At 49.1% G+C, this 136009-nt stretch overlaps 4 protein-coding genes and 1 long non-coding RNA gene across 6 annotated transcripts; all 5 read right to left on the bottom strand.

The window, feature by feature from the left end:
- Positions 1–314: 314 nt before the first annotated feature.
- On the bottom strand, positions 315–20910 carry BPIFB1 (BPI fold containing family B member 1). The gene is made up of 15 exons (XM_019950932.3): positions 20765–20910; positions 18042–18177; positions 17231–17338; positions 16162–16311; positions 15312–15393; positions 12204–12267; positions 10050–10135; positions 8869–9048; positions 7869–7922; positions 7220–7378; positions 5053–5120; positions 4112–4157; positions 2933–2996; positions 1904–1980; positions 315–347 (listed from the first exon to the last, which is right to left on the bottom strand). The coding sequence occupies exons 1-15, from the start codon at positions 20904–20906 to the stop codon at positions 315–317; spliced, it is 1449 nt and encodes a 482-aa protein (XP_019806491.3). The 5' UTR covers positions 20907–20910.
- Positions 20911–54906: 33996 nt separating this feature from the next.
- Positions 54907–59487, bottom strand: BPIFA1 (BPI fold containing family A member 1). The gene is made up of 7 exons (XM_004319419.3): positions 59328–59487; positions 58989–59148; positions 57426–57533; positions 56959–57108; positions 56015–56099; positions 55334–55397; positions 54907–54971 (listed from the first exon to the last, which is right to left on the bottom strand). The coding sequence occupies exons 1-7, from the start codon at positions 59485–59487 to the stop codon at positions 54907–54909; spliced, it is 792 nt and encodes a 263-aa protein (XP_004319467.1).
- A 7686-nt stretch (positions 59488–67173) lies between these two features.
- Positions 67174–79250, bottom strand: BPIFA3 (BPI fold containing family A member 3). 2 transcript variants are annotated; one of them, XM_033841040.2, is made up of 7 exons: positions 78946–79250; positions 72916–73066; positions 70715–70822; positions 69700–69849; positions 68406–68490; positions 67920–67983; positions 67174–67386 (listed from the first exon to the last, which is right to left on the bottom strand). In XM_033841040.2, the coding sequence occupies exons 1-7, from the start codon at positions 79067–79069 to the stop codon at positions 67352–67354; spliced, it is 717 nt and encodes a 238-aa protein (XP_033696931.1). In that variant the 5' UTR covers positions 79070–79250; the 3' UTR covers positions 67174–67351. The 2 variants fall into 2 exon arrangements, with proteins under 2 accessions (XP_033696931.1, XP_073649419.1); XM_073793318.1 differs by having other exon boundaries at positions 72916–73290; positions 79119–79200.
- On the bottom strand, positions 79104–94446 carry BPIFA2 (BPI fold containing family A member 2). The gene is given in 6 exon segments (XM_019950599.2): positions 79104–79253; positions 87238–87319; positions 89533–89673; positions 90224–90331; positions 91472–91616; positions 94268–94446. Coding segments are annotated over 6 exon segments (762 nt in total). The 5' UTR covers positions 94404–94446.
- A 12202-nt stretch (positions 94447–106648) lies between these two features.
- LOC141276610 (uncharacterized) lies at positions 106649–109516 on the bottom strand. The gene is made up of 3 exons (XR_012326506.1): positions 109403–109516; positions 107595–107656; positions 106649–107097 (listed from the first exon to the last, which is right to left on the bottom strand). It is a non-coding gene; the product is annotated as an uncharacterized lncRNA (long non-coding RNA).
- Positions 109517–136009: the final 26493 nt, after the last annotated feature.

Raw genomic sequence — 136009 nt, 5'->3', positions numbered from 1 at the left:
TTTTTATTCCTGTCGCTCAGGGAGGTGGCCAAAACCTTGGACCTTGTCCACGTGTGTTTTGATATCACCAAGACATGTCTTGGACATGGCTCAGATTGGCTCAGATGTGCCTGAACATGACCTAGATGTGGCTTGGATGTCCAGTCCCTAAGCCTGCCAGGGGCAAAATGACCTCTGAGTTGGGACAAAGACACACTCCAGACTGCAGGAGTCACAGACAAGTTTATTTACTGCAGAGAGGGCCAGTCTACAGAGCTGGCTTCCACACTTCCAGTGCAAGTCTTCACTGGGAGAGAGGAAAATGGTCTGAGGTTCTACGAGGAGGCCGGGGTGACCACAAGGGCATCCTGGAATTGAAGGAGAAAAGTCAAAAAAGTTTTTTTAACATTCTGCCCTTTTGTGGTTTATGCTAGTTTATCCTCCACAAGGTGACTGCTGGTATTGGGGGTCATGACCTTGAACTCACTCATAAAAAATTCTTGGGAGGGTCAGAGCAGGAGCGTCTGTGTGTGAACAGTGACACCATGCAGGGGCCTGGGGCACAGGTAAAGTATCTGAGTGCAAAGTCTGGGGTTATATAGGACTGTTGTCCCCAGGCCCAGCAGATTAACAAAACTCCCAAGAAGTTTTGGAAAATGTAGATTCCTGGCTGTATCCATTGGGTCCCAGGCAGCTAAATTTTTAACAACAGTCTGCCTTTTTTGAGGAAACTAAGTGTGATACAAGGAATGTAACCTATTAGATTTCCCCCAACATTCTATAATGATAATTTTCAAATATACAGCAAAGTTGAAAGAATTTTATAGTGAACACTTGTATACTCATCACCTAGATTCTACCATTAACTTTTTAAAAGCCATACTTGTTTAATCTCGGATCTGTCCTTTTTTTGGGGGGCCATGCTGCGCATCTTGTGGGATCTTAGTTCCCCACCAGGGATTGAACTTGGGCCCTTGGCAGTGAAAGCACGGAGTCTTAACCACTAGACCGCCAGGGAATTCCCTCAAATCTATCCATTTATTCATTCCTTTGACTAGATTTTAAAACATATTACATTGTGAGGCTATAAAAAGGATATCAGTGTGCTGCTAGTCCAAAACAAATTAATAGAGCAAAACAGGAAATTTGGAAAAAGCAGATCCAAAGTGTGAAATGATACCTTTCTAACCCGAACTGCAAATGATGCTTTGCAACTTGATTAAAAAAAAAAAAAAAGGACAGTTGCTAAATGCCCCCTAATAAGAGATACATGAGATCTACTAAGCTCCAGCCACCCAGCTGGATGGACACCTGTTGTGTCCATCCAACATGAATTAAATGCAGTATGTGTCTTAGATAAACTGCTTATATTATAATTGAATCATTGTATATAGTTCATTAGTGCATGGCTGGCCTGCATATTTAGACACCTGCTGGTTTTATGGGTAAGGAACCTGGGCTCAGAGAGGCCAAAGGATCTGCCTGAGGGCCCCTGGCTAGAGAGAGAGGCAGAGTTAGCATTTGAACTGGTCCTCTGGTCCCTGAGTCTAGACCCAGCCTAGGTATCATGCACAGTATGCTGTCATAATTCTCCATCAAAGCCAGCTGAAGCATGGACACAGTTTTTGAGGCTGGGCAGCTGAAAATGAGTCAAATGTCGCCTTGCCTTTGAAGCCAGTTAACAAAGCCTCCTACCCTTCCCTCTGCCAGGTGGGATGACAGGTAAGATAGAAAAGGCTGGAGGTTTATGACTCCAGGCTAGGACAGCCATCCTCTTCCGCTTACAGATGAGGACGTGAGGCCCTGAGAGAGAAGGGACTTGCCCAAGGTCCCCCATAAGTGACCGGAGGGACCAGGATTGGAGAGCAGCACCCACCTCCCATCCCTGGGCTCTCCCTGCGACTGTATGTTTAACCCCACTCACCTCTGTCAGAGACCACGAAACTGCCTCAAATCCCAAGGCCTTCACCATTGACACTGAGATCCCGGATCTTAATTTGCCTGAAATCACAAGTGTGGTCAGAGAATGGTGGGCCTGGGGTGGGATTGGGCAGCTGTGGGAGGCTCACAGTTCCTCGACGTGGCACTCCCGACTCAGACTGCCCCTTTTGCCTCTCCCTGTTCTCCAGCCCTAGCATCCACCCAGCCTCATCTCCCCATTTTTTGTCTCCAGCCCCAGCTTCTGGCTGCTCCTAAAGGTACCCTCACATCCTCTCCTGCTCCTGCTCAAGAAAGATCAGGGCCTCCTATCATCCACAACACGTGCCTATACTTTGAGATTTCTTACTCTGATAAAACAAAGACATGACAAAAGTCAGAGGTTACCAATTCTCCCCATCCCCAAGACCTGGGGCTGAACGGGAATAATTCCAACCTTTTCTCTTGGCTTCCTCCACTACTGACACGAATAACAGCCAACAACAGCAAAGGCTAAGAACTGTTGAACACTGACTGTGTCAGGCGCCCCCTCTCTGCCCCCATACACACATCTTCTCCTTTATGCCTCTGAGGAAGGTGCTCTTATTTTCACATTTTACAGAGGGAGAAACTGAGGCTCAGGATGATAAGGCAGCTTGTCCAAGGCCAGGCAGCCAGCAAGAAGGGGAATCAGCACTTGAGCCCGGGTCTATCGGAGGCACATTGGGTGTGCTCTAGTTGTCTGTTTCCACCTCTGTCTCTCTCCTGCTGTCAGCCCTGTGAGCCTGGGGCATTGCCATGCATGCCTAGGCTCTGGCATGAGTGAAGGAATTGGGCTGGGATGCTGGAGATGGGAAAGCTTATTTCCAGGTGGGTGACCTGGAAGACTTCCTGGAGGAGGCAGAATTAGAACTAGGCTCTGAGGATAGGTGGAAAATAAATGAAAGGGGCCCCAAGTGGAGACACAGGCAGGAGAAGTAAAGCACCTGCCCTCAATGCCCTGGGGACCAGGGGGATGGACAGCAAAGGGACGCACCGTTCTCGTTTGGCAGCAGGACGGAGGCAAGGATCTTGGTGGTGAAGTCTTTCAGAAGTTCAGGCTGTGAAAGAGAAGGGGCCCCATCACCCTGGCTGAGAATCTGAAGTCCTCCCAGCCATTGCTAGGATGGGCACAGTCCCGCCCTGTGGCGAGGGCAGCTGGTGGAGATGCTGAATCTCAGGTTCCTGACTGGTCAGAACTGCAAGGGTTCCATGGACAAGACAGGCTGTGGGGGGAGGGGTGGGGCACAAACCAGGTGACCCCAGATCCAGCAGGTAGGGGACTGGCGTACGTTTGTGGGATGCATCCCTCGCCCCCAATCTCAAGGGCTCCACCGCTCTGTTTCAGCAGAATTCTCCAAGGGAATTTCACCCTGTTTCCCGAGTTTTTGACTTCTCAAGGGAAGCCAGAAGTCCTGATTTTCATGTGGAAACCTCCCCATTAAAAAATATTTGTCGGGCTTCCCTGGTGGCGCAGTGGTTGGGAGTCCGCCTGCCAATGCAGGGGACACGGGTTTGCGCCCCGGTCCGGGAAGATCCCACATGCCGCGGAGCAGCTGGGCCCGTGAGCCATGGCCGCTGAGCCTGTGCATCCGGAGCCTGTGCTCCGCAACGGGAGAGGCCACAGCAGTGAGAGACCCGCGTACCGCAAAAAAAAAAAAAAAAAAAAAAAAAAATTTTTAAAAAAAAATTAAAAGAACAAAAGGGTGGAAAAATTTGCCCCTCTCCAAAACATAGAAACAAATACCCCACCACAGCAGAAGACAGGATTCAGCCAATTTGAGATCTCTGATTCAGTCTGACTCAGGGAAACTGAGGACTGGGGGGAAGGGGCTGCCCAGGGTCACCACTGAGGTGAGTCTATATGAGCAAAATGAGATGTGAATAAAGATTTGTTTCTGATTTAGGGTCAGAACTTTACAGAAGGGAAGTCTGTGTGTATCTGTGTGTTTGTGAATGTGTGTATTCTCAGCTGTGTCTGGCATACAGTAGGTGCTCAGTAAATACCTGAACCAGGAGGTTGGACTTTGAGGCTGAGATCGGGGAGGCTGGCCAGCTCACCATGGGGCTGCCCGTGGGGACCTTGTTCAAAGCAAATCCTGGTCAATGTCTGCTTCTGAGATGGACTGTCCTCGGCAATCCCCTGCATACCCAGGGAAAATGTGTACATACTCACATTGAACAGGCCAATGGCTGAGTTCATCAGGTGAATCTGATCAGAGCTGCAACAGAAGATGCCCATGAGGCTGGTCCCTCGGAGTCCCATTCATTCATTCACCAACTACTTACTGAGCACCTATTGTGTACCAGACATGGTGCAGGCTCTGGATGTACAGCAGTGACCCAAATAAAATCCTTGCTTCATGGAGCTTACATTGTAATGCATGGGGGAAGCAGGGGGAGATAGCAAACAAATAGTTGCCCAGAGAGCAGGCAGAAAGATCACCCCCAGGAGTGAGGACCATGGTGGACTGAGGAGCTCTTTCTCCTTCTAAAGGGGGTACCTAATTCCTAGCTCCACTGTTTGTTGCCATGTAGGAATGCAGGCCATGGCGGCCAGATACTCTGATTTGTATATGTTGGCGACTAATTTATATTAAAAAACCTAACCCTATGTGAGCTGATGAAAACACATCCATGGGCTTGATTTGTCCCAGGAGGCTCCAGTTTGCAACCCCTGAACTCCCTTTGGGGCAGCAGGAGGGTGGTGGGATGAGGGGAGGACAGGCAGGGTTGTAGGAGGCAGCAGGAGCCGTGTGCTGCTGGGCTGGGCTCCGTGGGGGCTCAGCATCTGGGCATGACTGTCACTGCCACTTTCTTGGTGTCCAAAATGGGCTGCCCCAGGCCGAGGGGATGGTGCTGGGCGGCCCCTTCCCGCGTGGCCAGGGTCAGCCTGCCCCGTGACTGCTGCAAGGCCATGTCCCTCTGCTTTCTCTCACACTCAGTCCTTGACAGTAGGACAGACCCGGCAAGACAGCCTCTCTGCCTGTCCTGAAGCAGCCTTCACTCACGCTGTCACCCCAGAGGCTCAAAACACTGGGTGTTTAAAGAAACCAGTGGTCACCAGACAGGACTCATTTTCATCAGCAGAATCTTCACAGTGATTTTCATGTTTACCTGATTTTGTTAAAGTAGAGCATAAGTAGGTCACCTCTCGTGTAAAACTGAGCTTCTGAGGTGGCTTCCTGCAACAAGAGAAACCCAGGCCCCATTTATTTAGAGGATGTGTCAGGTGTAGAGCGTGGGGTTCTGCGAGGAGGCTCTGGGACCAAGCTGACACCGTCTGAATCTCAGCTGTTGGCTGTGACCTTGGGAAAGGGTCTGACCTCTGTGGGCCTCAAATTCCTTCTTTATTGGGCTGGTACCTGTACCCACTCCCCATTGAAGAGACTGCACAGAGGATTACTGATCATGACAATGATGACAGTAGCCAATACACACAGAGCCCTCACTGTGTGTCAGGTGGTGTTTTAAGAGCTTTATCTGATCATCTCCTTTGATCCTCACGACTCTTGTGAAGTGAGTCCTATTATTACCCCATTGTAGAGGTGAGGAAACTGAGGGGCAGACAGGATGGTAAATCTTAACCGGTTATTATTATTGGAAAGGTCAGAAACAGCCAGGCCTGAAACGCAGGTGCCGAAGATATCCATCATCTTGACCCATGGGCTGGGGTGAGCCCAAGTGCCAGGCTCCAGCTCCAGGGCAGCTGCACCCAGAGAACAAACTTCTCCTGCAGGCCTGGGCTTGGTGACCTTTTGAAAAGTGCCTGCCATTGGCCATGGAGGGGAAGTCCCCAGGGAGTGAGGCTGGCCAGGGGCAGTCCACTTCCCCTGCTGGTTGGGGGCTCAGAGTATCCTCCCACACAGGAAACCAGGGCACTGTGCATCCTGGAGTTGTGTGAATGGTGCCCGCTGACGTGGCGTGTGGACAGCCTGCACAGGACATGCAGCGACCCTCCTGTGAGGAGAGTGTAACGTTAGCCTCCAACAACCAGGTGATGTCCAGATACCTCGGCCTCACTTATCCAGGGCCCAACCATGAACCTTGCCTCGTCTCTTTCTTCTCCCTGTCCTCTGTAGCATGCAGCTGGTGGCCCACTCAGATCCATTTTTGGGGTGGGGCATCATTCTTCAGCTGAATGCAGCTGCGAACAGTGCCCAGCCTTCCCCTTGTCTGGGGAACTGCCCTTGCTGGAGCGGAGCGGCCTTGCTGGGAGGTTATGTTGTGCCTACTCTGGGGACAGTTATGGCCAACAACTGAAAGACAAGGGGGAACAAAAGGCCAACCTTCTTGTTTCAGCCTGGGCTCGACTCTGTGGTGCCGCCATGCTCCAGAGCTCTCTGTGGGGTGAAGCAGAAGTGAGCCTCCAGCTGAGACCACATCCTTGCTCAGTCCTTCTCCTGGGAGCTCTCCCCCAATACATCACTTTTATAAGAGTCTTTGTCTCGGGCCTGTTTCTAAGGGCCCCATCTAAGATACCTTCCTACTGGGCTTGCCCTTTGATGACTCCCAGCCCCATACCTTTACGCACAGGGTCCCCCTATATAGAAGCTCTGAGATCTGACCTGCTGGGGTTACTGCAAAATCAGTTAAGAACTTACTTGGAGCTGATTTAGTTCTGTTCATATTTCAGAAGAGGAATTACCCCTTTCCCTCTCAGCCCTGTGGTTTGGATAGAGCCAAACCCAATCCCCCACTCCTGTGTGTTTGTGTGTGTGTGTCCCAGCTCAGAAAATTTACATACTTCGTTTTTCTGGCCACACTGGTTGGTTCATGAGTGGGCATTTGACCCTAACTCAGCCAATGAGAGTCAGGTTTGGAAGTTCTGCTGGAACTACTGGGAAAGAGAAGCTTTTCCATTGGGGTTGCCAAGCGGATAGGTTATAAGCCTGATGTAGCTTGGGGGCACTTCCATGAAGGGATAACCTGCCTGAGGATGAAGGTAGCACAAAGAAAAACAAGGGAAGAGAGAAGAATGAAGATGACATTGCTTGAACGCCTGGATCCAGCTATTCCTGAAGCTATCTTGACCTAGACTTTTCAGTTATATGAGCTAATAGAATTCATTTTGTGCATGTCAATTAAATTTCTGCCCAAAGATCCTGACTAATAAAGAGCTGGGCCCCCAAATCTCCTGATTCTTGGTTCAGAATTCCCTTCCCCTATCCCTCTGAGATAAAAAGAGTGGTGGAAAGGTTTAGCAAAGCAAAAGGGGTGAACAGGAACAGTGGACAGGGGTGTCCCCCAGGTTGCTGCCAACGTCTCAGACAACTGAACTCACAATGCCCAGGGTGAAGAAGGGGTGGTAGGCTTCATTGGTGGCAAATACTTCCAGCATGATCAGTTGGGCCACCTTGGCATGGCCCTGGTCCGCAAGGAGCTCTGGGGTCTTCTGAGTCAGGATCTTCACGATTTGTGTGCGCCCCAGCTGATTTGCTGCCTGAAAGGACATCAGACCCACATGTGACCTCCCAAGTGCCTCACCATGGCCTGCCGGCCCCATGCAGCCCCATGTGGTCTGGCCACTGTCAACCTTCCTGGACTCCCTGCTTCCTCAGATCTTGGAATAGATTGTTGCTCTCCCCATCTCACAGCCTTTGGTTTTGCTTCTCCCTATATCTGGAATACTTTTCCCTTCAGGGAAGCCCCTCCTAATCCCCCAGACTCTATCAGGTGCCCCAGTAGTGCTCTCATAACCCCTAGAATCTGTCCTTTGTCATCACACTTGTAACTGAATTACTATCTGTGTAATTATATGATTCAGGTCAAACTGTCCTGTTAGATTGAAATATCCGTGAGGACTGGGACCAGTCTGTTACAGTCACCAGTGCTCGAAGGACAGAGCAGTTCCACACATACTTTACTCCCCAGAGGCCAGTAGACAGACCAGAGCAAACACCCTTCAGGCTGCAGATGGCAAATGGACCAACCTTTTCACTGATCACCTTGATGCTTGACTTCAGCCTGCGGGCCGTCTCAGGAAGCTAAGGAAGAGAGGAAGCCAGAGCAGGTCCGCTGGCGGGGAGAGGGGAGACACACCCCCAGCAGCCCCACTGCTGGGATCCCCCAAACCCCAGAAAAGCTGGGAGGACCTGGTGGTCCAGTGCACATGTCTGTCCCTGGTGGGAAACATCCCCTATGTCAGTGGCTGTGGAGAATGAAGTCCCCGCCAGCCTGGACTTTTATTGTGGGTTGGTGGTGCTCGTGGGTCTGTGGGCGGCTGGCTCCCTGTTCTGAGGACATAGAGAAGCAACCGAATTCTTACTATAGTCATGAATGTGGTTGCTGGTGACCACTCCCCTTTTCTTGTCATCCCAGCCCCTCACCCTGACTTCTAATCCCCGAGATCTTGGTGATCTCTTGTCTGTCAGCTGACCTGAAGTCCTGTCCCACTCCCCTAACTTTGGGCCAACCCTATCCCCTTCTGGGCCTCGATTTCCCCATCGGTCACCCCGGTGAGGTGGCACACTCCAGTTGACTAGGGGTGGTTTTCTGTTGTGCTGGTTTGATCAGGATTCTGCGGCTGTGTCGGCATCCAGGGTCAACAGGAAGGAGGGCCCCGAGAGATTAGTGATGTCTGCCGTGGGTCCTGCAGTGGACGGCGGTGGTGCAATCACCATCCCAGGGCCAGTCAGAATCTAAAATGCCCTTTGGACAGGCCTGTTATTTGGTAGAGGAAGCAGGCATTTCAGGTTCCAGGAGGGCAGAACTAGGACTGGTGCTGGATGTTACAGGGAGGTTTTCAGCTTTGGAGTTATATATCAGAGGCAGGGTCTGTTCGAGAAGGGAGTGAGCTCTCCATCACTGGAGGTATGTAAGCTGAGCCTGACAGATGGTGCCTGCTTAGGGGTCCTTGTGTCCCCGTTGATTCAGGAAATCCCCATAATGCGGCAGAGGTGGCTTCACGCTCTGTCCCATGCTGAGGCTTACCACATAGTCCAACAGGACCATGAGTTCTTCTGGAGGGAGCAAGGCAGCTACTGCAGCATTCACTATATCCTTCCTCATGGTGAGGCTGAAAGGGCTGTGGTATAGGGAGGGCAGATTCAGGGAATCCACACTGTCATTGAACAGCTTAGTCACCTTTCCTTCCGAGTCCACCAACTTGGCCTAAGGAGACACAGAGCAGAAAGTTGTCTGGGAACTTTAACTCCACGACGTATCCAGTAATAACCTAGAAGGAAATGACACCATTCAGCTTGTTTCCCTTTTTGCATTTGCTGCCAGGAAACTCAGCCTGGCATTCAGTGCTTTGCTGTAGATGATGACTTATCTCAGGTGCCTAGCAACATCTACTGCACTTGCACCCCTCAGGTAATCTCTGATTTTTAAAAAATCTAGATGTCTTATGTGGCATTTAGGTTTCAACTTCTCAGATACCTCACAAACCCTTTAGATGAAGGGAAAATTCAAGACTGCAACAGAACGGATGGAAATGTTTGATGCTGCTGTTTTCCAAGGATCCATGAAAACTGGTCTGAGATTCACGCTCCGTTGCTTGAACTGGTCCCTGAGGGCATCCAGCCCCAGTGTGGGTGGGAGGCTCCACATTTTATAGAGAACTGATGGTTACTGGTTTCTTGCCAGGCCCCATGCAGCCTCATTTCTTCCTCTCCTTGGTGACCATTGTTATTACATTTTACAGATCAGGAAATTGCGGCTTAGAGGGGTGAAGAAACTTGCCCAAAGTCACACACCAGGGAGCTGTGGAGCTGGGAGAGAAACTTAGGTCTGTGTGATCCTCAATGATGTGTCTCCATCCTGGGCTCTTGTTCAAGGTCACCAGATATTTGAGGAATGGAAGGGGCTTGCCTGCAAGAAAGGCCAAGAACCCCACACACTCTGGACCCTGACTGGAAAAATCAGGGTTGGAGGAAATCAGGTCACTGGGGTCCATGTTCTGTGTGTGGCTTCCAGCTGCTGATTTTTCTCCATCAGAATGGTTTACATGGGACACATTCAGTCTGTTGAGATTCTTCTAAATCAGCCTGTGTGTCCTAACTGTGACTGGCATTTTTCTCCCCTGAAACACACCCATGGTGTCTGACCCTTGGGGGTCAGAGAAGGGCAGTGATGTCCCCACTTTCTCCTTGAGGTCCCATGACACTCACCCCCAGGATGAGATGAACAACATTATGGTCGATGGCAGGAGACATAAAGTCAAACTCCAGATGGTCAGAGTTGAGAGAAACAGGCACTGCTCAGGGAGAAGAAGAAAGTTCTGTGAGGGCGGAGGACAGTATTGGATGGGATGGTTTGGGGCTGCTTTGGGCTGGGACAGCATTATTGCATGAGGTGGAGTAAGGGGAGGGGCAGGCGTAATGATGATGTTGATAAGGACCATGATAAAAATGATGATGGGGCTTCCCTGGTGGCGCAGTGGTTGAGAATCTGCCGGCTAAGGCAGGGGACACGGGTTCGAGCCCTGGTCTGGGAGGATCCCACATGCCACGGAGCAACTAGGCCCGTGAGCCACAACTACTGAGCCTGCGCGTCTGGAGCCTGTGCTCTGCAACAAGAGAGGCCGCGATAGTGAGAGGCCCGCGCACTGTGATGAAGAGTGGCCCCCGCTTGCCACAACTAGAGAAAGCCCTCGCACAGAAATGAAGACCCAACATAGCAAAAATAAATAAATAAATTAATAAACTCCTATCCACAACATCAAAAAAAAAAAAAAAGATGATGATGATACTGACTGACATTTATTGAGCATATATCAAGCACCAGGTAATGTGTTAAACTTTTACATGTGTTAGCTCATGGAATCCTCACAATAACCTTAGGAAGTAGGTCCTACAATTACCCTCATTTTACAGATGGGGAAAGCAAGGCTCACGAGAGTGAAGTGACTTGCTCAAGGGCATACTGTGAAAGGATCTGAACCCAGTCGGTCCTATGCCAACGTTCTGGTTTGGAACAAAACTGACCTACTGCTTATACCTGTCTACCTCCCCCACCAGACTGATCTGCACGCCCCCCCAGGGTCTGGGTCTGTGCTAGGGATTGCGTGCGTTTGCCTTGGGATTCCCCACCTGGCCGCCAGATGGCGGTGGCGTCTCATGTGCCCGGGCGGAAAATGGAGAGGACAAGGGAGGGGCGCAGAGGCGGACGGGGAGCTGGTCGTTGGTCTGCCTACTCCTCGGGGAGGCCTCCTGCCCTGCCCCTGGGGAGCAGGGAAGCCGGACAGACTTGGGTTGGAGCCCCAGCAGCCTTGGCTAGCCTCTTCCTGCCTCTGAACCTCAGTTTCCTCATCTTAAAATGGGGATAGAGTAGTATACCGGCCTCATAGGTTGTACAGGACTGGTACCTAGTAAAGTTGGCTCAAATCTGAATTAAACCAGATTTGGAACTTGAAGAATTGGGTTAAAGCCTTCCCCTATCATTAATTTCCTCTGTGGACTTGGACAAATGATTTCATTTCTGAGCCTCAGTTTCCTTATCTGTGAAGTGGGGTAGTGATCCACTCCACTTCATGGAGTTGTCTGAGGAGTCAGTAAGACAGTGTATATAAAACACTCAGCCCAAGGGCTTGGCCCAAAGCAGGTGCTCTATGGGTGCTGAATGCCTATTGATTCCATTCTCTTCTTTCCACTCCTCTCTGGGGGCTTTGAATGAACCTCTTCAGATCCCAAAAGGGTAGATGGTAGAATTTTCTTCTTCCTACCAGTTCCCTCTCTGAGGGGTCCAAGAACTCAGAATTTCACTGTGAGTGATCTGAGGATACAATTTATTTCTTCCCTAGTAGCCCATAGTAGTCTCTGATCATCCATCCATCCATCCATCCAACCATCCATCCATCTATCCACCCATCCAGCACACATCTGTAAGCACCTCTCTGTGCCAGGCAGAGAACCTGCTATGTATCTGGAACTTTCCCATAAACTTTTAAGCCTCACTAACAATTCTGTGAGGTAGGGCTGCATAAACCCCATTTTATAGTTGAGGAAACAGAATAAGGAGGTGGAGTTGGCTTTTTCAAAGCCATGGAGCAAATCAGTGGCAGAACTGGGATTTGAACTTGCGTTTATCTGGGGCACCCACTGGCTCACATAGAACCTTGCACATACTGTGTGCTCATGAAGTCACAGTTGTGGTGATTTCCTGTCTGCTCATCCTGGCCAGGGATCAGATGATTCTTGTCTCACTTGCTCCTGGGCCAAGTTGCTGCTCAAGCCTGATGGGGGGAGGCCTGCCTTGGGCAGGGCCAGGGCCTGGAGGCCAGCTCAGCAGTCAAGGAGAAAGGTATGAGAGAGCGGCGCACCTACCGTTCGTCAGGTTCAGGAGGTCCTCACGCATGTCCTCAAAGGCTGCCTCGATCACAGGGCACAGCTGCAACAGCACAAATGCAGGGCCTCCATCAGCCAGGCGCCAGCACATAGCCCCACAGCGACCCATGCCCAGCTCTCCTGAGCTGAGTCCCATCCCTGTGCCCACGGCCAGCCAGATTTTCACCCATGGGCTTGAGGACTCAGTGGTGCGTCTACGTCCCCAGCCATCACCGCTGCTCGGAGCCCGTCACAGCCTCTGGTGTCACTTGGCATCTTTTGCAATGGTTTGTCCCTTGCCCTGTGTCCAGGGTGTGCCTGTCCTGTCAGCTGTCCTCCCCTCAGACTCATCGTGTTCACAAGAGCCCACGTTTCCATAGGAGGGAAATGGAGAATGCGTTCCTTCATTCACTTCTTGAGTCAACACTAGGTACTGACTTCCTTCCACGTGTCAGGTTAGAATACAGGCCAGCAAGACAGACCCAACCAGACTTGCGAACAATCTCTGTGGGTTTCTAGCTCCAACATATCTCTTTGCCCCCCAAACTCTTCTCCCCTCAAAATTGCAGCAGTTCTCAGCAGGGGAGGATTTTGTCTCCCAAGAGACATTTGGAAATTTCTGAAGGCATTTTCAGTTGTCACAGTTTAGGGGGAGTGTTACTGGCATCTAGTAGGTGGAGGCCAGGGATGCTACTAAACATCCCTCAATGCACAGGACGGCCGCCACAACAAAGAATTAGGGGGCCCAAATGTCCAGAGTGACAACCTCTGGCCTGAGCTGTTCTTCTTGGGCAGGAAGTTAAACAATTGGCTTACTTGACCATGGGGCCCAAACGCCTTGTTCTCTGCTCTAGGCAGCCTGTTTTCCAGGGCAGTGCTCTGAGATTTTGTCATTTTGTCTTAGGTACAATTTCCCCAGTGAAGAACCTTCTCATTGACCACCCATTGCTACTCTCGAGAAATGACAATGCACTTTGACGAATGTTAATTTTTCCTATGAAAATCCTGTTCCCTGCTCCAGCTGCTTTGCCAACCCTGAACCCAGGAAGGATGGAGGAGTTGAGCTCAGAGACTCCCAGCATTCACTGCCTGTTCCTCACGGGAAGGGTGTCGCTGGCACCCTCTGCATCTTCTCCCACAATTCCCCTTCCTTCAGTTCCACCCCTGGGTCTCAACTCTGGCTACGTATTAGAATCCTCCTCTGGGGCAGCTAGGATCCTCCGGGATACCAGGGCCCCACCAGGCCAATTAAATCTGAATCTTTCAGGTCGAGCCCTGATATCAGTATTTTAAAAAGCCTTCCCAAGAGGTTCTGATGTGCATTTGGGATTGGGACCCACATATTTACACTGAAAGGGGCATCAGCATTTTCTAGATGGGCTCCTGCCAGATTTAAACATGCTGCGCCTTTTTCCCTTCATGCCAAGTAAAATATTCATAGGACTGCAGTTTCAAATCCAGTGATTCATGGTGGGAAACCATGATGATTAATGGAATGCCAGTTTTCACTTTATTTGGCTTTTCACCCTTAAAAACAGATATCATGCAAGAACATTTTATAATCCCAAGTTCTTGCCATCTTTTCTAGTGGAAGACACATCTTTAGCTATTAAAGTATAATGCCAGTTAAAATATGATTTTGCTGGAGGCTGGGAAAAAATTTCCAGCTGGGCTCTACTTGAAGAAACTGCCACCTTTAAATAGAAAAAAAAATTTCTTAAGAGAAAAAGTACCTCACATAAGTAAAGCTAAGTTTTACAGAATTATTTACTTTCAGAGTCCTTTCAGAAGGCTCTCTGGAATGGTTTTAAGAAGTATTAAATACGGTGCAGCTATTAAAATAGTTATGATTATCATATCTATCATAGGAAATAGACACACTGTAGAGGATATCAAATAATATTGATGTCGAGTGCAGCCACATAAAAATCTGAGTGCATGTGGGTGGAGATTTGGAAAACAACAGGCAAAAGGAAAAATAACCGCCAAGTTAAGGTTGAAGGATTATGGGTATTTTTCCCCCAAAAGTTTTGGTTATAATAGTGTGTTTTCCATTCAAAAAAGTTTTTTTATTAAAAGTATATTAATTATTTGACAAGGTGTTTTTATTATTTATTTATTTCATTTTGGCCATGCAGCGCAGTGCGGCATGCAGGATCTTAGTCCCGTGACCAGGGATCGAACCTGCGCTCCCTGCAGTTGAAGCGTGGAGTCTTAACCACTGGGCTGCCAGAGAAGTCCCTGACAAGGTGTTTTTAACCCCAGGAGAATCACTGTTGTGAACACATCTTGGAATTTACAGTGAAAATCAATGGTCACGGTGGATGAATCCAACTTATAGAGTTTTAGTTTACCTGTGACATTGAAGGGACATATAAAATGAGATGGATTCGTGTTTATGAATAAGAAACATAAGAAAAATAAGTGCATCAAGACCTGGTGGGTGACAAACCCCTGATGACACAACCAGGATGGTGTGAGGCCCTGGTGTGCTCGAGCCAGCTTGGACCGATTTACGAGGGCCAACTGTTCAATTTTTAGGAATATCTGAGCTTGGTGCTAAAACTGACACTATTAAAAATTAAGTTGTATAAACTTACAATTAAATAAGTTATGCTAAGATCAAAGTCAATGAAAACTCAAAACTCATTACTTCCTAATTATTTTATTTTGCTGTTATCTATTGTTCTTAGCTTATTTACATCTATGGTATCTGCATGGTGGAAGTGCCATACAAGAGTGGGCTACCAGGCATCTCTTCCTGACTCTGCTCAGTGACGTCACACTAGTAGCTTGAAATTGGCAATGGAACGGGTGTTTACATCAAGGAAATCAGTAAATGTTACAAATCAGAGCTCCCTTCCTTCAACCAACCCCTCCTGAGTCAATTGTGAGCAGTTTATCAGCACATCACTGTTCAAGGTCCCCTGGCTGACTTTTGGGAGTTTCATTACCTTGATCTCAAGAATCCACTGCTGAAAGAGTGACCCAAGCCCAGAAGCTTCCCACTCAAGGAAACACAGGTCCCTTAGCACCAGCGTGCAGTTCCATCCCCAACCACAGGGGGAGCAAGCTTTCACAGGCCAGAGAGACCCTGATTCCACTTACCTCGCTTTTCACCAGTTTGGGCAGGGCTGGCACCAGGAGGCTTATGACCTTGTCAGCTAAGGAGTTGAGCAGGAAGGAGCGCCTTCCCAAGAGGAGAAGAGGAGAGAGATGAGGCAGGGTCAGAGATGATCACCCCTCCCCTGTTTCACAGGAGGGGAGACTGAGTCCAGGGGAGGAAGGAACTTGCCCAAGGCACAGGGCCTATTAGAAACAAGGCTGGGGTAGACCCTGAGCCTGGTGTAGACAGTGGCAGACAGTTCTCAGGGACAGGGCCTGGGGCTTGTCTTTAGGAATTCGTGCTGGACACTGGGATGAGGGCAGTTGGCATCCCCCCCATTCTCCTGCTAAGGAGAGATGGAGGGAAGCACCATGTCTTTGAGCATCTTTTGCGTGCCCTGCCCTCAGCTGAGTGCTTAGCGCTGCTGCCCTGTTAATCCTCTCACTGTGGCCTGGAAGGTGAGGCATGGGGAGGGGACTTGCCCAGCGTCACCTGGACAGTAAATGAAGGAGACACGTTTGCCTGACTCCACAGTTTATACCCATGGCTCCACCCTAGTCTACCTGTGTGGTTTGAGGGGCCTAGGAAAGAGCCTCCTCTCCACCTTCAAAAGTTTGCCCCAATTTCTGGCATGATGCCTGAAATCCCATCATTATCACTTCACCCTTGATATCTTGAGCTCTCTTTGACATCACAGATTTCCTGGAGGGAGCTCCAGATCAGGAGTCAGGAGAGATAAGTCCTTTTCCTTCTGTGGGCTTCAATGTTCTCCATCTGTAACATGGGGCCAGGACACCACCTGGCTTCCCTCCCAGGCATGCCAGGAGCCCAGTGGGAGGAGGTCACACTCACTTATGTAGCAGGCTGATGCGCGGCCTCCCGTGGCTGTTGGAGCAGTTGCTGAGGACCAGGCGGGAGTGGTCTCTCTCGCTAGTCTCCACGTGGATGATGGCTTGGGCCTCCACCTCCATGTGCAGCTCCACAATGGTCTTGACCAGGGGCCTGGGAGTGGAGGAGCCCCATGCTGTGAGCTCCATCCCAGCTTCGGGCTGGATCAAGCCAAGCCTGCTTTCCACCTCTGTCTCCTGGCTCTCACTCCTCCCTTCTCAGGCTCCTTGCTGGGTTCTCCTCGTCTCCTCAACTGTTGACTTCATTGTGTCCCAGGCTCAGTTTCTGGATTCCTCTCCTGGTTTAAATCCTCTGCCTATGTCAGTAGCTTCCAAACTTATACTCACTTCTCAAATGTCTCACAGGCATCTCAGGTTTAACATGTACAAACTGAACTATGGCTCCTTCCCCGAATCTTCTCCTCTCATGATCTTCCCTGTTTTGTTTGCTGGCCACTCCATGCTGCCTTGACCCCTCAATCTCCCCTCTCCTCCCGCCCCACCCTGAGCCCCCATTCAATCTGTCAGGAAATCCTGTTGTGTCCTCCGAGACGTATTTGGAATCTGTCTACTTCTCACCACCTTCCTGTTCCTAAACCCCGGTCCATGCTATTATTGTCTCCTCCTGAATTATTGCAGTAGCTTCTGGATAGCCTCCCTGTCTCCACTCTTGCCCCCATACACAGCAGCCAGAGGGCTTCTCGAAGAATGTGAAATCATGTCGTGTCCCTCCTCTGCTTAGAGCCCTGCACGGCTCCCATCTCGCTTGGTAAAACCAAGTCCTCACCTTGACCCACAAGGCCCTGTACGATCTGGCCCCAGATGCCTACTGGGGCACCACCTCACTGCCCCCTTTCCCCGCTCTCATTCCGTTCTGTGAACAAGGCAAGTGCACTCTTGCCTGAGGGCCTTTGCCCTTGCTCTTTCCTCTGCTTGGAACTCTCTTTTCCAGACACCTGCATGGAGGATGGGGGTGGCGAGAATGAGTGGAGGAAACTGTCAGGCCAGCTGTGCCTGACTGAGGGGACACTCACGTGTTGAATCCAGCTACCATGTCCAGGGGAACATTGATCATCAGCTCCCGGCCATCATGTAGGGGTTGCACCTGCAGCTGGTGGATGCTGGCTGAGATGACTTTCAGCCTGGATGGGACACGAGAGAGATGAGATTCATGCCTCATGTTCACTGAGCATCGTCCCCAGACCAGCTTCCCTCCATCTTTCCTGTCTCCAACCCCCCAGTGCCCAGCCAGCAGCTGGACCCAAGCCCTGTGTGCTGACTCCTGCTCAGCACGGTCTTGTCCCCATCCTTCTCCTCTCCCCTGCCCGCAACACTTCCATGGCTCCCCCATCACTTAGGAGATGAATCCAAGCTCCTGGGGCTGACTTGTAAGACCATCTGAGCCCTGGCCCTGCTGATCTCTCCCTCTTGGCCTTGGGGTCTGGGCACCGGCCACTCTGACCCTCACCTCCCCCTGCCCATGCCTTTCCTCAGGCCAGTCCCTCTGCCTGGAATGCCATTTCTTCTTGTCTCCTGGTGAGCATGGAGTCATTGGCTCACCTGTCCCCTCCACTGAGAAGCATCACCTTATCCCTTCACCCTCCCACACCAGGTGACCTTCCTCTGAGGTCACCCCCCTTAGGGTTCCTGGGTCACTCTCTTACGGTTATTGTTACTCCTCTGGGAGCCTCTGAGGGAGAGGCTTTGTTTGAGCCATCCTTCACGGTCAGGCACAGAGCTGATACCAACCAATGCTTGTTGACCGATCGATGGAGCATGCAAAGCGTGTCCCGGGCAGATGTGTGGGCAAAGAGTTAGCTCCCGACTTGGTTCTGCTCCACTTACTGGACGATATGCTTCAGGATGGACCTCACCAGGCTGCCGAATATGCCCCCAGCCGACTCCTTCTTCATGGCACTGAGCAGCGGCAGCTGCCGCAGGGTGTCGACAGCATCGTGATCCTTCAGTTTCTGTGTCAGCCCTGGAGACAGATCCCAGGGATTAGGGTCCAGCAGGGGGGGCGAGAAGGATGGCTTGGTGGGGGCTCCAGGCTGGAAGGGGACATCACTCAGGGCTACGTGGACTGGGATATAAGGTGAGGCTCTGGATGGCTCCATGCTGATCATCTCCACTGTGTAAATGTGGCCTGCAGGACGATGGTCCGGATGGGTTGCTTTCACATGAAGACTGTGGCTGGGCACGGGTGGGACCATTCACACCCTTGAACATTGCCAGCCTCTGCCAGGAGTGTTGGCCAGGACACCCGGCACATGGACCTGCAACTCTCTCCCTAGCCAGGGGCAAACACTCTGGAGCCAAGAGGCAGGGAACTCATAAGGCCTTGTTTGGGGCTGTTTTGCTGCTGAAACTCACTTGCTAATGATTCTCTGACGTCCATATCCTATGGGCCTGTTGTCCAAAGAGCCCCAGGTGCTGAGTAGAGAAAGGAAGAGCCAGGAGCCCTGGGTTCTGGTCACTGTTGGACTTTTTTTCCTGACAGCTGGAGCCCATTTGACTTGTGTGCAGAGCAGCTCAGAGTGCTGGAGAGCTGATGCTCCAGAAGAAAACCTCAGCCAGTGACTGACGGGAACTGGTGTATAAACACCCCAGCTCCCTCCACCCTCGGGCAGGAGGACTTAGGTGTGTCGCCGCCCCGTGGGGAAACTGTATCCCAGAGTCCCTGTGTGTTGGTGCCTCTCAGAGACAAAGTGGGCCTTTTTGCCTGCCCTGTGACAATGGAGCTGGTCCCTGTAAATATTCCTCCTCTGCCAGCTGGCGCACTGTTCAGCACTGTCAGTAGAGGCTCTGGAGGGACATGGGGGAGGAAGGAGCTTCCCCTCCTGGCCCTGGTGCTCCTCTTGCCAGACTCCAGTGGCATCACCTCCCAGAGCTTCAGGCTGTGAGTTGAGTGGACTCCCATGGGCAGCCCGTGCTGGGGGCACCCCAGCTCCCTTCCAGGCAGTTACCCAGGGACAACTTCCCAGTGAGTCAACAGCAATCCCTTTGTCCAGGGGCTGCCCCCCAAAGAAATCCATTTGCTCCTTGGCAGGCAGTTCTCTGCCAGGTGGCCTCAGCCTGCCAACCGTGGACCAGCTCTCACCCTGGACAGCTCAGGGACTTTCCCCACCATTCAAGAGGCTTCAGCACACTCCTCCCATGAGTTCTGGGGAGGATTCTCTCCTCCAAGTTTCTTCATTACTTGGATTTGAGCTCCCTACTGCATCCCAATCCCTAGGGTCTCATTTGGTGTTCTCACTTTTTTTCCTTTTAGCCAATTTTCCAGTATTCCAATTCCTGCTGATAATTCTTTATACAAACCCATCTGTTGGGCTTACTGTGTGGTTTCTGCTTCTGACTGGCCCTGACTAACACAGATGCCCAGTAGGACTGAGCTGCAGCTCCCGGTGGTAACTGGCTTCCCCTTACCTGACTTGCTTCCCGCTCTCTTGCAGGTATTTCCTGGGATCACCTCCAGGACAACCCACCTGCACACGGCTCCTGAACTCAGACTCTGCTGCTGGGGAACCTAAATGGCTGCTCTTCTCCAAGCTCCTTCTGGCTGAAATTCCGCATGCTTGCGTTTCAGCGTGGGCCCAAGGCACATATGCCTCCCCAAAGAGTGTCAAGAGCTCTCTGCTTCCCATCCCTCCTAGGGGTTCCCTCCTCTGGTCACAATGCCTGTCTGGCCCTGCAGGACCTGGCCCATCCCTGCCCATCCAGATGCAGCCCAGACCCACTGCATACAGAGGATTGGTCTCTACTTGCTCCAGGGGGACCTCCAGAGCCCACTGATTTCCTCCCTCTCAGAGGACAACACTGGAGCAGTGGTTCTCAACTGGGGCCATGTGCCCTGGGAGACACTTGGCAATGTCTGGAGACATTTTTGGTGTCACAGCTGGGCCGAGGACGCTGCTAAACAGCTAGAGTGCACAGGACAGCCACCCACAACAGAGGTATTCGGCCCCCAAGGTCAGCAGTGCTGAGATTGAGAAGCTGAGCTGTAGAGGCCATGAAGCTCTTGTTACTTCCTGTAACAAGAAGGTTGTTGTTACTTCCCAACAACCTAGGGAGGCGGACCCTCTTCCAGAGGAGGAAACCGAGGCTCGGGGAGTTACCAGGGCCACAGAGCTGGAGCGTGGTAAAGCTGTGCCCGTGGCCCAGGCGGCCAGACTCCCAGCTGAGGGTCTTTGCTCTGGAGACTAGCTGCGCCCTGGGTCTAACTCAGAAGAGGCGCTCTGGCAAAGGGGTTTAAGTGAGAGCAGCCGGAGAGGCGGTTGCGTCGTCGCACGCAGTGGCCGCACACCCCTTCTGCAGGCCGTGGAACCTCAGAGTAGTGCGTTTTGGAATCGTGGAATTTAAGAAGAAGGGGATCTTGGAATCATGGACTCTTGAAGATCGTAGACACTCCCAAATCTTGTAACTCACCCAATCAAGTCTCACCCAAGACCTGGGAGCCCAACAGTGCCCTGCATACCCCCAGTGATGGGGAACTCTCTCCCTCCTTTGGAGGGCTGCTTTACCTGCCCCCTTGCCTTATGGTGGTGAGGCCTTGGGCGGCCAAGACTTACTTTGTTCGATGACTTCTGGGCCGAGGCTGAGAACCGCAGGAGGGCTGAGAGTGGCTCCCACCAGATTGGCTGCCAGCAAACCACAGAGGAAGGTGAAGGTCCGTGGGCTGGCCATCTTCTTGGGGGTGGGCAGGTGGCCCATGGCACAACCTGGGGTGAGCATAGAGGGCCCTGTTAGCTGGGCAGAGAGACCTAGGCCAGTCCCACCATGCCTGGTGACTTGGGGCATGGAGTCCAGGAGAGGCTGTTTAGTGAGATGGTCAACAGAGTGGGCTCTGGAGCCCTACTGGGTCTCTGTGTCCTTAGACAATCAACTTAACCTCTCTGTGCCTCAGTTTTCTCCTCTGGAAAATGGGTATCATAACCACTACTTCATGGAGTCGGGATTAAATGAGTTAATATCTAGAAAGCATTTGGCACAGTGCCTTGCGCGTGGCAAGCACTTGGAAGATAGTAGCTATTTTCTTACAAGACAAAACAGTGCTCAGGACAAAACACTTCTGCTTCTTCAGTTCCTCAGCCAACTTCACTCCCTGGGGTTCCCCTCTTGCTTTACAAATTTCCAGTCTTTCCGAGCTGCTTGAAGTTCCCAGAACTTACCTTTTTCTCTCCTGTGTGTGCGTTTGCCCTGCTCTTCCTGCTTCCTTATCTGCCTGCTGAACTCCTGTTCATTCTTGAAAACCGCTTATGTGTCCCTTTCTCTGTAAAGCTTTCCCTCTCCTGCAACCAGGGAGCCTGGACCACACTTGGAGAAATGTCACCCTGGAGGCTGGTATGTGCCCAGGACAGGAAATTTGGGGGCTGGAGGGAGATGAGAATTCAGGTAAGATGCAAAGTGGTAGGAAAGCTCTTTGCTTAATTCATAAAACTCAGTGATTTGAGGAGGGAGTAGGTGGCTGTTTGGAGCCAGGAAGAGAAAGGCAGAAAGAGAGAGGAGAGGCCCATGGGTGCCTCCTGGGAGAGGAGCTTGGGGTGTCCTGGCTCCTGGGCTGCTCTGTCCCCTGCAGGGTGTGGAGCATCCGCAGCTATAACCTCATCCTGAGCTCGGCAGCCTGCATCCTGGCTCTGCCCCCAAGCACCCTTCTGCCTCCTATGGGCGATCCTGCTTGGAGGGACGGAGGATCCTGACCCAGAGACCTGGGCTCTTGCTTGGCTCAGCACCCGGGTTTCTTGTTGCCTCAGACAGACGTGGCCTCTGGATGACGAGTGTCTTCTGTGAGCTGGCGCAGTGTGAGCTCTCTGACGCACTTGCAGTAACGCTTCAATATCTGCCTTCCTGACCAGGCCAAGGGCTCCGGGAGGAAGGGTTGGGTCTACCTGCACCCCACTGTGTCCCCACCAGCCAGCCTAGTTCCTGGCACACAGTGGGTGTTTAGTAGGTAAATGGTTGCTGAATGAATGAATGGCCCCTGGGAGCCCTGGAATAGTGGGAGAATGTAAGCCTGCTAATCTGGGAAGGTCTGGGCCACGAGGACCCCTGTCAAGTCATAGGACCCTCATCCCTGAGTCTCAGGAGACCTGAGGGTGGAGGAGAAATATCGTGGGCCTGGGAGTCAGACAGACCTGAATTGGAGGCCTGCCTCTACCACTTGCTGTGTGATCTCAAGCAAGTGACTTACCCTCTCTGTCTTAGTTTTCTCATCTATAAAGTAAGGGGTAATAATAATAATACTTACATAACAGGGTTTTTGGGAGGATTAAGTAGGGCCATCCCTTTGTGGCCCGGCACGCCGCAAGCACTCAATGAGTGTTGGCTGTTACTCCGATGATGAGAGTTATTATTGCTAATACTAGGGTCAGAAGGAGCCACCTGCAGTCAGAGTCAGAAGACAGCGGTGACGCCCTGCCTGCACCCTGCTCTTTTACCCGGGAAGCCCCCCGGCCCCACCCCACTGTCTTTTTCTTTCAAATACCTTGATTCTCTTTTGCCTTCATTATCAATTCACACCCCTCTGTCCTCTTCTGATCAGAGGTGCTCAGGGAAGCAAGAGGATGGTAGCCTCCCCTCTTGTGGAAAATTGTCTCCTCTACAAATCCAAGCACGACACACACACCCACCACGTTGCACCTCACCTCTTGGCCTTTGCCTATGCTGTTCCTTTTGCATGAGATGCCTTTCTCTCTTCCTTTGCCCAGCCAACTTCTACTGAGCTTCTCCACCAACATATCACCTCTTTCAGGAAGCCTTCCCTGACTGTCCTCCACCACCATGTCCCTGGGCTTTCCTTGAGCACAGCATGTACCATGTTGGCCCATATTGGGAGTTTCTTGATGGCCAGGACTGTCTGATAGTTCTTATCCCCAGAATCACCCCAGCATAGGGCTGGCCACAGAGCAGCTGGTGCGTGCAGAGTGGATTAATGTCGTGGGGATGAGGTCGGGGAAAGACTGGGCCAGTCCAGTCCCTCATCACTGCTCTTTGGTCTTCTGGGTGAGGAAGCTGGGCACCTCTCTACCCCCTGGCCCTGACCCTCAGAGGTCCTAGTGGACTGAGGGATCTTACACCGGGGCCAGGCCTCCCTCCTGCTCTTGACCTGACCCCAACAGATGCCTCCAGCTCAGTCCCTTCCTGGTGACTTAGGCCCTTAGCCCCTTCCCTACCCTTTTACCTGGACACGTGGAGGCGTCGGCCTGCTGCTCTCCTCACCTGGGCAGTGGGTCTGGAAGTCCAGCCTTATATGCTGTACACCCTCTGCATCTGGGCTGAGGTCTCCAAAGGTAAATATTTGTGGCATCTGGTGAACCACAGCCCCACCTCGAACTCCAGCTTCCTGAGGTTTGGAGAAAGGAGGATCTGGCTGACGCGAGGGGTGGGTGGGGCACTGGCAGGGGAGCCGGACCGGGCACAGCTTGGCCTCTGCAAGGGGCTCCCTGCCTCCTGGGCGGCCACTCCCGTGGGGACAATGATGAAAACAGGAGCAGTGATGACATATTAAGCACCTATAACGTGGAGGTGCCACCCCAGGCTTTACATCAGTCATATCAACGGAGTCTCATTCCCACCAGGGTCAGCATTGTTGCCTTGACTTTGCCACAGAGGTACCGGCTTCACCAGCCAGCAAACGGCAGAGCCAGCTCTCAAACCGAAACTCTGACCTCGTAACCTGTCTAGGGATATCTTGGTGGACACAGGGCGTCCTGAGACCGATTGAGTTTCAGTCCTGGTGCCACTATTTCCATGCCTTGTGACTCAGGACATGTTCCCTAACCTCTCTGAGTCTCAGTTTCCCATCTGTGAAATGGGAATAATGGTAGCACCTGCCTCCTCAAGTGCTGAGAGGACAGGGACTGGAAGTCCTGGCACAGAGTAAGTGCTCAATAAATGTGAGTGCTTGTTGCTGTTATTATTGCTTAGAATAGGATGAGCCTTTGCAGACAGGTTATGATCATAGTGTAACCAAATAATTAACCTGGGGGATGGAAAGGATAGCCTTGCCCATCCCTTATTCCTAAATATGTCCTGGGATTTAGGAATACACATCTCCATGAATTAATTCACTCAAGAGAATAGGTTTGAATCCCACTTTTGCCCCTTCTTTGCTGTGTAACTGTTGGCAAGGCAGTTCACCTCTCTGGGCCTCAATGTCCTCATCTGTAAAATGGGGATTATGCTAGCCCCTCCCTCACAGGCTGCTGAGAGCATGAACTGAGGTGCGCGCTCACCCAGCCCTCAGCCTGTGTTCTTATTCGTTCATTCTGCAGCAGTTGCACCAACTTTGCCCTGCCCGTGCCTTCAGAAGTCTCAGTGAGTATTCACGGGGTGAATGAGTGAGTCATGGCTGTGAACCAAGGGGACCCCTCTCGCCCACTGCCTGGGTGCCTTGGCTCACTTCACCCAGAGGTGGGTGTCAGCAGCCCTGAGTTTACCCAGGGTATCTGAGGCCCTGATAGGTGAGTGCCTTGCTCCAGGTCCATGCCCAGGGCTTCCAGACCTGGGACTTGAGTGTATTGTATAGTCCAGACCACACACTCTTCACTACTACTCTGTCCTTCCCCAGTGACTCCAGCTTAGTGTCGGGGAGTTGGACCCAAACAGGGCCTTTTGGCATAATCTGGGGAATCATCCTTTGCTGCCTGGCTTCAGTCTAGAAGCTGGGATTGTGGTTCAGAGCTGGGACAGCCGGTACTGAATGCTGCCTCCGTGTGCAGGTGGACAAGAGAGGGGCAGCGAGGGCCGTGGTGTCACACAGTGCATGGCCAGGCCCTGGCTGGTCTCCCCTCCCTGGAGCTGTCAAGACGAAGAAGGCAGAGCATTTGCCATCCTGCCACGTCTGCAACGGCCCCAAACACCTAACGATGAGATGCTTCTGTAGCCAGAGCGGCCTCCTGGAGGGAGCCTGCCATTCCATTGGGCGCATTTCCAGAGGCAGATGCCTCCTCCCGGGCTCTCCAGCTGGCTATGCTGCCCCCATGGACAGCGCGCCTCTGTCCTTGGAACCCACAACCTTGCCCTCAGTGCCACTCAGCCCCCACCAATCCCCAGACTGCTCAGGGCCTCTTTGTCCTGGCCTCCCCTCTTTCCAGCTCCCAGACCTTTGCTTGTGCTGTGTCCCCTTCCTGGGATGCCTCATCCACCCCCCTGAAGACGCCGTCTTGCCCTGTCTGGGCAGCAGGCAGGGGAAGCAGCTGGAATCCACCAGACGTGGATACATCCCTACTCTGGGCCTTATCAGCTGTATGGCTGTGGGAAAATGGCTTCCTCTCTGGGATCTTCTGTTTCCTCAGTTGTAAAATGGGACTGTTTTGAGGGTCATATAAGATAATGTGAAATGCTTGGAACATCAGAGAATTTAGTAAATGGGAAACGCTATTATGATTATTGAAATATTCACATTACTGACCCTCAAGGCCTAATTCAGAGACAATATCTGCATCAAGCTACCTGACCACTGCCCATCAATAAGTGTCCTCACTAGTGCTTCTGCAAGTCCCAAAACACAAGTGTCCTCTGAGGCACCACACTTCCACGGATGCTGTAAACCAAGAGGAAGAGCCAGACCACAGTGCAAACCGGTGGCCAAGAGGCAGTGGCACAGCTCTTGGGTCCCTCACGTGGAGGCTCCTGACCCAGACTGAGGTGACAAAGGGGTCAAGAGGACAAAGGAGACAGATGGGTGAAGTTACTTCTTAGGAGGCAGCTGTGGTCCCTTCTCCCACTGTCTCAGCGTGGAGAGCAGGGGTGTCTACCCCTAGTGCGCACCTAGAGGGGTGTGACCCTGGACTTGGGATATGCGACGGGCTGGATTCTGTCTCTTCCTGAGAGAAACAGGCTGATGAGCTGATGTCATTGTGGGCAGAGTGGCTTCTGGGAGGGAAAAATTATTGCTCTCTGCTCCTTCTGGACAGGGTCAAAGCGTGTGTGTGTGTGTGTGTGTGTGTGTGTGTGTGTGTGTGTGTTTCCAAGGGCCTGGTGTGGACCCTGCAGGAGAGGGATCTGGAATGGGACTGGTTTCAGTCCTTCCCATTATCATCCCTGGGCAGTGGGGAAAGGCTGCCAGAGAACCAGGGGCTGGGGGTGGCATGTAGGGCTGTCAGCCATTGGAGAAGCTCTACCCTCGTCTAGAGCTGCAGCTTGGGAGGCCCAACACGGAGGTTTGAAACACTCCCATGAAGGTGCCCATGAGACTCAGCTGTAAACAGTTATTTTCTCCCCAGAGAGTAGGGGGCCATCTTGCAATAGTATCAGTCAAGGTAACCCTCTCCCCCTTTCCTCTCCTTCCAGCCTGTGCTCCCTTCCTGCATGGAGCCAGAGAGGGGGAAAGGTGTGTGTGTGTGTGTGTGTGTGTGTGTGTGTGTGTGTGTGTGTGTGTGTGAGAGAGAGAGAGAGAGAGAGAGAGAGAGATCTCCTCTCCCCTGCCAAACAGGTATGTAGAAACCTCAGTTAGGGGTGGGGAGAGAGTTTGCTGTTGAATCAAAGATATACACTCTGACACAGCAAAGTGGCAGAGTGGAAAAAGACCATCTCCAGTTTACAAATCAACAAAGTAAGACCCAGAAGGGAGAAAACAGAGGTGTTATCACCTCTATTTTCCAGATAAAGAAGGTTCTTGGGGGAGGACAGTGACTTGCCCAAGGTCTCACAGCTGTAAAATGTGGAGCCAGGATTTGGACCCATTTCTGTCTGACTTTGGAGCCCATGTTCTACCCCTCTGTCCCAGCCCACCCCGTCACCTCCAGCTGGGATGAGGGGCATCCTCTTCCTAGAAATCTGTCGTTCTGTGGAAAACCAGAAAGGGTCTCTGAGGACATGGCAGGGTTAGACAGACAGAAATCAGGAGGACTTGTGGACTCTTCCTATCTCAGAAGGCAAAAAGGAAGCCACCTTGAGAAACTCACTTGAATGGGCTCAAGTCCTCAATTTAAAAAGGCTCTTTGTTGGGCTTCCCTGGTGGCGCAGTGGTTGAGAGTCCGCCTGCCGATGCAGGGGGACATGGGTTCGTGCCCCGGTCCGGGAGGATCCCACATGCCGCGGAGCGGCTGGGCTTGTGAGCCATGGCCGCTGAGCCTGCGCGTCCGGAGCCTGTGCTCTGCAACAGGAGAGGCCACAACAGTGAGAGGCCCGTGTACCACAAAATAAATAAATAAATAAATAAAATAAAAAGGCTCTTTGTTGGCACCAAAGATGTCACCAGAATGGCAGAAACACTTCACTTGTTTTGTCAAGTCCTGTTGCATGGTAATGGCTGTTGGAGATGTTCTCAAGTGTCTGGACTAGCAGAAGAATTTGTGATGCTTGTTAGCAATGTTTGCCGTGAGAGATATAGATGCTATGTCCTTTCTCCATCCCACCTGCATCCTTGAAGGTTTTGCATTCCCTTGCAAAATGTCAGAGAGATTGCAGAGGGGAGAAAAATCTCTATACAACGTAGAGTTTGCTAATCCCTTATCTCTGGGCCTCAGTCTCCCCAACTGTTAGATAAGGATGCTGTGGGCCAGGCTGTCTCTGATAACCTCTGCTTATAGCAGAGGGAGCTTGGTAAATACACAGTGAGGAATGGCCTTTTCTCCAGGGCAAATTTGTTCTTAGGAAGCCTCATATCCATGACCCAGGGTGTGTGTAGGTTCTGTCAGAGGGAATTGCCCAGTGGTGTGAGCAAAATCAAGTATTAGTGTAACCTAGCAGCGTGTTATGGGTCCTTCCTGGGACAGATTCCCCCTTCTCCGCCCAACGTCCTCTGCCTGCCTCTTGTCTATGGAAAACTTTAGCCCTTTACCTGAGTTCCAAAGAATATAATTAATCAGAATAGTAAGAAAATGCAGAAGTAAAGGGAAACGGTGAAGCAAGACAAAATAATAATAGTTTAGCCATTACACAAAGTCAAGGACCTTTAGCAGTTCCTCCTCGAGAGCTATAGGTAATATTCTGAGCCATATCATTTGAGCTGTTTTGCAGAAACCCTTACCAGGTGGAAGAAGTTAACTGTATGCTGCCCACAAGCATGTAGACCCCAGACGGGTTGGAACTAGGAGGTTGATGATGTTGACAAATGAACTGTTAGGATGTGCACTGCAGCATTATGTATAAAGTGACACCAGCTTAAATGTCCATCGACAGGGGATTTATTAAATAAATTGTGGGCCACCAGGCAGCTGTCACAAAACAATACGGAGAAACTAATTTAAGGCTCTCAGCAAGTGAAAAAGGAAACAGTTTCTTCTATTTTGTATTAAAAAAAAATTATTTTTTACATCTAGAAAAAATACTGGAAAGAAAGGCACCAAAATGGTAACAATGCTTATTTCTTAGTTGTGTCATCATAGGTGACATTTACCATTGGCTTTGTGTTTTCAGAATTAAAAAAATGTTTACACTGAATGCATTTTTTTGGATCAACCAACAATCAGTCCCATGAAATGGCTTGAAAATGAGTAAACAGGTTGGGCTGAGAACAAGGGCGTGGAGGAAAGCTCTCATTCTTTTCCCAGAGCTGGCCCACAGCCCTCACCAGCTCAGGATTCTTGGGAAACACTGCCAGGGACGAGGTTGATGGATGAAACAAAAGCCCTGTCACGCTAGTCCCGGAACCACCAGGCAAGGGAAAAAAGAAATTCGTGTTGGAACCTTGTAGGCGTAATCCCTCTTTTATGGGACAGGAATAGATTTTAGATTCAATGCAAACGAACTTGGCTAAACCAGACTCCTAGCTCTAGGAGGGGAGTGGGGGCGACAAAGATCAGGTACGCCCTGCCCTTGTAGGGCTCATAGTCAAGGGGGGGATGGGTCCTACAGGGACAGAAAGGACAGGCATTGGGTCATATGAGGGTCAATGCAAGCAGAGGGCTAAGCACTGTGATTTCCTATCAATGAGGTGGCATGTGATTAGGTGGAGGTCAGCTTGGCCTTGGTAAGCAAGTGCTCTAAGGAAGGGAGACCCAGACAGAGCTATAGTGCTATAACCGCAGTAAGCCCAGGCTCTCCCGGAAGTGCTGTGATGGAGGTCGGCACAGGAGTGTTAGCAGGGCCAGGCAAGCAGTACAAAGGCCAGAGTGTGGGACTCAGGCAAAAGGTGTCAGATGATAGAGCAGGTAGCTTGGTCCACACCTGTCTTGAGCGTGACAGTTGCCAGCAGCCTGGAGGCGGTGCCCTGCCTGACTGGGGAGGGGGATAGTTCAGAGAAGGCTTCCTGGAAGAGGTGACTTTTCATCGGGGCTGATGATAAGAGGCTGACATGCAGGGTCAGAAAAGGAGGGCCTTCCAGGTGTAGGGACAAAGAAACAAGGTGGGTTTTGGAAAGAGTGAGTCAAGGGGCTTGTCTGTCTCTTTCTCTGGAGAAAGAGAACAAGGAAGGCTTTCTTGACATAAGAGAAGCCATTTTGGCCTAAGCCATTTTGTGGTCTAAGGCTGGCCGCAATGCTTGCCCTTGAACAAGTCTCAGTAATCACCGATTTCGAGGGAAGTCAGGGAATGCAGGAACAAAGGAAAAGCAGTCAGGAAACAATAGCTCAGTGATAAAACCGAGTCCTGGCTCCTCCTCTCGGGATGTACCTAACAATCTGACACAGTCTTTGCGCTCTGCAGGGACTAAGGCCCCCACCTGGGTGGAGGATGGAATGATGACGTTGACCCTCGTGACTTCAGTCAACTAAAGCTTGGACTCTGTCGACCTTGGCCCCCATCCTGTGCTGAGTTCTCCTCTGCTCAAGCCCCTTCACGCACGTACCCTGAGCTTAAAACTTCCCCGGTTGTGCTGCTCAGGGAGACACTGCTTTGGGAAAGATCCCCGGTGTTCTCCTTACTGGCTGCAAGTAATAAGTCCTTCCTTCTCCCGATCTCTGCCTTGGCTGTGTCTTTGGCCTGACAGCCACCAAGAGGCAAACCCCGTTTTTCAGGTAATATCTGAGCCTTGTGATGGAACAGAGTGGATGGCAGGGAAGTGGGCTGGATCCACTTCCACCAGAAACCAGACCCAGGGTCGGAGGTGAGGTGGAGGTGGGGGATGGGAACTGAACACTAGCCGGGCTGGGGTCCTGGTAGCCCCTTGGCTCGCCCCAGAAAGCCACAGGCTGCAGTGGAGGCTCCCTCAGGCAGAGGGAGAGTCCGGTCTGACCCCCTAAACCGGGCCTCCAGGACCCTACTTGTCTGAACACTCTGACACCAGTTCTCCTGGGGCCTCTGTCTCTGTCTCTCACACAGACTGGTTTCTCTACGTCTTTATCTCTTTCTGTCCCCTTCCCTCTGTCTCTCTCTCTCCCTGTCTCTGTCCATCTATTGGGGGCCACATTAGAGGCCCAAGAGGGAGCAGGGGAGCCCTGTGGAGACACCCTGCTGTCAGAAGGGGCTCCGGCCCTGCCCTCGTCACCGAGGTCACTGAGCAGCGGCTGACTTTGGTTCAGCTGTGGACATGGGAAGGGAACCTCACAGCCACACAAGCACTCACTCCCTTCCCAGGCCCTGTTCTAAACACTTATTAACTCATTTAACTCTCAAAATGTTAGGGGAACCACTGACCGAAACAGCCCGCCCTGGCCAGGCACCATAGTAACCACTTGCATGAGTTATCTTACAACAGGAGGTCCTGGTAAGGAAGGCGGAACTAACAAGCTACCACCAACCAGAAGAATTCGGGAAAGTTCAAAAGGAGAGGAGACTCCAGTCCATATGACCTACCAACCTCCCAGAATCCTCCTCGCTGGAATCCATCTTGGCTGAGCGATGCGTGCACCACCAGGAAGGACCCTGAATCAGAATGATTGGCCAGAGACAACCCGAAACTAATCCCATAAAACCCGAGACTGTGAGCCCCGTGGCAGAGCAGTCCTCCTGGGTTCCCTTACCCTCCTGCTCTCCTCCCGGGCGCCCCTACCCTATAAAGTCTCTTGCTTTGTCAGCACGTGTGTCTCCTCGGACAGTTCATTTCTGAGTGTTAGACAGGAGCTTACTCTCGGGCCCTGGAAGGGGCCCCCTTCCTGCAACAAATGGCAACTCTGGCGGGATTTCTTCTTTGCTAGGACTGACATCCTGACCACTTGGGGTGGTCAGGGACCAGCTCACCTGCTGACGAACCAGACCCAGTGGCCGCTCCCGGGACCCTTTTGTCCCTGGTCTCCTCCTGATGCGCACGACTGGCCAGAGTGCCCCGAATGGGTAAGGAACAAGAGACTTTGTTGACCTCTTTCCTCTTCCCTTTCCCTTTCCTGTTTCCAACCCCTCCTATCCTACACCTCTTTCTTCTGAACTGGTCCTGGATGCAGGAGTCTGGTTGAATGGCCTCAGCCTGTTCTGAGGGTCGGAGCCTGATCACCTCTGGTGGGCAGAGAGCTCAAATTCTGGTCTGGTATCTTGTATCTGGTTTCTGGTTTCTGGTGGGCTGAGTTCCTGTTCTCCCTTCTCGGAAGCCCAGGGGAAAGTCCCATAACACCTGGGCATCCACAGGTGGCAGGAGACGTCCATAAGGCCACCCATTTTGTCCCTCTCCCTTCCCCACTTCTTTCAACCTGGCCTCCTTTCCTCCCTTTGAAATCTTTGAAGACCTGAGATATTTCTATTTACTCTGTCAGTACTCAGATCTGAAGTTCTGTGTTTCTGTAGGAGGTTTTCTGAGAGACTGCAATCTTGTATTTAAGGAAGCGTCTGATTAGGACAGCCTTGCCTGTTTGTGTTTTATACTTTGTGTTCTGTGTTGTGATTTATGATGGCCATTCTGCCTTGTGAAATTCTGGTTCTGTTCCACTGCAGAGCCCTCTTGGGTGAATTCTGTCTGACTGCAAAGATTTTCGTTATGAGCCTATGACTAAGAAAGAGATGATATTTTATTATAACATTGTGTGGCCACCATATTGTTTAGACTCCAGAGAAAATTGGTTTAGGTAAAACTCTTGAAAATTCCCAAACTGGTTCTTTTTGCATACACAGAGGCAAGCTTGATAAAAACATCTTTGCAGGGCTTCCCTGGTGGCGCAGTGGTTGAGAGTCCGCTTGCCGATGCGGGAGACACGGGTTCGTGCCCCGGTCCGGGAAGATCCCACATGCCGCGGAGCGGCTAGGCCCGTGAGCCATGGCCACTGAACCTGTGCGTCCGGAGCTTGTGCTCTGCAACGGGAGAGGCCACAACAGTGAGAGGCCCGCGTACCACAAAAAAAAAAACAAAAAACAAACAAAAAAAACATCTTTTCAGAATTCTGACCCTGAGGAACAAGTCCTACTAGGATAACTTAATTTTCTCTCCCTGTACCTTGACACCAGGTCTCTCAGGAACACTTATCTTATCTAGACCATCTCTGAGATGAGGAAAAAAACAGGGACGAAGCCTTTTAACATTTTACTTATTCCAACAGTTATTTATAAACTAGTGAGTTTTATATTGTAATATCTGATTCATGACTAAGTTTAGAAAATGAAACTATGAGATCTCTTGTAGTGTCTGTCTATGTGTTTATGTGTGCATTTTCTTTGTCTTTACCTTTGACGGTATTATCAAAATTAATTTGTCAATGAGCTCTACTTAATTGGCTCAAAGAAAATTAGGCGCTTATATAAATTCAGAAAAATACAGAAGGTAACTGGCCGGAATTAATTTCAGGTTCACGTGAACTGGGAAATATTCGGTATTAAATTAATATCTGGTGTTAATGTATAAGCTTGTTGATCTAATTAATATAGACATGTCTTCAGAGTCATCAACATTAAGTGTAATACCCTTATTGTACCTAGGTTTAATAAAAGTTAAATAAGATCTTATTATATCAGTTGCAGATTTGTCAGGAAGAAAAATAACTTGGTGAAATTCTATAAGTGAATTAAATGCAAATGAGGGAAGAGCTTTTAGGTAAACTCTATAAGAAGAATTATGTTTAAGAATGTCTATCTAAAAATAATCTCTCCAGATTTTGGTAACTTGAAATTCTAGTGTTGTGACCTTTTAAGTGATCTGTTCTGTATTTGTCTTTGAAATCTCTTATTGTTACTTTAACTGAGTAACTATTGTTTCACAGTGATCTATGATCCTATCTGACTGAGTATTCTCAATCCTTCTGATTTTTTTTTGACAACACTTCCAAAATTAAATTCTAGTGAAGTCCTTTTGACCTCTAGCTAACTTTGGGATGCTTCAAAGGGCTCCTGAAACATCCCAAAGAGGATATTAAACTAATTAAGTTCATCTGGTATGTTAAATTACATGGGAAGTATTGTCAAATGAGTAATAAATCCTCTAAGGTTATATTGTTTGGTAAACGTTACTAATATAGATATTCTAGAAATTATGTGGAGTTCCTAAATATGTTCTGATATGTCCTGGTAAAATGTTGTCAATCATAATTCTAGTTGTTATCTGCAAGTGTTGTATGTCACAGCAGTAACCAAGTTTCTCTGTTGATTGAATTGTAATCAGGTTTTTTTTTTTTTTCTCTGCCTTCTTAATTCTTTTTGTCATTCGTAGACACTTACGGTTTCACTCTAATGCCTTAGCAAAAATGCCTCATCTTCAAGATTTATAGAAGGGACTTTTGGATAAATACAAGTTTCTGACTTTCAGACCATAATGCTGAACTGGGTAAGAAATTGAAGAATTCAAATGGGAAACCTGATGGCTTTATAAAACTGTTAACAAAAAGGATTATCTACATAGGACTGAGTGAACTGGTGAATATGGTTATAATTTTTATGGTTTCTATCTGAAAAATTACTGGTTTGAATCTGTGTTTTCCAGGTATAAGGAAAACCTTCCCCTCAAACTCATTATGACTTACAGTAATTTGGTAAATTGTACCTTTGTAAGCAGAATTGAAACATTTATCTTTTCTGTCTATCTGTTCCCTCCAGAGATTGGAAACTCTTAGGTTCCCAGCAGCTTTAACAGATAAATTAGGAAGGCTACCTCACTAACACGTACAGAAATCTTAAGGTATTTTGGGGACCTTGAAAAGGGAGAAATTCACCTAGATCTGTCAGGCGAAATCTGTGACGAGACCTTGGCATGACTTTCCTAGCCCTGAGAGGTCTTTTAAAAGTCTGAGACTTCTTATAAAAGTTTCAGCAAAGCAAAAAAAAAAAAAAGGCCTATATGATCAATCATAGTTTATATAAATCATCAGATCAAGTTTATTGAGACCAGACTTATTTTGCAAAAAATTAGTCTTAATTTGGTTATATTTGATAAAAATGAGGGTAATTTTAGAGAGAAAAAAAGATTATGTTTCAGCGAACATTAAATTCCAGTTTTGTTAATGGAGGTCTGTATTTACTAAGGCTCACCTTAAAACAATGCTCCAACAGAGGAGAAACTACACTCCTACCAGAACAAGAAGAAGACAACATCAGAAGTGGACAGCTAGCCCAAGATCCTCGACCTGACTCATATTATAATGTTTTCTTGACTTCTTGGACTTTTGCATATGAATCACGTGTATTTCTACCATGGGCACCGTCTCATGCTAGTCTTAAAAATCAGTCCAGTTGTTGGGTTTGTGGCCAGTTACCTGTGTCTAGCACTTCTGGGTTACCTTGGTGGATCTGTCCACTCCAAGGGTCTAACTGGTTGGCTCTTAGGAATTTATTTTAAAAGAGAAACTTTTAGTCCTGTTCAAGCCACTGATATTGATATTACTAGATGGAATCCGCTCACCTGGCCAATTAATAACGCCTGCTCTGACCCTGGCCATAAATATGCATTTTCCTCTATTACTCAAGCTCAATCAAAGGAACAAGCAACATTTCAGCCAAGGAATAAAATCTCCCACAATTATGGGCTGGATTTACGTAGTTAACACCAGGCTATGGTAATTTAAGGTTAAAGGCTCCTCTGTGCTGGGAACAATTAAATCATACTAAGGATAATCAGTCTAGTAACACTAGGAAACTGGGCTGGGTGCCTATGGACAGTGCCGATATATGATTTCCCTTAAAGATAAGGATTGGTTCAGAACAGGCTAAGTCAGATGACCTGGGATATACTGGACGGCACCTAATGGAAGTTCTTGAGTGTTTACTTATGACCTTACTAATACTGCTAGCTATATTATTTTATTTTATTTTTTTTGTGGTACGCGGGCCTCTTATTGTTGTGGCCTCTCCCGTTGCAGAGAACAGGCTCCGGACGCGCAGGCTCAGTGGCCGTGGCTCATGGGCCCGGCTGCTCCGCGGCATGTGGGATCTTCCCGGACCAGGGCACGAATCCGTGTCCCCTGCAGCAGCAGGCGGACTCTCAACCACTGCGCCACCAGGGAAACCCTATATTATTTTTATATTGCCTGTTTTACAGAATTGTTGTTTGTTTCATTACCAAATGTATGACAGAGTCTCTGATAAAATGATGATATAGTCCCCTATGAGATCAATGATTGTAATAGTGTAACACTAGATGTGAGAAGAAGCAACAAGAGGGAATATTTTCCTTGCCTCTGCAAGGATTAGGTCAATGGCCATTGCAGCCACTGACCTTCAACACACTCTGAAAGGAGTTCAGGGTGGAGATCAGGAATGAGGTGCTCTGTGCTCTGGAAAAACTAGCAGAACAGGCCTTCAGATAGTTAGACACTTTCAGGAAAAGATTTTATGAGCCCCAAATCTTGCATCTTCTCATATCTAGAAAAGCACTAAAATCATTAATGGTGACATCTGCTTTGCCCATTAAGGAGAGAAATGCAATTGAAAGTCAAAATGGAGTATCTGTGGTTCAGACATCCAAAGTAATACTAGGTGGCATTATGGACATGATTTCAGACAAGTCCTTGTATTGCTAAGAACTTGAGTTTTCTGTGCTGTGTCAGACTTAGGAGGCCACCAGCCATTCTCGAAACAATGTCTGCTGCTGGCAGCTGTTAGCTGCAACCTTATGGTTTCAAGGTATCCTCTTGTAACTATTAAATTTTTAGAAGATGAAATTGCTTTAGATCAGATATTAGTAGAAAAAGATGTATAGTGGCCAATAGCTCCGGTTTTGTATATGTTGATACCACATTGGGAGTAAAAACCGACAGATAAAAGTAAACAACTTTTGGCTACAAGTCTCCCCAGGGTGCGAGGTCCAGACTGGGTTTCAGGCTTACTCTTCTGAATTCCTCAGGGGATGAGATTTATTTTGTCTATTAAAATTCCTGTTGTCCCTCCTCCAGCTACTTCTAACTGGGTCTGTTACACCAAAATGGAGGACCAAGGGATTGAGATTTTAATCATACAAGACATAGATACAGGACTTTGAACTCAGAAATATTTCCAATTCAGTGTCTATTCCCCAAATTGAGGCAGGACTATGCCTGTTATAGCAGGAAGTGGCCAGAGCTGTCGTTGCTCAGTTCCCTGAATTGAAACTGAGCAGGACTCTCTGGGGCTCTGGAATACAAATCCTTTCTGTGTCCTCTGTTTCTTGTTTGTAGGATTAGGCTTTATTCAACCTCCTTGACTTTCCCTGAGTTCCAAAGGGCAGATTCAAACAGTTGCAAATCAGGGAAGGGACGGGATGCAGAAATAGAGGAGGAGCAGTCAAATGGTAGTGCAGCCTTGGGGCAGGGTCCTGGTTTCTCCTCAAGGAGTAAGCATAACAATATCTTTGAGTTCTTCTGCAGAACTGGGGCCCCCACCCAGGTGGAGGATGGTAATCTCAGGCTGAGTGCAAGATTCCTGGAGCACCACCCTGTTACCTCACCACCAACCAATCAGAAGAAAGTCACACAGCCTGCAGCCCTCACCCCAAATGTTGCCTTCCTTTTCTGGGCCTGGCGATGACCATCCTGTTAAGCTTCCTATTTGGCCCCTGTCTGTTTCAACTGCTTACAAGGTTCATCTCTGACAGGGTCTGACAGTTTCAGGCTAAATTGTTGTTACTATGATGGTGAATGCTGGTTTTGGGCACAGAATACCTCGATTTAGATCAGGTGGAGAGAAACTTCTACTCTACTAGGCAGGAATACGCCCGCTCTCAGCAGGAAGTAGTTACAGAAGAAGGAGACCTCTGCCCCAATTCCCAAGAAGTATCTTGAGTATGAAGTCTCTCAGGGGGGAGTTGTTAGGGGAACCACTGACCGAAACCTCCTGCCCTGGCCAGGCACCATAGTAACCACTTGCATGAGTTATCTTACAACAGGAGGTCCTGGTAAGGAAAGCAGAACTAACAAGTAACCACCAACCGGAATAATTCGGGGAAGGTCAAAAGGAGAGAGGAGATGCCAGTCCATATGTCCTACCAACCTCCCAGAGTCCTTCTCGCTGGAATCCGTCTTGGCTGAGTGATGTGCGTGCCACCAGGAAGGGCCCTGAGTCAGAGTGATTGGCCAGAGAAAACCTGGAAACTAAGCCCATTACCATAAAGCCTGAGACTGTGAGCCACGTGGCAGAGCAGTCCTCCTGGGTCCCCTTGCCCTGCTGCTCTCTGCCCAGGTGCCTTTCCCAATAAAGTCTCTTGCTTTGTCAGCGCTTGTCTCCTCAGACAATTTATTTCTGAGGGTTATACAAGAGCCCACTCTCAGACCCTGGAAGGGGTCCCCCTTCCTCCAACAAAAACAGTAGTGCTGCTGGAAAGATGAGCTGAGAGCCTCGAAGAAAAGTGCTTCCTTAGGGCAGAGCCTGGAACCCAGTAAGGGAGCTCTTAGTATTGAGATTTCTATTAAGATTGTTGCAGTTGTTATTACTGATATTGTGTGGCTATAACTGGATAAAGGAGAAACTGAGTGGTTTTACGAGCTGGGGGACGTTAGGAGAACCGTCCTTTAGGAGTTCTGCCTGCCCTTAGAAATGGGGTCTGGCTGTGGCAGGCAGGTGGGGTGGAATATTGGGGGGATCCCCTGGGAGGTGGAGGTCCCTGTATTAGGCCCCTGGGAGCTTCTGAGATCACAAATGGGGAGTCTTAGTTTGGGGGACTCAGAGTTTCAGCCTTATATCCCCTCAAATGGCCATCCTCAGAGACAGACTCTTAGGGGCAGCCCCCATCCCATTCCCTCTTGGTCATGAGGGTGAGGAAAGCCTCCCTAGCAGCCCAGGGCAGGGCTAGGAAGATGCCTACACCTGGCTGCATGTGGGGGCTTGTGCAGTTTTAGATCTGTGCTCAGTATTTCTCCCCATCTCCCTCATTCTATTTAGTAACTCAGGACTGTGGGACAGACAGACCCAGTCAGCCAGCAGGCCAGTGGGTCAGTCAGCTAATTGTATTATACACTGCCTGAGTGTGGACACAGTTCTGGGTGCTTTGGATATAGCAGGGAGCAAACAGATTGCCCCCTGCCCTTCTGGGTCTTACATTCTCCTGGGGAGATAGAGAGAGAACCAGAAATGGACAAAGAAATATAAAAACACAGTGCTCAATTGTCTCAGTCGTGAGGACAGAGACCAAAAATACAGGACAAATATGGGATGCTGGAACTGTACCATCAGAGCACCATGAGGGTTTAAGTGGTTTTAGCCCTCTGGGAACTGGATAGCCTCCGTCAACACCCCCCCCCCCCCCCCCGCCGAAAACAGACACACACCTGCCTTGTGTAAATCTCCCTCATTCGACTTTCACATTTCCCAAGTTTGACTTCGGAACACAATCCTGGGGGCTAATTATGTAAGAAAGGAGAGGTTGCCTGAAGTACAGGACAGGAACAGCCCTACCATCTCTGAGGGCTCACTACCCGCCAGACTGAGCCTCCAGCCTGCAAGTTCGCTGCTATTCTCCCCCTTCCCTCATTGTACACATGAGGAAATGAGGTACACAAAGGTGGGGAGACTGGCTCCAGGTCACACAGCTACCGGGACAAGATGTCAGGATTTGAACTCTGGTCCATCTGACTCCAAAGCTTGTGCTCTTAGTCTTTCAGCCATCATCTCCCAAACACCTGTTGTCTGTGTACCGCCTTCCCTTACCTGCCACGTCTGCATTTACATTTTGCAATATGTGCCAACTCCTAAGATTACTGTTTACTCAACACGCATTTTGGTAAATGGATCATGTTTGAAACGTAAATACATTTGATTTTCTACTTCTAACAGGAAATTGTATAACACCAGCAAAATGAAAGAGCAACATCGCTTCCCAGAAATAGGTGACAACGGGATTATAGTGATGAAGATAATGGCTATAATTAAGCTTACCGAGTTCTTATGCACCCTTGTTGGTATTAACCCATTTAACCCCACTCCGATACCTGGAGCTGGGCACTGTTCTTTTGGGTTTTTTTTTGTTTTTTTTTTTAACATCTTTATTGGAGTATAATTGCTTTACAATGGTGAGTTAGTTTCTGCTTGATAACAGTGAATCAGTTATACATATACATATATCCCTATATCTCCTCCCTCTTGCGTCTCCCTCCCACCCTCCCTGTCCCACCCCTCTAGGTGGTCACAAAGCACAGAGCTGATCTCCCTGTGCTATGCGGCTGCTTCCCACTAGCTACCTATTTTGCGTTTGGTAGTGTATATATGTCCATGCCACTCTCTCACTTTGTCACAGCTTACCCTTCCCCCTCCCCATATCTTCAAGTCCATTCTCTAGTAGGTCTGTGTTTTGCAGATGAGGTCTAGGTGAGTCCCCTGCAGAGAGGTGACATACTTTTCCTAAAGTCACGGTGAAAACAAACAACATATTGTGGAGCTCTGGTTGGGGATGTCGCCTGTTCAAGGCACCCGGGGGAGAACTGGCAGTGGTTGGAAAAGGGTTGCAGACGTACCCAAATTCCTCTGAGGACTGGGAGAGAGTAGGAGGGGAATCACTTTCTCACTCCCAGCGATGGTGTGGGAGGCAGCTCTGCTTCTGGAAAGTGCTGCACCAAGCTATCTATCATGCACCCAGAAAGGCTTGGAGCTCTTGCTGAATGTGTGCGAGCTGGATCACAAATCTCTTACCGTGTGGGCGGCTGTGTCCACTGGCACCAGCGGAGGCTCCGAAACCCAAACCGAGCAAGCTCTCAAACTTCTCTGCACCTTTCCTGGACTGGAGACCTCCCTGGACTGGGAATGTCTTGCTCTGTGCTTATCTCGGCTTCCTGGAGGCTAGGAGGGTAGCACAGGGACCCATCTGGCACCTCCTTCGAAGTCACCCCACGGAGGTTCCTGTGCTCACTTAGTCACCCCGTCCTCCAGGAGAGGAGAAAGAGGTAACCTGTGGACAAACCAGGAGACACATCTGGAGGTGGGCGCATCGCAGGAACTCTTTTCAATGTTCCCCTCTGTGTTGGGAAGGGATGTTCAAGATGCCCTCCCACCCCCATCTCTGCACTTTCAGTGTCTGCTGCTCCTGAGAGAGGCCATTCCAGGCTTTCACAGGGGGCCTGACTTCTTGCTGTTTCCACTCATTTCTCCCCTCCCCCCTCGCCTCCGGAGCCTCCCCCATGTCTTTGGCCTCCTTCCTCTCCACCCCCACTGCATAGCCTCACCTCAGGCCTCATCATTTCTTCCCTGGGGCAATTGAAGCAGCCTTCTCACTGGCCTTCTTGAGTCTTGTCTGGCCCCCTCACGTTTCCTCTCTGCAATATAGCCAGAAACCTCTTATTTTCTTAAGAAAGTTTTCAAACACAGAGCAGTTAGTTTTACAGATAACACATTTTACCACCTAAATTCTGCCCATCCATCATATTTGTTTGATGCATTTCAAACTAAGTTGCAGACGTCAGTACCCTTCCCACTAAGACCTCAGCACATGTGTGGTGACCTAGAGTTCAGCACTTGCTTGCAGTTGGGCTTCCGGCTTGGAGGAGGCCAAGGTGCATCCGTCTCTTGTCAGCTGGCATCTGGGTTCTTCCAACACCAGCTGCCTCCTCCATGACACCCAAGTTCAACCCAACGAGATCAAAGCCATGTGCCATGAGAAAGTGGGTGCCACGTCTGCCCTGGCTCCCAAGATCGGCTCCCTGGGTCTCCCTCCAATAAAAGGTTGGTGATGACCTTTGCAAGGCAACTGGGGACCGGAAGGGTCTGAGGATGACAGCGGAACTGACCATTCAGAACACACAGGCCTGAACATCACAGCCCTCAAGGAACCATGCAGAGACAGAAAGAAGCAGAAAAACATTAAGCACCATGGGAATATCACTTTTGATAAGACTGTCAACATTGTCTGACAGATGTGGCACTGGTTTTTAGCCAGAGAACTTGCTAGAACCATTAAAGTGATCCTGGGGACTGCCCAGTCTGTGGGCTGCAATGGAAAAACTTTCAATATACAATGAAAAGCACAGATCTTAAGTGTCCATTTGCTGAGATTGGACAAATACATACACCTGTGTAACCCAAACCCCTCAAAAATTTCCCTTATGCCCCTTTCCAGCCAATTCCTAGCCCTGTGCCCCCATCGGGGGTTGTTTCTGATTTTTTTTCCACCATAAATTGGTTTTGTCTGTTCTTGGTCTTCATGTAAATGGAACATGCAATAGGTACCCTGCTGTATCTGGCTTCTTTCACTCAGCACGCAATGATTTAATTTACTTATTCATTTACGTGCGTATTGTCTGCTCCCCTCTCCCCACCACCGGAGTGGGAGCTCATGAAAACTGCAACTTGGTCCTGTCCACTGTGTTACCCCAGCACATCGCCACACTTCATGGCACACAGTAGGGGCTCAGTCAGTGCTGGCTGAAAGTGGAACAATGGATGCCAGTGCCGGCACTCTTAAAAAAGGTTAAGAGGGCTTCCCTGGTGGCGCAGTGGTTGAGAGTCTGCCTGCCGATGCAGGGGACAAGGGTTCGTGCCCCGGTCCGGGAAGATCCCACATGCTGTGGAGTGGCTGGGCCCGTGAATCATAGCCGCTGAGCCTGCACGTCCGGAGCCTGTGCTCCTCAACGGGAGAGGCCACAGCAGTGAGAGGCCCGCGTATGGCAAAAAAAAAAAAAAAGTTAAGAAAATCGGGTATAAAAATGACACATAGATACCCTTAAAGATTTGTGCATTTCATTCTATATAAATTTTACCTTAAACTTAAAAAACATAAACAACTACTGAACATTAGTTAATGAACGGTATCTTGCAGTGTTTAAAGATAAAATGAACTGCTATCTGCAATGTATTTTGAAATGCATAAAAATATAAGGTGGATGGATGGAAGGATGGATAGATTGGCAGATATGAGATAGGGTAAGCATAGCAAACTGTTCATTGTAGAATCTCGGTGTAGGTATATGGGTGCTTACTATGTAATTATTTCAAATTTCCTGTATGTATGAATACGTTTATAGTAAAATGTTGGGGGAAGTCATACACGTATAGGATAAAAATTTCACAAGTACCAAAGGATATTGAGTGACGCACAGATGTACAACTTCCTCGTCCCAGCCCACTCTACTCCCTGGAGTTTTAATCACTGTAGACACTTCCTGACTGTCCTTCCAGAAAGCACTTATCCTTTACAACAGTCACAGAAGGATCAAACTGCATTGTATTTTGCACCTAGTTCCTCCATCCTTCATTAATGTGTCTTGGAGATTTTTCCCACATCAGCACATATAATTTTAGTGTTAGATTTCACAGGCTGTATCGTACCATAACTTCCCCCCTTGTCTCCAATAATGAACATCTTGTGCACATGAATTCATGCCCTTCTCAGTGCTGGATGGTACCTCAAGCTATTCCTCCTGCAGCTCTGATCATCTGCTATGAAAGGGAGCAGAAGAGCACACCTCAGCATTGTTCCACTTTCAGGCACAGGGACTGGGCTTGTCCCTGCTTGTATTAGTCCATCATCTGTGGTGGCTGTCCCCCATGGAGGTGGGGTGGCTCCTGTCAGCTGAAAGCAGTTATCTAGAGAAGGGGGAGCTGTGAGGCTTAGTGCCCAGTTATGGGGGTCTGGGCAGGGCAGTGCCAGTATCTGTAGTTCACCACTTACACTGCTTGGGTCAACTTGCTTTTCATATTAAGTTCACCCTATACAGGCTCAGCTACTCTGGAATGCTGGGTGATCATTGTTATGGACTTGAATTGTGTCCCCCCAAATTCATATGTTGAAGCTCTAACCCCTAATACCTCAGAATATGGCTGTATTTGGAGACAGGGTCTTCAAAAAGTGATCAAGTTAAAGAGGCAATTAAGATGGGCCTTAATCCAACTGGCTGGTATCCTTAAAAGAAGAGGAGATTGTACCAGGAACGAGGGTGCATGGAGGGGCCACCATGTGAAGAGGCAGCAAGAGGGTGGCCACCTGCGAGCCAAGGAGAGAGCCTCAGAGAGAACCAGTCCTGCTGGCACGTTGATCTTGGACGTCCAGCCTCCAGAACTGTGAAAAAATAAATATCTGTTGTTTAAGCCACCCAGTCTATAGTATTTTGTTATGGCTGCCCTAGCAAACTGATGCAGTCATAATTCATGGGAAATTTCCGAAACTGACTAGAGTCCCTGGCGTTGCAGTTGATCATGAGGCCTTAACCGATACTCAGAATACTGTCCATTTCAATTTCACTAATCCTCAGCCCTTCTGCTGGTCCAAGAGGCTGGTTGATCACCTGAATGGATGGTACCGTATCAGGCAGTCAGTGGTAGTCCCCGTTGGTGGCAGGTCATACATACTTTCAGTGGCAGTTACTAAATCTGCTTTGGCATACCCAATCTCTAAATCTTGTTTCTTGGGACTTCCCTGGTGGTCCAGTGGTAAAGAATCTGCCTTCAAATGCAGGGGACGAGGGTTTGATCCCTGGTCGGGGAACTAAGATCCCACATGCCGCGGAGCAACTAAGCCTGCGCACCACAACTACTGAGCTCGCGCAGAGAGCCTGCGAGCTGCAAACTACAGAGCCCGTGTGCTCTGGAGTCCACATGCCACAACTAGAGAAGGAAAACCTGCAGGCCACAATGAAGTGCCTGTGCCACAACGAAAGATCCCGCGTGCTGCAACAAAAGATCCCACGTGCCGCAACGAAGGTCATGCGTGCCGCAACGAAGATCCCGCATGCCTCAACGAAGGTCCCGCGTGCCGCAACAAAAGATCCCGTGTGCCGCAACGAAGATCCCGCATGCCTCAACGAAGGTCCTGCATGCCGCAACGAAAGATCCCGCATGCCGCAACGAAGGTCCTGCGTGCCACAACCAAGACCCGATGCAGCCAAAATAATAATAATAAAGAAAATAAATAAATATTTAAAAAATTCGTATTTCTTCCAGGTCCCTGCTTAAACTATTAAGCCATTTGCCTCAGCCCACGAGACTATAAATATCTGGCCATTTCTTTCTTTTCTCAAAGTGGATGACCAGGTGTGCTGCCTGAAACTTTGCCTGCTGGGAGGATTCCCTCTCATTCCCGTCTTTCAGTGTCACCCCTGAACAGCATCCGTTTTCAGCTAACACCAACCCCTTCATGGACCAAGCTCAGGTTTTTTTCTCCTCCATCAGCTGGTCACATGACCATAGGTGTGACCCAAGGGAGAAGTGTAGGGGAACACTAGTAGGTGACATAGGTGACAAGGGAGGTGGGTGTCTGGGCCACCTATTCGTGCAGCTTACTTATGCTGGACCTTGAGCCAAGCTAGATGTACTACTTCTACCTGATGATGGATATGCTCTTGGTCCTGCCTGACCTTACAACTTGGTGGATAACAGTGCCTAGGGCATGATGGGAAGTTCTGGCCTCATGGTCACTTGATGGCCCAGTAACGGGTCAGGAGCTGTTTTTTCTAGCGGTGTACAGTTCTCTGCTGAAGATGGTATGACCTTGCTCCAGAGCTCTAGGGGGTCTTCTCTGTGACTCCCTTATTGGGGTTTGTTAAACACTCTACGTGGCATCATAGATACTTCTAGTACCGTGGGGTCTGCCTTATCATGTGGCTCAAGCAACAGTGTTGCTTGAACTGCTGCCTGGAGCTGCTGCAGAGCCCTTGATTGCTCTGGGCTCCACTCAAAACTAGCACAGAGTAAATGCTCAATAAATTTTCCCCTCTCTGGGGGAATGGAGTACAGGGCAGGAGTTATAAATACAAATGCCAGTAGGGTAAAATTGCCAGAAAAAAATATAGGAAGCCCAGTTAAATTTGGATTTCAGATAAAAGATAAATAACTTTAAGTTTGTTTCATGCAATATTTGGGACATATTTACACAAAAAATATTCATTGTTTATCTGAAATTCAATCTCAGCTAGGTGTCCTGTATTTTTATTGGTAGATCAGGCAACCCTACTTTTGGGGCCAAGCATTTAATAGCATAAGACAATTTGGTATGATGGAGGTGTGGGAATAGGTGACTGCATCTACAATCAGTCCACAATTGGAGAATAATCAGCGCTTAAAGTAATTTAAAGTATAAAGGAAAAACAGTGTGCCAGATTTGGCTGGAGGATGGTGAGTTTGCAGCCCCTGGCAAAGAGCTTGGGCTCTAGAGTTGGACTTCTGGGATTTGAATCCTGAATCCGCTGTTCACAGGCTGTATGACCTTGAGTCTTAGAGTCCTTATCTCTGTGAGGATTAAATAAGATCCTGCATTTAAAGGGTTTAGCAAGGTGTTAGGCTGCCAAATAAATATTAATCTTCAAGATGACTGCTGTGTTGCCATGCAGCAGCTCTCTGTAGTGGTCACGAGGCTATGTGAGAGGGCTGGTGCAAGGCTAGGGCCCTGGAGGCTTACGTGGCTTCATGGTATCCAGCGGCCAGGCTGGCTAGGCATCAGAGGACGGGTCCCCCATTAGAGGACAGGCCCCCAGGGTCTCCAGATTCCAGTCATTCACATATCACCTCCACGATTTCTGCCCCAAACCAGCCACCATTACTTTTACTTACTTAATATTCTCCTTTCAATTGTCTCCCTATTTTTAAAGAAAATCTATTGTAATAGGAAACGTCACAATTTTCAGTTAGAAGCCCCAGCATCAACTTTCAGAAATGGAAGATAACCACAAAGTAGATACAAGCGAAAAAGAAAAATGTTATGTTTTATGGGATAATGTGGTGAGAACAACTGGAGGATCTCTGTCTCCCAAGAGGGATTGTAGCAGCATCACCCAAAGTAGTAAAGACAGACTAGTTCCCAACTGAGACTTTCTTCTTCCTGTGGTCAGAGGAAGGGAAAAAGAATAAATAAGAGAACAAAAATGTTTCTCCTTTGGGATTTCATGCTCTGTCTCAAGTCATCTCACATACCTGGGGAAGTACCATCACTGCTGGCAAAGACACTGACAAAGGGCAGAAATGTTGAAACTGTGCCCTTTATCTCCACTTCAATCAGAGTATTTCTACTTTTGTCTGATTTGAATGTGGTGGGAAGGAAAAACTGCTATTAAACAAACAGTTGAAACAACAATAATATAAAATCCAAACACTGGATTGCAGCGACTTCCACCTTCTAGGGAGGCTAAAGATTTTATCTAAGGAGAAAAGCCTTGTTTGCTTAGGAAAATATGCTCCTGAGCCTTTGGTCATTGAGGGCAATTTCCATGGGGATATCTGGAATGGAGAGGGGGATAGTGGTTTTAAAACACATCCAAATTCTTTGATGCTACCTTCAAGAGACAGGACTAATTCTTCTCCCCTTGGGTGTGGAGTGGATTTAGTGACTCACTTCTAGTGAAGAGAATATGGCAGAAAGTGATGACGTGTGACTTTTAAGACAAGGTGATAAAAGGTTCTGCAGCTTCCCTCTTTCCTTCTCTTGGATCACTTGCTTTGGGGGAGGCCAGCTGCCATGTTGAGAGGACATTCAAGCAGCCCAATGGAGAGGTCTGGGTGGCAAGGAACTGAGGCCTCCAGCCAAAAGCCACTTGCGTGAATCATCTTGGAAATAGATTCTCCAGCCCTGGTCAAGCCTTTGGAAGATGCAGCCCTGGAAAACATTTTAAATGAAACCACATGGGAGACCCTGAGCCAGAATCACCCAGCTCTTTCTATATTTGTGACCTACAGAAACTGTGATAGGTAGAATAAATGTTTATGGTTTTGAGCCACAAAGTTGTGGGGTAACTTGTTACACAGCAGTAGATAACTAATACAAGGGGAGAAGTATTTAGCTGCAGCATAAATAAAATGGTGCCCTTCCAGGGCAGAGAATTTTCTTCTGAAACAAGGACTCAAATGCTGAAAGTCTCCCATCTCACAGCTTAGAAGACTGAGTCCCAAAGAGGAGGATGCCATGCAGTGAGTTCTGCTCTGCTGCATCACAGTTAATGCTCAAGAGGGCTGTGGGATTGTGACTGGTCTTGGTTACTTTGCATTAAGTGTCACATGCAAGTAGGGGCAGGGTCTGGACCAGCGCTCAGTCTCTGGCTCTGCTCCACTGCCTTATCAAGTGCCTGGGCTCTCAAAATCATCCCCCAGAGGAGCAGGAACTCTCCCCAGCATCCCTGCATCTTTGAACTTGGAGCCTTGGAGGTGGGGAGACACAGAAGCAGGTTCCAGTTTGTCTTTGATCTTCCCCCACTCCACATCCATCTTCCCTTCCTTTCTGCCTGCCCTGCTGACTTCAGGCTCCAGCATCAGATGCAAAGACAACAACTTAACAGAGCCCATTCAACTTGCTCCCACAGTTCCATGAGTTGCAGGGATAAGGGAGCCCTACAATATATCCCTTATTACACACATTACTCCTAGTGGTTCTATGCTGATCGAACCCTGACTGACCTTGATGCTGGTTCTCTCTTGTGTGTCCAATTCCTAGATCCTGGTTGCTCTGCCCTGGAACCAATGATTCCTTCTAGAAAGATTTTGAAGCTAACTCAGGGCAGCAGCATTTCTTAAGCACTTACTACGTGCCAGGTCTTGTACACATTATTTTGTGTTCCCAATAGTGCTGAATGTAGTACTATTATGCCTCCCCCCCCTTTTTTTTTCAATGATAAAATGAGGCTCAAATAATGTGCTTGAAATGCTATTCCAGGAAAGAGTTGGCATGAATGATAATAATAGCTTGTTTCTTGAGCCTGACTCTTGTGTTTTATATGTATCACCTGACTTAATCCCCACAAAACCCCTCTCAGACGGGTTCTGTGATTATCCCCCCTTTTCAGATGAGGAGGCTGGGGCTCAGGGGAAGAGAACGGCTAGCCAGTGGAATGTGAAAGAAGTGAAGCATGCCGCTTTTTGGCCCAGCTTTTGATAATGTCCTGCCCATCTGCCAGCCCTCATTGCCCTGTCTTGGTGACAGAGGAGGTTGTGCACTCCAGACAGTATCACTCCAAAATGGCGTGTGGAGTGAATGTGTGAGTGAAAAATCAAACTTTATAGTGTTACTCCACTGAGGTTTCAGGGCTCCTTTGTTACTGTAGCACAGCGTTGCTCTGTCCTAACTAATACCATAAAAATTGAGATTCCAATTTTTAAAAAGTGAGCAAATTCTGAGACGTTACCATTGAGTGTAATTAGTAAAAGAATGAAATGGAGAGTTGGGAATAGAAAAGAGAATACAAGCAGGTGGCAGAGAAACTGCTGAAGTTTTATGATGAAGATTTGAGAGAGAAGAAAGAGTCTGAGAGACAGTAGACCCAGGCCCTTGTGAGTTAGGCAGTGGGGGAGGATGGGGAGAGATAAAACAAGTCAAGTTGTCGAAGCTGGAAATTAATGATCAAACAGAGACATGATGCATGGTGCAAGGGCAAGAACTCAAGCACATTCCCTCCTTTCCACTGGCTGACATTTAAGGCTGACATTGTGGCCCTGAATGGCTGGTCCTTCTGGATGACCCGCCTTCCCCCTTTCCTCCTGAGAACACCTCTGCTAGGCAGGACCTTGAGCTGGATGGAGCCAGCTTCTGCCCCCTTGTGGTCCAGAGTGTTCACGGTTGTGGTGAGACCTGCAGTCTTCACTCCCCTGGAGCATCAACTCCAGCTCATTGAAAATCTTTGATATTTGCCATGCGTGTCCTATGGGGTCTTTAGCGGCCTCTGTAGAATTACAAGAGGAAATGCCACTGGACAAGGCAGGCTCACAGGGCCTGGGACGAAGGGCGAGGACTGTGAGTGAATTTATCCAGAGACAAGATAGAGCCTACTAGAGCCAGACACCCCCACACTTACAGGTGTGCGTCCTTGGGCAAGTGACCCCATCTCTCTGTGTCTCAGGCTTTGCATCTGTGAAATGGGGCAGTAACAATGCAAGCCTCGAGGGTTATTGGGAGGATTGATTAATTACTTTAATGAACCTACAAAGAATGCTTAGAGCAGAGGCCGGCCCACAGTCAGGCTCGATGAGTCTGCTCTTGTTACTCTTCCTGCCTCTCCTTGCAATGCCTGTGGGAGCTGTGGGCTGGTGTTGGGGGGCAGAGTGGGGTGTGGGATGGGGAGGTTGATGGGGAATGAGTCACAGCTCCTCTGATGTCCCTCCTGTGGGCCTGGCTGCCTGGCTCCTGCCCCAGCCCCACCTCACCCAGCTGGGTGACTTTAGGGATTTTACTCAACCTCTCTGTGCCTCTGCAAAGGGAGGCCAATAATAACGGTGCCTAGCTCAGAGGGCTGTGTGGAGGATTAAATAAGCGATTACAAGCAAAGCTGCAATCACATGAGAGGCTATGAACCAGAACTTCCCCCTGAGCCCTCCTGAATTTCTGACCCACAGAAACCAGGGAACATCACTAAATGGGTATTGTTGTTTAAGCTCCTGAATTTGGGGGTGAAATGTTGTACAGCAACAGTAACTAGAACATGAACATGAGAGGACCCCTCTGACTATTTTGTGACTCAGAGCAGGGGCAAGGCTGAATGTGTGCCATTGTCCATCCCAAGTGAATGCAAACTGCTTCTGGACTCATTATCTGACGAGTATCGAAAAGAACACATTTTCCAGATAAATAGCTACATACCAAGTACCAGAGGCTGCATTCAACTGTTCTAATAAAGATACTGCAACCATGAGAGCGCCTGGTTAAATTTCTGGTAGTCCACCATCATGTGTCATAAGCCATTTGGTTTTGCAGATTGGAGAGTTGAAATAGATGGGGTAAGCATACTCCACAGTGTCCTTCCTATTGAATGAAATGAACCCCTTGGACATAGTGAATGAAGTGGCTCTCTGAGAATTCTGAAACATAAATGGTGGATTGGGGAAGGAAGTCATAACTTAAAAGAATGAATGATCCATAGTTGAGTTTCCTGGGTTTTTGTCCCACTTGTATCTTTCAGCCTGGACCCAAAGACAGTCTGAATCATGGAACCATGTACGGGTGTGAGCAGAAAGAGCTCCAAGGGAAGTCCTCTCTTTCTGATCCAAGGACTAGGAAGAGGGGCTCTTATGCGAGAAAGACAATGGAGGAAATCCCTTGTTTAAAAACACAGCCCAGTCATACAGAGTGAAGTAAGTCAGAAAGAGAAAGACAAATACCCTATGCTAACACATATATATGGAATTTAAGAGGAAAAAAATGTCATGAAGAACCTAGGGGTAAGACAGGAATAAAGACACAGACCTACTAGAGAATGGACTTGAGGATATGGGGAGGGGGAAGGGTAAGTTATGACAAAGCTGGAGAGAGGCATGGACATATATACACTACCAAACGTAAGGTAGATAGCTAGTGGGAAGCAGCCGCATAGCACAGGGAGATCAGCTCGGTGCTTTGTGACCGCCTGGAGGGGTGGGATAGGGAGGGTGGGAGGGAGGGAGACGCAAGACGGAAGAGATATGGGAACATATGTATATGTATAACTGATTCACTTTGTTATAAAGCAGAAAACTAACACACCATTGTAAAGCAATTATACTCCAATAAAGATGTAAAAAAAAAAAAAACCAAAAACACAGCCCACAGAGGGTAGGATGGAAACTGAATTTAACTGGGTTAGATTCTAATTGGGTCAATTGCATGCTAAAATGCACCCCCCCCCCAATATTCTCCGTAGGATTTAAATAGGACCCAGAGTCTCATAACATAGTATTAAAAAGTATGCAACCCCAAATTATTTGAAATACAATTAACTAGGAAAGTCTGACAAATTGTCAAGTGAACAGACAACTCATAGACTTCAACTCTGAGATGATCCAGACATTAAAATGAACAAGCAATGGCATTAAAGCAGATATTATGAACATGCTCCAAGAATAAGGACGAACACTTTAGAAACGAATGGAAAGATAAAGGTCTCAAAAGAGAAATGGAATCTACAAAAAAGAACTAAGTGGAAATCTTAGAGTGTAAAAATAAAAGTAACTGAAATAAAAAATTTAGCGGATAGGCTCAGCAACAGAGTGGAGATGAAAGAGGAAATAGTCAATTAACTTGAAGGTAAATCAATAGAAGTTATCCAATCTGAATAAGAGGAAGAAAAAAAGGGCGAAAGAAATGAAGAGAGCCTCAGTGACCAGAGGGACTATAACAAAAAGGCTTCATCCATGTCATCAGAGTCACAGAATGAGAGGAGAAAAGGACTGGTTGCAGAAAATAAATTTGAAGAAATAATGGCTAACAACTTCCAAAGAAGTCTCACTTTCAGGATGGCAGTATGGGGGACACTGGGGGCCCATCCTCTAGCGAAACGAAACTAACTGGTGAAAACTATGGCAAACTCAGACTTCTAACTTCAGCTCTCACACGTACAGAGCTTGGAAGTTGTCACTCCCATCCTCACAACAAGAAAAGGGCTCAATGCTTAGATCCATCAGAGAATTCAGGTCATAGGGCAAACAGCCATCCTGAAATCTGGAGAGAGATAAACACATAGAATTATAGTCAAGGTCATCTTACCTGAAGCAGAGGCTGCTGGAGCCGGTGACTGGCAGGAACATTTAAAAGGTAATTATGACAAGTTCCTGAAGACTTGAATGTGGACTAGCTTGAGAGTTAAAGACTACTGGGGACCCAGTCTTAAGGCCTGTCTACCATTTTGACAAATGTCCTTGGGGAAAAGATGATTCATACTGACTGGCAGAACTCTAACTCACGTCAAGTAAAGACAGCCTTGAGAATGGGGTCCTCCAGGGAACTAGCAGACCGCTCAAACAATGACACTTCTCCGGGAATGAGGCTTTGAAGTTGTTCCAATCAATCCCCTTCTGCCGACCTTCTGTGGCTGCCAGGCTAATGGTTTTCACCAAGATTATGGGCTTTTGGTTTTCAAGTCTACTGTGGAGCTGGAAAGTGGGAGATGCGTACGCTAAAGTGTCACAAAGCTGGCTGTTCTGACCAAGATTCAGCCATTTTTTATTGAATAAACACCCCCCCAACCCCGGCCCAGATTGCTGCAAGCCTTTGGTTAATTTCCAGAGTTCTGAAAACATTGGTTCGGACAATTTTTGCTGGTTTTCTGATTGCTTTTATGTAGGAGAGAATTTTTGGAGGTCTTTAATCTGCCGTTGCCACTGACATCCTTCTGACGAGCTTTTAAAATGTGAAAATGTCCTATTATAAGTCATAAATGTGTTCTGATTAACCAGGTCACTTGTATCCAGGGGAACCTTAGACCAGTTAATTAGGAATTGAAATTGTTAGGGGAGGGAAGGACCCATCAGTGGGCTATAGGAAGAAGTCCAGGGAGCAGTAGGAAGAAAATAGTATCCAGAGATGGACGGTGGGTGTGTGTCCAGGCAGGAATGCAGTTTGGAGCCGTGGTCAGAGGGCAGCAGGACCCGTGCTGAGAGTCCCAGGTGTGTGTATGTGCCCGTCTTTATCCACCTTGATTCTTGGGGCCTCAGCCCTGGGGAACTCTCAGTTCTGACCTAATGCTTGCCCAGAGAGGAAATGAAGGTAGTTAATGCCTGGGTTCTCTGCAAGTCAGCTCCTAATTGCTGGTTTCCAGTCTGGAAGGTCCTTTCTGTATTTCAGGTCTTTCACAGTCATAACAATCATTCAGCTGCTTACAGAATTTAACTACTCATCCTGAGCTCAAAGATCTTCTACTTCTGTGAGTGTGGAAGATGTTTCCCCTCTTAAATCCTCACCAGAATACGCTTGCTGGTTTCCTACAATAAGCCTTCTTGCAGTTCTGAACCACGGGACTGTCATCCCCTGACGCCATGTTGGTTGGTAGCAATGGCAAGTGGAGATAGTGGTGGGTCCGGACACGATGGCAGGTGTTTGGCAGGAGCTGAGAAACACCAGCCTGAATCTGTTCATTCTCACAGGGTCAGTGGGGTCTCTCGATGTCTATGATGTTTCCCTCCTTGATTTGCCTTTTTGTTACTCTGTGACCTTGTGCAAGTCATTCACGTACAACTCAAGGCCTCAGCTGTGGAGTGAAAGGGTGGGGCTGATCCTCTAAGGACCTCAAACAGTGAAAGCATATTTATTTTTTATTTGAGGGGACAGCGTCCCCCAGCCCGGGTAGCCCTTCTTCTTCCTTCTTGCATCCAATTTTTCATAAATCTAACCTGTATTCACAGTCTCAACTTCCTTACATCCCTTTCTCTTCTCAGTTCCTTAAAATCAGGTTTCTTCCTCTAAAAATATGACTCTCACCCAGGGCATCAATAATCTTTTTGTATGCAACTCCCATGACCCTTCTCTGTGCTTATCTTTCCCAAGCCTTTCAGCAATGAACATTCTGGAACAGTTTGTCCTTCCTCCTATACTTCCTCCTTGTCACTTTCACCATCCTCTTGCTGAGAGAGCAGAGAAGAGGCCAGTATGACTGGGTGCAAGTAGGCAGAAGAGAGGTGGTAGAGGACGTGTATCTATCAGCCTCCTGGATGTCTCCCTCGAGGTCCCACAAGCACTTTCACATAGCAGGGCCACAGCTAAAGGCATAATATTCCTGCTGAAATCAACTCGTCCTCCCATATTTCCAGTTACCTTTGGGATTCCCCACCTGAGACACGGACGGGAGCCCCACCTGCTCCCTCACCTCCACCCTTCCAGGTCCACCTCCTGAACATCTCTCTAATCTGCCATTTTCACTTCTTGCGTAGTGTCTTGTGTATCATCACTTTTGCCTGGAGTGTTACATCTACCCAACACCCTGTCCACCCATCCTAGGAACCCCAGAGCAGTCTCTCTGAAATCCACACCCATCTGAACATCTTCCCGTTCTGGCTAAGACCATTAAGATTTCCAATGTAAGGTCCAAACTCTGTTCTACAGCTCCAACCACTCAGGCCAGGGCACTTTCCCAACTATGAGCCCTCCAGCGATGGTGAAGAATGACAAGGCATCTTGTGCAGAGAAAGGACAGTTTTATTTGGTGACGAACATGGAATGTGACATATGCCTGGTGGGAAAGAAGGGGAAGCAGTTTCCTTGGCGAGGAGGCTGCTCTGGTTTCCAAACATGCCCGTGTCATGGTCCAGGACACGGGCCAGCCTTCTGTGAGCCCTCAGGTGCTGGGCAGGGCGTGGATCGAGCAGCAGGAAATGGTTCTGTTGGGACAAGACCCCAGCCGGAATGGAGACTCGAAGTCCCCGAGTCTTGCTGGTATTGGCCCATCATCAAACCCCCCCCTCCAGAGGGTGGGGAGGAGGCTGAGACCCTAAGGCTGGGGTGATCTTGTCCCTGAGGCCCGGGGTCAGGGGGCTCCTTGTGCATGTACTTGAGTGAGTGTGTGTCTGTGTGTCCATTTGTGCGTGGCACGTTTGCATGTGTGTGTACATGTGTGCGTGTGCTGACATGAGAGTGTGTGCCTCTGTGTGTCTGTCTGAGTGACCATGTGTGTGTCCGGGCATTTGTGTGTGTGTGAGTGTGCACGTATCCATGACCATGTGTGTTTCTCTTTGTAGCTGTGTTGCGGTGCCGCCTGTGTCTCTCCACCTCTGTCAGCATTTCTGTGGACTTCTCTGTGCATCTTGGTGTATGTCTATGTGGCTGTTTGTCTCTCTCTTTGGATGTCACTGTCCCAAGCCCCCTGCTGCCGCCACCAGGAGAAGAACAGCCAGCTCCCAAATCCTGCAGAGTGGGTTGCAATACTCACTCAGCTCAGCACAGGCCAGGTCCCTTCCCGCAAAGCTGAGACTTTGATTCCAGCCCATACATCAGTGCGTCTGGAAAATGAAGAAACAATAACCACAGACCAGAGTGAAGGAGCCCAGGGACCTCCACAGTCCTCTGGAGGCCTGGGACTAGGGAATGGGAACTCTGAGATCCAACCACGCTCAGGCAGGGCTTGGAGGGGACCGTACCGCCTCCACCAACCAGCCCAGCTGTTCTCAGTGTCAGGGCTGATGTGGGGAGATATAGTCTATGCCTCAACAGGATCTGGAGAATTCAAGGCAAAGAAGAAATCTGAAATGGGGAGAGTTGAGGCTGGAGGGACCTAGCCGTCCCACGTGTGCAGGGACAGAGCTCCCTGGGGGAAATCCCTGCTCCTGCAGTGGGGAGGGAGGGCTTGGAAGCAGGTACTTACTGACGGTGGAATGTACTAGAGTGGCGTCCAAGTGATCGAGAGCCTCAGTGACCAGAGGGCACACCTGACCCAGGGGCAGAGAGGAGAGTTAGGCAAAGTGGCACCTTAGGGAGAGCCTGGCAGCAACAGCATCCCCAGTATGCATTCTCTGGGGACATCGTCCATCATTTTTCTGTATCTGAGAGTGTCTGATTCGAAGCAGTCCCACAGATGAATGTTCACACATCCACACTGGGTGGAAGGAGGAACTGAAGGCATGGGTGAGGTGCCCAGTCACGCAGTGAACTGTTGTTCGCTGTGTGATCTGGCACCTGTTTCTGAATACGGTGGACAACACTGGGAGGGGTGAGTTTCTGGTTATAGGAGGCATCGAAGCATAGGCTGGGTGGGCCTGGTCTGCAGCCATAGTGGGGGTGGCCTGGGAGCTTCTTGGGGCAGGAGCCCGTCTGTTTCAGCTGTAGTGTGGACACACACAGGGCCTGGCCCAGAGCAGAAACCAATCAATACATTTTGAAGGATGAAAGGAAGAAACGTGGACAGATGGGTCAATGGACAGATAGACGGATGGATGGAATTTACTTATTAAACTGAGAGGCTCAGAAAAGCTCACCCCAGGGGCTTCTTTTAGCCTGAGAAGCTCTAAGAGCCAAAGGTCAGGAGCCCCCTCTTGTACTCACTTACCTTGCCCTGCACCAGCCCAGGAAGGACATTATTCAAGATCCCAGTGATGTTGTCAATAAGGCTTTCACTGGGGAGGGCGCCCGACCTGAAAGAGAAAAGCCACAGGCAGTGCAGGGGCCTGAGGCTGGTAGGGAGAAGCACTTGTATGAGCCCACTGCAGACTCAGCACCGAGGAATGGAACCTGGCCTCGTGCCTCCACACCCACACGATCCACAACAAGGGGCACATCCAAAGGGAGCGATACACGGCACAGCAACGCACATACCAGGTACGTGTAGAATAAACCCACAGTGCCAGGACACAGTAGGTGTTCAATAAGGCTTTGTAGAACCCATAAATGAATGAACAGTGCTTAGTATGTAGTTGTCATGAGGACTCAATGAGATGATACGTGTGATGCACAGCACATGTGTTCAGTAAACGTGAGCCATGATGGGGGCGACTCCTGTATATTATACCTGCCCCCATCTCCCTTGCAGCAGCAACTGAAATAGTAACCCAGGTAGGCTCCATAGCTATTTTACCCTTTACTGGCACAAAGCACGTCACATCTATTATTTTAGAGGATTCTGTCGATAATGCCAAAGGAGCTCCGTATTGCAGTTATCTGAGAAAGCTGAGACCCAGGTTGGGGAAGCACTGTTCAAGTTCACACAGGAAGCCCTCCATCTCTTGCCACACCCCTCAGGTAGATGGGGCTTGAACTCAGATTTCTTGTTGCCTAATCCAGCACAGAATTGGTCAGCCTGGCCTAAGAAGGGATAAGTGACCATTTACCTATTCATCCGTGCTTCCATGCAGCCATCCATCCATCCGCCTAGCCATCTTCTCACCCTTCCACCCTCCCACTCATCCATTCTCCCATTGTTCTATCTTCCCAACCATCCATCCATCATCCCATCCTATTGTTTCTGGACAGGAGTAGCCACCCCTCTGGCCTCACCCGTCAAGCAGGGAGATTTGCAGGCTGCCAGGGGAGAAAGTGCAGTTGCAATGGACGATGTAGAACTTCTCCTGTTCATCTTTCACAGCTAAGAGTTCTGAAGTGATGTTTAGCTTCACAGCCAGCTTCAATGGACTTCCAAACAAGGGCCTGCAGAGAAGACACTCTGTTGCAGCTGGTCTCACCACATCCCAAGGCAGAGGAGGCTTTTCTCCTTGACAGAAATGCCAGCCATCTTGCCCACAGCTGTACTCATCTCATTTCCCAGCAGAGGAAACCAAGGCTCACAGAGGTTAAATGAGTTTCCCAAGTGACTGAAGGTCACTCAGCATGGCAGCAAATGAACTGAAGTTGGAGGCTCAGTTCTGTTAGACAGACTCCAACACCTTTTTTCTTTTTGACTACCCAAGATCATCAGGGTCTCCTCTGGTGAGCCATCCTCCCATTCCCCCTTGGGACCCACTCACATTTTCACACTGAGGACCATGGCCAGAGGGATGGTGACATAGAGACGATGGCCATCAGGGCTCTTCAGGAGGACAAGTTCCAGCAGCTGGGGATCAGTGGTCTTCAAACTGCCCAGGGAGCAACATTGGGGGGAGAAACATTAACTCCTCTAGTTCTAAATCTAGAAACCACACCTAACTCCACCTTACCCATCCCAGAGTGGGAGCTACCCATGAGGTGGGATGGAGGAGATAGGAGGGGAGTCTTGCAGCAAAAGCCACATGGGTTTCGAGTCTCACATCAATTTTTCCCAAACTCTGCCCTGGGTCAGATCCAGACACACACATGGCCCTCTCCTCATCTCAAGTCTATAAGGTATTCCAGGATAGAGACTGTGTCTGGGTTATATTTTCATTCTGTATGCCAGCTCAGAGCCTTACAAAGAAAGGGCCCACTCTATATTGGTTGACTTTGTAGACTGATGAGCAGGGGGGTAGATGGATATGTGGGTGGATGCATGGAAGAGTAAGTGGTTAGATGGAGGGAGGATGGACAAATAGATGGATGGATGGGTAAGTGGCTATTGGAGTCTGGGCAATTGGAGTAAGTCCTGCACGAACATTTATGGTAGGAATCACTCATCCTGCCAAGTTCTTCCATGGCAGGTCAATCAACAATGTTTTTCATGGAGAAGGAGAAGCAGGAAGTCGGGGAGAATGGAGAGAGGGTGGAAGTAAGTCTCTTCTCTGAGCCAGCCACTGAGCCAGGTGATCTACATCTTTTCAGTCCTCCCAACAGTTTTTCTCTGTGGGTACCATAATCTTCGTTTTACAGATGGAGAAGCCAAGCCCAGAGAGACTGAGTGCCTTGCCCCAGGTCACCCAGCAAAAATCAAACTCAAGCCTATCTATCTGTCTTCTAGTCAGGGGCAAGCACCTGGGTGGGTAGGAATCATGGGAATATCCCTGACCCAGTCCTATGGAGGACCTAGGCTTTGCCAGCTCACTGGCATCAAACTTTCTACTATTGCTCCTTGCTTAGAGAGCTCTGAGGTGGCTCCTGGATTGTTCATCTTGGATTGCTCCACGGACATCACATAATGATGTCACTGAGGAGAGTAGCTTACACTTTCTTGCTTACATCAAAGGCCACAGTGTTCTAAGGTATTTCACAGGTGAGGAGAACAAAATTACTATCATATAGTGGAAAAGACCTTGGCTTTGGACTTAAGTCAGTTAGAGTTAGAACCCTCACTCTGCATCACTCCTGTGGTGTGATCACAGGCACCTTCCTGTGCCTCGGTTTTTCCATCTGTAAACTAGGGATTATTAAATTGACCTCAGAGGACTATGGTGAGGATTATAGATGATGCTGGGGACTAAGGACGCGCTTTAGGACTGGGGGCAATTGCTAGTTCAAGAGGGCTGGTGTTCCCTGCCAGACTGTGAGGCAGGTCTCAACCTGAGTCCTGGCCTCATGTTCAGATCACCCCCCCACCCCCTTCAGGGCCACTGCCTGGGGCTGTTAGATCTCCAACAGGGGTTCTCCGGTGGGGTCCAAGGCCCTATTTTAGGGCTACTCACTCAACGATGTTGTTCAGGAGAGGAGTCAGTAAGGGCACTTTCCCAAGTAGGCCCCCCCGCTGGCGACTGGGAGAGTTCCCTCCAGTCTTCAGGATGTCCAAGAGTGGAAGGTTTTCGAGAGTGTCCAATAGATCCTCGGCGAGCAGGGCATTGCTGAGAGCTGGAAATGGGTATGGGGCCCTTGGGGGTCAGATCTGACAATTATGGGTCCTAAGTCCTTGCCCCCTTTTATCTCTCTTCCCAACCAACCACACACACACACACACACACACACACACACACACGCACAGAGACATACACTCACACCCCTGAAGGAGGTTATCACAGACTCTCACTTACCACTTGTCAAGCTTCCAGCAAGATCTGTGGGACTCAAGGCCAGGGATGGAGTCACAGGCAAGGGCAGTGTCTGGTCCAGGGGCAAGGTCAGGGCTTCCAGCAGGACCATGGTCTGGGCCAGCAGCCCACAGAAGACAACAAGGCGCCCAGTTTGAAACATCTTCTCATTCAGTATCTGTGGAAAGAATGACAGGTCCACTGTGGCACGACTACAAGAGAGGAACCCATCCACCACCTGCCCCTGTCCCTGCACACCAGGGAGTGAATAGCAATAACTAACGCGTTTCCTCTGAGCCAGGCTTTGGGTTGAGTCCTCCACACTCAGGCAGTGGAGGGGCGGGGGACGGAATGGGCAGATCTCACCTGGCTTCTCAGGCGTCCCAGCAGATGTCTTGGTCTCCTCTTCCCTGCTGGCTACTGCTGAGGAGGCAGCCTCTTTTATAGTGTGGGAATCCGGAAACGAGCAGTTGAATGATGGGTTTCGAGATAACTCAGAATTCTGCAATCTGGTGGTGTCTTTCAAAGTAAGACACCAAAGTAATAATTGCTCTCCAAAGTAAATAATTGCCGATCATATTAGTAGGTGGGACAGTTAAGCCGTTTGATTGACAAGTTAAACAGAGGAAAACTTGAGATGGGGATGTTACTCAAGACTTCATGGTTTCACGTGTGGGACTGAGGCTGGGGACCCATGCTCTGAGGTGGCCTGAAGATCACATTTGGAAACACTGGGAGAGGCAGCCGGTGGAGCCCAGGAAGGGACCTCAATCTCATATCCAGGCCTTTTCCATTCCTGGTCCAATTATTCTTCTCCAGTTGGAGGGCTCTTGTTCCCAAAATGTCAAAAAAGAGTCAAACTCTCTCTGATTTCCCTACATCTGGGGCACCCCTCAGTTCCAGGGCAGGGGTGTCCTGGTTTCTGAATCCTAATTGCGTGACAGTCACATGCTGGGGGCTACACATCCTCACAGAACCCTGGAGGGAGGGGTTGCTGTTCCTCCTTTGCAGAGGAGAAAACTGAGACCCAGTGGGGACAGGTGCCCAAGGACACAGAGAGGATGGGGCAGAGTTAGTGAGACAGGCTGGGACCTGGGACCTGGGACTCTTTGCTGCAGTGCTTGCACCTGGACAAGTGTCTCCTCAAGCAACAAAATACAAACAAACTATAAGGGACTAAACATAACCGCGTGCATGGGCAGGTGGGGCAAATTATGGACAACAAGATACAAAAGGACCTAAAACCCATCTGCCACTTCTGAAGAGCCAGGAGCACAAACAGAGTACTGCGCATGCCCCCTGAACTCAACACCACCAGAGGGTGGGCAAACTACGTAAGAAACCCCTCTAGCCTGATCCCTGGACGCACCCCTACCCTCACCCCATAGAAGGAACCAGCTTGCCCTGCCTCCGGGGGGGTGAGCAAGGGAACCTGTTACTAGTTTTCACTCCCCCCTGCTGCAGCAGGGACCCCCATAAAGGCTTGCCTGAATTTCTTGTCTGGCCTCTAGTCAATTTCTGTTGATTAAGGAAGGCCAAAAACCCTGGTCAGCATCATTAGGACTCAACCCATTGGATAATAATAACAATAAAAACAGTGTCAACAGCTAATGCTTGCCAAGCTCTTGCTGAATGCCAGGTGCGGCATCGTTTTTCACCTCCAGCCCCTCACAACCCTGTGTGGGATGGGAACGAGTACGTCCATTCTACAAGGGGGAAACTGAGACTCGTAGTGTGAGGTGACGCGTCCAGAGTCTCACAGTGGGCATGGGGCCTAGGCATTCACGCTCTAGTCCTTTCTCTTAATCACTGGGCTGAGAGACGAGGATGCCTTGGGCACGCTCTGACCGTTTTGCATCCCCATGTCTGTGAATGTCATGCCTCCCACTTTTATAACCTGGAAAATGCTTTCCAGTTTCCCAGGCCTGAGGGATTGTGTGACATCCCGGTCTGTACCCTTACCCTTTCTTCTTCCCTTCCCCAAATGAAGTAATGAGGCATTTGTTACCACCACTTGGGCCTTTGGAGTCTATTTTACAGGTGAAAAAAAGAGGCACAGGGAGGTCCAGGTCCTAGTCCAGCGAGAGCATATTATAAGCAAAAGCGGAGAGAGAAGGGCGAAATGCACATTTATGGACTACCTACTCTGTGCCAGGTGCTTTCCATACTTGAACTTCATCTTTGTCATGAGTGCTTGATATTGTTGAACCTCAAATGTCAGATAAGGAGACTAAGGTTCAGAGAAGGTGATTACTTCCCAGGGATACACAGCGAGTGAGTGGTGTCAGAATTCTCCCCTGTGTCTGATGCCCCTGTAATCAGTGAGCCACGCTGCCTTCCCCTCATGTCAGACCTTCACTGGAGCTGCTCCCACTTCCTGTGAGAGTCTGGCCGATGCCTCCAAGGGGCTGGGCCATGGCCTTGAACTCAATCATCTATTCAAGCACTCACCAGACTCTTCCCACAGCTTGTATGTTGTCAGTCATCCTCAAAGGGGTCCCCTTTTATGTTACCTTGGTACAACTCTTGTGGTTTGGGTCAGGTTGCCACTCTTTTGGGGGGAAATGGAAGCAGATAAGCCAAAGAGTGGATTCAAGTTGTTACTGGACAGCTAACAGCTGCTGGTTTGAAGCTAGGAGGCTGCATTTGTGTTACGGCAGAAAGGGGATGGATATGGGCGCATATTGCCCTGGTTCAAATCCTGTGACCCTGGGCAAGTCCCTCCAAACCTTTGAACTTCAGTTTCCTCATCTGTAAAATGGGAGGATAATATCTACCTCACAGGGCTGTGGGGGATAATGTCTAGGGATGGGGTATGAACTTCAGTTCATAAACTCATGTGTCTACATTTTTTTTTTGAAGATTTTTTTTGATGTGGACCATTTTCTAAAGTCTTTATTGAATTTGTTACAATATTGCTTATATTTTATGTTTTGTTTTTTTGGCCGCAAGGCCTCTGGGATCTTAGCTCCCCAACCAGGGATCGAACCCGCACCCCCTTCATTGAAAGGCAAAGTCTTAACCATTGGACTGCCAGGGAGGTCCCTACATTTTTTTTTAAATACATAATCCCTTCATTTATTTATTTATTTGCTTATTGGCTGCGCCATGCCATGCAGCATGTGGGATGGTTCCCTGACCAGGGATCTAACCTGGGCCTCCGCAGTGAAAACTCTGAATCCTAACCACTAGGCCACCAGCGAACTCCCCTACATATTTTTTTTCTAACGTATGTATAGTTTAGCATTTCACATGCCATTTTGCTGAGTAACAAAAACTTCCCCATTTCCCCCTGGGATTTTATTTCTGTTCCAGGGGCTTTATTTGTGCCAAGGCATCTGAAGAAGGCTGTCCTGTCCCTGTTTTGACTGGAAATATAGAAGCAGCCATATGCCATCTGACCCCTTGATGCCAAGATGCTGTGCTTCCCTCCCGTCCAAAAGGCCCCTTCGAATTTAGTCTTTACTTTTTTTTTTTTTGCGGTACGCGTGCCTCTCACTGTTGTGGCCTCTCCCGTTGCGGAGCACAGGCTCCGGATGCGCAGGCTCAGTGGCCATGGCTCACGGGCCCAGCTGCTCCGCGGCATGTGGGATCTTCCCGGACCGGGGCACGAACCCGTGTCCCCAGCATCGGCAGGCGGACTCTCAACCCCTGCGCCACCAGGGAAGCCCTAGCCTTTACTTTTTACTGGACACCCTTGCTGGACACCCAAAATTGTTCTGTGTCTCGATGCCTTGGGTCTCAGGCAGGATCCCGGGGGACTGCCACAGCCCATCTGCCTGGAACTACTGAGACCTTCCAGTTAACTTTCTCTCCCTGGGGTCCTGCCACCTCTCCTGGTTCTGGAAGGGAATGTGGACACAGAACCCCTCTGTTCTGGAATCCCGCACGTTGACTTGGGGTTTCTGTTGTCCTCCTCCCACGTCAAGGTTTGCCTGGGGAGAAGAAGGCCATGAGATACTTCTCAGAACCCACCAGAACTATTTTCTCTTCAATTTCTCTTTGACCCTCACACTCCACCAACCCAACATGGGAAATTTTCTAGTCCTGGGGTCAGGAAACCTTGCTTCAATTCATCATGTATATGCTATTCTTAATGTCTCCTATGCCCCAAATTTTGAAATTGAAAAACCCAGGCTTTAGGAATTCCCTGACAGTTCAGTGGTTAGGATTCAGCACTTTCACTGCCATGGCCTGGGTTCAATCCCTGGTGGGGGAACTAAGATACTGTAAGCCGCCGGGTACGGCCGATAAAAAAGGGAGAGAGAGTGAAAAGAGAAATAGTATCTTATACCTAAAACAAACAAACAAACAAAACAACTCAGTCTTTAAAAAAATTTAACCTACAGTAAAATTGACCTTTTTTGGGTGTATAATTCAATGAGTTTAACACATGAATAGTTGGTTTTTTTTGTTTTTTGTTTTTGCGGTACGCGGGCCTCTCACTGTTGTGGCCTCTCCCTTTGAGGAGCACAGGCTCCGGACGTGCAGGCTCAGTGGCCATGGCTCACGGGCCCAGCCACTCTGCGGCATGTGGGATCCTCCCGGATCGGGGCACGAACCCGTGTCCCCTGCATCGGCAGGCGGACTCTCAACCACTGCGCCACCAGGGAAGCCCACATGAATAGTTTTATGTAGCCACAATAATACAATAATACAGAACAGTTCCATCACCCCCAAAATACGCTCAGGCTGCCCTTTCATAGTTACCCCCTCCCTCTTCCCCTGCAACTGGCAACCACTGATCTATTCTCTGTCACTGCTGTTTTGTCAGAGACCCAGGCTTTGTAGACTCAAAAGCCTCCTCTCTGCTTCTGCTGAAGTTGCCCTTCCTTGAAACACAGGTACTGTTTGTTCCAGTGCCCTGAGCAGGGCAAGGGTCATGGGGCATCAGGAAGCATGGACGGACACCCAGCTAACATTTCAAGACAGTGTTTTCCGCATTGGCGATGTCAATGCCTCCCCAACGTGTTTGTCAGAAACTGGAGGTCATGCCCTTTTCTTCCTACGTATCAGATTGTGACTGTGTTTGGGAGCCTTTACTGGTGTCATTTTGCGAATCAAGGGATCCATTTTTATGTACTGAATTGAACTATGGTTTAAAATAGACTGAAAATGTAATGTTTCCCCTCTAATAAGTGGTTACTGTAAAGAAGAATGGGTTAGTTACAGATCGAATAAGGAAGCTACCTCTTCTCTGTATATCCAGTGTTTGTGGTTCTCTGTATATCCGTTTTATATTATTGCTAATGAACATGTGTTCACTGGTGAAAAATCGAGAAAATACAGATGAACTAAAAGGAAAAATTAACATCTAGAGTCCTGCCACTTCCCTTTTTATTTTAATAAATATCTGTCCAGTCCGGTCAAAAAAACCATGAGATCCATTTCTAAAGGGCAGAGTTCATTTTATTTTTCAAGGGACTCTGAACTATGCAAGGTCATTTTTCCAGAACTTGGGGGTGGGATGCTGGTTCTCTTCCCTGGGAGTCAGAACTCTGTACGGAAGGGCTCGGAAGTTACAAGCACAGGTGAGCAGGGCCTGGAGCAAGCTTCTGAGTATTTGGGGCTGAATTTCTGCTTCAATGACCGCCCCCAACCCCAGACCCCAGTATCATAATAGAGGTCCATTGTGAAACAAGCTCCTCCAGGAGAAAACACAATGAGTCCACAGCTCTGTGAACCTCAAAATGAAAAGAAAACAGAATGCGAGAAACCCAAGGAGGCCCCTTGAGAAAGGCACCCCTGGAAGGGTCAGGAAGAAGACAGACAAAAGCTGCCTTCACACGGGACCAGGCAACCTCGCTGGAGGATGGGGCCCAGCCCTCCCATGTTTGCTCTTTGAATCATGAGCCGGAAAACCCCTGTAAACTCAAGGCTGTCAGGGGGAATCATTCGTGTGAACATGGGTGTTTAGGGTTGCAGATCCCCAGTGAAGCATTTCGGATTAGGGAGTCTGAATTGAAAGATGGAGACATGAGTATCTCTTGCCCCATTCTCATCTTTGAGCTGTTGACACTTCCTTGTTTGAGCTTGTCAATCTAGCAGAACGCAGATTTCAACATTTTTCTCCCAGTGTGGGGTTGTGGGTGGGATAGGGGTGTTAGAAGGAAGGGATGAAAGACTGAAGTGGGGATTCAGAGTGGTCAAGGCTGTGGGCTCTGGAGTCTGGCTGCTTGAGTGCAGTCGACTTGGTCATTTCCTGGCTCTGTGACCTTGGGCAAGTGGCTTGCCCTCTCTGAGCCTCAGTGTCCTCATGCATGAATAGGATAGCAGCTTTGGACTTCATGGGGTTTCTGTGAGGATTTGATGTGATGCTGGATGCAAACTCCTAACACCAAGATTGGCACATGCAGAGTGCTTAGATGTACGTGCTACTATTATTGTGTGTGTGTGTATTTCCCCTTGATTTCTCAGTATGCTGTCCCTTTCCTTGGGTGGAGGAGGGCAGGAATCTATATTTAAGAAGTGAGTAGTCATTAATCAAATAATTAACAATGAATTAAATGACTTTTAATAAGTATTGCCCATGGACCTAGCAGATGCTAAACATATTGCAAATGTCTTTTCATGTACTCCTACAAACATCCTGCCTGGTAAATAGTTTTTATTTTCAAAAAAAATTTTTTTGTTAAAGTATAACATACATAAGAAAAATGCACGTAAGTGAACCGCTCAATGAATTTTCACAAACTGAACACCCTCCCCATAACCAGCACCCAGATCAAGAAACAGAGTGTTACCAGCCCTCCAGAAGGCCCTCCTACTACGTCCAGTCACTAACCCTCTCCCTGAGGGTAGCCACCATCCTGACCTCTGACAGCACGGGTTAGGTTTGCTGTGTTTGAGCCTCATATAGATGGGAGACGTGTGTTTCGGGGCCTGGCTTTGTTAGGTGTGTGAGATCCATCCACGTGGTTGTGTGGGTGTAGGTTATTTTCATTACTGTAGAACATTCCGCTGGTGACGATCCCACAAGGTATTTACCAATTCTATTTACCCATTCTTTTGATGGGCATTTAGGGAGTTTTCACTCTGGGGCTATTATGACTACGGATGCTATGAGCAATGTTGGACATGTCTTGCGGTGCCCATGTGCATGTATTTCTGTACCTAGGATCGGGACTGTGGGTCAGAGGGAGGAATATGTTGCCCTTCAGGGGATGTTGCCACGAGTTTTACAAAGTGGAGATGCGACTCATCTCCCTCCAGCAGTGTGAGGCCCCCGCTGCTCCACGTCGTGTAAGATTTCTATTCCCACTTTGCAGGGGAGGGAGACCAAAAGGTAAAATGCCTTGTCCCCGATACAGCTAGGGAGTCATAAGACGAGGACTCACCCATTATTTAACCATGGGTATTTGCTGAGCACACATTTGGTGTCAGGCCTGTGCTGGGGGCTGGAGGGTCATTGGTCACCCTGATGCACATGTTTATACCCTCCTGGAACTTCTCGTTGGGCCGAATCAAATTTGAACTCAGATCTGTTTAGTGCCAGTGTTTATACTTACCACTCTGTCACTGTTCTTCTTCACCCCCTTGGAGCCCAGCAAGGTTCTGGGCTCATATTAGGTGCTCAATAAACATGGGATGAATGAACAAGGGGATGGGAACTCGCAACAGGGCCCTCCCCACACTGATGAGCACATCCATGGGTGCGCTATTGGCTGCAAATTACAGGAAAAGAAAGAATGTTTTCTCTGGCATTTCTGGGCTGACGAGCGAACTCAGGCATATCCTGGGTTTGGGATGGACCTTATCAGCCATCAGCCAAGTCTCAGGATGGACCTTCATCAGGTCTGACTTTTGGAACTCAAACCTCAGGGCCCAGGCAGAAGGACCTCTGTACCCTTCAGAGCTAGAATTTATTGTGGAAGAGGACAGGATGTCCACAGGGCCTGTGGTAAGAGTGGCACATCAGAAGCCCCACTCTGAGGACGACTTGCAGCCTCCAAATCTGGAATCTCCTTCTGATTATCAGTGGGCAGCTAGGGGGCGCTCAAGTCTGGCTCGTGGAAGGCTGGCTGGACTCAAAGTTGGTTGAGTTCATGAGCAATGGCCTGTTCTGTAAGGAGAAGAGGCAGAATCAGTCACCAGGTGTCTGCCCTCTGACCCCCAGGTCCACACCGAAGGGGTCTCTCATCCATCCATGCTGACCAAGGCCTGGTGCCGGGAACATTCACATTAAAACTCTTCAAATGATATCTAATTATTCAGTTCTTGTGTCTTCCACTCACCGTGAGCTCCCTGAAGGCAGGGACTATATCTGTTTATCTGCAACTGGGATGGGGGAGGGCTTGGGTGTGTGGGAGGGCAGTGCTCCCTAAAGGATTGAGTGGAGATCTTGGGAGAAGCTCTGGTAACCTGGAGGTTTGGGTGAATTGGCGGGGCACAGCCTGCTTGGTAGGGGTGCCCTCTGCTGTCCCAGCTCTCTCGGGGGATAGTGAAGGTCATGGTCATATGGTCACCTCTGAGTGTCCTCAGAGCACATGCAGACACCCCTCAGCAGGCCTCAATAAGAGCTGCAGCGGGGACACCTCTTCTGGCCATTTGCCCGTCCTGAGTCCTCGCCCCGGAGGGACACAGGTGCTCACTCACCCATGAGGCTTTTCAACAGTTTCACATCCAGCTGCCTGAGGATTTCATCGATCAGAGGACATTCCTGGGCCACCAACACAGAGAGAAGGGTCAGACCAGGGAGTGGGATAAGAAAACTGGAGGAGCTGTGGCTGGAAGCCACGGGATTTCCACAAGGAATCATGGCAAGTGTGGCTCCCTTGTACTGAACGCCAACTACCCACCAGGTGCTATGCACAGCACTTCCGTGCTTTGCCCCCCTGAATCTTTGTGGCTCTCTGTGAAATGGGGACTGTGATGGTTCCCATGTTACAGATGGGGAAACTGAGGCTCAGGGAGGCTAAGTCACTTGTCCAAGGACACACAGGCAGTAGATGGCAAAATTTAACATCTTAATTTGAGATTTCTCAGGTTCTAAAGCCCAATTCTTTGCTGAAATGCCAATATATATGCCCTGACCCTCGGACTCAAGGATGCCCAAGGTGAAACTACTTTTCTGAAACTTACCTGACTTTCTATCAGGTGTGGGATAACTTTTTCCAGGTTGTCTCTGAGGTTGTGGAAAAAATGTTTCATCTTTGGTGGGATATCTCTAGAAAGAGAGATAGATATACAGAACAGAACAGATAAATACAGACAATACTAATTCCAGGTGCTGTGTGGAGAACATCTCACACAGCCATTTAATCCTCAGAGAGCCCTACGTGAGAGGCATCATTGTAAGCAATAGTCAAAGGCGCAGCTCAGAGAGGTGATGTGCCTTGCCCAAGGTCACACAGCTAGTTAAGTGCTGATTAGATTAGAACCAGGTCAGTAACTACAGTCCACAGTTTTCTTCGTGGATGTCTGGCATGATCTAGGCATTCAGTGAATGTCTGATGAATAAATGAATGGATATCCACTGATGACCTAGTTGCTTTCAGCATTCTGGAATTACAGAGAGAGATCAGACACAAATCTTGCCCTTGAGGTACTCAGTCTGTTGGGGTTGACACACTTGGTCAGCTAGTCTACAGATCTTTATTTAAGTCTATTTTTTTCTATCTTGTTCACTACTGTATCCCTAGCATCAAGCATGTTGTGCCTAGCACATAGTAGGTTCTCAGCAAATATTTGTTGAATGAATGAGTGACGAGGAAGAGCTTTAAAGAAGGAAGGAGGGGCATCCAAGCATAAGGATCAGCGTGTGCAAAGGCACGGTGGTATGAAAATATATGGCATACTGATGGAGGGGGGTTCTTCAGAGAGACTTGAGGGCAAAGGGCTGCAGAGTGGGGTAGGGGACAGGACAAGTAGGGCCTTGAGTGACATCCAGGAGTTTGCTCTTCATCCAGAGGGCACTGGAGAACCATTGGAGTGTCTGGAGCAGGGGCTGGCTGACGTGGCTAGATTTCTGGGCTAGAAAGTGATTTCTGCTGCAGGGGGAGAACAGAGTGAAAGCGGTGAGGTCTGAGTCAGGGAAAGTTGGAGGAGGCTCCCACGGTGGTCCAGGAAGTGGACTACGAGCCCAGTCAGTGGCTGTGGGGATGGAGAGAAAGGGAGCAGGTGAGGGTTGCCAGGAGGTCATTGGTGGGACCTGTGGAAGATGGGCTGTGGGGAGTGAGGCGGAGGAGGAGTCTAGCTTCTGGGAGGGTGGCAGGGTCACCTCTGGGATGGGGATGCAGGAGGAGGAACAGATCCTGGGGAAGATCCTGGGTGAGATCTCTTTGGGGCTCACCCAGGAGGTAGTGGAGACCTGTGGCTGCAGCCAGGGCCAGTCAGGAAGGGGCCCAGACCTGGGGAGGGGCGGCTGGGATCTTACTCATCGAGGACAGTCATGCGGATGCTGCTGGGCTCCACGCGGCAGTTGCCTATCACCAGATCCCTCCGGCCAAACTCATCCTTCTCCAGCCAGAACTCCACAGCGAGGTTCATGCGTGCGTGTGTCTTTATGATCTGGTTATTGAAGGGCCTGGGGACGAGAGAGAGGAGGAGGGGGGAGGGGCAGGAGACAGAGAAAGAATAGAAGGAGGAGGAAGCAGCCAACACGGAGAGTGTCTCTTTCAAGACATCAGCACAGTGGGGCTCCACGTTGCCTGGATGTTAAATTCTGTGGTCAGCAATTAAGGAGAAAAACACTACTAGCCAGAGTGCCTTCTGAAAATCCTTTAAATAGACCAGATTAGGGGGCCTGGAAATTCAAAAATTGAGAGTTAATCTTATTCTAAAAATCTTTACAAGTTAGTGGAGCCCTCCCAGAGGCAGTAGATGTTAAAGGGTAGTCTAAACCAGAGGAGGGAAGGGTGATGCGATCATTAAACTCTATATCTCTCTCTCTTTTTTTTTTTTTTTTTTGGTACGCGGGCCTCTCACTGCCGTGACCTCTTCTGTTGCGGAGCACAGGCTCCGGACGCGCAGGCTCAGCAGCCATGGCTCACGGGCCCAGCCGCTCCGCGGCATATGGGATCTTCCCAGACCGGGGCACGAACCCGTGTCCCCTGCATCGGCAGGCGGACCCTCAACCACTGCGCCACCAGGGAAGCCCCCTGTTTCTCTTTTTAAAAATCGTTGTAGGGAACTCACATAGGTTTAAATGAGCATATGACCTGCCTCCACTGACCAGTGATCACCATCCATATTTCAGCTGAAGAAACCAAGGCTCAGAGATGTGAAGTGACTTGCCCAAGGTCACACAGCAAGTGAGTTCGGAAACCAGGAATTGAAACCAGTTTGCAGCAGAAAGATCTGGGTTCCCCAAATCCGCCCCCCTACCCCCACTCCCAGGTTCCCAGTGAAGAGGAACAGTGCCCTTCAGGCCCCACTTCTGTATGACTTACAGCCTTGAGTCAATGTCAAATTCAAGTGAGATGTTTGCCAAGAACCACTCCTTATGGAAAGACATCCGGATCCCACCATAGTCCAGCTGAATGTTGGTGACGTTGGCGCTGCACAAGGAAAGAGCAAAGACCCCTGCAAGGGTGAAGGATCTCAGACCTCAAGGCCTTGGACGTTACAGACAAGGCTGGCCTGTCTCCTAGCAGTCGGATTTGGAGTCAGATCCTTTTACAGATGCTCTGAGGGCAAGAGCTCCCTGCAGGAGCCCTGGGGTTACAAGCTGTCCCTGAGCACCCCCGAACAGCTCCACACAACTGATTTGTGAAACCCATAGCCAACTGCAGACCCAGCCCCTGGGCCCGTTCTCAGAGCCAGCCTCCCGCTCTCAGTGGATAGCCCCACCACCTTCCCAGGGGCCCAGACCCAAACCGTGGGAGCTGTCTTCAACTTCTCTCCATCCCTCACCGCCACATTCCACTCATTAGTAAATCATGTTGGCTCTGCTTGCAAAATATATCCTGAAATGGGCCACTTCCCGTTACTCTGTTGCTTTTGTCTGGTCCAGGTCACCATCACTTCTTGCCTGGAGACGCTCTAGTCTCTCTCTGGGCTCCAGGCTACGATCTTGGCCTCTCCACAAACCATCTCCATGTGGCAGCCAGAGGGGCCTTAACACTCCCCTATCACTCGGTGTTCTCCACTGGTTTCTCACTGCTCTTGCAATAAAATCTGAACTCCGCATCACAGCCCCTCAGATCTGCAGGGTCTGGCCTCACCTGCCTCTGCAGCCCCATCTCCTACCACCCTCCCCTTGCTCACCCAGCCACACAGGACTTTTCCTCCTCGTCAAATGCATCAATCTCCTTCCTACCTCAGGGCCTTTGCACTCACTGTGCCCCCATGACCTCATGTCACTCACCTCCTTCTCTTCATTCATATTTCTACTTAAGGGATAGGAAGGTCCCCCGATCAGCCCTATCACTCTCACCCCTGACCTGGCTAAATTTGTCTTCATGTTATATCCCTCCATCTGAAATTAGTTATTTACTTTTGTGTCCTATCTCACTAACTAGGATGTAAGATCCAAAAGGGCAGGGACTGTAGGTCTGTGTAGAGCTGTATTCCCAGTACCCAGCCCAGGTGCTGGTACACAGTAGGCGCTCAATGAATAACTGTAACAATTGTTAAGGGAATGAATGAAGGGAAGTGATTGTGACTGCACACAGCAAGGGAAACCCTGCTGGTGAGTACTGGCGCTCATTAAAAGGGAGGGAATGAGGGATTCAAATCGGAGAGAAGGTAGGTCAAGGGCACAGCAGGCTGGGATCATGGTGTTACATTTGAGCAGCTTTGAGACCAGGCAGCTGGGGAGGCCTGCATCCACTGAGAGGAAGGGGGGAAGATGGAGGTGGAGGACAGGCCCAGTTCTGCGAGGCTAATTATACCAATGGCTACGCATCCATTATGTGCCACAGGGAAAGCTCCTAACAGCTCCAGAACGCAGGGATAATTACGCCCATTTCATTGAGGAGGACTCAAGGCTGGAGCTCAGGGAGCTCAAATGCCTTGCCCAGAGTCACACAGCTTTCAAGCAAGAGTGGGGTTCAAATGTCAGACTCTAGTCCTGGGTTCCTTTGGCACCCCAGATGTTTATCCAGGCTGTGCTCTGGGCACCCATTTTATAGATGAGACCAGAGTGGCCCAGCAATTTCCCCAAATTTGGTGGCAGAGTCAGGATTTATTTATTATTTATTTTATATTTTTTGCGGTACGCGGGCCTCTCACTGCTGTGGCCTCTCCCGTTGCGGAGCACAGGCTTCGGACATGCAGGCTCAGCGGCCATGGCTCACGGGCCCAGCCGCTCCGCGGCATGTGGGATCCTCCTGGACCGGGGCACGAACCCGTGTCCCCTGCATCGGTAGGTGGACTCTCAACCACTGCGCCACCAGGGAAGCCCCAGAGTCAGGATTTAAATGCAGAAACTTTTGCTCCCAAACCTTCACCTTTAATTATTCTGCTGTGCTGCCTCTCCCAGTGACCCTTTGTGCTGGGCCCCATACTCATCCTTGTGTTGGGCGTGACATCTCCTTCCAATCTTCCCTCCTTTCCTCTTCACAGGCCTCGTACTGCCATGCCCTCAAGCTCTGCCCTCTTAGAGCTTTATCAGGAGTCCCAGGGCCAGTGACGGGGTTCAAGATCTCACCTGCCTTCTTGATGCTGCTGAAGGTTCATGCTGCCAATTAGCCAGCCCACCATCCCCGAGGCCGTCTGCCTGGAGGCATTCAGACTGTCCAGGAAGCGGATGTTCTGGATTCGGCACTCTGTATTGCGCTTCGTGAGGCCCTGCACAATAACTGGAAATGGATATGGGACCAGTGACATTGCACGATGTCCTGGCAAAGGTGGGGGGTTTGGAGCCAGGAGGCCCAGGTTGCAGGCTGGCACACCGGCTTCTTGCTGAGTGATTGGTGTGTCATCCCCCTGCCCCCAACACTGAGATCCACATTCTTCATCCGTGAAATGATGCTTTGCAGTGCCGGTGTGACACACCTGCAGAGGGTCTGGCAGGCAACAGCTGCTAAAGAGAGATATTATGGTTGAAATTTGCCCAGTGCCGCATCTCTGAACGTGGAACACAGAGCCTAACGTATGGGATCTAGATCACAGTAAATGTTGGTTGAAGAGAAAAGAGGTGGGCAAATAAGGAGAGAATAAATGGATATCCTCCCCCACCATGCTCGGAATAAACTGCAAGGCTGGGTGGAGCTACCAGTGGAAAAGAATGAATTCCAAGAAGGAGGGAAATTTGAAAAGCTATTGACCTGCGTGAAGTCCTAGCTCTCTGGACCCTAGACCCCAGCTGCCCAGGTTGGGGGCCCAGTTCTGACAAACCTCAGAGCTCACCTCAAGACACATTTATTGCACTGACTCAACCCTCTAGGTGTTCAGGCCCCACACTGAGAACTATGTGTTACTGCAGAGCCACAGAAGCCATTGTCACACCTCACCAGTATCCTCCAGGGCCAGCCCCCAGACCCCCTTTCAGCACCCCATGTTTCTGCTGCAGAAAGTGTCTCTGGGGCTTCCCTGGTGGCGCAGTGGTTGGGAGTCCGCCCACCAATGCAGGGGACACGGGTTCGAGCCCCGGTCCAGGAAGATCCCACATGCCTCCGAGCAGCTAGGCCTGTGTGCCACAAGTACTGAAGCCCGTGCACCCAGAGCCCGTGCTCCGCAACAGGGGAAGCTGCCGCAATGAGAAGCTCGCGCACTGGGACAAAGAGTAGCCCCGGCTCGCCACAACTAGAGAAAGCCTGCACACAGCAACAAAGACCCAATGCAGCCAAAAATAAATAAATAAAATTAAAAAATTAAAAAAAAAAAAAGAAAATGTCCCTGGAGTCATAGATCTGGGTTCAAATCCTAGCTCTGCTACCTCCCTGAGTCTTGATTTCCTCATCTGTGTAATAGGGCAGTAATAATACCCATCTCATAGGATACTTACTAGGAATATTGAGACGTTTAGCCAAAGGATATTTACTGAGCATCTACTGGGTATCAGGCTCAGTACTGGGCACTAAAGACACAAACCATTTTTCTATCTAGTAGGAGAACATACAGTAAAGAAATAGTTTCAAGGATGGAGTGAAACTATAGGTATGCCTAGAACTCTTAGTAGTTCTTGGTTAATGATGATAGTAGCACTTGGGTATTTGTGAGCAGCAGACACTAGTAGTTGTCAGTCCAGTATCCATCCATCCATCCATCCATCCTCCCATCTATTCTCCATCTATCTATCCAATATCCATCCATCAATCCATCCATCTACCCATCCATCCACTCATCCATACATCCTCCCATCCATCCTCTTATCCACCCACTCTCCCATCCACCCATTCGTCCTATTCTTCCCATCTGACCCCTCTTTTTTTTTTTTTTTTTTTGCGGTACGCGGGCCTCTCACTGTTGTGGCCTTTCCCGTTGCGGAGCACAGGCTCCAGACACGCAGGTTCAGCGGCCATGGCTCACGGGCGCAGCCGCTCCGCGGCATGTGGGATCCTCCCGGACCGGGGCCCGAACCCACGTCCCCTGCATCGGCAGGCGGACTCTCAACCACTGCGCCACCAGGGAAGCCCTGACCCCTCTTTTGATTCAGACACTCTTTTCAATTCCTGGTCCAGATGAGGCTGTTGATTATCATTGCATGGTGACTCTTACAGGTACAAAGTTCACATATGATCCAAGTTGGTTCTATCAGACTAAACAGACCCTATGCTTCATGTTTGAGGGGAAGGTTTCTTTCTCTTTCTCCTACTGGAAAGGAACAAGACAGCCTATAGCTCCAATGGCCACTGGCCACCATTTTCCTATCACACTGTGAACCAACAGCCTGCGGATGAAACCATGACGATAACAGAGCTAAAAAAGGATGAAATGCAGATCTGGTTGGCAGCTTTGAGCTGCTGATTGAACCAAACCCGGAGCTTGCCCTACCTATGACTTTCAGTTGTGTGAAATACTTTTTTTTTATTGTTTAAACCAGATTGACTTGAGTTTTCTGTAACACCCTAACAGATACGTGAGAAGTGGTTGTAGAGATAAACATTTTCACAGTTGAAAAACACTTTGCACATACTTGCCTTCATTTAAGTCTCAAAAGCAGCCCAATGAAACAGCATTCTAACTGCACCTATTATACAGATGAGGATACCTGGAGCCACAACCACATGTGAATATATTTGATAACCTAAATGCAATGCATACATTTATGGCAAACCATAAAATGCCAAGTCATGATGAGGGGAAATGGGAAACATCGATAACTTAAAACCATTAAGAAATAGAAACAGGGCTTCCCTGGTGGCGCAGTGGTTGAGAGTCCGCCTGCCGATGCAGGGGACACGGGTTCGTGCCCCGGTCAGGGAGGATCCCACATGCCGCGGAGCGGCTAGGCCCGTGAGCCATGGCCGCTGAGCCTGCGCGTCCGGAGCCTGTGCTCCGCAACGGGAGAGGCACGCGTACCGCAAAAAAGAAAAAAAAGAAAAAAAAAGAAATAGGTGATCTCATTCCCCAAAAGTTTTGATCTAGATGGTTTTATGGAAGACTTTTACCCAACTTTATGAAAAGGTAATTGTGAAAGAAAATAGAAAAAGAAGATACAAAATTCATTTTATGAGGCTAGTACAACTTGCTTCAAGAATAGTACAAGGAAAAGATATTACACATCAATTTTATGTATGAAAAATTTGCTAAGATCCTAAATAAATTACTAGCTAACAAATCTAATAGCTAATAGTACATTATAAAAATATCATATTACATTATAAAATATAAATTTTAGTTTGATACATTATAAATACATTAATGTATATTATAAAAATAATACATGATAAAAATAATATAATAATAGCAGATTATAAATAGATAATTATAGTATGTTATAAAAATATCATATTTATTCCAGAAATGCTAGGATGGGTTCAACATAAGAAAATCTATTAATACAGTTTATCACATTAACAGAGTAGAAGAAAAAGATGGATTAATTTTTAGATGCAGAAAAACATTTGTTAAGGACCAATACTGATTTATGATTCAGAAAAATTTAGGAAACTAGAAATATAAGGGGACTTTCTTAACATGATAAAAACTATATCCCAAAAACCTACAGAAATATACTAAGTGGAGAATTCTAGATATATTCCCATTCCTATAGGAGGCCTTGGCTATAGTGCAAGATAAGAAAAAGGCACAAGAAGTATAAGGTTTAGAAGAGAAAAGATAAGACTGTCACTATTTGCAGATGATATAATCCTCTAGATAGAAAATTGAACAGAATAAATAAGACAAATTATTAGAACTAATAAGCGGTCAGTAAGACTTTTGGATAGCAGATTAATTTTTAAAAATCAACAGCTTTCCTCTCATCTGTACCAGCAATACCAACTAGAAAATATAATAGAAAATTAGGCAATATTTACTGTGGCAACAAAACCCATAAATTCTCTAGGAATCAATTTAACAAAACATACTTAAGACATTTATATAAATTTAAAATTCTATTAAGGGATCTAAAATATAATCTGAATAAATTGAAAGATATATTACTTTTGTAATTGCCTAACATAATACTGCAAAAATGTCAATTGTCATTAAATTAATAAACAAATTCAGTGAAACCCTAATTAAATTTCCAGAAGATTTTTTCTCTTTTTTAAGGAACTCAACACAGTCTAAGATTCATTTGGAAGAAGAAAGTTCTATCAGATAAAATGGCATTTTACAAAGATGTAGTATTTAAAATATTATGTTTTGGGTACAGAAACAGTTACACAGACACAGAACACAGAACTCAAAAGGGAATCCATGTGTCTGGAAAGCTGACCATTTAGTAGGTGGGTTGAATGGACTCATAAGGAGAGAAGTGAAGCTGAATCTCTAATTTACAGATGTAAACATACATAAAGATAGCCTCCAAATGGATTAAAATCCTATATGTGAAAAGTGAAACTGTAAAGCTGTTAGAAAAAACAGGCTGGAGACAAGGGCTTAAGACTCATCAAATATAAACCATAAGATGAAATGTTGATGAGTTTGAAAATATTCCTGTTCAATGAAGTGTCTACAAGCAAAGTTAATAGGTGACAGTTTGGGAGAGATGTTACCAATGCTTAGACCTGACAAGGGACTAATGTCAAGAATAAATTAACATCTTCTCAAATCAAAGAGGATTAAAAAAATTGGAAAGCAAATAGAAAAATGGGCAAAAGATAAGAACAGGGAATTCAAAGAAGTCAAAATGGCTAACAGAATTAAGACGTGTTGCTCAAACTTCTCACTAATCAAACTAATCTCACTAATCAAGCTAAAACAATTAGATATCACTCAAACACACATCAGACTGGCAAACAATTAGAAAGATGCTGTTATGTACTGAATTGTGCTCCCCCCACCCCAAATCAATATAGTGAAGCCTTAATCTCCAATGTGACTGTGTTTGGAGATGGGGCCTTGAGGGAGGAGTTAACGTTGAATCAGGTCATAAGGGTGGGGCCTTAATCCGATGGAACTGGCGTCCTTATAAGAAGAGGAAGAGACACCAGAACATGCTCGCTCACCCTCTGTACACACACAGAGGAAAGACCCTGTGAGGACACAGTGAGAATGTGGCCATCTACAAGCCAGGAAGAGAGGTTTCACCAGAAACCAACCCTGTGGGCAACTTGATCTTGAACTTCCAGCCTCCAGAGCTGTTAGAAAATAAATGTCTGTTGTTCAAGCCACCTGGTCTGTGGTATCTTGCTGTGGCAGCCCAAGGAGGCTGATACCAGTGGATTCTCTCCAGTGTTGGGAAACAAGGGATACAGGTATGCTTGTTTGTTATTGGAATGGGCGTAGACCTGCACAGCCATCCTAGAAAGCAATCCGGCAGTCTTTAGTTAAATTCAGTTTGCACCTGCCTTAGAGCCCAGCCATCTCCCTTCAGGGTATATCCCAGGGAAATTCTCCCATAGGTTCTAAGAAGGACACGTGAGAATGTTCATTGCTGTGTAGTTTATAATAGTGGGAAGTTAGCGACAACTCAAGTGTTCATCCCTAGGGAAATGGCCAAGTGATGATGAAGTGGATGTATTTCATGGACTTTTCTGTACAAGTCTGAAGCAACAGATGTCAACAGCACGGTGTCCAGTGAAAACAGTAAAAAAAAAAAAAAAAAAAAAGAAATCTATATAGCTTTACCATTTATGTAAATCAAAACACTGTATGTTTTACAAGGATATGGGCATTTAAAAACACATATATTAGGGAATTTCCTGGCTTTCCAGTGGTTAGGACTCTGTGCTTTCACTGCGGGGGCCCGACTTCAACTCTTGGTCAGGGAACTAAGATCCCACACGCTGCGCAGCACCACCCCAAAAAAGCCAACACCTATATTAAACAAGCTGCAATGCCTGCCAAGGAAGAGGGGAATGGGCGTGAGAGTAAGAGGTTGAGAGGAAAATAACATAAAATAAAACACAAGAGGGGTCTTGCCATGGTTCATGATAATGACGATGTGCTAGGAATAGGCGTATGATCAACTCAAACTCAATTTTGTGTACTTCAGGTCTAAGAGAAAAGGAAGAGAAGAGGGTAAGTGACCAATTCCAGGTCATCTAGCAAGTCAGTGGTGGGGTCAAGTTAATGCTTTCCCTACCCTCCCTGTGACAGTGGGCAGAACATGGGCTTAGCTTACTTCTCGCCAGACCCGATTTGCTGTCTCTGTGGGTCTTGGCCAGGCCAGGCCAGTGCTGCTTATGGAGTGCCAAGGGCAAGGCCAGTGAGCTGAGGAGGACCAGGAGCCTCCAGAGTGAATGCATCTTGGGTTCTTGGACGTGTGGGTATTAAGAAAGGTCAGATGGTACCCACGTGGATGGCTGCAAGGGTGGCCACCTGGATGGATGGACCGAAGTTAGCCCCCAGCATGCTGTGGGGAGGTGTCGTGATGGGCTCTGGCAGCTGCCACTGGGGCTTGCTCACATGGTGAGGGCAGCAGGTGGAACCCTGTGGGGAGGCCAGGGATCCAGACGGAAGCCTTGTTGCTTAGAGACACCCGGTAGACCCCACTGTTGGGTCATCCAGTGGGAAACCTCTCCCAGACCAGCACAAGGTGGATGTCGGTGACTCTTCGGTGAATGAATGAATGAATGAATGGGCAAGGGTGGTTAATCTCAGGTTTTCCAATTGGACTAGGACTTTCTTAAGGGCAGGATCATCTGCAATGCCTATCGCAATGCTTACTTGTGAGAAATTAAGTGCTGATGATTGTTGAGGGACCAGATGACTGAATACACAAAACAGGATGGCTGGTCTCTGAATCCCCCACTAAATTATACGTTTCTGGAGCGCAGGGTGTGAATTTAATTAATCCTCCTGTGTCCAGTGCCTCCCATGTTTACCACATGGTAGTTACCAGTGATGTTTATTAAGTGATACAAATGAATGAATGAATAATTGGACGGATGGATGGTTTGTGGATAAGACTTACAGGGAGGGGACAGAGAGACTTGAAGCCAAAGCATTAGGCTTATCTTGTTGTTCTGGGTTGCAGGGTCATTAAGAATTCAGTTCAAATCCCCTCTCCTCATCATCTCAAGACGTGGCATCCCAATCCACCCAGTTGCTCCGGCCACAGCCCTTGGAGTCCCCCTCGACTCACTCCTCTTTCCTCATCTCCCATGACCCATCTGTCAGGAAGTCCTGTCAACACTTCCAGGATCTGACCACATCTAACCACTCCTCCTCAGCTGCCATCATCTTGGCCTGAGTTGTCGCAGGGGTGTCCTACCTGGTGTCCCAGCTTCTTCCCTGGCCCAACTACAATCTCTTTTGCATATGGCTGCCTGAGAAATCATTTTAAGACATAAATCAGACCATGGCACTCCTCTGCTCAAAACCCTCCAAAATTTCCCATCGCACACAGAGCGAAAGCTGAAATCTGTGCAATGCCTCTCAGAGCCTGCAGGGTCTCTGGTGTCCTCTCTGATCTCACCTCCTACCACTCTGTCCCTCCTCTGCTCTCCTGCAGCTGCACAGACCTTGGAAGTCTGGCCCCGACAATTCAGCTGCCGTGAGCTCTGAGACAAAGGCTCTTTCCCCTTCTTGTCCTCTCCCCCCAAGATGCGGGGGACATGCAGGGTCCTGTGCGAATTTCCCAGAAGCCCCGGGCCATCCTTGGACACTTCACTTCTGGTCTTGTAAATCAAAAGCATTAGTTCAGGGTGATGGCTTTCCCGATCTGAGGTCCTCTCTCAGTGTTCATGCCCCCCTTGGGAATGTTTGTAGAATATCAGTTACTTTAAATGTACTTTTTTAGTCTTCCTGGTCTTGTGTAACCAGTAGGGATTTTGTTACTTTTTTTGTCAAGAAAATAGGAGAAGAGTGGTCACTGTTGTCCTTGGCTCTTTGGAGAGCTGAACTGGGGGTGGGGGGGTTGTCAGCCCCACCTCTTCACAGGCTGTGGTTCTCAGGGCCACTGAGTGTAAAGAAACGATGACGTGTAGGGTGTAGATTTATGGTTCTGGTGCATGACAAGGGAGCAGGAAGCACGGCTCATGGGTGAGCCCCGGATTTGAAGACAGCTTAATGTATAATCACACGTGGTTAAGAGCGTGGGATTCTGAGTCACACAGATCAGGGTGCAAATCCTGGCTTTCCCTCCTGGCAGACTCAGGAGGGAAAGCCAGGATTTGCACCCTGAGTCTGGATAATAGTGTGGGGCTGTAGTGAGACTTAAAGAGAATCATGCATAGCAATGCTCAAAAACCTTGTTGCTATGATTGCTGTCATCGTCACTCTCACCTCTCTGAGCCTCAGCTTCGTTACCTGTAAACCAGGGAAGCTGGTGGAGTGAACGACACCAAGTATGATTAGCCTAGAGATGGTGCCCAGGACACTGAAAGTGCACAACCTGTCAAGGAGCCACCTCTCCTGAGCACATCCGCAAATGAGTGTACGGCTGTTTTGGCAATTCTAGCAGGAATTACAACTGGGGGTGCTGTGATGGTTTTAGTGCCTGGAGGGAGCTTGCAGACGTCCAATCAGATGGTGGGCTTTGCTCTTGTTCATTCAACAAACAAATAAAGTGGGACTTCCCTGGTGGCCCAGTGGTGAAGAATCCACCTGCCAAGGCAGGGGACATGGTTCGAGCCCTGGTCTGGGAAGATCCTACATGTCGCGGAGCAGCTAAGCCTGCGGGCCATAACTACTGAGGCTGCGGTCTAGAGCCCATGAGCCACAACTACCGAGCCCACGTGCCACAACTACTGAAGCCCGCGCGCCTAGAGCCCATGCTCCACAACAAGAGAAACCACTGCAGTGAGAAGCCTGTGCACCGCAGTGAAGACCCCACGCAGCCCAAAACAAAATAAAACGAAAAAAACAAATAAAGCAGCTAAAGACAGTGAGTGCTAAGTGTCAGGCACCATGGGCTCTGAGCAGCCAGGCAGGTTCCTCATCCTCCTGGAGCTCACACGCGTCTGCATCTCTCCCTGCCGGGAGCATGTGGTTATGAAGCATGGCTCTGCTGTGGAGCAGAGGTGGGGGGCGGGGGGAGCTAAGCAAGGGCGCAGTGAGGGGACACCTGATAGTTGGGGATCGGGGTAAGCAGAGAAAAGACTTCCCTGAGGAGGTAGAGCTTGAGCAGCTATTTAAAAGAAAGGCTATAAGTTAGCTGGGTGTTTTCCTGGCCCTGTCCGCCACTGGTGCTCCCAGAGAGGAGCACCCTGGAGGGATGCTCTGCTCCCGTGTAAGCAGCTGCTTCTCAGGTTGGTGATGCCGATATTTACCTGGTGGCCTCATTCACTGTGCTAAGCCTGCTCCGTGTGGGATCTCATTGCACCCTCCAGCCACACATGAGGGGACATGAGCCTGAGGGGCTGCTACCCCAGAGTGGTGAGATGCTATTTCCTTTGGGAGAGGGAGATGCTAGACACCCCAAACCCCACCCATTAGCAATCTCCTGTACTATTTCAAAGAACTTACCTTAGAACAAGCTTCTTTACATTTTTGGGAGGCATTTTGAAAATGTGATGAAAACTTGGGTTTGTGATGATAAACATATATGTACCTGGTTTAAAAATGGTGCTCACAGTAGCAGGATTTCTGTGGTCCTCTTAAGGTGTGCCCACTCACACTGGCTAAAACCCCTGCTCCTCTGGGTAATTGGCTTTCCAGGAGTTTGACTTGGAGGACCATTCACTTGTCCAGTCAACCAATATCCCCTGTGGGCCCACTATGTGCCAGGCACTGTGCTTGGCTCTGGGCAACAACAGAATCCCTGCTTCTGCAGCAGCTTATGGTCTGGTGAGAGAACGAGAACAATACGTGAAATAATTACAAATTGTATTGAGGGGGGGAAAAGTGAGGTGAAATTGGGAATTGCAGGGAGGCCACTTTAGAAAAGGGTTAGGGGAGGTCTCCAGAGAGGTGACATCTGAGCTGGGCCCAGGAGGAGATGGAGCTGGCCTTGGGTGCAGGTGTAGGGGGGCACACCTGGCAGGTGGAACCGCAGGGAAAGTCCCTGGCGTGGGCAAAGGCTCAGCAGGTTGGAGGAACAAAGGAACTAGGTGTGGATGGGACCGGGGGTGAGAAGTCAGCAGCCATGTGCCCCAAAGAGGCCCTGGCTCACATCCATGGCTCCAGGGAGGGACACCCAGGGGTGTAAGGAGACAGCCACCTCCCCTGGCAGAACGAGGGCGGTGCAGGCTTTTGTTCATGAGCGTCCTCCCATGGCCATTGGGAGTGGCCACTTCCTCCTCTCCTCGGCTCTAAGGCAGTTCTAGGTTCCCCAAAGCAGAGGTCCTCACACTCCAGGGGGCAGTAGAGGGGGTGAGTAACATGCAGATTCCTGCACCTGAATCAGTAGGGTCTGGAATAGCCCAGAGAATCACTCGTCTAAGGAACAGGATCTATTATTCATGTATCCCGTTCTTTGTAGAAATGGACACATTTTACAGTCATGGAAGACTAGATACTGGAACTTTAACCCAAAGTCAAATTTCCCTAAAAGTGGGGGTAGGGCCCTTTCTGAGTGGAATATTAGGTTTGACAAAAGGTGATGATGGTGACTCTTGTGGGTTCTGGGGTGGCCTGGAGAGGGGGACAGGAAAGTGGAAGAGCTTGGGTTTCTGGGAGCATTGTAGTACTTTTTGGGGGAATGGGTGAAACTTGTAAAAATGCAGATTCCTAGGCCACCCCTGAGCAATGAAGTCAGAGTCTTCCTGGAAGTGGGACCTGGGGATAAGCTTCTGGGCAATCCCGCTGTACATGGAGCACGAGGCCCCCTTAGCTGAAATAAGAGTGATGATACTAGTAAACATTTGTTGAGCACTAACTGTGCTTGAGGGGCAGTCTAAGCGCTTTGCTTGTAATCGCTTATTTAATCCTCCACACAGCCCTCTGAGCTAGGCACCGTTATTATTGGCCTCCCTTTGCAGAGGCACAGAGAGGTTGAGTAAAATCCCTAAAGTCACCCAGCTGGGTGAGGTGGGGCTGGGGCAGGAGCCAGGCAGCCAGGCCCACAGGAGGGACATCAGAGGAGCTGTGACTCATTCCCCATCAACCTCCCCATCCCACACCCCACTCTGCCCCCCAACACCAGCCCACAGCTCCCACAGGCATTGCAAGGAGAGGCAGGAAGAGTAACAAGAGCAGACTCATCGAGCCTGACTGTGGGCCGGCCTCTGCTCTAAGCATTCTTTGTAGGTTCATTAAAGTAATTAATCAATCCTCCCAATAACCCTCGAGGCTTGCATTGTTACTGCCCCATTTCACAGATGCAAAGCCTGAGACACAGAGAGATGGGGTCACTTGCCCAAGGACGCACACCTGTAAGTGTGGGGGTGTCTGGCTCTAGTAGGCTTTATCTTGTCTCTGGATAAATTCACTCACAGTCCTCGCCCTTCGTCCCAGGCCCTGTGAGCCAGCCTTGTCCAGTGGCATTTCCTCTTGTAATTCTACAGAGGCCGCTAAAGACCCCATAGGACACGCATGGCAAATATCAAAGATTTTCAATGAGCTGGAGTTGATGCTCCAGGGGAGTGAAGACTGCAGGTCTCACCACAACCGTGAACACTCTGGACCACAAGGGGGCAGAAGCTGGCTCCATCCAGCTCAGGGTCCTGCCTAGCAGAGGTGTTCTCAGGAGGAAAGGGGGAAGGCGGGTCATCCAGAAGGACCAGCCATTCAGGGCCACAATGTCAGCCTTAAATGTCAGCCAGTGGAAAGGAGGGAATTCGCTTGGGTCCTTACCACACACATCAGACTTGGCATCCTTGTAAGAATTTAGAAAAAGTCAACTAAACCCAAAGCAATTAGAAGCAAGGAAGTAATAAAGATCAAAGTAGAAACTAATGAAATAAACATGGAAAACCAATAGAGAAAACCAACAAAATCAAAACCTGTTTCTCTTAGAAGATAAATAAAATTGAAAAAACTCTAGGTAGGGAGATTAGGAAAGAGAGAGAGAAGACACAAATGACCAATATCAGGAATGAGAGGGGTGACAGCATTACAGACTTTACAGGTATTAAAAGGATAATAAGGAAATATTATGAGTAGCTTTATGGCAATAAGTTCTATAACTTAGACAAAAGGAACAAATTCCTTGAAAGACACAAACTACCAAAGCTTCTTAAGAAGAAATAGATGATCTGAAAAGCTCTGTACCTGTTACAGAAATTGGATTTGTAGAAAAATCCTTATCACACAGAAAGATCTAGGCCGATATGGTGTCATCACCAAACACCACATTATACCAAAGCTATTCCAGAAAGTTGAAGAGAAGGGAATACTTATCAAGTTCTTCTGTGAGGCCAGCCTTACCCTACTACCAAAACCAAACTAAGACCAATACAGACCAAGATTCATTATGAACACAGTGACAAACACCCTCAAAATTTCAGTGATTTAAATATGGCAATGTATAAAAAGGATAATACATCATGACTATATGGGGGTTTATCTCAAGAATGAAAAGTTGGTTTAGCATTTGAAAATTATCATATTAACAAACTAAAAAAAATTGCTTGATCATCTCAATAGATGCAGAAAAAGCATTTGATAGATCTCCAACATCTAACTTTGATTAAAAACTTTCATCAAGCTAGGAATAGAAGGGAGCTTCCTCAACCTGATAAAGGGCGTCTACACAAAACCTACAACTAACATCATAGTTAATAGTAAAAGACTGAATGTTTGCCCTCTAGTTTCAGGAACAAGACAAGGATGTCTGCTCTCACTTCTATTCAACATTGTTCTGGAGGTTCTACCTAGATAAGAAAAGGAAATTAAAACCTGGATTGGAAAGACAGACATAAACTATATTTATTCACAGATGATATGACCATCTACATAGAAAGTTTGATGAACTCTACAAAAAAGTTACTAGAATTAACATGTGAGTTTAGCAAAATTAACAGGATACAAGATCGAGAAACAAAGTCAACTACATTTCTATATACTAGCCATGAACAATTGGAAATTGAAATTAAAACAATGTCATATTGATAACATAAAAAATATTAAATACTTTGGAATAATATGACAAAGGATGTATAAGATCTGTACACTGAAAACTACAAAATACTGCTGAGAGGAATTTTTAAAGGTCTAAATAAATGGAGAGATATATTCTTTTGGAAGACTCAATATTGTTAAGAAGTCTTTTCTCCTCCAAATTGATCTATGGACTCAATGAAATACCTATAAAAATCCCTGCAAGATTTTGTAGAAATTGATAAGGTGATTCTTAAAATTTGCATGGAAATGTTAAGGACTTAGAATAGCTAAAATAACTGTGAAACAAAACAGAGCAAAAACAAAGCAAAGTTGTAAATTCCGTGCATTTGTGATAGGAAGCATTTGTGATAGGAAATAGTAACACGTGGAGCCTTTGTCAAACCCCAGTAGAAAAATCACAGCACATACCCCTTGGAGTTCTAGAACAAAGCCATGCCATCTGCTGCAGAGAACTATACATCATTTGGAAAAGAGCGCCTAGCTTGATACCAGCACCTGGTAGGTAGACACTTGTGTCTGACCATGGCTATCAAATAACCATGAGGCCAGAACTACTTCTCATGAGTTGGGTACAGCCAGACCCAGAAAATAAGCCCAAAAATCAGGTGGGCCCAGGAGCAACCCAGCATACATTGGAAATGTCATATCCAGGATTAGGCCTGAGCAGTTCAGAGGGCACAAATAAGGTGCACAAGCAGGTGGCCCAGACGCCATGTCACCCTTCACTGTTGCACTGGCACCTCTTCCTCAACTAACATCTATGGCCTCATGGAGGTTTCCTCTGACCAGCCGACAGAAGAGAAAAAATCTGGAATTTGAACATGGTATATCTCGCCATCTGTTTGTATCATCTTTAATTTCTTTCATCAGTGTCTTATAGTTTTCTGCATACAGGTCTTTTGTCTCCTTAGGTAGGTTTATTCCTAGGTATTTTATTCTTTTTGTTGCAATGGTAAATGGGAGTGTTTCCTTAATTTCTCTTTCAGATTTTTCATCATTAGTTTATAGGAATACAAGAGATTTTTAATTAATTAAAAATCTCTTGTAATTTTGTATCCTGCTACTCTACCAAATTCATTGATTAGCTCTAGTAGTTTTCTGGTAGCATCTTTAGGATTCTCTATGTATAGCATCATGTCATCTGCAAACAGTGACAGTTCTACTTCTTCTGTGCTTATTTTTTAATTATATGATGTGATATTAATTTCTATTTATGATAGTGATATAAAGTTTCCTTTTAAAAATAAATGAATTTCAATAAATTTAAGTAAAATTGTGTTGATTAAAGAAAATATTAGCTAGAAGGTCTACTGGCAGTACATGGGTATGGCAAATGGTTCAAATGTGGGACCCAGTGATTTCAGCTAATGTCAGGCCCCTGCTCCCCTCCTCCCGCTGCCAGGCCAGGGAATGTCACACCTGTCCCCCAGCAGGCCTGGCTCTGGGCCCGCAGAAGTTGGGGACTCACCTCTTACTGCACCACAAGGGACACTGTCTTTCTCATGAGTTTGACCACAGTGTTCACAGCTTCATTGACCAGTCCAATGGGGCTGGAAAAGGGAGGAAACTGATAAAACTCAGTGAAGTTGGCAGAGCAGCCAAGCAGGAGAAGTGGGAAGAGGGTGGAAGATGGTGGAGCACCTTGAAGTCAGGTGACTTGAGCCTCTATCCAGGGGTATCATCACTTAGAGCCCCATGTCTGATCAGCAGCTCACCCCAATACCCCATGAGTCTCATCACAACCCTGAGACCTTATCCATTCATCCATCCATCCATTCATCTATCCATCCATCCATCTATCCATCTATCCATTCATTCATTCATTCAATACATACCTATAGAGCACCAACTATGTGCCAGAAACCAAGCGAGACTGGGGACACAGGGATGAGCAAAGCACAAGCACCTCCTAAACTGGTACCTAAATAGTATATTAAACAAGTTTGGCTAAGTCTGGCTCCTTCCCACCTGCAGCTCTCAGCATAACTGTCACCTCCTCAGAGCAGCCCTCCGTGACTGCTTGTCTAAGGGAGGGCTTTGTATCATAGTGCCCTGTTAAGTGTGCTGCTCTGCGCAGGGATCATTGCAATGTGACACTTTCCTTGTGGGCTCTTTATTAGTGTACTGAATGCTCATCTGTCTGCCTTTCCCTCCAGAGAATAAGCTCCATGAGAAAAGTTCCTTGTCTGCTGTCACCAGTACATTCTCCAGAGCTCAGAATGGTGGCTGCCTGGCACATAGCAGATGTGTAACACATTTTTGGCTAAAGGAATAAATGAAGGAAACATACAATTAAATATATAATGAAAACTTGTGACAAGAACTCAGAAGGGCAAGAGTAGATTCTTATAAGAGAGAGTAAGAGAAACTTTGTTTTAGACCCTGAAGAATGAGACGTACATTGAGATGGCTTGGGGGAAAAGGTGTTCTATGTCGCCAGAGCAGCCCGTGCACAGGTTTTGAGGTGGGAAGAAGTTTGTCTGAGGCACAGAGCAAAAGCTAGCATGTCCAGGGCAGAGTGGGCAAAGGGGAGAGCACAGGGACATGAGGGTCGATCCAGACCAAGCAGTGCCTAGATGGCCCTGAGGAGGGCTTGGGATTCCACCCAAAGTGGAGAGAAAAGCCCTGAGAGAATTTGGAGCAGCGGAGTGGAATGCCATTTTACAGATATGGACACTGGGACCCAGAGGGCAGGATGAATTCCCTGGGACTGTGGGCAAGGGTGTATCCACCAGGGCTCAGGCATTTGGACTTACACCTCAGTCTTTCCAAGCAATAATAGGCCGTGGAGCCTTCCTTTGGTTTTGGGGGGTCTTTAGGCAATGTGTGATCAGATTCCTTGCTGGGGTAGGATGGATTGACTTTCGCTCATGGCTCAGCCTTGTTTCCTGCCAGAGGCAACCTTCCCCCCTCCCCGTGAAGGCAACCTTCAGTTGCAGACCACTTTTCCTCTCTCAGCCGTGACCAGAGTCAGCCTTTCTCCCTCCACCCTCTTCCCTGGGCTACACATGCTCTTTCAAGCACACAGTTTAAGATGTAGATTTTGTGGGTTACCAGAGATCAGTGATTTAAATGGAGAGGATTATGTTTTCAAGATCTCATTTTGGGAATTTTCCAGTGGGTTGAGGATGATTTGGGGAAATCTGAGATTAGAGTCCATGTTAGGTATTTACTCCTCTTTCTCCCTCCTAACTGGAGGCAAGAAGGTAAACACAGTTTATTATTATTGTTGTTTTATTATTATTAAGGGACATTATATAATAACAAAAGGGTCAGTTTTTCAAGAAGATATAGCAATGCTAAATGTGCATGCAGCTAACATCAGAGCTTCAAAAAGTATAAAGCAAAAACGGATAAAGCTGAAAGGTGAGATAGGCAAATTCACAGTTATGTTTGGAGAGGTCAACACTCGTGTCTCAGTAATGGGAAGAACAAAGAGACAGAAAGTCAGCATGGATATTATTATTACTGAGAGTTTAGTATGTGCCAGGCTGAATGCTAAACACTTGCATTTTCTCATTTGGTCAGCACAGTACCTGTGAATTAGGTATTATTATCATCCTCAGTTTACAGATGTGAAAACTGAAGCTTAGAGAGGCTAAATTGGTTACAAAGCCACAAGTTAGTGGCAAAGCAAACTTGACACAAGAGTCTGAACTCCTTTTCACCATACGATGCTCCCTCCCAGGTACAGGAATAAGGTTGAAATTAGGGGTCCCAACTCCTCTGGGAGCCCTGCTCTGCTGAGATGGGTGGGCCTGACCTGTCCGGGAAGGTGAGTGGGATGTTGGCTGGGTCGTTGGTGCATTTTTCCACGATCACTGTGGAGACACCAGTCTTGGCATCAGTTTCAATGCTGACACTAGTCTGGAGGCCCAGGTCGACAAGCTCACCCAACAGAGGCCTGCAGGAAATAAGATTCACAGTGAACAGAGGTCTAGAAGTCCATTCACACTGCCCACTTGAGTTCATCCATCTGTGTGGACATTATATGGGATGTCTATGGATAATGTCAATATGGTCTATTTTCTTTATGGAATCTACTTTTTTACGTTAGGAGTTTATTCACCTGGCCACATGGGTTTGGTTCATGTGATATTTCTATACAGTATCACACTGATAATTAAAATAAAAATAATAGTTAACATTTATTGAGCACAAATTCTGTGTTAGGTGTTTCCAAAAAACTATTTTACATGGATTGATCCTTTGAATCATTACACCAATACCATGAGGGAAAAGTATTATTATTGGTACTGGTACCTGGTATAGGGAAGTTAAGTAACTATCCCAAGACCTCACAGGTAATGAATGATGAAATCATAGTGCAGTTCATTTATAAAGACTCTTCTACACATCCTCATCTTCCTGTCTCTGTCTCTGATTCCAGATTGGAGATCCATCGGCCATGCCGCACTGCCTCTCCCAAACCTCAGATTCTAATGCCTACTCATAGGGTCAGGGTGACGTTCGTGGTGATGGGGATACTCAGGCTAGCGCCTTTGCCATCAGGAGTCACTTCAGATTTGATATCCAGGATGTGGACATTACTGATTTTCAACCTGTGCAAAAACCACAGTTCACCCTTGTCACTCCTCATGACAGCCATTGCTGGGCGCTTCTCACGATGCCAGCATCGTGATGCGCATACGAGCCTCGCTGACTTTGCCTGCTTTGGTCTTCATGAGAGCCCTGTTCAGAGGTTTGAATCTCTCCATTGGATGGCGTGGCATACTGAGATTCAGACAAATGTGGTTTCCCCCAAGACTCCAAGTGCTGCAGCCAGAATTTGTTTTTAATTGAAGTATAGTTGCTTTACAATGTTGTCTTGGTTTCAGGTGTACCACAAAGTGATTCAGATATAGATACAGAGATAGATAGAGGTAGATAGAGATATATATCTTATTTCAGATTCTTTCCTCTCATAGGTAATTACAAAATATTGAGTGGAGTTCCCTATGCTATGCAGGAGGTCCTTGTGGGTTATCTATTTTATATATAGTAGTGTGTATATGTTAATCCCAAACTCCTAATTTATCCCCCCACAGCGCTTTCCCCTTTGGTAACCATAAGTTTGTTTTCGAGGTCGGTGAGTCTGTTTCTGTTTTGTAAATAAGTTCATTTCTGTCATATTTTAGATTCCACATATAAGTGATATCATATGACATTTGCCTTTCTCTGACTTACTTCACTTAGTATGTTCATCTCTAGGTCCATCCACGTCGCTATAAGTGGCATTATTTCATTCTCTTTTATGTACAGTCAGAATTTGAACCCAGAACTGGTGGACTCCAGAACTTCATGTGTGGAGCCACCTATGTATTGTGAATTCTGGTTTCCTCTCTCCTGACGGCATTCAGACTATATGTGCTCAGCTATTTTCAGAGAAGACAAGTCTTCTTCCTTGGAAAAGTGGCTTTAGGCACCAGCAAACAGGTAGAGGTAAGGGTAAAGAGAACCTTCATCCTGACCCTGAAATCACAGAATGAGAAAGCCCAAACCCATGAGATGCCCAGATAGGCCCTGCAGCCCTGCCTGTAATTTACCCAAACTCTGGTAGAGCTGGCCTCAGACGGCTTCCGCTCTGCAGGGACACACAAGGTTTATTCACCTTTCTGTCTTTGACCTTAATCTTACGTCCCCTAAAGATATGTATTCTCTTTTCCTGGAACAAAGATTTCTACCATGAAGCAGTGACTCACCCCATAACCTTTTCCACTACTTGAAAAATTTTAGAAAGGAATTTGTCCAACAAGTTCTCAGCTTCCTGGATCTTCTGCTGGACCTCCTGCCAAGATGTGGATTCCCGGAGCGCCTCCAAGGCAGCCTTCAATTTCTGAAGGATAGCTGTAGAAACAATCTCCATTTAGTGTGATACACAACTTACGAAGCAGCTACTATGCACCAGATACTAAATGAGACCATGTGCCTATGTTATTTCATTTCATCTTTATAACAACCCCATAAAGTAGATATTATTATTGTCTGCACTTTCAGATGAGGAAATAAAGGATCAAAAGGTTAAGAAATGGGCCTAAAGTCACACAGCTAAGGAGACCTTGCTCCTTCCATGCTGCCTTCACACTAAGATATACTCATCATTCGTCAACAAAGCAATCGATCCAGTGACCAGGCAATAGATATTGATTGCACATCAGCTTCTAGTAGTGAAGCTCTAATGAGATGCTCACACAAACAAAATAAACTTAGAATAAACTAAGAAATGGAAAATCTAGAATCAAGGAAAAAATATGGCTCCAACTCACGAAAGTGGCAAATAGGAGTCCCTGGATGACAGCTTCGCAGCAGGCCTAGAAAGCAATAATTCATACAGGAGCAGGAGGACAGAGTGTCCTAAAGGGGGATCTTCAGAGAAAAGAGGGATTTGATAGAGCAAATGGCATGGCAGAAGTAGGATGGCACATTTGAAAAGAATTAAGAATATATGTGCAGAAAATAATTCAAATAAGAACCAACAAGGCAACAACTCACTCAAGGAGGAAAAAAAGGCTACAGGACAAGATATGTAATCATAGTACAGCAACATGGCTCTGCAATGGACAGTATCTATCTACCTAGTTATAATGACGCAAACAGAAATGGAAACTACATCTGGTCCTGTAACTAACTAGGTGACCTTGATCCAGACACTTCTGTTTCTGAACTCAGTTTTATCGGCAATGAAATTGGAGAGTGGATCCCTTCTGTATCTTTGAAAGTTGCCTAAGCCCTGGCAAGGTTTGAAAGGCAGTCATGTACAGAAGTTAGTTTCTCCTATAAAGAATGTTTGTCAGTGTGCTGCTAAGGTTTCCAGAAAATGAAAAGCAGACCAAGTTCTTTTAAGAAATCATAATTATAAGGAGATATATTTAAGTAGAAAGGTAGGTAGTTTTAAAGCTACCTAAGCTAAGTAGGGCTCAATTTCCAATCAGTTAATACAAATTACTAAGCTAATTGAATGACCCAACAGAAGAATATGCTAAAAATATAAATAAAATATTTGAGTTAAAATATGTAGATTCTTTCGTAATTAGAGAAATGGTAAGTGAAATGAATTATAACCTTTCATCTGTGAGACTGGCAAAATCTTTAAGTTTTCCATACCAGTGCTGTCAAGGGAGTAGAAAAAAAGACTATTGGAGAAAATGTTAACATAGGGGATTATTTGTCAATATCCAATATAATTTAAAATGTGCATACCTTTTGAACTTTTGAAATGTCACTTTTAGGAATTTATCCTATGCATGTATTAGAAAATTTACCGTGATATAATATGTAAAGTTTTATTTATTTAAGCATTGCTTGTTTCTAGAAAAATTAAAAATGAATGAACCAGGAACCAAATCACCACCTCTCTCAGGAAACCACCCATAAAAAGCAGCGCCTAAGGAAGAAAAAAAGGAGTGATCAGAAGAGCCTGGGGGCAGGACGGGAGTGGGGATGCGGACCTGCTGGAGGGTGGGCTTGGGGATGCGGGGCGGGGGGGTAGGCTGGGACGAGGTGGGACAGTGGCGTGGACATATATGCACTGCCGGGCGTGGAGTGGATGGCTGGTGGGGGACAGTCGTGTGGCGCAGGGGGATCGGCTCGGTGCTTTGTGGCAGCCTATAGGGGTGGGATGGGGGGTGGGAGAGGGGGAGATGCGGGGACATGTGTATATGTGTGGCTGATTCACTTTGTTGTGGAGCAGAGGCTGGCATGCCATTGTGGGGCAATTGTGCTCCAATGGAGATGTTAAAAAAAAAAAAGAAAGAAAAAAGAACCAACAAATCACAGTGAAAATGAGGGGACATGTGTATATGTGTGGCTGATTCACTTTGTTGTGGAGCAGAGGCTGGCATGCCATTGTGGGGCAATTGTGCTCCAATGGAGATGTTAAAAAAAAAAAAGAAAGAAAAAAGAACCAACAAATCACAGTGAAAATGAAAACAGCAGGAAAAGTATTTGTCTCAAATGTTAGACCAATGGATTATTATGTATAATATATAAAAAGTTTATCCTAATGTATAAAAATATTATAAATGCCCCCTTTATGACAAATGAAATAAACAACAAAATGTAGATAGTAAGCAAACAGGGGAAAATGTTCAGGCTACAGCAAACTTCAAATTGAACAACAAAGTATGTTTTTATATCAATTAACTTGGCATAGAAGATGTAATAATATTAGTACCATTGTTTAAAGTGAAATTGATGAATACCTTTGACAGTGGATACAAAGCAGGAGCATGGCAGTATGTATTAAGAGTCATTAAAGTGTTCATACCCTTTGACCCAGCAAAAAAAATAATAATAATAATTTACCCTAGATATACAAAATTGTGAGAAGGGGTAACATTTTTTACCACTTAAATGACTTCTTTTAAATGAATAGATTGTACACTTTTAAAAAAGAGCAGCCCCTGGTGGCAGCCTTTGGTAATACAGGCATAGTGTTTAGGAGGCAAGCTCCTAGCTGCCACTGATCATCCCTCTTGCTGACTCACGTCCAAGTGTACTGTCAACGGTCTCAAGTCCTTTATTGAGAACAGGTTTCAGCTTGCTCACAACATCATTGCCGAGATCCTCAAGAAGAGACGCTGAGGTCCCAGTGAGCAGGCCACACAAGAGAATAAGTTTCCAAAGCTGAAACATCTTGTCCTGACACCTGGACAGTCATGGGAGGAACAGGAGTGAGAATTACCTGTAGAGAAAAGGGATCTTTGATGAGCACCTATCACTCTTACACTCAACAGTCCTTTAAGATCGATGTGGTTATCTCCACTCTTACAGATGGCCAGCACAGGTCAGAAAGCTAGAGGAACTTGCCCAGACATACACAGCCAGTGAGTGGAGGAGCTGCTATATGACAAGTCACACTTGACTCCAAGTCAATGCTCTTTACACAGAGGTCCTTTGCACATACTGTCTTTTCTGCTTGGAACATTTCCCTCTTCTTTGCCTTTTTACCTAAGTCACTTCCTACTGACTCTCTAGCTTCAGTAAGACATCATCATGTCCTCTATGAAACCCAATCTAGGCCCCTCCCCAGAGTCTAGGTTTAGGGGGCCCCACTCCACCGTTTTGCTGCCCTCATTCTCTGATTGGAGTCCTGGGTACCAATTAGTGATGACTTGTCTGTCTTTCCCACCACGCTGTGAACTCCTTAGAGGAGGGATTGTGACTTATTTCACTGTTGAATTCCCAACCCATAGTAAAAAGCCTGCACCTAGTACAGTACAACAAAATAAAGGTTTGCCAAATAAAAGCATGAACAAATAAAAGGGTGCCACATCATGACACTGCATTGATCATCAGTTTGACACTTATAATATAATCTATTTCTTAATTTCCTATTTTCAAAATAGTAGCTAATTCAAGTGGCCCTTCCCTTTGCCTCTTGCCCCCAACACCTTCTGAAGGCCTCCATGTGGGGAGACATTAATGGGGAAGTCCACCATTCACAGGTTTGGAGGAAAATACCAAATCCTTGCTCCCCTGCACAGTCTCCTGGAATTGTGCTGGGTGGTGATGGCCCTTATATGGTGGTGATGGGATGGGAGCCTGCCCATGGAAGCAAGCCCTGGTTTCAGAGCCATCCAAGGAGACTCCAAAGAAAATAACCCCTGTCCAGAGTGAACACAGAGACTTCCAACCCAAAGATCACTGAGGATGCTTGAACTGGAATGGATGGATATGGAGAGGACTTTGTGCCAAGACTAAGATCAGGTTCGCATAGAGCCTCCAGCTGCCAAGACGGTTGCCATTGTGGGTGGGGGCTGGGGTAAAGACTGAGAATGGATAGACTTGATGAGTTGGAGAATGTTCTGGCAGGAGGACCCACAGGGATCATCCAGCCTAATTCTGTCTTCATTTGGAAACTCAGGCTCAGAGAGGGAAAGCAACCAGCTTGAGGTCATCCAGTAAGACAGGGACAGAGATGGGGCTAGAATTGTGACCCATAGAGTCTGGGTCAGAGACCAGTGGGGTCATTCTTCCCAGCCTTCCTCTGGTGTCTGAGTGCTGTCCACAACATCCCTCACGGTGGAGCCAGCCTCCGGGCAAGTGTTTGCAATGACGGGTTGCTCACTACAATCCCCCCAAGCCTGCCTGCTCCACTTATTCAGTAGCGTTCCTCCTGGAAGTGAACAAAATCTGCCTCCATATTAACCCCCAATATTCGGTCTCCCTCTGCACACTTGCCCCCAACCCCTCTACCTTCAATGCAGCAGCCAGAGGGTTCTCTCAGCTTAAACCCAAAGTGCTCACCACAGACCACAAGAGCCTGTGTCATCTGCTCACTGCCTCTCCAAACTCATCTACCCCTCCCTCCCTGGCCCCTACTGTCTTCCTTCTGTTCTAGAAAGATGACAGCCTCTTTGCTGCCTTGGGCCTTTGCACAGACCATTCCCTCTTCCCAGAACTTTCCTCCCCAGCTGTCTCTGGCTCTTGACATCACCTCAGAACTTCCGTGACTGCCTGCCTGAGGTGGTCCCTCCCCTCCTTCCCTGATCTCAGCTCCTTGCTGGCTTCCTTTATGGCAAATCATCATAATTTGACTTTTTTCCTTTGTTCTCTGCCCTCAGCCAGTTGTTACCACACTCACTCTGGGGCTTTCCTCTCACATGGGTCCCCTAGACCCTGACCTGTCTGTAGAATGCTCCAAGCCTCTCTCTGGGGCATCCTATAAGGCCACCTACTACGTGGGAAGGTGGCGAAGGCCCCATCACCAGAGATGCTCAAGAATTTGATCAGATGACTGCTAAGGTCCTGTGTGACTTCATGTGACTGTGAGTATGCGTCATTCTACATTTCCTCAGTCTGTTGTTCAAAGACCATTGTTGCACGTTTGTATGAGTCTTCCCCCAGATTTTCTTTCTACCTGAGTCTGGCTGCCTCATGGGGATATGGTTCCCTCAGGCTTCCTGCCTCTTTCCTTTTCTCACCCTCCCTCCTCCCAAGACCCCACCGCCACCTGGCCGTGGCCTCCTGGGGTCACAGTGGCTGCTGTGGGTGCTGTTTCTCATCATGGACCACACCCAGGACAAAGCCAGCTTCTCCCACGGATGTCAGCCGCCTCTCATGGCTGAGCTTTGAGGTGAAATTAACTAGACACTCTTGTCCCCTGGGGGCGGGCCTGGAGGTGGGCACACATGCACCTCAAATGTCCTGCTTTCTCAGAGCCATATTCTCAGGGTCGCTCACTCCTCTGCAAGTTCACTGGCTCCAACCCACATGAGGATAAGACTTTACCACACCCTCAAGGGCCCCCTTCTGCTAAAGGCTTAGTGTATACCAAGTCTGATGTACACTAGACTAAATCTACCAAAGTGGAGAGAAACCATGCCCCCCCTTTTTTCTGAGGTCCTCTGGATCCTAATCCCAACAGTGTGTGTGTGGGACTCTTGAGCAAGCACATACATACTTACACATGTGAACATGTGCACATTCCCACATGCATGTATGCACACATGCAAGAACAAGACAGCATAAGCTAGACTCATATGAGGAAAACACATACATTTCCGTCCCTACACAAGGGGTACATTTACAGTATCATGGAGACCATGTAACTACTGTTCTGGATAAAAGAGCTCACTACCAGCAAAGGGGGCTTTGGGTCTGCACAGATTGCCTGGGTCTGTTTTTGTCCTTAAAAAATTTAGATACAATTATCTGACAAGTCTCACTAGAGAATGAAGCCATATTAAGGGAATGAGAAAATGTATCCTTTTAGTGCCTGGATTCAGCTGTGCCTGAAGTCCTCTATGCCCAGGACTTTCCAGTTCAAACACATTTCTCCCTTCCTCTTTTATATTTGTTGAAGCCAGTGTGAGTTGGATCATGCCATTCAAACCCACAGTAAATCCTGACTTAACACATTTGTAGATACACATCTGCTTCCTCCCTTCTGATGACTACTCAAGGGTCACATGACCACATTGGAAACATAACAGACATCAAAGCCACAGGAGAGCTTAGAGTTCATCAATTTAACCTCGTTTCTGGGAAGTCTGTGGAGGCTGTGCCCCAGAGAAGGAGAAGGACTCATCCAAGGCTACACAGGCTACACTTATTTTCCTCTTTCATTTCATATCTTTTAGGTTTGTTGAAATTTTCTACTCTGGGCAATAGTCTTTTAAAAAAAGATTAAACAAAATCACCTAATAAGTTTGTTTAAACCATAGATGCCTGATGCCCTCCCTAGATACTTAGGGTCAGGGGCTCCGGGATGGAGCTACCTGGGGATGGCTGGCTAGAAATGGAAACAACTGGACTAGATGGCTGAAAGGTACTTTCTACCTGAATTCTATGAGCTGTGACCTCCACCCCATCCTCTGGAGCCCCAGCTCAGCCCAGACATGACCCTCACAACCCTAGGTGCTTATCCTGCTTCATCTTGTTTCATGCCCTCAGCAACCACGCAGGGGGTGTTACTGCCCCCATTTCCCAGCTGAGGAGTGTGAGGCTCAGAAGCGGAGGATGACTTGCTCAAGGCCACACAGATGGGAAAGGGCAAGGCTGGAGAGTGCACGCAGTTCTGCATCCTCTCCCATTGAGATCAGCTGTTCCAGCTCGCAGCCTCTGGGGGCAGCAGCGAGTCGCATTCTTTGGCCCCAGTGCCCAGCACCCAGTAGGTGCGGGTGAGTGCCTGGCCCGGGGCTTCTTACTGCAGGTCCACTTTCGCCATTGGTGCCCACGACAACCCCGTGAGGAGGTTTGCAAAGCGCCATTTTCCAGTTGAGGAAACAGGTTCAGGGAAGGGAGGTGGCTCGCCCAGGACTCACAAGGACAGGAATTTGGGTCCCCAGGGAAGGACCTTTCTACCATGTCACTTGAGGCCAGCTGGTGGAGCGGGAGAGTCCTTGGGCTAGAATATCCTGTTTATTCCTCAGCCTCTGCTGTTTGAGTTGGTTGTAACGCCTGGTGCATTGGGCCTGTGTCAACCTGGAATATGGTCCAGGAAGCACAGATGAGTGCCCACTTGGCATCAGGCTGGGAGCACCAGCAGGGAGCTCCAGGTCACCCAGTGTCCATCTCCTCCGGTCACCCACCTGCAGCTCAGTAGGGACCTGTAAGCCTGTCCTCCACATGAACGCGTCCAGAGGAAAGTAGGGGTAGGGCTGGAGGCTTCGGGAGCTAGTTTTCCTCACGCTGACTGTGGTGTCACCATCAGAGCACAGAGCAGGGAGAAGGTGGCAGCCCAGGTGCCCGAGCCTGGGCCTGGGACGTGGAAGATGCCATCCAGCAGAGCCTTGGGCCGATCAGCAGACGCCCCTCCCTGGCTGTCTGTGCCCAGTTCTGCAAACACATGAGGTTCCTCTTGCCCTGGTTGTGGGCACAGAGCTGAGGGCTGTGCTGAAATCTTGTGAAGAGTTTTTCCCGCCTCAGGAACGCAACCCAGGGGGCCAAGTGTGATGTAGTGACCTCAGACTCAGAACTGGTGTTCACCCCAGGCCTTAGCTGTCTCATCGTAAAATGGGTAAACACCCCTCGCGCCTGGATCCAGGTTGCAAGATGGAAATTAAAAGGGTACCGAGGGGGCGGTAGTCAGACCCCGGCTCTGGAGTTGGGCAGGCTGGGATTGAATCCTCTCTCGTTGTCTGTAGCTGGTTGTGCTGCCTGGACAAGGGGCTTCATCACCCTGAACCTCAGGTTCCCCTACCTGTGAAATGGGACTAATGATGGGACTCTCCTCCCAGGCATATTGTGAGGATGCAGTGGGATAACGTGTGGTAGGCCCCCGATACATGGTGACAACAGTGATGATGATGATTATAATTATTGCTGGTTTCTGGTCACTTCACTGCCCTCCAACTCAGGTCTCCCATCTGTATATGGCCCCGCCCCACAGGGTTATGGAGAAGATTAAGTGAGAAGATTAAGCATCCAGTATGCTTAATGCTTAATCAACGGCAACAGCATTTCTTCTTTTTGTGTGCAGTAAAGACCAGATGAGCTAAAATGGTCTCAGGCCTCCAGTATACCAGTGTCTGGAAATTCTGACTCCCTTAGGTGCTGGTGTATAGCCCTTGGCAGGTGTCATTCCTCACTGAGCCTCCGTTTCCCTTCCGGGGCCAAGTAAGGGAACTCTAAGAACTATGTTCTCAATTACAAGTCTGACTGATTGTAGGGACTGGAGGGAGCGTTCTGCTGAGAAGCCCTCCCAGGCAGCTCCTGGGCTGAGAGGGCATCATTGATTAGTAATGTCTGCCACAAGTGCACGAGGGGAGAGTGGAGCAACCGCACACTTGGCGGTGCGGGACCAGGTCATCTCTAAAGGTCCCTCCAGCTGGTGATGGGCACATTGACACCACATGTTCATGGAGGGTGGGACTCTGGGACCTGCCTGGTGCTGGGGTATGGAGGAGGAGACCCCGATCTGGGTTCCAGTCTTGGCTCTGTTAATAACCTGCTTTGTGACCTGGAGCAAGACGCTCATTTCCTCCTAGGGTCTCCGTTTCCTCTAACTACAAAATGAGCAGAGGTTCCCTGCTAGACAGCTGAGCTCTCAGGACTCTGAGAGGTGGTCAGGAACATCTGGGGGCTACTTGCTACACTCCCACCAGCTGGAGCACCCCACACCCTTGCTCTGAGCAGGAATCCCACCAGCTCCTAGGGCACAGTGATAATCGTCCCTGCTCTGAGGCCATGAGGGCCAGGACCACAGGGCATCATCCCCAGGGCCTGACACACAGTAGATGTTCAATAAATATTTATTACAGTCTGCAGAAGCATTTTTCTTTATTGCCGATTAATTAAAATATACACATTTTAAAATTCATGCATTTTATTTATAACAGCGCAATAAGCTTGCTCTTAGTGTCAGCCTTGGCTGTGCCTCCCGGACTTTTCCCTTGTTGGCTGTGTGACAGCAGCCAAGTACCCTAACCTCTCTGAGGTCTGGGGTTTTTAACCATAAAATGAGAACGAGAATGTCCTCTACCTTAGAAGAGCTGCTGGGGGAACTAAATGAGGAAATGTCAGTAGAGAGCCCAGCCCAGCCCTGGCTGCTGAAGGTGTTCCATGAATAATTGCGATCATCATCATTACTATTATTACAATAAATAGTAGTGAGTGGTGACCTATCACAGCATTTAGGAGCCCAGGAAAACAGGAGGGTGACAAGGGGCAGTGTGCGCAGTTCTCAAAAGCACGCTAGGCCTGGGTTCAAATCCTGACTCTGCCACTTACTAGCTTTGTGACCTTTCCCTCTCAGAGACTCAGCTTACACACCTGTAAAGTGGGCACAATGGGTCTACCTACCTCACTGAGCCAGTCTGAAGGGTACACAAGTTAACATGTATAAACCTGGACACAATCTCTAAAGATGTGCTCCTCTTGCTCTTCCACTGGAATGGGGGCCCCATGAGGCAGGGATTTTGTCTGTTTTGTTCCCCGATGCGTCCCCAGTGCCATAACAATGTCCTGTAATAGTAGCTGTCGAATACATGTTCCCTGACTTGTCATTGTTGTTGTTGTTATTATAATACACAGATCAGGGACCTTGCCCACGGGTGACTTCCTGAGGGAGAGCCATGGTCGCTCTGTTTTCAAGTATTTTGCTTGCACATCTGCCTCTCCCCAGACACTTGGCACGTTTGCTGCATTACGACCCATTGCTCCTTTCTCTCAGACCCCTCCATGTTATGGTGACCCCAGGTCTGTGTAGTGGCTGAGAGCGTGGGCTTTGTTGGCGGGGGGCTTCTCCCCTCAGCTGTGGGCCCCTCTGAGCCTGTTGTTCCTCTGCTCTGGGCGCTAATGCCAGGCTGAGTGCTTCTCCAGGCGTCTGTGACGTGCAACAAGAGGATAACAGTCGGGTGGGCACAACTCGGGGTGCATCAGTGCCCCTTCCCGCCCAAACACTCTCCAAACCCTGCAGGGCCTGGGTATGGGGGGGGGGCACGCAAAGGGTGCTGGCGGTGGGTAGGGAGGTTGGTACCTTCTGAGGACATCTGAGGTCCAGACAGGCTGGTCCAGGTCATCCCGGAAAGAGAAGTGATGACAGCTCCTTGCACCGAAGGTATTTGTCTTTCAGGGACAAAGGTCCCAGCCACGAGGGTCGTGAGATGAATTTCTTATTGAAAATCTTCAGCGAGGCATTAAGGGTTAGCCTTCCCAGGACTAGGACATCCTACTCACCGCGTGACTGCTAATCCTCCGCCATGGCAGCTTCCTGGTCCCGCTGACTCAGCCCTTAAGCTCCGAGCTGGTATCTCTTTCCAACCGCGGCTCAGCCCCGAGTCGAGAAAGGTCCTAGGAGGTCATCGCGGCTACTGAGATCAGAGAGGACGTGGGTGTGGCTGAGGTTGCACAGAGGCAGGGGCAGGGCTGGCTGAGTCTCCGCGCTCCCACTCAGCTCCCAGGTTCTGCCCACAGGCTCCCCTCCCCCACCACTTCCCTCACAATGGCAGACATATGGAAGGGCACCCACGTCCCACCCACCGAATGTAATTTCTTCATGTTGCTATAAAGAAAGCTGAAAGAATTGTCATTTTGCTTTAGAAATCAGTCAGGCAGGAATAATTCATCCAACTTATAACAGGCTCGCATTTCTCAGACTTGAATCGCTTCCTCGGGAATTCTTGCCAAATAGGAAAAGATCAAAGTAACGACTGTTTTCAAACATATTGTCATTTTCATGACTGCTAAATATAACAATTAACAAAGTTGTTATAATGTTACAGTCTGAAGATCTTTAATTTAAACTTCAAGATTTTGACATTTTTCTGATTTTGAAGGTGACACATTTTGTTTTTTTCAGCTTGCAAACATTTCCCCAAGCCCTGGGCTCTGTGTCTGGAACACCTTTTGGGTTAAACAGCTCCCCCAGGTGCCGGCCCCTAGAAAATGAAGAACTACTTCTCATGAACTGACCGATGGACAGGCGGGCTCGTCCCACACCCCTCCCAGGTTCAGGTCTTCTTCCTCCTGCCCCATGAAATGTCCCCTGAACACTTTGCCCAAATCTCCCAGAGAAGATTCAGCACACAGTTGAAAGGAATGTTCAGCAGGTCTGGCTCCTTCCCTGAGTCCCTTGAAGTCTGGACACCTTATCATTTTTCACCTTGGGTCCCTCAGAGCAAGATCTGATTAGAGTAGGAATCAAATGATGTTTGTGGGAGGGAAGAAGGGAGAGAGGATGGGAAGAGAGGGGAAGGGAGGAAAGGAAGGAGGAAAGAAGAAAGAGAGGGGTTGGGAAAGGGAGGTCAGCTATGTCCTATGAGATCAGATCTCTGAGGTGAGGGATTGCATCAGCTCCGAGGTCCCAGTGACCAGCACAGGACCTAGCTTGGCTAACTGGCATTGGCTGACTGTCTGAATGAATGAATGGGCCAAAGAATGAGGCCAGCAGCCTATTGACATGAGTGAGCTCTGAATCCCTCCCTAGTCTTAGCTGACCTCCCAGAATTTGATCTCTTGTCTGTCTTCACCCTGTGTCATCTTCCAGATCCTTCCTGCTAAAGTGAACTGGGCCCCTCATCCACCTATCTATCCCTTCATTCATTCATTCATTTAACAAATGTTAATAGTTTTGTGCTGGGACCACTCATCCATTTGATAACTGTTTATTGGCTCTTCCTGAGGGCCAAGTCCTATGTCAAAGATGAATGAATCTTGGTCCTTGTCCCAGAGATGGGCCACCCTCCAGGGCAGTAGATGAGCCACTGAGATCAGCTCGTGACTACTGAAGGACAGTGTAATCTCATTGTTTGCTCCTCCAAACAACCAGAGGCAGGTAATATATTTATCCCCATTTTATAGACAAGGAAACTGAGGCACAGAGAGGGAAAGTGAATTGTTCAGGGTCACTCACCTAGTAAATGGCTGAGCTGGGATTAAAACCTAGGTAACCTGATCCCAGAGCCCATGCTCTGAGCCACTTACATCACACTGTCATTTACATGTTAATCACTGACATCCCTCTTGGACTGTCTGAGCCCTTCAAGGGCAGGAAGCACTCTGGTCCATCTCCGTTTCCCTAGCATCACTCTGTGTCAGAGGCGGCACTCCATAAAAGTTTGTTGGCTGAAGGAATGTGTGTTAGCCCTTTCCCCTCTGCTAGACTGGGTCTCCTTCAGGTCAGGGACCACGGTTCTGCCATCTTTGTGTCCCCAGGAGCCAGCTAGGGCCTGGCTTGCGGTAGGTCCCAATAAGCACTACATTGAATTAAAGTGAAAAGAGCAACTTAATCAAGTTTGACCAACTGGCTGAACAGATGAATGTAGGGGATGAGACCCAGAATCTAGCAAGAAGAATCCAGAATTCCATCCATCCATCCATCCATCCATCCTCCCAGAATTCCATCCACCCATCCATCCATCCTCCCATCCTTCCATCCACCCATCCATCCATCCTCCCATCCTTCCATCCATCCACTCATCCCATCATCCATTCATTCATCACATTTGTTTGGAACTTCTATTCTGGCCCTGCCCCATGCCAGGCTCTGGGGTCCCAAAGAGCACCCGTGTGTGCCCACCTCCAGTGCCCACCAGCAGTGGGTGGAGGCAAACATACATACTGACAACTATTTTCCCCAAAGTAGGTAATGTTCTTGAAAATGTTCTGTACATTGAAAGCTTCATGCAAATGGTCAGAAATTTCCCTCTTCCTGCCTTGGCTTCTGTCCCTGGCACAGAGCCTGGTCTTGAGGAAGGCCTTTCATAAACACTGAATTGGGTTGAATTGAGCACTTTGGGACGTGAAAGAAGAAACAATATGACATTATGGTGTAGCTGGAGATAATACAGATAATACAAAAGACCGATGTTGGCAGAATCCCCAAACTTGGGGTAGCTTTGAGTGTGTTTGTCTCACAGGGCTTTCGACAATTAGCCAGACTTCAGCTGGAGCCCTAACCCTGCTGCTGACCAGCTGTGTGACCTTGGGCGAGTTACATAGTCTCTCTGAACCTCCATTCCTCATTTGCAAAGTAGAGCTCACGATAGTGCATTTGATAAAGTTGGTGTGAGGATTAGGTGAGGTTTAAGCCTGAAAGCAGTTAGCCCGGTGTCTGGCACATGGTGGGTACTCAGAAAAGCTAACTCTGCCCAGGGGAAGGATTAAGGGTCAGAAAAAGGACAGGATCTCTTTCCTGACCCTACTTCTTACAGGTGGTGATTTTAGGCAAGTCAGCTCTCTGAACCTCCTCTCTAAAATCAGATGCTGATCCTGGCTGGGAGACACTGGGGATGCACTGAATAAAAAGGAGAATAAAACGTCCTGGAGCCTTACATGGTGGCCACTGAATTAAAGGGGAGGAAATGCAGAGAAAAGAGCAGAACTCTTTGCCTTTCGTCATGGGACACATGTCTTGTGGGGTCTCTCTCACTATCATTCTCAGGCTTCTTGTCTCTCTGGACGATCCCCAGGGCCTCCTCTCTGTCTTCCTGGACCTACTTTGCACCAACTCCTCCCTGTACCCAGAGCCAGGTCTGATGATGTCACACCCTGCAAATCTCTCCCATCTGGCAGGAGAGGAATAAAGGCGCAGACGTAGAGAATGCACTTGAGGACACGGGGACGGGGAAGGGTAAGCTGGGATGAAGTGAGAGAGGGCATGGACATATATACACTACCAAATGTAAAATAGCTAGCTAGTGGGAAGCAGCCGCACAGCACAGGGAGATCAGCTCGGTGCTTTGTGACCACCTAGAGGGGTGGGATAGGGACAGTGGGAGGGAGACGCAAGAGGGAGGGGATATGGGGATATATGTATACATATAGCTGATTCACTTTGTTATACAGCAGAAACTAACAAAACATTGCAAAGCAATTATACTCCAATAAAGATGTTAAAAAAAAAATCTCCCCCACCCTTCAGGGAACATCCCCTACGAGACCCTCAATGATCCACCCCACTGGCCCTTCTTACTTTCCTGCCTTGTGGTTTTTGAATAAGTCTCTTCCTTTTCCACACACACGCACACGCGCGCACACACACGATTGTCAACTCTGAGAGGCCGAGGTCTGTCTGAGATTCATCTCTTGTTTCCCAGGATGGTTTACACAGAATGAGCTGCAATGTGTTTGTCAATTGCATCTGTCAGGATTATTTGTGTTATTTGTAATGGAAAACACACCCAAACTGATTTAAGTGCAAAAGGGAGTCATTGGCTCCCGTTAACTCAAAGGTCAATGGATTTCAGGCACGGCTGAATCCAAGTGCTCAAAGGAAAGTTTCAGGACAGTTTCTGTCTGTGACTTGGCTCTACCTTCTTCATTGGCTTCATTCTCAAACCGACTCTCCCCAAGGGGTAGCAGAGACACCAGGCTCACGTTCTCTCTTAACAACCTTAGCAGAAAGAGCATTATCTCTCTCCTAATACCTCTTCCAAAGTCTAGGGCTGATCTGCATTGGTCCGGCTGGGGTTACATGCCGAGCTCTGAGCCAATCACAGTGGCTGGGGTGAAGGAATACACTGATTGGCCAATATGAAAACATTATGCCTGCAAAGGCGGCAGAGATGGAATGGTGGGCAGGGCAGGAGGACAGGCAGGGAAGGATGGCCAAGGAAGAGCCGGTTTCAAGGAGGAGGAAGTGATGTCTGTGCTGCCATCAAGATGAGGCTGAAAAGGGCCCGCTGGTTTCTTCCACATGGAGATTGTTGACGTCCTGGTGAGCACTGAGCTGGTAGGGTGACCAGTGAAACTGGGCGGGCAGAGGGGTAAACGTGTCCCAAGCAAGTGTGCTGCTCAAGGGGTGGCCTGTGGGTGAGTAACATCAGCGTCTCCAGGGAGCTTTGAGGAAATGCAGAATCTCAGGCCCTGGCCCAGACCAACCCACCAGAACCTGCATTTTAACAAGAGCCCCAGGCGTTTTGCACCTGTTCCAGGCTGAGAAGCCCAGCTCTGGGGAAACCTGGCTGTGAAGCAGGAGAGGGAGGGGAGGAGGGAGCTGGAGGGAATGTGGCATTAAGAGAGGAGCCTTGATTCTTCCTTAGGAGGGAGAGCCTGAGACGTGTTCAGCTGTGCATTCTTAACAATGAGAAAAATTAACTTTCTGTTCCCAACATGAAACTTCATTTGTATTTTGCAAGACCCTGTTTCAGATTTGCATAAATCAGATTCACATAGATGTGACCTGCATGTATTTGCTGCCTGAAGGAAGGAACGTCGTGGTGGTGGTGTATCCCGAGAGTCTCCCACGGCAGGTCCTTTGGTGCCTGGAGGCCTCCCCGGGATCACTGATTCTGGACCAGGGACACCTGGCCCCGCAGAGACTTGGGGAAGAACCAAAGGCCACTCCAATTCCCTCTTCTCTCCCTTCTTTGTCCCTGCATCTGGCTCCACGTGACTCTTCTCCAGGCCCGTGGAAACCCTCGGGGTGTTCACAGAGATGGTGCTGGCAAAAGGAGGTTGACAAAACAAATGCTGTCACATGTGTCACTGGGCCAGAAGGGCACATGAGCCACCAGAGTCAGGGTGTCTTCAGGCCGGGGCCCAAGGGGCACGAGGGAGGCCTAGAGAGGACTGGGCTCTGGGGTCGCTTTGTGTGGGGTGTGGGGAGAGCCCTGGGGGCTTGGGCCCCTCCCGTCACTGCGGGTTCCCAATGGCCCGACCTGTGGTCTCTTGGCTGCCACCCCATGAGTCCCCCCACCCCCAGGATAGAGTTGTAGAACCAGGTAGTGGTGAAGAGGCCCAGCTTCCTGAATTCCAATTCCCTGTGGTACCAGTGGGGAAACTGAGGCCAGAGCAACACGGGGGACTCAGCAAGGATGTGGCAGGGTAGTGCTGGGTCAGAACGAGAACCTAGGGCATCCCTCCTCCCTGAGGCCCTGGACACCCTCCCTCTTCCAGCCTCCTGCTCTGCCAGAAGGCCTGGGTCCTAATTCACTCTACCTCCTTCCAGCTGTGTGCGAGTCGGCTAGGCAGCGAGCCTCTCTGAGCCTCAATTTCCTCATCTGCAAAACAGGGTTAGGGTTACTTCCAAGGATGGTTGTGAGGACCACATGGAATGGCCCAGGTAAGGAGAACAGCACAGGGCTGGGCAGAGACTAAGAATAAACAAAGCTAAGGTCTATTACCTACCGTAATGGTATTGCTATTATTATCCCTATTTTTCAGATGGGGAGACTGAAGTTAAGTGTCTCAGTAGACTGAAGAACTGGGCTCTGAGCCCAAGAGTTCTGACTCCCAACCTACACGTTTAGTAGCATCACTTCTCTGAGCCTCAGTTTCCCATCTTTAAGATGAAGCTAATTACACTGACCTTGAGAGATGGCTTTGAAAAATTAAACGAGATCGTGAAAGCCAAGTGCTCAGCACAGTACCCTGCATTAAAAAAAAAAAAAAAAATGCTGCTTTGTACAAATTATCTTCACAGTGTAAGAAACATGAATCTGCAGGGTCATGGCGTCACCTTGTGGTGTCCTGTGGGAACTGCACATCTATCACCCAACCTGGGCCAACCCCATGGATTCTTCTTACTCCCTCCCCATGGGGCCAGGAGGGTAGGGGGTACGGGGGTTGTGGGGAGTGGAGAGGAGGGTGACTGAAGCTCATGGAGTCTCCAGCCCCTGTGATTGTGGGAACTCATCTATGGGGAGCAGGAGTGAAGTGGGGAGGGGGGTTGACAGTGTGTTCTCACAGCCCTTTGCATTTTCCCTCCACATCTCTGCACCAGTTCTTCCCTCTGCCTCGCAGTTTTTGGACCACCCACCGGTGGACGCAGTTTGTGACACTGTCCCAGGCTCTGCGTCTAGGCTTTCCTCATGCATTGTCTCAGGATTATCCTATAAAATAGCCACTATTCTCACGCCCATTTTGCAGAAGAAGAAACTGAGGTTCAGAGTCAGTGGGAAGGGTAGCATTTGAACCGAGGTCTACCTGACTCCAAAGATGTTCCCTTCACTGCACACCAAAGTGCCACAACAGGGGCCACCCACTCGCTGAAGCACACAACTGCACCATGAAAGTCTCATGCGAAGAAAGGGTTCAGGGCTTCAATTGTGTGGGACCAGCAGGCCCGACATTCCCACCCACTGGGAAGGCCCTGGGATTCCCAGGGCCTTTGAGGCCAGGATTCTGACCTTCTGGAATTCTCAATGTGTATTGTCTTACGTTTTAATTTCATCCTTTCTAGGCAGCTGCTGAAGTGTACCTTATACACTGAAAAAGTGGCTTTGGAGCAATTTTCTTATACAGGAAAGGAAGGCAGAGTACAGAGGAGCAGGATTGGGGGATACAGGATTAGAGGGTTACAGGCAGCTTCGCTAGTAGCACCTATTGATTCTGAGTCCTAAACAGCTTGGAGCCAGTCCTTCAGCCCGGCTCATGCATCTCACTGGAATGCCGTTGCCGTACTGGGTGGAACGTCTCCTCGGCCTCAGTGGTCCTCAGAAATACGCAGACCCTAGGCTGCAAATCAGACCAACTGCCTGAAGGGGGAGGATGCTCACTCCTGTCCCTCCCCCATTAGAGCATCACTCTTTTGGTTGGGTTCTTAGAGGCTTTTCTGCCTCGATCAGTACCCACCCTGGAGAGGTGTTTCATCTGATCGGTTTTGAGCGAATGCAAACCCAAGCTCTAACGAAGGGACTGTTTGCGGCTTGGCTGTGAGAGATCAATGGTGGGTAAACCAAGATGGCAGTTTCTCGAGATGGGGTCAGAGAGCTCCGCAGTGCGTCTCCTGGGCTTAACATCCTTACCGTGGTCCTGGCAGCGTTCCCAAGCTGATCCTGGTGATGAGAGGACTGCGGGGTCTCTGCAACTGACAGCAAAGAGAGACATTAGAAGATGCCACCATGAGAAGGACCTGTGGCGGCCACAGTTTTGTCAAGGGCCTCTCTGGCCTCTGGTCCTGTCCCGCTCCCATTTCCCCAGCACTCATCATTGACGGAAAGATCTTTAGAGACTGTGCATGTTTTATAGATGGGAGAAGAGAGGTCCAGAGAGAGGATGGGACTGCTATAGGATCACCAGAGAGCTGGTAGCTGAACTGGGATTTGAACCCAGGTCTCCGGATGCCCAGGCCAGGGCATCTTTCTGGTCATCTTCTCTGGCTTTCGCAATAATCATGGAGAATTCCAGGGAAGCAGCAAGAGGGCTCACGGATAAGTCAGGCCCTCCCTGGCTCCACAGGGAGACTATAGGCTGCCCCTCCTGCTTGGCAGGGATCCCATCTCCTTCCTGCCTCCTGCTTGGGACCCAGTCTCGCTGAGAAGCCCAGAGGAGGTAGAGGCGGCTTGAAAGAGGTTATTGATGACAATCCAGAAGCTTGGCCAGGAGAGCTCTCCTTCTTTGTCCAGCCCAGGCCCCCACAGAGGGTATAGGGGGTTTGGGGATGGAATGGAAGCACAATGATTAAACAAATTCCTTTAAGACTCAGAAATCAGTTGGCTCTACTGGAAAGCTCCTCACACTAGATTAGTGGAACATCTCAAGAATCGCACCACAATGCTCTTTACCATAAAGCGGGATAGGCTGGAAACTTAACCATAATGTGAAGAACAGCCTCACCAAGGAAAGGGACTGGCCTAGAAACCTAGCGGAATGAGATATTCCAATTAACTCACCAGCACAGTGAAATATTTTAGGAATCCGTCACGTACTCTTCCCTCCAGGGTGAGATAGCCCAGGAATCCCATAACACGGATCATTATGGAGTAAAAAATTTCAACAATTTCACTAAAAGATTAATCATTATAGAGTAGGTGATTCCAGGAATGTCATGACAGAACTCTTCGCCATGGAGTAGGTTAGTTAAGGAGCTCCACCTCGACACTGCTGACTCTGGAGTGGGCTGTCCCGGGAACCCACTCTAACACTCATCACTATGGAACGGGCTGCTCCAGACATCTCTCTCTAGCCAGAGTCACTATGGAATAAGACAGCCTGGACTCCCACCGTCACAGTCATCACTATGGAATGGGCGATCTCAGGAACCTGCTGTGACACTGGTCCCTGGGGAGCCGGTGTCCACGAAGCCAGCTTCAGTGCTCGATATTGATCAAAGCATGGAATCTGTGTCCGGTGGGCTCTCTGTGGTTCCAAGATTTCACACCTGCTTTCAGGACTCTTGAGGAAGAAGAGTTCAACATGAAGATGGAGTGGGGACTGGGAGACAGTGGGGGTAGGTATGAGAAGAAAAAACTTACGTTCAGTCAGCCAGTTAATGAAAGAGGCCGGGAAGTGTTTGTCCTGGGAAAAACCAGAAAGCCCACGTTAACTGAGCACCTACTACACCAAGTTCTGCACCTCTCATTTAATCCTCACAACAACCTCGCAATATAGGGACCATAGACAAGGAAGAGAAGACTCAGAGATGTGAATGGCTTTGCCCAGGTCGTACAGGATGCTGGTGGCAGAGCTGTTCCTAAAATCTGGACTTTTGAATTTTATCCTGAACAGCTGAGTGCTGGGAGCACAGGGGCTGTTAGTCCCAAGGTCCCTGAAGTTCTTACTTTGTGGAGCAAAGCACATTCCCCATAAATCAGGACTTCCCATTAGTTAGAGGGGGCTGGCAGTATCATGTTAATGCTTAAAAGAAGCTCAGAGGGGAAGGATGCATTTAAGACCAGCCTGAACCACTCCTCCATTCTGGGGTCCCCATGTACTGTGATGCCAAGTAACTAGTTTGATTGTTTGTTTAATTTTTTTTTTTTTTTTTTTTTTTTTTTTTTTTTTTTTTTGTGGTACGCGGGCCTCTCACTGTTGTGGCCTCTCCCGTTGCGGAGCACAGGCTCCGGACGCGCAGGTTCAGCGGCCATGGCTTACGGGCCCAGCCACTCCGCAGCATGTGGGATCTTCCCGGACCAGGGCACGAACCCGTGTCCCCTGCATCGGCAGGCAGACTCTCAACCACTGCGCCACCAGGGAAGCCCTACCTTCCATCCATCTCTATAATTTCCTTTTTTCTTCCTTCACCCATTCAATTAATACATATATTGTCTATACACACCTCTCCACCATCCATCTTCCCACACAAGAGTAATAGACCCTTCTTTCCTTCCATTCATCCACCACCCACCTGTCTATATATGTACCCTTTCACCCATTCATACTTTTATCCAACCATCCTCTCTTCCTTCTTTCATGATTTTATCCATTCTTCTTTCCATCCATTCATCCATCTATCCCTCCATCCCTCCATCATCTTTCATCTTTCCAGTTTCTCTTATATCCATCAATCATTTTATCCCTTTCCTTTGTCTTTCCATCTATCCATAAATCCACTTATATTCCCTTTCTTCCATTTTTCCCTCCTTCCATCATATTCTGTTCACACTTCCTTGTATTTATCCATCCACGCATCCATCCGTCTATCCACCTACTCTTCCATACATATTTCCACTTATTTATATTTATACTTTTGTCCTTTGTTCCATTCATCGATGTTCTTCTCTTTCATCTCCAGTTCCAACAAAGTATATTTGGAGTGCCTCCTCTGTGCCTAACCAGGAACTGTGAGACAAACACGAGAAAGAATATAATACAGAATCCCTGCTGTCAAGGAGCTTCTGTTCTAGTGGAAGAAACAGCCAAGGAGCAGACAAGTACTACACAGTCTGGTACAAGTGATGGATAAGGTATGCGTGGGAGTCCTGAGGAGGGATTCATTCTACCTGGAGAGGTCTGCAAAGGCTTTGGGGGGAACTAACCATTGGAGTCACACCTTGACGGGGTGCAGGAATTTTCCAGGTGCAGAGGAGGGTGTGGGAAGTTACTTGGAACAAAGCTATAATGTCTCAAAAGGGCCTGGAGCATATGGGATGATTGAGATCAGCTGGCTGAAGCAGCATGAGGGGGACAGAGCAGAATAAGGCTGGGGAAGTTGCAGGAAAGACCTTGACTGCCAACCTTGGGGTTTGAACTTGATCCTCCTACGGAAGACTCTGAGCAGAGGTGTGATTCAGAAATACCTCTCTGCAAGCCATGAAAGGGAGAAAACAGGAGTGGGTGTGTGGCTACTGCAGTAGTCTAAGCCAGAGAGCAAGTCAGGTCCATAACGCAACTTACTTTTCAGGATGCTCAGCTGTTGATTGGTGATGTGGAACCAGAATCGGACCACTGAGCACAGCTGAAACACAGATGAGCAGAGGTCTCCCGCCTTCCAGCCCAGCCCAACCTCTGACTGGTTGTATAAAACTGAGTGGTTCTATCAGAGGCTTTTACAAACACAATAGAAATCATCCTCTCCCACAGGTGTAAACTGCTTAGCACACATTAGTCCCTCAGTAAGTGTCTCTTCCCCAGGAGCAGGGACCTGGACAAAGGACAGGACGGCAAAGCTCTGGGAGGCTGGAGAGTCCAAAGACAAACTCGCCTGCCCTGGCTGCCTCTCTCTACCCTGGTTGCATCTCTGTGCCTCCAGCTGCAAAGCCTTTCCAGCTAATCTCTAGGGTCTGCCTGGGATCCACTTTATCAAACTCACCATGTTGGGTAGAGAGCTCTGCAGGATCTGTTTCAGCATGGCTTCTATCACTGCAGAGAGCAGGCTGGGGAAGGGAACAGGGACATTTGAAATAATGACAATTATGGCTAATGGTTACAAAAGGTTTCCTCCACTCCAGGGACTAGCCTAAGTACTTGGCATATACTAACTCAAATTACTATAATATTAAAAACACAGATTGCTTGAATCCCAGCACCACTGCTTCCTGGCTGTGTGACCTTGCCTAATCTACATAAGGTCTCTGTGCCTCTCATGTGTAATATGTAAAATAGTGTTGCCGTGAGGATGCAGTGAGTGAAAGAAAGAGATGGGCTAGAGGACATTCAACCCCCTCACCAGCAGGGCTTCTGCCACCTCACAAACAGGTGGTGTTTTTCACATTCTTTGTGACCATTTAAGGCACATAGAGGGCATTTCCTCTTAGAAATCAGCTTCCAAGATAGAGGTTGCAGAATAGTAGGTTGCAGCCCAAATGAGGTCCATAGGTGTGTTTTCTTTTTCAAGGACAGTCTTTTAAAACTTTACAGTTTTAAAAATTCAAATTTCCATTTTCTCTTTAAAATACAGAAAATTGACAAGACTGGGCCCACCGTCCCACGTGGCCACAGTCAACTGGAGCTGAAGAGGAGCTGCCCTCTTCAGATGAGGCATATGCTGTCCAGTTTGCCACAGACCCCACCACTCTCTATTGCCTCCCTAAAAATGAAATTGAACTTGTATGCTGTACTTCTCTTAAACCGGGCTCCCTTACTAATTTATCCTAAATTCTTACCGCAATAGGCATTTAAGTTTGTGATCTCTATGCTAAGTTGTTGAATTCAGAATCTGAGAACTACAAAGGATCTCAGATACCAGGCAGTTGGGTTCTCAGGCTAGCCTGCCTATCTTTTAAAACTCATAATGAAATTTAACTGTAGCACTCCTGAGTTATAGCACCTATCTGTGATTACAGCATCCTTCTCAATCATGAAGTAATGACATCAGAGATCACCTTTAAGGTGGTGATTGGGCGCAGCCCAGGCTCTGGACATCTTTTTAGAGAATGGCCTGTTTGAGATATAGTGCTACGGAATCTGATTAACCCTTAGCTCATTGCTCTTAAATTATGTAGGCATGCATTTTCAGACTTCATCTAGTGAAACAAGCTTAGGTTTTCAGGGTAGTCCACAAAAGTCTTTTTGTCAGTTTATCTTTTCACCCTTCAATCCATTCCTCCATCCGTATGTCCCTCCATCCTTGCATCCATCCAACTATCCATCCACTCATCATCCCTCCATCCTCCCAGCTACCCATCCTCCCACTCACCTATCCATGCAACCATCTACCCATCCTTCTCTGTCTTGTTCCCCAATGTATCTCCAGGAACAACTCTGTAGTGGCTGGCTCAATATTTGTTGAATAGGACTTCCCTGGTGATCCAGTGGTTAAGAATCCGCCTGCCAATGCAGGGGACACAGATTCGAGCCGGGCTCTGGGAAGATCCCACATGCCACGGAGCAACTAAGTCCGTGTGCCACAACCACTGAGCCTGCGCTCTAGAGCCTGCGCACCGCAGCTACTGAGCCCACATGCTGCAATTACTGAAGCCCACGTGCCTAGAGCCAATGCTCCGCAACAAGAGAAGCCACCACAATGAGAAGCCCGCACACAGCAACGAAGAACCAGCGCAGCCAAAAAAAAAAAATTTGTTGAATAAATAAAAGAACTATGAATCCATGTGTGTGTGTCTGAGTGTCTGTATGTGTGTGCCTTGTGTCTGTGTATGTGACTGTGTGTGTGTGTGTGTGTGTGTGTGTGTGTGTGTGTGTCAGGGGTCTCTGGTGTGATCCTGTCTCCATGTGCACATCTGCAAAGTTCTGGGAAGAGGCCACATCTTTCCCCAAGGCAACCTCAGCCCCCCGTAAGTTAGCTCCCTATTCTAAGCTCCCTCTCTGTGAAGTCTCTCAACTTTCTTGGAGAGAATCACTGACTTGGGAAGACTGTCAGCCCTCCTGTGAGTATCTCATTGTTCCTCAGAGACATCTTGAAATTCCTATGGGAACTGAAGGGACACTCTGAATTCCCGAGGAATGCTAACTTTTCCTTGTGAAATCTCTCTTTCTGAGAGCCTTTTTATTTGTTTCTAAAAGAATTCTCAGTGTTTCCTGACAGCTCACTGTTTCCTCAGAAATACCAGTGTTCCATAAGCATGTCAGAAATAGCAAATTCTGGAGAAGGTGTGGAGAAAACAGAACCCTCCTACGCTGTTGGTGGGAATGTATGTTGGTGCAGCCACTATAGAGAACAGTATGGAGGTTCCTTCAAAAACTAAAAATAGAATTGCCATATGACCCAGCAATCCCACTACTGGGCATAATCTGGAGAAAATTATAATTCGAAAAGATCCATGCACCCCAATGTTCACAGCAGCATTACTTACAATAGCCAAGACATGGAAGCAACCAAAAAGTCCATCGACAGATGAATGGATAAAGAAGATGTGGTATATATGTACAATGGAATATTATTCAGCCGCAAAAAGAATGAAATTATGCCATTATGGATGGACCTAGAGATTATCATACTAAGTGAAGTCAGAAAGAGAAAGACAAATACCATATGATATCACTTATATGTGGAATCTGAAATATGATACCCAGGAGGGTGATCACCTTGTCCCATTAGCCTGGGAATATTCTGGTCTCAGCCCTGAACGACCCTTCTCCCAGAAATCCTCTCAGTCCTGGCTAAACTAAGATAGTTGTTCATGCTATGATGACCTGAACATTTCTTGCAATTTCTTTGAGACCAATGGTGAATTTGATGTCAGAGTAAACACACTGAATAAAATTTTCAACTAAAGAGAAATGAAAAAAAAATAAAATATGATACAAATTAATTTGTTTACAAAACAGAAACAGACTCATAGACATAGAAAACAAACTTATGGTTACCAAAGGGGAAAGGGGGTGGGGAAGGGATAAATTAGGAGCTTGGGATTAGCAGATACAAACTACCATATATAAAATAGATAAACAACAAGGCTCTACTGCATAGCACAGGGACCTCTATTCAGTGTCCTGTAATAAACCATGATGGAAAAAAATATGAAAAAGAATATATATGTATAACTGAATCACTTTGCTGTACACCAGAAATTAACATGACATTGTAAATCAACTATACTTCAATTTAAAAAAAATACATGCAAAAAAAAAAAAAGAATGTCAGTGTCTCTGAGGAAGCTGCAGGAATCCCTTGGGAATTCCAGGGAACTTATCAACCTTCCTAAGGAATCTTGGCATACCTGAGAAATCCTGGTGCTGGCTGACAGAAGGTCCACTATTTCTCTGGAAATGCCAGAAATAACGCCAGCACTCTCCCTCCTCCCAAGCGGCACTGAGGGAGTCTGGGAGCCCCCAGGCTGCACCTGGAGTCTGCACTGGGGCCTTAGGGTCCCACAGGCCAGGTGTGGGACCTTGAATGTATCCCTTCCTGTTGCTGGGTCTCAGCTACCCCCTAGGTACTGGCCTTAGCGGTACCCTGATGGACGGGAGGGTAACTTGCAAACTGTAAAGGGTGGTACCCATTGAAGGGGCTGTTATGGCCACAAGGATGGGTGTCTCTGTTGCTTTTCGCTCATCCTCAGTGTGACTCTCCCGGGGCCCATCCTGGGTAGAGAGGAATCAGAGGAGAGGATGCCAGGGCCCAGAGTGGCAAAGGGGCCCAGCAAGGTCACACAGCAAACCAGGCTCCTCTGACCCCTGTAGGCCTCTCCTAAGCCCACTCCCTTATCCCTCCCAGGCACCCAGGCTGTACCCAGTCACAAGGTGCTGGGCCAAGGGGCACGTGGGCTGGGCAGGCTGCCTGGGAGGGCTGGCTGGTCTGTGCCCTGCCTGTAGGCTCTTGGCCCATTTCACACCTCACTTAGCAGGAGGAAGACAAACGGCCCTGCCAGGGTGGGGTGATGCGAGGCCTGCGGGATAGGCCAGCGTGACCAGGCTGAGTCAGGGGTGAGTGCATGCAGAGCCGAAGAGCCAGGATGCCTCCCTGGGTGAATCCCTTCCGTTCTCAAGCCTCAGGTTGCACCATCTCGAAAACAGGCATATCAGGGTCTGGAGATGGCCATATGGGAGGGTTGGCAGGAGGGGTATCTGCTGATGGTGGGGCAAACCTGACTGGCCAGCTCTCATCCCCAACCTGCCGTCGGCTCTGCCCCAGAATCTGGATGCGGCACCTAGTGGGCCCTCCCTTCCTCTGACTGTTCGCAGCCGCGAGGGTTTATGCGGCACGTCACTCCACAGCCTCGGAAGATACACTATGATTTTTTTTTTTTTTTTTGCTATACGCGGGGCTCTCACTGTTGTGGCCTCTCCCGTTGTGGAGCACAGGCTCCGGACACGCAGGTTCAGCGGCCATGGCTCACGGGCCCAGCCGCTCCGTGGCATGTGGGATCCTCCCGGACCGGGGCACGAACCCGCGTCCCCTGCATCGGCAGGCGGACTCTCAACCACTGCGCCACCAGGGAAGCCCTACACTATAATTTTTAATCAGAGCAACTTCAACCTGAGAGGACTCCAAACCTTTTTGTTTGTACTGAGTTATAGAATTTTTAAAAACCATGTACCTCTCACACCTTTCTTGAAGCAGAGCATACAGACATAAAGTGCACCATCATAAGCATAGAGCTGGGGGAACTGGTTAAAGTGAAGCTTCCCACGTATTATGGGCTGAATTGTGTCCACACCCCCCAAATTGATATGTTGAAGCCTCACTGCCAGGACCTCAGAATGTGACTGTATTTGGAAATAGGGTCTTTACAGAGATGACTAAGTTAAATGAAGTCATGAGGGTCAGCTCTAATCCAGTAAGCCTTGTGTCCTTATAAGAAGAAGAGGATGGTGCTAAGGGAGAGAAAAGCCAGGCAGGGAATATAAAGGATTGAGAGGGAGGGAGAGAAATTTTAGACACAGAGGTCAGAGAAGATCTTACTGAAAAGGTGACTTAGAGAAGATTGCAGGGGGTAAGAGAGGCACCCATAGTTATGTCTAGGGGGATGAGCAATCCAGACAGAGGGACAGCATGTGCAAAGGCCCTGGGGTAGGAAAGGTGCTGGTGTGTTAGAGGAATAGTTAGGAGGCCAGCAAAGCTTTCTTGAAGCTGATAAGTGGGAAAAGAACAGGGGATGAGGTAGGACAGGCAAGGAGAGAGATGTGCTTCTTTGCATCAACAATATGTATCTTGATTAAATTTTTTTTCAAATTCCCCCTTGACCGTAAGGCACTAAATATTAAAAATAATCTTTTAGATTGTTATTGTAGGGGAGGAACACTTTTTTCTCTACCCTTCTGGGTTCTTTTGGTTGGCCTATTGATTAAATTGATGTAAGACAGAGTAACAGGAGAAAAACAAATTTAATTATGTATGTATGGGAGTTCCATAAAAATAATGAAAACCAAGGCCAAATCCAGCTGCTGACACTTCTATGCCACCCTGAGCTAAGGAATGGGACAGTGGCCTGGGGCTTCAAAGGGGAGGAGGGTAATTCACAGGACAATAAGAAGAGGAGGTGTTTGGTAGTTAGATGTTTGCCCTGCCATACGGTTAGGGTATTCAGATAAAAGTTATCTCCGGTAATAGCTCTCTCTCTGAACCAGACCCCCCGTCTAACTATTTCAGGTGGTTAAGGGAGACGTAAAAGTTTTTCTTGAGTCTGTATGCTGGGCGTGACTGCCTTCAGCTCAAAATAATCTACAGGTCAAAGTAGGTTATTTTGGGGTCACATATTCTGCCCTTCATTATCATTACAATTAATGGTCACATGCATTCTACTAAAATTTTTAATAATAATTTAACACAGAGAAGTATTGGTTGAGAAATGGATGTTTTAATGAAATGGACAGTTTTTTTCCCAGTTAGTTGTTTTATCTGTGAATTACTTTACTCATTGCTAGAAGGAGGCAGGGTTCAGCACCCATCAGAGACCTAATTTTCATCTTTTGAGATCTAAGTGCTACAAAAAATTCTGTATACTTTTTCAACAAATAAGCAGATGGACATGAGAGGAGTTTGATTAAAACAGTGTTGCTCAATTCTTTGAACTGCTTTCAATGTATATGACAAAAATCACGTGGGGTTGTATTATCAAAAAACGTTTCTCAACAACTCCAAGAAGATTAAGACTAGGAACAGTAGTAACACTCTTCTTTTGTTGAAAGAAAATTGAAAACCACCTGGCTTATTTCCTGGACATTCTAGGATCACTCATAGCCCATTTATTCCAAGTCCTGGAGGTGATGTTCCAAGGCAATGCTCTTGAGTACGGACTGGGGCAAAGAGAAAATGCTTCATAAGGAGGGGGAAGGAACACCTGAGGAAGGGAAGGTGGGAAGGTTTGTGGAAGAAGCCACTCTTGAAAAGAGGGTTCTTGGGAAAGAGAGCATAGAAAAATTGAGAATCAGTAAATGGATTCTCATAAATATCCCATAAATGAACCCACGGACAGTTTTTTTATATCCCTGCTCCAACCTGCTGGACTCACAACGTAGTGATGCCTGGAAGATGTGTCTGTGGATTCTGGGTTTAAATCCTGAGTCTTCCCTTTATTATCGGTGTGTTCTCAGACTGCTTCACTAAGTTGACTAAGCCTCAATTTCCTCCTTTGTAGAATGGGGACAAGAATAAAGAAATAAAAGAATAAGAAAATAAAGGGCTTGGCCATGTGGTACCCAGCACAAGGCAAGTGCTCAGAGGATCTTAGCTGCTGTTGTGATAATACTTTACATCCGTCGTCGGTAGTGCTTTATCACCATTTTGCCATTATTATTCTCGTTAATTAGGCTATCTTGGGAGTGAGGGAGCCCGAGTGGCAGGGCTTCTGAATCCCACCTTCCTGCAACCCAAGTAGCTCCACTCTCCTCTGTTTTTCTACTTGGGCTGTCCAGAAGCCCTCACTAATTTTTCCATCTTGATTATACTACAGTATAATCACCTCAACCCAGGCAGAAGCCAACTGACGAGAGGGCTCAGTTTGAACACCCCTGGTGCAACATGGGCTGCCAGTTATCAACTGCACCCCCACCTCCTCTGGTCACTTTGCAGGACCCCATGCTTGGTTGGGTTTAAATGTCACCCCATCATCTCTGTGGCTTAGGTTGGAAGCATGTGCAGCAAAGTCAGGATAACCTGCCTTCAAATCTCAGCTCTGCTCTCTGGCGCTGGGTGACCGCAAATCCCCTCTCTGAGTCTCGGTCTCCTCATCTATAAGGTGGAGTCAATGGCGGCACCTTCTGTGAAGCGCTGTTGTGATGGCTAAATGAATCTCACGCCAAGAGCTTATCACGCTGCCAGGCACCAAGTAAACTCATCCACTGTTGCTGTTAGGATTTGCACAAAGAGCCCCGCAGGCGAGCTCAGGAGGCCTGGGTTGCCATCAAGCACTGCCTTTTCCTCACCAGGTAGCCCTGGCAAGTCACACCTTGCCCGTGCTTCAGTTCCCACCTCTGTGAAACGCGAATTCCAATCCCTCCTTCGCCTCACAGTTCCCAGATGAAGGCTAAATGAGGTCACAGCTACAACCTGCTTTGGAACCCTCCGGTGAGAGACCGGGTTGCCCAAGTCTGGGAAGAAGCAGCGAGGCCTACACCTGGCTCCCGGCAGTACCCTGGAGAGAGGATAGGACCCCAGAGGTTAGAGGCTGTGTGGGAGCCAAGGTGCCAGCACACAGCCTGGGCAAAGACGTCCAGGCTCAAACGTGGCTCCCCAAGCAGTAGAGCTGCCGAAATTCAAAGCATCGCAGGGAGGGGAGGCCGTCCTACTCATGCATCCTGGAATATAGCAGCTGCTCATTAGATGAAGAATCAGATGTGTGGCTCACAATAGGGTAGCGACAGGAGCTGGGAGACTTTTCTGGTCCAGAAACCGGGGAACAAGGACTGAACCGGGACAGGGACGACAGAACAGTTTGAAAGGTCCCAGCAACTTGGAGGGGGAGATGGAGCAAGTCTGAGATGGAGGAAGAAGGCGGGTAGAGGGAGGACAGAGAGAGCCCTGAGGGTGCCGCCTCAGTGACGGGGAGAAAGACGCAGAATTCCCCAGGGGGAGCCGCAGGCTAACAGGTGGGTTGTCAGTGTTCAGGTGGGGCAGGGGCGGGGCCCTTGAGGGTCAGCTCAGGGCTCAGAACAAGGGTTCTTTTTCGCTGGCCCCGCAGCTCCCCTAAGGCAACTGCCTGTTTTTTTGTTTTTGTTTTTTTGCGGTACGTGTGCCTCCCATTGTTGCGGCCTCTCCCGTTGCGGAGCACAGGCTCCGGACACGCAGGCTCAGCGGCCCTGGCTCACGGGCCCAGCCTCTCCGCGGCATGTGGGATCTTCCCGGACCGGGGCACGAACCCGTGCCCCCTGCATCGGCAGGCGGACTCTCAACCACTGCGCCACCAGGAAAGCCCCTGCCTGGTTTGTTTTTATCAAGCCCAGGCCATGGCAACTTCTGTGTTTGCACTTTTCAGAGTCACCTCTTGCCTGGAAAGCGACTGGGGGTGGGAGTTGAAGGCTGGTTAACTCTGTCACAGTTGGTCCGTACCTCCATGCAGGGGAGAGGAACAGACTCAAGGGCTTGGGGGGAATCCCTTGAAACACCCTACAAGTAAGGCAAGCCCAACCGAGTTCAGGGCTGAGCATTGAGTATCAGGTCTAAAACCAACCCTGTCACCTGCTTGCCCTTTCCTAGCCTCTGTCCCTGACTGCACAATGGGGATGGCAGACTAAAGTAATATTCCTCAAAGTCTTTCCCCCAATCTATCTGTGAAACTTGTTAAACTCAGATTCCAGTCCCCCATCCTGAAGCTACTGAGTCAGAAGCTCTGAGGAGTAGGGGGCCTGGGAACCTGCATCTTTACATGCTGCCCGGGGATTCTGTGCTCACCAGGATTTGAGACCCGGAGATGATGCAGAAGGAGCTTTGATGTGGACTCCGGGGACTTGGTCCTGAGCCTACTATACTACTCCTGGCGTGTGGCCCTGGGCTAGTCCCGTTGCCTCTCTGGACCTCCGTTTCCCTTTTTTCCAAACAGCAAAGGCTGTGCTTAAAGATCTGCAAGGGGGTGGGGTCTGCATTTCTTGAGCATCTGTCAGGTGCCCAGCAACACACACCTGGGCTTTTAGGTTGACTGTGTCGTTGAATCACACACATTGACTCTACGCCAGAATCATGTGCAAAATGGGAAGTGTAACCACTTGAGAGCGAGACTGGACAACATTGGTGGAGTGCCTGCGTCCAGTCAGAGACTCTTTGGCGTGGCAGGAAGAAGGTGGTAGCTGGGCGCACGGGAGCCTTCCGTGCCTGAGCTTAGACCTCGGGGTCGGCAGTGGGGAACCTCAGAGGCTCAGATTGGGTGGCCATCCTCTTCACACAGGGAAGTCCTGGGAGAAGGAAATGCCAATATCCAGGTGACCAGGCCTCTCCCAGTGGCCTCCCCTCTTCCTTCAAGGCCCTGACTGAGGCTCCCGCCTTTCCCACCGCGGTCTGCCTTGTCCACTTCGGCACATCCAACACCAATGTCAGGTTCCTTCCACCCCCCACCCCCCACCCCCACCGCAAGACCTTCCATAGCTCCCCACTGCCTACCAGAGAAAATTCAAGCTCTTTGGCCAGCCTTCCAGGCTGCTCACCTGCTCTGATCAGACTATTGCTTTTTCTGTTCCCCAAACCCTCTGGGCTTCCTTCCTCTCTGCCTTTACACACTGCGGTGCAGTGGAAGAGAGCAAGTTCTGAAGCCAAACCCAGGCCAGGTTCCCGGCAAGTCACTTAGACTCCGGGAGCTCACGTGCTCATCTGTGAAGTGCGGATCACACCCTTTATCCCCCAGAATGGTTGTGACAATTTCACAAGACAATGGGTGGGAAATTCCTCACACTTGCTAGGCCTTTAGTCAAGGGTGCTGCTTCCCCTTCCACCCTCTCCCCACCCCCCCACCCCCCCCCCACCCCCCGTCAAACCTGACCTGTATTCATGGGTTTAAACTTGGAGCATCCTTCTCCCGCTCGTGCTTTGATCCAGAGACACACCCGATAACGCCCGAAGCGCAAGGCTTTTTTTGCTGTGGGAGCTGCCTTCTCCGAGGTTCCCCAATGGCTTTCAGGTGGTAGCTGGGGGCTCCCACCATGTCCGGAAGCACGGGGATGCACAGGGCCAAAGGGGTCTCAGGAAGGGCATACTCAAAGAAGAGGCGCTCTCGGGCTGGGATGGCGCTGGCACGGGGAGGGCCGCGCAGAGCAGTGACACCCCTGTGGCTGGAGCAGCACAGAATGTGGAACCACTGGCCAGGGAATGCAGTCCACCATGCGGTCCGTTGCTTTCCGGGTGACATCATCTGTGAGCAACGCTCCCCGGATCCCCGGTGGAGGTCCCGGCAAAAGGACCACTGGAATACAGGGATAACATCACCTCCAGGCAAAGCCAAGACACAGAAAAGCGCATGCAGGGAACACACATGCGCACGCACACACACACATACTCTCCTCAGCCTTCCTCTCGCTCTGCCAATTCCTTGTTACTCCCCCATGAGACCACCGCCACCACTGCCACCCAAGCTGTCGCCACCCCCACCCAACCCCCCCCCCCCCACCAGCTAGGAAATGTTTTCCGAACAAGGGAACCTCGCTGACAGGCCGCCTCCAGCACTCAGCCCTTGGTGTCCTTGTTGACGCGGCCGGCCGCACCTCCGGCAAGACCACAGCCAGATGCATTCACTTGCAGGGACTGGCTGCCAAAGGCAAGATTCCTCCCATCCCTGCCCGCCGCGGCCCCCTCCCTAGCACTGCGGTGCCGTCCTTGCTGCTCCGGCCACGAAGTCTCCTAGGCCCGCATGGCGTCCCCGGACAAAGCACAGCTGCTGCAGGGTTGTCCACCCTCAGCATCCCTGCCACCCGCTGCCACCCCCACAGCCCTCACTGCTGTCGCCCCCGCAGTGAACCACCTCCTGCTGTCCCCCCAGAGCCCCTGACACCCCGACTGTGCCCCTGTGAAGCCTGTTCGGTGCGACCCCGAATATTCTACCGCCTGCGTCCCCAAGCCCACCCTCGCTGCCTGCCGTCCAGGGTGTCCTGGAGCTGCTGGTGTCCAGCCGCTCAGCACACCAGCTCCTCTGTTGTCACTCACAGCTCAGCGACCTGCTCCTATCACACCACCCACGCCGCTCAGACATCCTCCCCGCAGCCAGCGCCCCCAACCTCCCCGCAGCACAGGAGGGGTCATCGTCGGCAACTTCTCTCTGAACTCTCTGAGGTCTATCCTTCGACAACCCCGAAGCAGCAAAACACTTGAAAACATCGATATCTCGTATGTGCCCTACTCCTTCCTTCCTTCCCACGCACCCTGTATTTAAACCTCATGACAATCCCATATGGTGGGGACTTCTGTCATCATTGGACAGTAGAGCCCCAGCTTCAGCGTCGTAGGCCTAGGAAAGAGTGTCAGCCCTGCCGCACACATACTGCATGCCAACGGGCAGCTTAGCCCCTCAGAGCCTCCCCTACCTCGTCTGCAGAACAGGAAGGAGAAGTAATCATACCGCCACGGCGACAGCTGTGAGCACTCAGTGCCGCACCCTGGCTCCGTAAATGGCTGTGATGACCTGGATGGTGATGATTTGTTGATTCAAAGGACTTAGCTTCTTGAGTTGTCAGAGAGAGGTCAAGGCTCCACAGTACAAACTAGAAGGGCTCAGCCTGGGAGTCCAGGGCGGGTCTGGTGCCCGTAGGGACTACAGTCCACTCCACACTGCTTCTAGGTGCTTCTGGGGTTGGTGGTAGGGTCTTGGTGCCCAACCCCAAGGTGGGACCTGGGCACAAGCAGGGACTGGCAGGACTTGCCAGGGCATCAAAGCCCAATGCAAATGGCCCACCTAGGGCCTGGGACAAGCAGGCTCTACGGGAGGACACTGGCAGGACCCAACCTTCTCTCTGAATGCCTGACAGATGCCAAACAATTGTTCGGGCCGAAGGGAAGTCCTTAGGCCCAACACTGGACGTTCCAGCCATCCCAGTGCCCCAGCCAACACCACATGTGACAGAAGAGCTGCTCCGTTAACCCACAGAAGCGTGATAAATAATAAGTTGTCGGGCTTTTTAAGCCACTAGGTTTTGGAGTGGTTAGTGATCAGTGATGAATAACTGGAACAGAGTATTTCCTAGGAACCAGCAGCCTCAGAGGCAACTTTATCACACATGCCAGCATCCCATGTTGTGCCTGTTACTTCAATCTGTGGGATGCCCTTGCCCTTTCTCAACCTCACTTGATTCATCTGAGAAATGGAAGGATTGGACTAGAGGACTGCTCTTTCTCCTAGTGAGCCTACAACTGAGATTTTAGGTGTGGGATTGAAGGCCAGGGTGGTGAAGTTAGGAAGGAAAGAAAGGAATTTCAGAGGCAGTAGGGTCACTCGCAGGACTCTGTGACATTGTGGCAAGACTCTGATGAAGTAGCCATTTCAGTGAATCTGGAAGGACCTTTGCGAATGATTTGACTAAATGAGTATAACAGATGTGACACCACGTGACTTCCAAAACTGGATCAAAAAATGCCATTCAGCTTCCATTCTGTGCCTCTGGGATGCTCAGCCTTTGAACCCAGCACATGGACAGGCCACATGTAGGTGTTCTGACGACAGCCACCATCAACCACCAGCCAGCTGAGTGAGGAACCCCCCAGGTGACTCCATCCCCCAGACAGCAAGTCACCCCAGCCATTCTTCCCAGCTGAGGCCTGACGTCTTGGAGCAAAGGTAAGCTGCCCTGACCCACAGAATCTGTGCAAACACTAAAACTGTGCTTTATGCCGTTAAGTTTTCAGATGGTTTGTTACTCAAGATTAGTAGCAGAAACACCTACTAAGTGAGCTCTTTGGAGGGCTTCTAGCATTTGTTATTCATCAACTGCAGCTGAAATAGGACAGCAGTGGAGTTACCTAAGAAGTCTCATTGCATGTCCTGCCATGAAATTTGCTGCGCTGCAGTGCTTCAAGGAGCAGCCTCGCTCACACGCAGAGAACTGGAATCCCTGCAGTTTTGAGCATCATCCTTGGTTTATCCGTGGAAACTCAGTATCATCCAAAGCTGGTGGAGATGCTTAACAGAGCCTCTTCTCACTTTTAAATTTAAATTAACAGTTCATTTGCTTTTGTCACTGTCAACTCAAGATGTAGTGATGGTTTGGTCCATTTCACCGTGAGCCGAAGGAGGAGGGGGCAGTGTGGTCTGAGGCCTGAACAATCAGGCCAGGTGTTGAAGACTCTCATCAAGCCTCACTCCTCTGTTATACCCGGCACTGCCCCAGAAGTCCCAGCGTGCCGGACCACTCTTTACCACTTGGATCGTCCACCCCAAGCTACTCTGCCCAGATTCTAATCTGATCCGCGACTCTTTCTCCTTCCCTACTCTTCCAAATCCACTTTCTCACTTTGAAAGAATGCCTGAGCATGCCCTTTGACTTTTGAGAAGGCATAGACGATGGGAAATGAAATGAGTTATTTATAACCCCAAAATGTACACACCCCCAAAGTTTCAATTCTTTCAAAAATTAAACAGCAGAAAAACTTAAACTTGTTGAAGGCTGTGGGTGTGTTTTAATGTCTGAGGAAGGGGTATGAGGGCCATATGGAGGGCTTCACCATCCCTCCTCCAGCACAGGACCAGTGGACAGATGGGGCTGAAGAAGGGGGTGGGGACAGAGTTGGCAGGGCCCTGTGAGCAGTGGTGAGGGGTCTGCATTTTGCTCTGGGTGCCATGAAAAGTCCATAGAAGAGCTTGAAGCAGAGAAGGGAGATGACTGGACGTGCAGTTTTAAAAACCCAACCTTCCGGGGCTTCCCTGGTGGCGCAGTGGTTGAGAGTCCGCCTGCCGATGCAGGGGACTGGGTCCGGGAGGATCCCACATGCCACGGAGCGGCTGGGCCCATGAGCCATGGCCGCTGAGCCTGCGCGTCCGGAGGCTGTGCTCCACAACGGGAGAGGCCACAACAGTGAGAGGCCCGCGTACCGCAAAAAAAAAAAAAAAAACCCAACCTTCCGGCCGCTGAGTGGAGAAAGGATAGTAGGTGCAAGATTGGAAGAAGCGAGACCAGTGAGGAGGCTGGAGCAGTGGTTCAGAGGAAAGATGATGGGAGGGGGTAGAAAGGTGGAGGTAGGAACAGAAACAAATGGGTGAATTCACAAGGATTTGTAGGAGGGGTTCTAACACTGGAAGTAGGAACAGAGCAGCCTTAGCCACTGGCCTGGAAATCAAGTTCCTGCCGCCCTCTTGAGGCAGGACTTCCTCCCCTCTAGCCTTTCCCAGGGCAGACTGGACAGGAAGTCCTGACCTACTTCTCTTTGAGCCCCCTTCCCAGGAGCTAGGATTTGGGTGTTACCAAGGAGACCAGGAGAGAAAGAGACCCTGGATCCTGGGGAAAGGAAGGGTGATAGACTGTGAAGTCCCCTAGAGGGGTCTCTGATGATGCTTCCTCCTCAGAGAGACCTTCGCTGCCCACCCAGCCGTGCCTCCCCCTCCCCCTTCCCTCCCTGATATGTGTCCCCGTTTATCCCCCTTATAACCCTCAAGACGATCTCAAAATAGCCTTTTTTTTTTTTTTTTTTTTACTAATTTACTTGTTCTTGTTTCCTTAGACCTTATTATTATAGGTCTGTCTTGTGGACGAGGATCTAAGCTCCAGGAGGGCAGCGTTGTAGCCACTTAGTGAATGAATGAATGATGCAGCCAGCAATAAACACAATACATTGGGTTACAATAAACTGTTGCAAATAAACTAAATAGTTTAGCTCCCCAACATTTAAGTGAAAGAAAAAACAAGACATGGGGGGAAAAGGCTTTTTAAAAATCACTGGGAGGGGCTTCCCTGGTGGCGCAGTGGTTGAGAGTCCGCCTGCCGACGCAGCGGACACGGGTTCGTGCCCCGGTCCGGGAAGATCCCACATGCCGCGGAGCGGCTGGGCCCGTGAGCCATGGCCGCTGGGCCTGCGAGTCTGGAGCCTGTGCTCCGCGGCGGGAGAGGCCACAACAGTGAGAGGCCCAAAAAGAAGAGACCAGGAAGGGCCCCTGAGCTCCAGGTCGGCACGTTGGGGCCTGTCTCTCCGCAAAACCACAGGTCCCAAAGGAAAGACTATCTCCTCAGCCGGGGGCCAGTGATTCCCACTCCACACCCTGCCATGTTCCGGGCACGGTACAGGCACGACTGTCCCCACAGAGGAGGAACTGTGACGCCAAGAAGGGAGTCATTGGTCTCAAGGTTCGGAAGTGGCCGAGATGTGAGAATGAGGCCAGGCTCGGGGGAGACAGAGGGTGTTGCAAAAGCCGGACACGGCCACGTCCTTGGCCAGCTGGCCTCATGGCCACTGAGCCCGGTGAGGCGGGGGTGGGGCTGGCGGCCCGGGTCTGCTTCCTGCGTGGGCCCCACTTCTCTGCGACGCACCTACTAAAGTCCCTTCCTCATTGAGAGGTGGGTCTGAGTCAGTGTTTCTCTGTGCGGATCCATTGGAAATCACGGTTCCTTGGTCTCCTAAAATGCTGACTGTAGCCACTTCCCAGCCTCACTGAATGGCCTCCTGGGGAGGTGGGAGGATGGCATCTATGTTCTCAACAGCATCAAACTCTGGACTTCCGTCTCCCCGTCCATGAACCACGAGTAGCCCCCGCCCATGAGGCCCGTGAGGGGTCGTGGGGGGCTGTGAGTTACACGGGCTGCTCATGGGACCCCGGTGGGAATAGATTTACACCCAAGCCTTCTCTGAGGAAGAAGTCCAGTCTTTGCGTAAATGTCGCACCCTCTTAAGTCTCTGAAGCACTCAACCGCCTCACCGTGAGCCCCCATCCACGGGCGGGAGGGTAGACCTAATGCAGAGGAATTCGCAGCGGTGGGGTTTTGTCAGGCTGCCAGGGTTTGAACCCGTTTGCCAGCTGTGTGACCTTAGGCAAGTCACTTAACCACTCCATGCCTCCGTTTGCTCTCCTGTAAAATGAGGGAAATGCTTCCACCTACCTGGTAGGACTACTGTGAGCTGATGCACAGAAGGGGCCCAGAGCACACCCAGCACACAGCAGGTGCTCCGGAAGTAGAGCGACTGTCTGTTTTAGATGCCAACAGGAGCAGCTACCTGACTCACGGGGAGAACCTGGCGGGCCCCGCCCCTCCCCGGGCCTCAGACTCCTCATTTCTGCAGGGAGGGGCAGCCCTCTGAGGTCCCTAACAGTGGCTGCCAGCCCAGACTCCCTCCCCATACAGTAGGTTGATGGCCACTGTGCACTGTCATGTGGTGCAGGGCAGTAGCGGGGACGTGGGCTCTGGCCACAAACTCACTGTGTGACCTCAGGCAACTTCCTCCCCCTTCTGAGCCTCCGTGTGCTCGCCATAAAATAGGTGTGATACTGAGGGGGCGGGTGGGTGTGCTGCTCAGGTCCGTTTTGGTGATTGGATGAAGTAGAAAGTTCAAGAAATGACACCACGGCCTCGGTGTCTGGGATCCTGCAGCCCAGCCCCCAACAGGCACCCACCTGTTATAGCCATCAAGCACGATGGCTTTGTTGAAGAGAGAGAAGCAGCCGGAGATGCTGACCACGGGGGGCCCGATGGAGCCCTGGTTCACAGGGGTGTTGGCCAGCAGTGCCATGGGTAGCATCAGATGCAGGGGCTCTGGAACACTGCAGGGACACCAGTCCTGAGCCACAGTGGCACTGTGGCCCAGCAAGCCCACATTGACTGATGCAAGACCCCACAACCACCGCCCTCCCCCCGGCAAGAGCCTGCTGACCATCTAACACAGGCGGGGCCTGCACTCAACATGAGATGGCCCCGCCTGGGGCAGGCCGGATGCACTCCCAAACTCCACTCAGGGTCACAGACATTGCAGCAGATGACCGTGAACTCTGGCTCCCTGTACCCTCTTACTGCAACACCCTGGGCCAGTCATTCCCCATGCTGAGCCTCAGTTTCTTCTTCTGTAAAATGGACACAAGATTGGTGGTACCTGTCTCACAGGGCTGCTGTGCTGAGTTTTCTGGGAGACAATCATGTGAAAACATCCTGCTTGGAGCCTGGCCCACAGTGAGCCCTCATAAAATGGTAGTGTCAGCTCAGAGGAGTTAACATAAGAATGCCCAGCTCCAAGTTTGAATATATATAATGCACAGAAATAATTCTAATTTTTTTTTATTTTTATTATTTTTACTTTTTTTGTGGTACGTGGGCCTCTCACTGTTGTGGCCTCTCCCGTTGCGGAGCACAGGCTCCGGACACACAGGCTCAGCAGCCATGGCTCACAGGCCCAGCCGCTCCGCGACATGTGGGATCCTCCCGGACCAGGGCTCGAACCCATGTCCCCTGCATCGGCAGGCGGACTCTCAACCACTGTGCCACCAGGGAAGCCCTAAGCTCTTTTTAATGGCTTCAACTTTGTATCGGTGTACTGCATTTATAAACTTTGTACCATAGGCAGATTGTAGCACCCATTTTACGATGCTACGTATGAAGAAGGAAGAAACTGCATGTTTGTTGCTGATGATGATGACCACAATGATGAAGAAATAAAATTATTGCTAGCAAGAGTCAGAAAATATATGTGCTTTTTATAAGAACGTATATATTCATATATGAGTTCTTATACATATATAATATATATATACACACACACACATATGTATATATAGATTCTCTTGGAAATCCAGAGTCTTGGCGATAACGAGTCTGCGTTCCCACAATTAGCCCGGCCCCTAAACGTGTCTGAGTTTGGGGTGCCTCCACCACCTCTGCCTTTGAGCCTCCGCATTACAGGGGGCTGCAGGGGTAAACTAGCTCAGATCTGTGTCCAGATTCAGTGTCTGGCTTTTGGTGGAAGTAGCCAAGGGTCTAGCCAGCCCTGGGGACCCAGGAGCCACAGTCTTGGCCCCTGGGTGTAGAAATCTACTAATGAAGAGGCACCAGGCCCCCATGCCTGGTCACATCTCGTAAATCCTCTTGTACCCACTCAACCGGCAGGTGGGAGTATCTAACCTGGTCAGGGAAACACTCACCTGGTGGGCTGGAACACCCCTCCACTCCAGTCCAGGAAATGCGCGACAGTGACCTGCAGGGGGCGCTGGAGAGGGGCTTTCTCGGCTTCAGCCACTGAGCGGCCAGAGCAGGGTGAGGTCAGGTTGTCCTCAGGAGACACCGAGAGAGACCACACTGCCCACCATCCGCCCCACACCTTGGGCAGAGAGAACTCAGAGATTGGAAGGGGTGGTCTTTCCACGGGCACATGGGGGGCCACTCGGCTCCCCATGTGCCAGCCTGGGGTGCATGACCCCACCAGGCCCCTCCAGACATGCCTTTCCACCTCTCACTTCTGCCTCTCCAAACCCTACGTGTCTACCCTTTCCTCGAAAACAGTCACACCCTGTGCCCTTTTGCAAGGATCTGAGCAGACCCCATCTCCCCGGAGCCTCCACAAGCCCCCAGGCAGAAGGAGCACTTCCCAGTCCTGCGGGGATGGGGTGGGGACCGCCTCACCCGGAGGCTGAGGGCTCTGGAGTCCCTCAGATTCTGGGTGCAAATCCCAGCTCTGCTACTCGCCATCTGTGTGGCTGCGCCGTGCCTCATTTCCCCCGCCTATTCATCTGCAATGACTAGAATGGTGCCTGTCACATGGGGTCCTTGTAAAGACTGACTCAGTTCACAGTAAGTGTTAGCTCCCATGGCTACTTGTTTTTTGTAGTAATAATGGCTAGCACTTCCACAGCGCTCTTCTGTGCCAGACACTGTTCTGCGGGCTTTAGTTTTCCTCAAAATTCTATGACGTCAGTACATTATTAGGCCCGGTTTTCCGAGCGCTGAGCACCCTGGCCAGGAGAACTCAGATCTGGGCCAAGGCACCCAGCCCTCAAGGCCCTGGACTTCCTCCCGTACCTGGGCTGCTGGGCTGACAGAGGCGCTAACTAAACAATTAAACACGAGCAGCATTAAAATGAGAGGTTGTGGTGCAGGCAGGGAGGATCAAAGGAAGAGCCCAGAGGCCCGAACTTCCCTCGGACTCGCTGTGGGACCTGGGGAGTCCCTGTGCCTCAGTTTCCGCAGACCCTAGAGCATAAAGGTGGTGGTCTCCATGCTCCCGAGGCCCCTCTCCTGCCTGACCGTCTGCGGCTGAGATTCACATCCAGACCTCTGGACTCCATCCACAGTGCTCCCCTGACAGAGGCTTGAATTCTGGGGCTTGCGGGATGGGACGGGAGTAAAAAGCCACCAGCCTGGCCACGGAAGAGGTGTGTGCATGTGTTCTCGGCAGTTTGCTTCCGCTGAGAACACACAGGCAGGTGCACCCGGCGGCAGGGAGAGGGCTGTCTGGGGACAAAGGAGGCTCTCACAGCACAGCAGAGGGAGGGAGCCAGGGGAGGGCAGCAGGCCTCCTGTCCCTGCCTGCAGTCATCCACGTGCCACACTAACACGGATCACTGACCCCTTTCACTGTCTGCCCATCTGCCCGGATGCAAGGTTCCAGAAGGTTGTGTGTGCCCCACGGGGACCCTGCAGCTTCCTTGAGCCACTGCCTCGCTGCTTCGTGACCTGGGACCCCTGAAAGTCCCCTCCACTGTCTGACCTGAGTTTCTCACGTTATTATCTGAGTTTGGTCTGGTTTTGGGGAAAAGAGCTTCTGATCTCTCACCGCTGACCCAGCCTTGGTGGGATCCCAAAAGCCTCCCCGGCTAGAGCTGGTGGACAGCTTTTGTCCCTTCCTGGGCCTAGATGTCCTCATTTTGCCCTCTGCCCTAGGACTGGACAGGACTTGGAAGGAGGGAACAGAAACATGGGACACAGGCCTCGCCCAAAAAGGGCCCAGAGAGGGGCTGGTTCTAACTGTGAGCCCAGCAGCGCTAGATGTGCCTCTCCCCAGCACGCGTGCACATGCACGCCCCCAGGCATACACACACCCAGGGTGCACAGCCACAGCGGTACACATGTTCAGGCCTGCACTGTGGCCCTTGCACAGAGGCCAGTGGTTAGGCACCCTCCCCAACACACGTGGGCACATCTCCATGGATTTTCAAACTCATACCAGACGCACACAAGCAAAAGGAGCCCCTCAAACCGACCCATCCTCACATCACTTGGCCACGGGAACACATGTGCACACAGGGCACAGCATGTAACTCCCACTCACGCATTCATTTATTTATTCATTAATAAATACTTGTTCAGCAGCACTGTCTGGGGGCCAGGGACACAGCGGCGGAAGAGAGAAAATCCAGGTCCCTGTGGGGCTTTGAGTTCATCGATGCACGCGTACAATTAGGATCGTACACACACGTACAGACATGGACTCACAAGCACATGCTCATGCAGAGACACACGCAGGACAGCCTGGCGGCACGTCTCTTACCGTAGCTCAGCACTTTCTTGTTGAGTCTGACCACGGTGTCTGGCCTGGAGGCACTGACGATGGGCAACAGCAACGCCAACAGCAGGCCCAGCCTGCGTGCCCGAGCCATGGCAGCCCTGGCCCCTGCCCCCCAGGATCTGTGCGCTGGGGTGGGGACAAGCATCAGGGAACTTGTCCAGAGCGGTCCCGCCCTGGGCAGCTTAAACCTACCCCAGCCAGGACGTCACAAGCTGTGAGTGGCGATCCCAGTCCTGCTCACGACCTGCCACACGTCAGTTTTTGCATCTCTGCACGGGCAAGAATCCCCTTCCCAGCCTGCTTCGTCAGAAACCACAGGGGCATCTGGTCTGGAAACGGCCCCCAAGGCCCAGAGAAGACATGGCCTTGCCTAGGGCCACACAGCAAACTAGGACCCGGCGCAGGACCCAAGTTGTGCCAAAGGAGGATGGAGAGACGCCCAGATGTGGAGACTGAGGGCAGCTTCCTGTCTCAAGGAGGGAGCCCAGGCCCAGCATTCCAAGGCCCAGGGCTGTGTCGTCTGATGCCAGGAATCCAGCCCAGCCTGGTGCCCAGTTGTTCGAACCCAGCCAGAGGAGGACCCAGGGTGGTCCAATCCTCACCTCATCCTGTGCCAGGTGAGGAATGTACTAAGTGTAGGCCTCTCACATGGCCCCCGGCCCCTCCCGACCCAGCCCAGCTGGGTGGACTTGGGGAGAGGGAGTCAGGCGGGACCGGGGGGCCACTGCTCAGATGGGTAACTAAGGCCCAGTGAGGCGGCACTTGCCCAGTGTCCCACAGCAAGACCAGGGATGGACCCTTCTGCAGAAGGCTTTTGGAAGTAGCATCCCCACTGAACAGATGGAAAAGTCAAGGCTCCTCCCTGGAGGAGTGCCAGCCCCATCTCTGTTCCGACCTCAGGCAGTTCCCGGGGTAGGTGGGTTCTCAGTCCCAGCCAAGCCCTCCGCGGCCCGGGGCACGTGTGGAAACTGTTTTATGAGGCTCCCCGGTACACAGGACCCACTGTGGGGGATACAGGGAGGGGCAGGTTTGCTTGTGGTTGCAAGTGTTTTCCCTACAAACATGGCCTTTGCCAAAGTGTGTGATCCCACATGTGTGTGGGGGGGAGGGGGGCTGCCACGTCCACGTAGCAAGCCCGCTGCCAACCACTGCAAGACCCTGGGGCCGGGCAGCATTGGGGCCTCAAAGATCAGCGGATCTCTAGAAGGAGGGCTGTCCCCGGGAGGTCCCCTCATCGCCCCTGGGCCAGGCCCAGGAGGAAAGGGATGCCTAAAGCCAGGGGGATGACTGACCTCTCCACCTGTGCCTCCAAGCGGAAACCCAGCTCTTCTAGGAGGCTACCTGAGCCCCAACCGACTGAGCCCTGTTCCTGGTCACACATACTTCGCCCTCATCAGACGTGGAACCCGAACTCAAAGGGCGGCAGACGAGAGCGTGTGGAGGACCCAGTGCTGCTACTTAACACTCAGCCTCTCTCCAAATGCACATCCCACTCACGGAGGACTGAGCCCGTCTGCTCTTTCCGCGTTACAAACTCCAGCCTCCGCCTTGGCTATACGGGGCCCAGGGAACCGTGTGCCTCCGAATGGGTTTGTCTATACATGCGTGTCTGAGGGGTATGTGCGTCCTTATGGTTGCGTGTGGCTGTGTGTGCGTAGTCATGCATACACACGTGTACTAGGTCATAATTACTGGCATCAGAGGAAAGTGTGTGTTTGTGTGTGGGTGTGCACATGAAATGGACGTGTTGCCGTCTTAGTTTATGGTGTCACATGCCTGTTTACATGAGTGCAGGTGTGGGGAGTTCTGTGTACAATATGTTTAGGTGGGCTTAGTATACTGAGTGTGTCTGTGGGTCTGTACGTGTATGTATATGTGTGCATAGTGGACTGGTTCCTGACATTCGGGGTATGCGTATGTGTTTGTGTGTGCACGTACATTGTGCACAGTAGGTGATGGCAGAACTGCAGGGAAGGCCCTTCCATTCTTCTGCATGGCTCACCTGGGGTACAGACACAAGGGTCCCCAGGGCCTTCCCCCACTCCAGAGCCCTCCATGGCTCCCACTGATTCCACACCAGCCCATATACCAGGCTCAGAGTCCAGGCCCACCCACGCTGGGTCCCCACTAGTGCCCACAGAGCTGACAGGAAGTGCAGAAACCATCCAGCCCTCCCCTTAGAGACCAGAGTTCCCCTGGACCAGCCCTGCCTCCTAGCCCATGCTCCCCTGCCCCATTCTTTAGGCAGAAAGGAATGAACGGAGCCAGCTGCATGCTCCCTGATATCCTTCCTCTGGCCTCAGTTTATCCACTGATGCATAAGACCAGCCCTCCTGGTCTTCGCTGTAGCCGAGGCAAACAGCAGACTCAGCGGAAAGCAGCACAAATATTGACCAAAGCCACTCTCAGTGTTTGCTCTAGACATGAACACTTCCTCTTCCTCCACATTTCAAGCACCAGGGGGCACTGG

The sequence above is a fragment of the Tursiops truncatus genome, chromosome 15 (assembly GCF_011762595.2).
Source record: "Tursiops truncatus isolate mTurTru1 chromosome 15, mTurTru1.mat.Y, whole genome shotgun sequence".
NCBI lineage: Eukaryota > Metazoa > Chordata > Mammalia > Artiodactyla > Delphinidae > Tursiops > Tursiops truncatus.
Note: the sequence above shows the minus strand (reverse complement) of the source record. Positions and strands in the feature narration are given on the sequence as shown.

Excerpts from the sequence above, each read along its gene's own strand:
- BPIFA1 (XM_004319419.3), bottom strand. The coding sequence starts at position 59,487 with ATGTTTCAAACTGGGCGCCTTGTTGTCTTCTGTGGGCTGCTGGCCCAG. Across the intron at positions 56,100-56,958 it reads CAAATCTCCCTGCTTGACGG|GTCGGGCGCCCTCCCCAGTG; the intron begins GTGAGGCCAGAG and ends TTTCTCTTTCAG. Across the intron at positions 55,398-56,014 it reads CTGGGCTGGTGCAGGGCAAG|GTGTGCCCTCTGGTCACTGA; the intron begins GTAAGTGAGTAC and ends CCCCTGGGTCAG.
- BPIFA3 (XM_033841040.2), bottom strand. The coding sequence starts at position 79,069 with ATGCATTCACTCTGGAGGCTCCTGGTCCTCCTCAGCTCACTGGCCTTG. Across the intron at positions 69,850-70,714 it reads TTTGACATTGACTCAAGGCT|GCCCTTCAATAACCAGATCA; the intron begins GTAAGTCATACA and ends TCTCGTCCCCAG. Across the intron at positions 67,984-68,405 it reads CACACCTGATAGAAAGTCAG|GAATGTCCTCTGATCGATGA; the intron begins GTAAGTTTCAGA and ends TTGGTGGCCCAG.
- BPIFB1 (XM_019950932.3), bottom strand. The coding sequence starts at position 20,906 with ATGGGCCACCTGCCCACCCCCAAGAAGATGGCCAGCCCACGGACCTTC. Across the intron at positions 4,158-5,052 it reads CTCTACTTTAACAAAATCAG|CTCTGATCAGATTCACCTGA; the intron begins GTAAACATGAAA and ends CTTCTGTTGCAG. Across the intron at positions 2,997-4,111 it reads CAGCCATTGGCCTGTTCAAT|CCTGAACTTCTGAAAGACTT; the intron begins GTGAGTATGTAC and ends TCTCTTTCACAG.